This window comes from Balaenoptera acutorostrata, chromosome 13, assembly GCF_949987535.1.
Source record: "Balaenoptera acutorostrata chromosome 13, mBalAcu1.1, whole genome shotgun sequence".
Lineage (NCBI taxonomy): Eukaryota > Metazoa > Chordata > Mammalia > Artiodactyla > Balaenopteridae > Balaenoptera > Balaenoptera acutorostrata.
Window position 1 is genome coordinate 85,793,579 of NC_080076.1, and position 129,815 is coordinate 85,923,393.

General features: G+C 50.3%; 2 protein-coding genes and 1 pseudogene across 8 annotated transcripts; all 3 read left to right on the forward strand.

The window, feature by feature from the left end:
* The first annotated feature begins 672 nt into the window (after window positions 1–672).
* BCL7A (BAF chromatin remodeling complex subunit BCL7A) lies at window positions 673–30,336 on the forward strand. Of its 4 annotated transcripts, none has more exons than XM_057527069.1 (6): window positions 673–935; window positions 7,851–7,932; window positions 12,065–12,161; window positions 16,792–16,959; window positions 24,134–24,318; window positions 27,414–30,336. In XM_057527069.1, the coding sequence occupies exons 1-6, from the start codon at window positions 844–846 to the stop codon at window positions 27,483–27,485; spliced, it is 696 nt and encodes a 231-aa protein (XP_057383052.1). In that variant the 5' UTR covers window positions 673–843; the 3' UTR covers window positions 27,486–30,336. The 4 variants fall into 4 exon arrangements, with proteins under 4 accessions (XP_057383052.1, XP_057383053.1, XP_007189626.1 ...); XM_057527070.1 differs by having other exon boundaries at window positions 675–935; window positions 24,134–24,255; XM_007189564.2 differs by lacking the exon at window positions 673–935 and adding an exon at window positions 2,474–2,726.
* LOC114238766 (U2 spliceosomal RNA) lies at window positions 15,047–15,249 on the forward strand (annotated as a pseudogene).
* A 13,734-nt stretch (window positions 30,337–44,070) lies between the features above and the next one.
* MLXIP (MLX interacting protein) lies at window positions 44,071–105,832 on the forward strand. 4 transcript variants are annotated; one of them, XR_009005052.1, is made up of 18 exons: window positions 44,071–44,589; window positions 88,670–88,776; window positions 89,440–89,525; window positions 91,231–91,320; window positions 91,745–91,786; window positions 92,144–92,315; window positions 92,971–93,060; window positions 93,639–93,727; window positions 94,695–95,349; window positions 95,793–95,914; window positions 96,000–96,216; window positions 97,749–97,876; window positions 98,450–98,551; window positions 98,646–98,773; window positions 98,970–99,093; window positions 100,529–100,658; window positions 101,201–101,470; window positions 101,780–105,832. XR_009005052.1 is itself a non-coding variant. In XM_057526669.1 (17 exons), exons 1-17 carry the CDS (start codon window positions 44,177–44,179, stop codon window positions 101,320–101,322), a joined length of 2,817 nt encoding a protein of 938 aa, XP_057382652.1. In that variant the 5' UTR covers window positions 44,071–44,176; the 3' UTR covers window positions 101,323–105,832. The 4 variants fall into 4 exon arrangements, 3 of the variants coding, with proteins under 3 accessions (XP_057382652.1, XP_007189725.2, XP_057382653.1); XM_057526669.1 differs by having other exon boundaries at window positions 101,201–105,832; XM_007189663.2 differs by having other exon boundaries at window positions 96,000–96,180; window positions 101,201–105,832.
* The last annotated feature ends 23,983 nt before the right edge of the window (window positions 105,833–129,815 follow it).

Consider the following 129,815-nt stretch of genomic DNA (forward strand, 5'->3'; position numbering starts at 1 on the left):
TGTTGAAATGCTGATAAATAATCATCGAGCTTTTCCTGCGCCGAAAGCTGTTTCATAAGCAAGGTCGAATGTCTCTAGTGGTCACCCCAGGCACCTTTCCTCCCACCCTCGTTTTCCAGAGGGACGAAGGATAGGGAAGCGACGTCCTAGCTCGCGTATTTAAACCGGGCAGAGGGTCAGCACAGGTCCGCGTTTCTCAACACTTTCCAAGAGCACCTCGCGTCCCGAATCGGCGCCTTCAACTCGGAGAAGTCGGGAGCCCCACAGGAAACTTCCATTACTGCAGACGCTGCCACACACCCCGGGCAGCGGATGGGCTGCCGCGCTGGCTCCCCAGGAATGCGCTCCCTCCACGGCCGGCCGCCCCGCCCTCTCCCGGGGACCCCCCGGCACCTGCGGCCTCCGAGTAAGTGTCCGCGCGCACGTCCCCCGGCCCGCCTCCCCTCCGCGTGCCCGGAGCCGGGGGTCGCCGGGTGCCCCTCGCCGCCTCCCCGGGGAGCGGGGGGTCGCGGGCGCCTCCCCCGGGTGGACGGAGAGGCTCGCGGCGCTGCCCCGCGGCGGCAGCGGCGCCCGGAGGCCGCACTACCGGCGGCCGCGGCGGCGCTGCTCCCCCTGCTCGGTGCAGCTGCCGCCCGGCGCTTGCGCACTGGGCCCTGGGCGCGCGGCGGCACTAGGCTTTGTGTGTGTGTGTGTGTATGTGTGCGAGTGTGTGTGTGTCTGTGTGTGTGTGTGTGTGTGTCTGTGTGTGAGTGAGCGGGCGGGCGGGCGCGAGTGTGGCCGCCGCGGAGCGCGAGCAGGACCCGGCGGGCGCGCTCCCCCAGCCTCTCTCTCCCCGCCAGAACCATGTCGGGCAGGTCGGTTCGAGCCGAGACCAGGAGCCGGGCCAAAGATGATATCAAGAGGGTCATGGCGGCTATCGAGAAAGTGCGCAAATGGTAAGCGGAGGCGCCGGCTTGTTCTCTCGTTCGTTTGCAGGCTCGCGCCGCGGCCGCCCCGAACCCCGAGACCAGATACAAAAAGCCGGCGGGGCGCAGCGCTCCGGGCCGCCCGCGGGCCCGGGAGTTGGAGAGGGCGGGCGGCGCGTGAGCTGGGTCACCTGCGCGCGGCGGGGGCCGCGGCCGCTGCCCAGGTGCGCTCGCGCCTGTCGCCCACCTGGCGCGGCGGCGGCAGCCTGGAGGCGACGGGCGCCCCGAGCCGGGCGGTGGAGCGGCGGGCAGTCCCCGGCGCGGCGCTCGGCTCCCGGGAGGGGGGCTCGGGGCCGGCCCCAGAAGCCATTTCGTTTGTGCAAGTCACATGAAAGCGGCTTCCCGCGCGCCGGGGCCGCGATGCCGGCGGCAGGGGGGAGAGCGCGAGCTCCATTGTGCAGGCACCGAGCGGGCCGCAGCCGCCGTCTCCGTCTCCGTCTCCTACCCGCGCGCCCCGGGCGGCGCAGCGCCGGCCCCCGCGCCCTTGCCCGCGCCGGGCCTCCCTCTCTCTCTCCCTCCCTCCCTCCCTCCCCGGCCGGCTGGCTGGCTCGCTCGCTCGCTCCCCGCCTCCCAGGCCCGGCGCCCTCGAGTCTGCGGAGTTTGCAGAGCGCGAGCCGTTTAAATTTAGCGCTTTGGGCTGCCTGGAGCGAGGGTTCTTGGCGAGGAAGAAAGATGGGGGCGAGCGCGAGGAGGAAACGCCGGCGGCGGCCGCGGGGCCCGGGGCTCCGGGCGCCCCCCTCCCGCCCCGCTGTGCCCAGACCCGGGCGCGGGGGTCCGGGCGAGCGAATGTTGGGGGCCAGACCCCGGTCCTGGGCCGCGTCTGCCTGTCCGAACCCGGCAGCTCGCGTTTGTTTTGCGGAGAGAGCCGTTGTTTTTGTTCTCTGCGCGGGGGGCGAGGGGGACTCGGTGTCGGCTGTGCCGTTTCTCCAGCTCACATTAGATTCCGTCCGGCGTGGCCTGGTTGTAATTAATACGATGAACGTTTCCCCGGCCTCGTCCGGGTCTGTCTCGGAATCGGCCCGAGGGCCAGGCCCGAGGCGCGAGCCGATCGCCAGGTTGGGGCGGACTTGTTGAAAACTCCCAGCTCCCGGATTTCAACTTTATTATTTTTTTTCCCACGGCCTCACCAGGGTCAGGGAGGGAGAGGAGCCGCAGCGCTGTTCGAGTGTCAGCGCCCGCAGCCTCGTCCTGACTCTTTATTTAAAGCCTGCAAACCCCGCAGGCCCCGTGGCGGGCTCTGTTTATGTTTAGGGGTGTCATTCCTTGAGTAACGCCTCGCCTCGGTCCCTCAAAACCACTGGGGGCGAGCCTCCAGTCCAGCCGTGTCACAAGTTAGCTGTCCTTTCTGAGTCAAACCCAACAAAAAAGGCAAGAGGAAAATCAATAAAGTCCACGTGCTCCCGAGCCTCCTATGGAAAGGGCTGTCTGCAGATGGCCGGATGCCCGGCCGAGGGCTGGGTTTGGCTCTAGTGGGACAAAGAATTTTCAGAACCGTGAGAAGGGAAGGCCTTCCAAAGTTGAGATCCAAGTCTTCCCTGCCGTGGGAGCTCCCCTGGTGCGCAGGGCGCCCAGTGCCCGGACTGGAGCCATTTAAAAATGGCAGAAACAGCTGCAGGCCAAAATGCACACCGGAAAACAAGCCCACCACCCCCTCTCCTACGGGATTCCCAGAGGGAAGGCTGGAGTCGTCCCCTGCCTGAACGCCTGTGCAAAGAAAGAGCTGTTGTCTGGGCCTGAGTCCCTTCTGTCACCAGCCTGGAGGTGAGAAAGGGGTGGGGGCCAGCTGCCTTTCCGTGCTGCGGGAGGCTTGGCGGGGCCTTGCGCTCCAGGTTCCAGCCTGGCGGAGGCTCCTGCACCCTGACAGCTGCTCTGCTGGGAGGGCAGATGGAGCTGTGTGGGGTTTTCCACCCTGCCGGCCTCAGAGCAGCCGGCCTGGTGGCCCTCAGTGCTGCTCAGCACGCTGCCGGCCAGGCCTGTGTTTGGGGGGACGAGAGGAGAACGTGTCTCCCTCCCTTTTTTGTGTCTTGGGAAACTACGAGTCAAGTCCTCTAAAGACCTCAGGCTTTGGGATCTCATGGCTGGGCTTCCAGTGTGACCTTGGGCTAACCGCATAACTTCTCTAACCACGACAAGAGGCTCCTGTGCTACCTTCTCCCCTTCTGGAATAACATCATGTCTCGAAAAGCACTTATCCTGCACACAGGAGCAGTCATTAAATGCGGTCCTTACTGTGAGGTAGAAACTTGCATTTTGCTGATTTTTTTTTCTTTCTTTCTTTTTGTTTTTCTCCTGCCCATTCTAAGTAAAAAAAGACTTCGCCTTGTTTCCTGGGTTTCCCCAGCCCTGAGAAGCCAAATCTCACCCTCGCTGTGCCTTCAGAATGCGTCTTCCAGTCAGCCCTTGTGGTTTGGGGTTGTTTATTAACTGTGTGGCCACCAACCGTGCATTTCACCACTAGCTGGGACACTGGGTTGCCAGATTTAGCAAATTATGGGACACCCAGTTAAATTTGAATTTCAGATAAACAAAGAAATAATATTTTTAAATACTTCTTTTTTTCTTTTTTAGTCTAAGTATGTCCCATGCACTAACTGAGACATACTTATACTAAAAAAATTATTCGTCATTTATCTGAAATTCCAGTTGAACTCTGCATCCTGTTTTGTTTTGTTTTGTTTTGTTTTTTTAAATCCAGAATGGAGGTGCCTGGCATACCACTTAGCCTGTAAGCCTAGGGTGGTATTTCTTCTCAGTCCCAGGGACCCCTAAAAATTCCCCCTTCTGCCAGCCCTACCCTTCCCCTGCCCTGGAAAAAGCCAGCAGCCAGCCGTGGCCACCCTGTCGGTAGCTGCCGGCCGTTTCTCCTCCCCTTTCTGTGGCCCAACAAGGCAGGTTGGTGGAGTGAGAGGCAGCCAGAACACGAAGGAAGAACAAAATGGTGGGCTCCTTTTGGGGAAGCTGGGGCAGGGTTAGGAGGCCCGGTGTGGGCGGAGAAAAGCAGGGCAGGGGGAGTCCCTGGGCGGGAGGCAAAGGCTTGAGCCTCGAAGTAGGCTTAGGCCTGGGACCCCTGGATCCGTGGTCTGAAGGGTCCCTCGGTGGCTTGTGAAGACAGAGAGAGGCCTGTTCCCCAAGACTTCCCGCCCATCTCTGGGGGCAGGGGGAGGTTTGACTGTGCCTAGACCCTCACCTTGGTACTTCCAGGGGCACCCTTCTACCAGGCACAGGGCAGGTCAAGCGGGCCTGGGCCTAGTTAGGATGAGGCCAGCCGTAGCCAGGCCTCCTACGGCATCAAGGACTAGCCCTGGGAAGCGGATCGGAAGTGAGGGGTTCAGAGCCCCCTTTGAGGGAATCAGGTCACCCTGGCTGACTAGCCCTTCCTTGGACCTGACCTTGGGGGGACACTAGAAATTGCCCTCGGCCTAGAGAATCTGGGGAGAAGGGTGCTCATGGTTTACACAGGAGCCTGTGCTGGGGAGGAGCGTCTGGGGCTCTGTTCCTACAGCTGGGACCTCATTTGCTCCTGTTGTCCAGGAGCCCGAGCCTGGTGGGGAAGAGAGAGGCACTTAAGCCTGGCTGGTTACCAGGGGCCAGCGAGGCAGGAGGGCTCAGGCCGTGCCAGGGCAGCTTCGCGGCAAGGTTGGGCTGCGGCCTGGTGGTTGTGGTGAATCCGAGCCCAGTGCCTACAGGTGGTGAGACTTGGGGGATCCGAGGGAGACACAGGGCCCCATCTGGAGAGAGTCAGTGCTCCTCGGGGCATGTGGGCCCCTCGTGGCCAGAACGTGTTTTTGAGAGTGGCCAGGAATCTGGATTTTAATGTGGGGTCTGACTTCTTTTTTTTTTAAGTCTGGCAATTGATTCAAATTTTTAAAAGTACCACGCAGGCCAGGCAAAACACGCCTGTTGGCCACTTGTTTGCCACTGCAGATGTAATTAAGTACAGCTTAATACCTTCCTTTGGGGTTGGGGGGCTGTGTGTTCTAGGGTGATGGGTTTGGAGGTGGTGTTGGGAACTCTCAGCTGCTCTCTGGAGTACCTGTGTCATTTCCCGAGGCGCTGCCGGGCCGCTGGCTTGGTGACACACCCGGTGCTCCCTGGTCGTGTGTCCGAAGTACCGGTTACTCACTCAGTGACTCGCCCCTGAGCTCTGGGGCCTGTGTCTCCCTGGGTGGCTGCTGGCCGGACACCAGGCTGAGGTCGGGTTCTCAAGGCTCTTCCCTCTGTCCCATGGCCCCTCAACGCCCACACCTAGAAATGCAACTGGAGAACGGTTTCTGATCCCTGGGGTGAGTTGGGAACTCGGGCCAAGGGAGGCATCAGAACCTAGCTGTGTTCAGCTCAGAACCTGCAGGGCCTGTAACCTCTCTGGGAAGCACCTGCCACTTGACACGTTCATCTTGGCTCAGGTGTGGCCTGCGAAGCCCAGATCTGGCACACTTTTTGCCCTGAGAGGTGTCCTGTGTACTGCAAGTCAATTACTATTTTTTTTTTTTAAACACAATCAAGCCTTGGATTTGCTGACCTAGTGGGGCCCGGGCCAAGGAAGCCAGTTGAGGGGCTTGTGAGTAGTGAGTGCCTTTGGCCATTTGCGTGGGATTTGGGCGATTTGTGCTTCTTTGTCCAGCTTCTGTCACCGATGTGCTCTGTGGAGTCATTTCTTAGTTTTTCACGGGAGACAGAAGAGCAGGGGTCAGAGCCCGTGTCCAGTCCTGGTTCTGCCGTTGACGAGCTGTGTGACCATGAGCTACTGGTATAACTTCTCTGGGCCTCCCATTTCCCCATCTATAAAGTGGGGTGACAGTAGTCTCCCTCTCATAGGCCTGCTGGCAATTGTCGGGAGAGAGAGCATGTAAGTAAAGTGCTTGGCACGGAAGCCCTCAGCGCACAATGGCCATTATGATTGTTACTTTGTCACCAAGGTTGTTTCTTGGAATGTCTCTGTCCCTTCCAGGCACCTGCTGATTATTCAGCATGGAGGTGGGGAAAGACTGGGGTTGTGGATCGTCCATCCTGCCTCTGAGAGGCTGGGGACAGGTGGTGGTGACTTAGGTGCCTGACTTTATTTAATTCTCTCAGGGCTAAACGGGGCAGGGATGGGGCAGGGGAGGCTGCTCCAAAAAGCAGTGTGGCCTGGAGATTGGAACACTGGCTCTGGGGAGAATGACTCCACCGCCCCCTGCCTCAGTTTCTTTATCTGTCAAACAGGAAAAGCGACAGTTACTGCCACAAGAGGTTATGGGAAGATAGAGTGCGTACAGTGCTTAGAACACAGAAGGCACTAGAAATGGTCATAGTAGAATAAGGAAAAGCCAGGCCCTGGCTTCGGACTTTGGGACCCGAGCAGGCACAGTTTGGGGAGTGGAAGTGTCCGTGATTTGGGTCAGCTGGTTTTGAGTGTGCTTGGGCACCCGGAACCCCCAGTGGTGAAGGGGTGCCAGGTGGCGGTAACGTGTCCCACCAGCTTGGGAGGGCTACTTGCCCATGGAGGAGAGGACCCAAGGCCAAGGTCTTGGTGGGGAGGCTGGACGAGGCGCCCACAGCCACACGTAATTCTCAGCTCTGGTGGACCCCGTGTCGCTAACATTGCTGAGGACTCCCGGCTGCTATGCCACCTGCAGCAGGTGTACGTCTGGCTGTCCCGTCAAATCGTGGACTCCAGAGCCCAGCTCCCTGGTTGAAACCCCAGCTTTCCTTCTGGGGGGGCTCTCCCTTAGCCGTGGTGTCCTCAGGCACGTGGTCTCTGGCTGTCACACCTAGTGTTAGGGGCAGGAGGTGACAGGACCTGACTCGTAGGCTGCCAGAGGTCGAGGACCGAAGTTGGGAGGCTGTGGTGATATAGCTAGAGAAGGACGATGCTCGAAGCAGAGAGGTAGGGGGAGAGAGTGGTAATTACCATCATTACCATTAGTGGAGAGCAGTCACCCCCTTCCCTTCTCGTGGCTTGTGATCTGCTTCTCACCATCAACCTGCCTTTGGCCGCTGCGGGGCCCTGGGCACTGTGCCCCAGGAGTTTAGGATGCGGCTGGGGGTGGATTGGGGGCAGCTGTGCAGACGTTAGGAGCTGAGACCCTGGAACTGAAGCCTGTCTCCGAACCGAGGCATAGGGTCTCGGGGCAGGCAACCTCCCGGCCGCGGCTGCCCGCAGACGGGGCTGTGCTTCCCTGTCGCAGCCCCTCGGTTTCAGCATCTGGGGACTGCCCTTGGGGCCGAGGCCACTGGGCATCCAGGTTCCCCCCTGCTCTCCATTCCCCGGGGCTGATCTAACTGGCGTTTGCCCGGAAGAGCCTGGGGTGGTTACTCATGCTGTCGGCTCCTGCTTCCCTTCCCACGACCTCGGAGGCATTGACGGGGCAGGGTGAGCCCCTGGGTGCCCTTGGGGAAGACCCTCCCACCCCCACGGAGGAAATGCCCTGTTGGTCTGAAGCCCTCTCTGCTGCCCAGAGGGGCTCGGGTGGCCCAGTTCGCCGGCTCTGTGGGGTGAAGGCTGGAGGAACCGGGGCTGATTCTCTCCATCCAGAGGAATCATCCCAGTGGCAGCCCCGCCCTCCCCTCCAGTCTTACCAGGCGCTCTCTTCCAGGCACGAGGAAGCTGTCAACATGCTTTGTCTCACTCGCGGCAGCCTGGAGAGATTGACGACCCCATCTAGCGGATGGGGAAACCGAGGCTCAGGCTGGTGAAGTGACTTGCCCAGGGGCCCCCAGCCAGCAAGCGGCAGAGCTGGGATTCAAGCCCTCGTCTGTGTGATGCAGAGATGTTCTCTCAGCCCTGCCCAGAGCTGTCACCGTGTTGCAGCTGCTCCAAGGGAGTGCGGCCTGTGCCCCCACCGGCGTGAGCAGGGGCCTGCCCCCGAAGCCCCCTGGTAATGGGTTCTTCCTCGTCCTCTGCAGGGAGAAGAAGTGGGTGACTGTGGGTGACACATCCCTGCGAATCTACAAGTGGGTCCCTGTGACGGAGCCAAAGGTTGACGATGTGAGTATGTGGGGCCGGTCCCCTGGGGTGGGGCTGTCCATCCACACTCCCTCCCGTCACAGGGAGAGGGGGCTGTCCACGGCCACCCACCATGCGGGGACCCTGGGGCCAAGGCCACTTGGGCAGCAGAAGGACCCAGCTTAGGGCTGGAGAGGCTGCTGGACCTGTGTCTACCCCTCCCCCCATCATCCAGCCCCAGAGTTTGGCCCTCAGAGAGGTGGGAAATGTCCCCTGTAAGTCACCTCTTCGGGGCTGACAGCCCCATGGTTTGCCAGTGGGCACACTGCTTAGTGCAGAGGTATCCCCTCCCTGAGGCCCTGGGCACCATGGCTTTGCGGTGGGCGTGGCCGTACCTGCAGACGGGCAGACCCTCCCCCATCATTGTAGTGCCGTTCTTGGCACCTGACCATCTGCCAGGCATTACTTTGTGGAGTTGAGCTCTTTTTTTTTTTTTTTTTTTTACATTTATTTGTTATTATTATTATTTTTTTAAAATTTATTTTTATTTATTTATTTATTTTTAGCTGTGTTGGGTCTTCGTTTCGCGCGAGGGCTTCCTCTAGTTGCGGCAAGCGGGGGCCACTCTTCATCGCGGTGCGTGGGCCTCTCACTATCGCGGCCCCTCCCGTTGCGGGGCACAGGCTCCAGACGCGCAGGCTCAGTAGCTGTGGCTCACGGGCCTAGTTGCTCCGCGGCATGTGGGATCTTCCCAGACCAGGGCTCGAACCCATGTCCCCTGCATTAGCAGGCAGATTCTCAACCACTGCGCCACCAGGGAAGCCCTGGAGTTGAGCTCTTTATCCACTCTGGACAAGGGAGGACACAGGCTCAGAGAGGCGAAGCCGTTTCCCCAGAGTCACACAGCAAATGTCAGGTCTTCTGACTCCAAAGCACATACTCTCTCCACTCTTGGAGAGCCTTCTGGTGGTTGGAGCTGCAAGTTTGGTGCGGAGAAGCAGGGGCCATTGACGGGAGGGTTCCGGGAGGGGCGGTGACTGTGGCCACTAGGGGGAGCCCTGGTGGCTGTGCTCGATCTCAGGGAGGCTAGAAAAACGGATAGTTTTTCAGCTTGGTGGCTCCCAGGCCAGTTACCCTCAAAGACCCCCAGGTCAGCTGCTCTCATTTCCAGTCAGAATCCAGAATGGTCCCACTGACAGGCCTTTGCATGGGCTGTTCCTCCTGCCTGAGTGCCTTCCCTACTATGCAAGGATGGCTCAGCTCACACTGACCACATGCCTCCAGTCGTGACAGTGGGCATGATTGGTAGGTTTCTAGGGGCCATAAGGCGGGGCAGAGACTTCCCTGGCGGTCCAGTGGTTAGGATTCTACACTACCACTGCAGGGGGCACGGGTTCGATCCCTGGTCGGGGAACTAAGATCCTGCATGCTGTGCGGCGTGGCCAAAAAAAAACCAAAAAACAAAAAACCGCGGGATAAAGCCTCCCTCCACAGTCTCCAGTGACCTGCCCCACGAGTCCTGGGTCTCCTGGCAGGGCTGAGGATCCATTCTTGACCCTTTGATCCCATGCGGCCCCTGGGTGGGCCGGTGCTGGGCTGAGAACGTGGGGGCTTTTCATCCCTTCTGGTCCTTGCCTGGGCTGGTTCGTGGAGCCACCAGGGCTGCTTTCCCCAGAGGCACCGACATAGACTGTCCTGGCCTTTGGTGCCGGCCGTTCCGGAGGGAGAGCAGAGCGCAGCCAGCCAGCCTCCTCGAAGGCAGCTCCTGGCTCTTGCCCACGTCTGCGCCTTGCACATCATTAGGTGTTGTATAAACGCCGGTTGCATTTGAGAAGACGTGGTCCCTGCTCTCAAGGAATTTATAATCTTGTTGGGGGAAGATAATTATAGAATAGCATGAAACAGACATCAGGGAAGTGCCAAACGGATTGTGATGAAGGAGAGAACGTAATATATGGGCTGTCAGGAAGGACAGGGCAGCCTGGGGCTGGGCGAAGACCTCAAGATCTGGATTTGGACAGACTACCCCCAATTAACCTGTGATGCGAGACAGGTGACCCCACCTTGCTGGGTTGGTTCCCTCTTTTTTTTTTTTTTTTTTTTTTTTTATTTATTTTTTTGGTTCCCTCTTTTGTGCGGTGGAACAGTAACATCCGGCTCCTGGAGTTTCTGCAACAGAGCAAAGGTAGTATATCATATGGGAAGAACTTAGCTCAGCACAGCTGTGCAGACAGTGCTCGGATGCTAATTCGCTGTCATCTCTGAGCCAAGATGTACAATACTCCTCCCCCCTTTCTCTAGGGTGGTGGGTCCCACGCCTGGCTGAGCATTAGATCCCCTGGGAGTCACAACAAAATGCAGGTTCCTGGGCCTCACCCTGGATAGCTGAATCCGAATCTCTGATGGTTGTGGCCGGTAATCTGCAGTGGGAAGGGATAGCTTTTCACGTTCTTGTTTTTGGTTGGTTTTTTTTTTGGCCGTGCGGCATGTGGGATCTTAGTTCCCTGACCAGGGATCAAACCCACGCCCCCCTGCATTGGAAGCGTGGAGCCTTAACTACCTGACCGCCAACGGAACTCCCTCTTTTCTTGTTTTCAAACACCCAATAATGACGTGGTTACATCTTTTTTTTTTTTCTTCAGAACTCTTGAAAATTGTCTTCTCTTAAATAGGTAGAACATGTTACAAAATTCAATTGTTACTTTAAAACTCTTTTTTTTTTTTTTTAATAGGGTTTATTTATTTATTTATTTATTTATTTATTGGCTGTATTGGGTCTTCGTTTCTGTGCGAGGGCTTTCTCTAGTTGCAGCAAGTGGGGGCCACTCTTCATCGCGGTGCGCGGGCCTCTCACTATCGCGGCCTCTCCTGTTGTGGAGCACAGGCTCCAGACGCGCAGGCTCAGTAGTTGTGGCTCACGGGCGTAGTTGCTCCGCGGCATGTGGGATCTTCCCAGACCAGGGCTCGAACCTGTGTCCCCTGCACTGGCAGGCAGATTCCCAACCACTGCGCCACCAGGGAAGCCCCTAAAACTCTTTTTTAAAACGAAAACGATTCACATGCCATAAAATTCACTCTTTTAAAGTGTGCCAGTCAGTGTTGGTATATTTACAGTTGTGCAACCATCACCGCTGTAATTCCAGAACATTTTCATTACCCCGAAAACAAAACCTATGCCCTCCCCAAGATCCTGGAAACCACCAGTCTACTTTCTGTTTCTATAGGTTTGCATATTCTTCAAGTGTTACTTTTTTTTGCAGTCTTATCTTTTTATACATCTGCTTCCCATCCCCGCTGAACACCTCCAGCCCTATCCAGCTCTTTTCCTTGGAGACAACCAGTATTTGTTTATCCTTCCAGAGAGCTTGTGCATGCAAAAATACAAACACACGCTCATTTATGCTCTTCCTTTACCACCAGTGGCAGCATTCTGTTCACATGTTCCGCACCTTTCTTTTATACATCTTGGAGGTACTGAAATATTTTAATATGTGGATATTTCTGCGGATCCTTCCATATTAGTACAGGAAGAGCTTGTACTTGGACTCTGTTGCATCCCACTGCGTTGAGTGAATGTACTGTAATGTGTTTAACAAGGCTTTTACCAATGGACACAGGTTGTTTCCACACAATTCCAAAAATGGAAGCACGTACAAAAAACATCCCCTTGACCTTTCCCTCCTCCCCTGGGCTTTCCCTCCTCACCTGGTCCCCAGTGTCGGGCTGGAAGTCAGCTGACTGTCTTTGAGGAAGGCAGTCCCAGGGGCCTGAAGATAGTGGAAATGTGTGAGCTGTCTTTTCCATCCGTCACCTGGCAGCCCTGTACTGTACCTGCTTCGGGCAGGGTGACCATGGCCTTTTCCCCAGAGGAAATTCCCGCCAGCCAGGGTGTTTGCATGCCTGCGGGGCTGGCCGCAGAAGCAAGGCAGCCTTACCCCCAGCCCCCCAGCCCAGCCCCGGAAGCCTCCCCTCCACAGGGCTCCTTGATTCCAAAGCAGGTGAGGCTCCTTATGGGACGTGTTCACATGCGGGCCAGTGGAGCCCTCCAGAGCCCTGGGGGCTCCAGGATGAGTCAGCGGAATAAAATATTCACCCCGCTCCCCAGGGTCTCACTCGTGCGTGTGCACACACACACAGTTGGTGACTCGGTTTCTGCATCCTTTTTCTCCTCCAGAAAAACAAGAACAAGAAAAAGGGCAAAGATGAGAAGTGTGGCTCAGAGGTGACCACGCCAGAGAATAGCTCCTCCCCGGGAATGATGGACATGCACGGTGAGCTCCCGGCTGCCAGTGGCCAGCCGGGCCCCTCTCCTGCCCGCAGCACTTGGTTGTGTTTTTGTTTTACCAGCAGGTTTGTTCACATTCCAGTCGAGGGGTAGGAGGGCTGGGCAGGACCGGGAGGCTTCTGTGCCAAGGAGGAGGCTCAGCAGAGGAGAAGAAGCTGCTTTTCCCAGAGCAGCAAAGCCAAGAAGCATAAAATGAGCCAGAGACATTGAATAAGACCTCCTTCCCACCCAGTGACACAAATGTCACAGGACATGTTCTGTTAGTCCCATGTGCCCAGGAAGTTTTTTGGGGGAATCTTATCTTTTTCCCTCCTGGGCCTGACTTAGCATATCAATGACTCTTATTACCTATTTCCTATTTCGCTTGGGCTACTGGGAAGCTCTAACTGGATTTCTGACTTCAGAATCAGTGAATCAGTCTGGGACCCTGGGACCTGCCCTTCTACATCGACTGCCTAACTTCCTTTGCTGTCTTATTTCAAAAGTTGTAACCAGTGTCCCACTGATCAGATCCAGGCTGGTGACATGCTTTAGCCAGTCTGCAGTTGTTTTGATGCTGCTGGTGGGGTCTTTTTTTACCTTTTTATCTGAGAGGAAAGGCACAAATCGTAAGTGTGCGGCTCCAGGAGATGTTCACAAACTGCGCACACCTGTGTCACCAGCCCAGATCAGGACAGAAGGTTCCCGGCAATCCCCGTGGTGTCCCCTCCCAGTCATTCCCCTCCCCGCCATGGAAAACCACTACCTGACTTCTCACCTCAGAGATTTGAACCAGAAGTTTCTAAAAAACTGAGTTTCTGATATTTATAAATCAGAAAATCTGCATTTCTCCCATCCTTTGAGAAATCAGATCCGCCAGCCCTTGGGCATGTTCTTCCTCGAGGCCGCGGCCCGCTGGAGCAGGAGCAGCTGTCCCTGCGGGGAGAGCGTGGCCTCTCCAGGCCCACCAGGCTCACCTCCTGTTTTGTCCCCAGCCTGGCCCTGCCGGTCTATGAGCTCCCAGCACTTGCCTTTCTCTGTCTTGATCACAGTTTCAGTGTCTCTGTACTTCTGACCACCCAAGCCTTTTTGCGCAACAAGGTGATGTTAGATAGATAAACAAGTAAATCAAGAGGGAATATTGGTTGGATCTAGTTCCTAACCCTCCAGGTCCGGGGCTGTCTTACTCTGGGGGAAGGGAGGCCAGCAAACTTCCGCATTTGCCCAAACTGACTAGTCTGGAAAACAGTCACAAGCTCCAAGGGCAAGGAATCTTGCCTGTTGCTGAATTGGCTTCAGAGGAGCGAGCACAGGGGGGGTGTTCGCTGACAGTTAACGTGTCAAGAAAGTGTCACACACACACACACACACACCAACAACTGGCTGTATAATTGTAGTCGGGATGCATTTCATTTTCAGAAATAGGTATTTGAGTTGGGACGTACCCTGTCGCTCTGTCACTGGTCAGCAGCCCCACTCTCTGGGGACCGAGGAGGCCCCTGGCCTGGCTCAGTTTCAGTTAATTCATAGAATTACAGGTGAGAACCTTTTCGAGCAGAGGGCAGGATCCCACCTGGATTCTAATGTGACTCTCCTAGGATCTACCCGTCATGGCGCGATCCTGGGCTAGGTATTGAACACGTAGCCTTGGGGTGGTAATGCCTACTTCACAAGGTCGTTATGAATATTGAATAAGATAATCCCTTAAAGGCCTTGGCGTGTCAGTCACTAACATTTAAGAAGCCGTCACAGTGTGCCAAGCATCTTGCTAAGCCCGTTTTGGGCATTGCCTCATTTAATCCTGGTGACGAGCCAACTTTGTACAGGTGATGAAACTAAGGCTCAAGGAGGCTAAGTAACTTGTCCAGAGTTAGGAAGTTCATAAATGCCAGTGCTGGCATCTGCGGTCCTTTGGAGGAGGCAGAATTCAAGTTCATCGCCACTAGCCCAGACTTAACACCCCAGAAAAACCTAGAATACTGAGCAACCCAGGTCCCCGTCTCAGGAACCATGCTCACCTTCCATTTTAGTACATGTGCAGCCAAGAAAGACCAAGTCCGACTGCAGGGAGTGAAAGCTCAGGGAAAGCTATGGGCCTGGTTAGAGTTATCTGGAAGGCTACAGGCGGGAGGATGGGCACAGGAGGACATGAAGGGACAGGGCATCTGCATCCAGCTGTTTAGTCTCCAGGATCCACCTGAGGTCAGCCCAAGCATCAGGGTCACGTCGTTACCAGGTTACCAGGCAAGGCTCAGGGCAGCTGACTTGTTAAACATTAGCGCCTACTGTCCTTAATTAGCATGACCTAATGCTGGGACCCATAGGTTGAGCCTCTGCCTTCTGTGTTTCCAACACACACGGCCATGTATCTTGGCATAGGAAGGAGGCTGAGATTTTCTCGAAAGGTAAATCGAGGGAGTTTATATCTTTTTTTTTTTTTTTTTAAGTCCCAGAATTCACGAGAGGATGCTTTTGTGTAATGAGCGCCCCAGAGTACACTTAAAATAAGATGCAATTTACCAAGTCAGGGCTGCAGGGCTGCCTGCCGCTTCCTCACCAGGTTGAGGTAGAGGAAAGACTCGGGGTTTGGGGCTGGGCAGACCAGCCCGAGCCAGGGGCTCTGCTGCTGGGACTCAGTTTCCCCATCTGGGAGGTTGTTGAGATTAAACGAGGTGACTGTAAATGCCCTGGCCTGGTGCCCAGCATGTAGTAGGTGCCCTGGATGTGTCGATGTGCTTCTCGTTTTCTCTCCTCTCCTTCCTTCCCTGTCTCTGTTTCTTTCTTTCTCTCTCTCTCATTTTTACAAAAATGGCCTTGGTCCCAGGTGCACAGCATGGCCCAGAAAAGCAGGGTAACACCACGTGGGTATCCATGGTTCAAAATGACTCTTTGCTCGCTTCTTGGCCTTTCGGCTAAGATCAAGTGTAGTATCTGTTCTTATCAGTTTAATATCTGATATGTCCTCTATCCAAGGACAATATATTGAACGGATTTTTGGAGCAGGCAGTTGGAATAGGAGCTTGCTATGTGTGGATGTGTGTCCCCTCCACATGTCGACCTGGTATTGCAGTACCCCCAGGAATGGTGCACCCCCTTGGGGAATAACTCAGTATCCAAAGGCAAACTGTGGGGCCTTCCCTGGCGGTCCAGTGGTTAGGACTCGGCACTTTCACTGCTGAGGGCCCGGGTTTGATCCCTGGTCAGGGAACTAAGATCCCACAAGCCTCACGGTGCGGCCAAAAATAATAATAATAATAAAATAAAATGACTCTTTGTGCCCAAGAAAGGGTGTCCAGGGCAAGGGGGGGATGTGGCCCAGGATCCCCAGCTTGGCTCCCCAGCTCAACCCCTAATGCCCTTGCCCAGCTAACTTTCTTCCCCTTTCCTTTTTTATTATGAAAAAAAATGTCATAATAGAGAATAGTAGAGAGAATAGTATGATGAAACCCATATGCCTACCCACCTAGGCTTTCATAACGTTATGCCACATTTGCCTCATCTCTTTTTTTTAATGTGTTAAGTTTTTTAATTGAACTACAATTTACAAGTAAAAAAATGCACAGCTCTCGAGTGTAAAATTCAGGGAATTCTGACAATTGTATGCAACCCGTGCTAGAAGATTTTAAAGTACATTTCCCCACATCATGATACTTAAGTCTGTACCTAAACACTTCAGCACGCATCACTGATAAATGACATTTCTATCTACCCACTGTACCATTATCACTGCTAACAAAATTAATTCCTTACTTTTAAACTCCAGACTGTATTCAGATGCCCCATTTGTCCCCAAATGTCTCTCAGAGCTGGCACATTCACAACAGGGTGCAGATGAACTCCACACGTCATGCCTAGTTGTTAGGTCTCTTAAATTTCTTTAATCTGTAATACGGCAGTAATCTTCCCTGCTTCTCCTTTTATTTTTTTTTCTTTAGTTGCATTGACGTGTTGGAAAGCCTGGGCCGGTTGTCCTATAGAATATCCACTTTCTGTTGTGAACTTGTTGCTCTCTCTCTCTCTTTTATTTTGTATCGAGTGGAATTGGTCCAGAGCTGGATCAGATCCGATGAAACGGTTTGACAGTGCTGCCTTGTGGGACCACGCTTTGGCCTTTGCAGTGCTTCAGAGCCAGGCCCACAGGATGTCTGGTTTCTTCACCCAGAATGAGACCTCACGTGACCCCCAAAGATCTTGTTTTATTTATTTATTTTTGGCCGCACTGCGTGGCATGTAGGATCTTAGTTCCCCGACCAGGGATCAGACCCGAACCCGTGTTGCCTGCAGTGGGAGCTCGCATTCTTAACCACTGGACTGCCAGGGAAGTCCCCTTTTTTTTTTTTTGGCCCAAAGATTTTCAGTGTGCTGGGCCACCGTCTGCGGTCGGCTGCCGCTAACACAGGAGTCCCCTCAGTGAGTCGGGGAGGGGGAGCTCAGATGAGCCTCCACCCCGCGCAGGACATGTGGGGAGGCCCTGGGTGGGCAGCTCAGGGACCTCAGGGGGAAGAGGGGTCTCCTCCCCCGGGAGAGCATCCTGTAGGGCTGCGGGCAGCAAGGCCGGGGGGACTGAGCACCCCCCCCCCACGCCTTGAGTCAGCACCCGCAGCATTTCACGCTGTGGTTCTGTTCCCCCCATGCAGACGATAACAGCAACCAGAGCTCCATTGCAGACGCCTCCCCCATCAAGCAGGAGAACAGCAGCAACTCCAGCCCCGCTCCCGAGCCCAACTCGGCCGCGCCCGGTGATGGCACCGACGCCAAGGCGGATGAGGCCCAGGCTGATGGGAAGGAGCTCCCCGGGGCCGAAGGTATGTGCCCTGAGGGGCTGGGCTCGGAGGGGCCTCTCTCCAGCCAGCCTTCAGCCAGGCAGTTGGAAGGGTCTTTAAGGAGGTCCTGCCAAGTGCCAGCCCCCAGAAGGTGACAGTAGAAGAAAGGTAATGCCTGGAGCTCGTATTCTTGAGGGGCAATTAAAAAAATCATACAATGTAATATTTGGAAAATAAGTGCTTTGGAGAATTATAAAGTAAGAAAGGGGAGTGGGGTAGGGTTGCATTTTAAATAGGATGGTCAGGGAAGGCCTCACTGAGAAGTTGACATGAGAGCAAACGAGGCTCAGGTTAGGGGAGGGAGCAAGCCAGGTGGGAGAAGAACATTGGGGGCAGTGCAAAGGCCCTGTGGCAGAAGCGTGCTCAGCATGGCTGGAGGAGAAGGCATGAGGGTCTCAACAAGCGAGATGAGGTCAGAGAGGAGGCAGGACCTCGAGTGTCAGGGCTCATAGGCCACTTCACAGACCCGGGTCTTTATGCTGAGTGAGACAGGAGCCTTTGGGAGTTTGAATGCCGTGATATGAAGGATCACCTTGGTTGCCGTGATTGAGATCAGATAATGGGGAGGCCAGGGCGGAGGCAGGGAGACCAGCGAGGGGGCTACTGTAGTTGTCCAGATGGGAGAGGATGGTGGCTGATGAGGTGGTAAGAAGGGGTCTGATTGTGGAGGACGTGTGTATACATGTATATGTGTATGTATAGGTTTGTTTATTTTGAGGTTTCTGGATTCTCTTTATTTATTTTTTTAATCTTGAGTCTTTTATTTATTTATTTATTTTAACGTTTATTTATTTGGCTGCACTGGGTCTTGGTTGCGGCGCACAAACACTTATTTGTGGCATGTGGGATCTAGTTCCTCAACCAGGGATCGAACCCGGGCCCGCTACATTGGGAGCACAGAGTCTTAGCCACTGGACCACCAGGGAAGTCCCTCTGGATTCTCTTTAAATGAAAAATTTTCCAGTATACAGAAAAATTGAACGAATAGTATAATACTCTCCTGTATACCCACCAGCCAAACTCGTCAGTTGTTAACGTTTAATGTTTTGGGGTTTTTGGTTTTTGTTGGAGGGGGGTTGTGGTTTGGTTTTGGTTTTTTTTTTTTTTTTACTTTGCTTAAAAGTATTTTTTTCTGAGGCCATTTGACATTGAGTCGTAGACCTTATGACGTTCTGTCTCTAAACACTTCAGCATGCATCTTTTAAAAATAAGGACATTCTCTTACGTAGTCACGATGACCATTATTACATCTAAGAAATTGAACAGTAGTTCCTGATTGTCTAATATCGAGGTGTATTTCGGGGGCAGAGGTGAGAACGTGTTCGATGGGTGGTGTGTGGGCTGTGAGAGAAGGGAGTGGAGAGTGACTCGGGCACCTGGAGGGACGGCCTTGCCGCCACCTGTGATGGGAGAGGTGGGGGGGGGGCCGGTGGAGTGTGGAGGGGCGGGGCCAACAGGGTGTGGAGTGTGGAGGGGCGTGGCCAGCGGGGTGTGGAGTGTGGAGGGGCAGGGGCAGGGCCATCTGGAGTGCCTGCAGATGCCCGAGTGCAGAGTTTGGGGTTCCAGGGAGAGGTCCGGGCTGGTATGCTCTTACCTAGTGGGGCAAGGCAGCTGGCCTGGAGTCCGGGCTTCCAGATGCTTGGGGAGGGCGTGCATCTCCTTGGGAGAAGACCGTCCTGTGTTGTGGAGTTCATTCACATCCCCTTCCGTTCCGTTCCACACACTTCACCCACGTCAGCCCCATGCAAAGCTCCATGCCAGTCCTGGGCGACAGTCAGCTGAGTCCCACTCCTGACTCCCAAGAACTCATGGGCAAGACAAGCATCGAAGCTGAGAATTACAGTCTACAGAGGTCGCAGACAGACTAGATCAAGCATGTGGTGTGCGGGTGTGACCATGGAGCCCAGTGGTGTTTTTATTTTTAATTGGAACTCGATGCCGAAATTTTTTTTTTTTATTGGAGTAAAATTGCTTTACCATGTTGTGTTAGTTTCCGCTGTACAATGAAGTGAATCAGCTATATGTATACCTATATCCCCTCCTTCTTGGACCTCCTTCCCCCCGCATCTAGGTCATCACAGAGCACTGAGCTGAGCTTCCTGTGCTTTACAGCAGGTTGTCGATGCCGAAATTTAAAAGTTGAGCAATTTCACTTAAAATAAGATCGATTTCCAGCCTCTCTTGAAAAGTGGGAAGATCTGGCAATACTGGACCTGCACTTCCATTGAGCAGCAACCAGCTAGAGCAGAGATGTGGCTGCCTCTCCGGAGAGGGCCAAGAGGACCTACCTTCACCAGTTACCACACTCCCCACCACGCCCTATTGTCTCCCTGACGCTGAGGCCAAAGGCAGTTGCCATGTATTACAACGTGAGATCACTGTTGTTTTCCGTTTTTGTTTGTTTGTTTTTTGGCTGCGTGGCTCGTGGGATCTTAGTTCCCCGACCAGGGATTGAACCCGGGCACTTGGCAGTGAAAGCGCAGAGTCCTAACCACTGGACCGCCAGGGAATTCCCTGTTTTTCTCATTGTTGATTTAAAAGGAAAGTTAATATGTTTCTTGAACCTTTTTCTCTAGTAAGAGTGGAAAAGTAAAAGGCTGAGAGGTTGGGGGAATGCACATTTCTTTGAGGAAGAAGAGAATATTCCTTTAGATTTTCTTTACAAAGCTGATTTGTGTCTGAATTAAATATTTGACTCATTCATGGCACTGCCTGGCCCCTAAGGGGGCTTTTGAGCTCACGGTGAGATGCAGTAAGGAAAGGGAGCCTGGAAGGCTTTCCAGAGGAGGTGCTGTCTGACTTAGTCTTAAAGGATGAGCAGAGGTAGGAGGGAACTGAGCAACCCAGGCAGAAGGGACTGCAGGGCAGTGCCTGGGGACCTGCGGGGGAAGATGCCCATGTGCCAGGAGCACCTCTTTGCAGGGGGTGCAGGTAACCCTACACAGGGGAAACAACCATGAATTAGGACGCAGATTGAAGTGCGCCCGCAGCTCTCCAGGGTCCTCCCCCTCCTCAGGGCGGACCACTGCTGAGTCTGTTTTGAAGCCTTCCAGAGGTAGTCTGCACCTAGAAGCATCTGTATGAGATGATAACCTTTCTCTTTAGAACGCTTTCACTTAGCCATCACCATGGAGATAATTCCACGTTAGGACACACGGATTTGTCTTATTTTCTTTACCAGCCTATCATTCAATGACGTGAATGTGCCACGATTTATTTAAATAGTCCCCGGGTTGGTGGTCATTTGGGTTGTTTCTGTCTTTTTCCTACACCGACAGTGCTGGAGGGAGTCTTGTGTGCACGCCTCTTTGCCTCTTTGCTCAGGTGTGAGTGGGTGTGTACGACGCGGCCCTGGAAGGGGGCTGTGGAGACAAAGGGCACGCCCTCCGTAGGCCCTGCGGGGTCTTCCTCCAGCGAGCTGGTGGGCGGAACGGCAGAGCAGGGCCTTTCAGCCTGGGCACTGTGGGCATGTGAGGCCGGATGAGTCTTTGCTGTGGGGTGTCCTGTGCGTGGCGGGGTACTAAGAAGCACCCCTGTCACTAGATGCCAGTAGCATGCCCCACCCCCAGTCGTGACACCAAAAATGTTTCTAGATGGGGCCAAATGTCCCCTGGGGGAGCAGGGGAGAGAATCGTCCCCAGTTGAGAACTCTGTCCCAGGGACTTTGGCGCCGCCTTCTCCCGTGTACAGCACGTGGGCATCCCCTCTCGTCCCCATGGGGCCCCCCGCCCAGGCCTGGCGGGGGGAGGTGCTGGGACGGGGCCGTGGACACAGGACGAGCTAGTCACATCCGAGCCGACCCTTGCTGGCCGAGTGGCTTCAGGCCAGCGGCATCACCTCCTGCGTGCCTTCCTGCTTCCTCGTTCATAAGATGAGACCAATAAAAGTTGCCTCTCCTCAGGAGGCGGGGCTCGTGGGGTGGGGCAGCGGGAGGGCGGAGCGCTCCTGGGGGAGCTGTGGGGACCACTCCTGGCTTCTTGCCTGCTGTTTTTTTGGGGTTTTTTTTTTTGCTTTTTTTTTTTGCATTGGGACCGCCAGGAAGTCCCAGTGGCTTCTTACTTTCTGGCCATGGCCTCGTTTCTCCCATGTTTGGGGTCTGCGGCTCCTTTGCCCTAAAGGGTCCGGTAGAGCTCGGCTGCGGGATTACGTCTGGGGTCGGTGCTTCCACAACCTACCCTACCATCCACAGCCCCACGCCCCATCACAGGTCCAGGTGGGAACCACACCGGGGTCCCTCCTGGCCGGGCCTGGCCTCTGGGCCGGCACAGTTGCCCAGCTTTGACCCGGCGGGACCGCGCTGGCGGCCAGGCCCGCCTGCCCACAGCCCGGGGCTGCCGAGCTCCTGTGGGAAGGACAAGAGGCGGACCCTCGGGCCTTCCCAGGTTGGGGCCTACTGCCTGCGGGACAGGGCTGGTTGGTCGCCAGCTGTTGACCTTGCTTTGAACTTGTTTACTGCTGAGTGAGTTCAGGAAATGACATAATGTCCAAACTCCCTGGACTAAATTTAGGCCCTCGGAAAATAATTTCCCCTGAGCGCGTTCCAGTGCTGTTGGGTTAAGAGAATCAGGCCGCTGCAGCGAGGCCTGGAACGCTCTGCCAGCTCAAAGGCCAGTTCCCACCGCGCTCTTGGGCCGGTCAAGAGGTTAGTGTGACTCTCTGGGTGACCGGCCACCTTCATGATTTCTAAGCCTGCAACCGGGCCCTTACCTTTCTCTCCACTCTGCAAAGCCCACCAGGTAGGGCAGAAAAGGATCTGTAGTCACAGAGAAGGAGGACGATAACAATTGCAAAGGTTTGTTAAAGCAAACATGTATTATGAACTAGAATATAAGGTTAACATGGATATTTTCTTTTCTTTACATTGAGATGAAATTCTCGTAGCATAAAAGGAAGCATTTTAAAGTGAACAGTTCAGTACCATTTGGCACATTCATAATGTTGTGCAGTCATCACCTCTGTCTAGTTCCAAACTGTTCTCATCACTCTAAAAGGAAACTCTGTATCCTTTGGCTGTCACTCCCCATTCCCCCCAGTCCCTGGCAACCACCAGCCTGGTTTCTGTCTCTGTGGACAGAGACAGAAACATTTTCTGGACATTTCATATATATAAAGGGAGTCGTGTAATATGTGGCTTTTGGCTGACTTCTTTCACTCAGCATCATGTTTTCAAGGTTCATCCACATTGTAGCCTGTGTCAGTGCTTCATTCCTTTTTATGGCTGAATAATATTCCATTGTGTGGATGGACCACATTTTGTTTATCCGGTCATCTGTTAATTGACATCTGGGCCGTTTCCATCTTTCGGCCGTCGTGCATAGTGCTGCTGTGAATATTTGTGTACAGGTGTCAGTTTGAGGACCTGTTTTCAGTTCTTGTGGGTCTATCCTACAAGTGGAATTGCTGAGTCGTACAGGAATTCTGTGTTTAACTTTTTGAGGAACTGCTGTTACATGGTTTTAAAGGTAAAACTAAAAATATCAAAGATATGTCAGGTTTATGGGGAGTTTCTTTCTCTGCCCTAGATGATCCCTCATTTACTCCCACCTGGGATTATTTTACTGCTTGGATACTTCTGTCTTTCCATTTAATCCTCACAGCGGGTCAACAGGGCAGCTACTGTCAACCTTGACTGTATGGAGGGTGAAGGATCTGAGACCCAGGAACAAGTGACAGAGGCAGTATTAGAACCCAGGCTGGTTTCTAGACCCTGTGTCCCCCGCCCCAGACACCAGCTGGTAGGCGTAGCCCAGGGGCCTCAGTGAGGTGGACCCCTGACCCTCCCCGTGGCGGCAGGAGAACCCAGCTCAGACCCTGGCGGGGTGTCGGGTTTCCTGGCACTGCCCTGAGCAATCAGGACTGCTGATTTAGAGGAAGTAAGAGCGTGTGTTAACCGAAGCTCCCCTGGGACGGACGGGCTGAGGGTCAGCCTCCTTGGGAGGAGGGCTGCAGCTCCTTCCTGCCCTGTCCCCAGCCCTGTGTGCCCTGCTGTCCTCAAGCCCTGGAGTGCTGCCTACTTTCCCCCATTTCCCCATGTTGCTTGCCTGCTTTAAAACTTAAGCCTGGAATTTTTGTCCCCTTTGTTATGCCTCTGCCTCAGAAACCCCAGAAAGTAAGGCATTCTTGAGTATTGTAGTGCGCTTTTTACAAATTAGGGTGACATATGTTGTTGGTGTCTTGACTGCAAGCAGAGCTGGGCCCTGGGCGCCATGCGGCTGCTCCCTCCATGCACTCTGTGCCCAAAATAAGCTTCAGGTACAGCAGCCGTTCCCCCTTCTTCCAAAGCTGCATCACCTCACACAACCTGCTAAGGCCTGCACCTTCCTTCTGCTAAAGGAACACGGCGGGGGGAGCAGGGAGACCGATGCATGAGAAACAGCTCAAATGACTGGCAAAACAGGACTCATTAAATAAGTGATTGCTTGATAGAATGCTATGCAGCCATCTTGTAGGCTCTTGTATTCACAGAATTTTTGAGGACATGTATTTTGGAGAAAGTCTTCCAAAATACTATGAGATCCCTATTTGGGGAGAGTGTAGAACTGTATGCATGTAGGGAGAAAACATCCAGAAAGATGGGACTAAATCCTCTAAAATGTTAGTGGCGTGGTAGCTGGGGATGGCGAGATAGTTGGTGATTTAATTTTTTTTTTTTTAATTAAAAAAAAATTTTTTTTTCTGTATTTTCTGTTTCTTACAATGACAATCAGAAAAGTATCCATATTATTAAGAGAAATGTTTACAAAGGGGCAGTTACCTCTGTGGATTCCCCAGCTGGAGAAGGCAGGCTCCCTAAAGGAAGAGGGAGGAGTCAGCAGCCATGATGGTTGGAGCGAGCTGTGTCCACCAGAGGGCGCCAGGTGTACGCAGCACAAAGCATCCTGTAGCATCCTTTAGGTGGGCTCTCAGGGCACTTGGTAGGTAATAGGTGTGCAAGGGGAAGGGTCAGAGGCCGCAGGGCCAGAGTGGGGCCTGGCTGCTTAAAATGAGAACCCTAAGAATAAGCAAGAGGCTTCCCAAGCCCTCCAGCTCCTTGCAGTCCTGACAGACCGCCTGGCCACAAAACTACCCAATTCCAGGTATTTTTAGTAGTTGGTCCATCTGGCTCCGCATCTCCCATGTCTGAAAACAGCTTCTGTCGTCTTGCTTTTTCCCTCAGATGCTTCTGACGAGCAGAATTCACAGTCTTCAATGGAAAACTCGATGAACAGTTCAGAGCAAGTAGAACGGCAGCCATCTGGAGATGTGGGTCTGGCTGCAGAGACATCCACAATCTCTCAGGTACCTCGGTCGAGGTCTCAGAGGGGCAGCCAGATCGGCCAGGAGCCCGTTGGGGTGTCGGGGGTACGTCAAAAGGTGTTCTGCTGTTTTGTTTCGTTGTTTGCTCTTTGGACGATTGGAACTGTCTGGTATTCATTGAGCGGGATTCGTGGGCATCCTTCTGTGTCTGAGCTGGTCGCTGGGGCCCATGGTGAAGGAGGAGACACACGGGTCTGGCCCTTGGGGTGGGTCCTTTATCCCAGCCTCAGCCTCACCACTTTGTTTATTCGGGTCCACAAAAGCACTGCCTGGTCTCAGTGACCCAAAGTCAACTTCCCGCAGAGCTGGGAAGATAAGACTTCAAAATCCTAGATGCCGGATGAATCATCCTTTGGAGTTTTGCAACTGACAACACTCCCCCTGCTCGGACCCCTTTCTGGGTCATCACTGTTTGCCAGAATCTGGTCTGAATCAGGCAGTGCAGGCCCAGGTGGCTTTGTGGACAGGAGGGAATGTCCCGGGTTCGAATCCCAGATCCTTCACTTGACACACACGAGCCTCAGTATCTCCAGCTGCTAAAATGGGATCACGGAACTGTCTTGGGGCCAGGGTGCGGGCGAGAGGAGAGAATGTGGGTAACACACTTAACGCAGAGGTACGCACACGAGATGCCCCAGTGTTGCCTCAGCCTCCATGGTGATTTTTTACCGTCAGCCCTCTGTGCTTACCTAAGAGGTCTGAGGACTCAGGTATCAAAACTTCAACTAATAAAACTGTTTCCACTTTGCTGAGTATTTTCATACCTAGGGAGAAATTGACAAGTAGCAGAAAGAAGTCTGTACTTCTGTCTGTCTGTACTCTGGGGAGCCTTCAACCAGGCCGTCCGCAAGGGAAAGTGCCTCTCAGATTTTCACATCTCCATACCCTTGTATCTGCAGCCCCCTTGCAGCCTATAGAACACCCTTCCAAAGGCCCAAAGACACAGAGGTGGTGTTGATGAAAGATGTGTTTGCAGTGGCGGAAAATCGGCCACAACCTAAGTGTATCAGAAGGATTAAATAAACCTGGGGTCATGGATAAAACAGCCTGCTATGCAGCTGTTAAAAAGAGTGTGTTGACCCAGGTACAGATAGAGAACAAAGAAATATTCTCACAATGTGAAATGAAAAACACAAGGCAGAGCCTCGAGCATAGCACGAGCCCATTTGATTAATACTACAATACAAATCAAAGCCTCATGTAGATAGAGCTGGTAAAACCAAGAAGCAGCTGGGGTCTCCTGGCCTCTTGAACTCAGTGGAGGAAAGATCAGCTTGAAACCTTGATCCACACCCTGGGGGCATGTAATGCTCTCCACTGACATCTGAAAAGTCCAGGGGTCTTCCATTCTAACACGCCACCCCCACTCCCATTTCCGGGGACCCAGACCTGAAATGGGACCTCTTCTGCCGTTTTCATGCTCACATAGACACGCCACCTGTCTCCAGAGCTGCTAGGTTTGTGAGCAAGGCGAAGGGTACGCTGCACTAAAGCAAACAGCTTGACGTTGATGTTCAGCCATTCCTGTTTAAAAAAGAAAAAAGGCTCCCCGTCCCCTTTCTCACCCCCTCCCTCCTGCTCTCTCCCTTACGCAGGACAGTTCTCCTGTCTCCAGAGTCCACTCCCAAGCTCACATACTGTCCCCCACCGCGCCCCCCATGCAAGTGCTCTGCAGACACTTCACCTGAACGGGATCCACCTTCCCCAGAAGGCACGGCGGCCCGCTTTCTCCCATTACGTTTAGACTGAGCTTTTATCACTTTCATAAGGAAAAGGGAGGGGTGCCTCCCTGCCGTACCTGCTCTCAGGGTTTTCCTCAAGAAACTCATACACATCCTACATCAAGGCCCGGGGCTCTCTGTTTCACATTTATTGGGTACCCACTGTGTGTCGGGCAGTAAGCCGGGTACGAGGTAGCCAGGGTGAGCCAGCAGACATGGTCCCCCGGCCCTTGCGGGGCTCATGGGGTCGGCGGGGCGGGGGGTGGGCAGAGACACAGTCGGGAGACAGCAGACGCAAGCGGGCCACGGTTCATGCCGCAGGAGAACGGGAGCGGGGCAGTGAGAAGATGCGTAACAGCAGCAGAGTGCCCTCCTGGATGGCGTAAGCGGGGAGGAGTGGGAGGGGTGAGAAGTTAGGGTGGCGAGGGCAGGCTTTCTAGGCAGAGGGAACCGAGGGTGCACAGGCCCGGAGACAGGAGCCGCCCTGAGGACAAGGGGAGGCCGAAGCAGGAGGGCGAGGAGGAGGATGGCGGGACGAAGGGGAGAGAGGGAGGCCTTCTCTGCCTGGCGAGGAGCTGGGATTCTCTTCTGAGGCCAGTGGGACAGTATTCTACGTGTGATTGCTACTTTGAGAAGATCTCTTGGGCTCCGCTCAAGGCCGGGTAGGGCGGCCGTGGAGCGGCTGCTGCACCAGCCAGATGAGGGTTGGAGGCTCAGGTGTGGACGGGGTGGCAGGCGGAGGGCAGAGGGGGTGGGCCGAGGGCGTGGGGGCACGGAGAGGAGGGAGGGCTCCAGGGTCCACTGTACCCCGGGCAGACGGTGGTGCTGTCGCCAGCTGTGGGAGCACCAGTTAGGACGGGCGAAGTCAGGAGCTGGATTCGGGTGGTGGGTCAGGTTGGAGCTGCCTGGGATGGTGGCGTGAGAAAGTCGAGGGAGAAGCATACGAGTGAGCATTGAACTTTCTTTTTTTTTTTGAGTCCTGGGACTTCTTGGGAATTTGGTGGCAACTGTGGACCCTTCCCCCAGAATAACAGACTTGTGTACATTCCACAGTGCTGAGTGTCTGCCCCGGGCCGAGCACCTGTGCTGAGCCCTGGATGAGCAGTTGTTAACACGGCCAGGTTGGTCTAGCCCTCGAGCTTGCAGAGGTAAACCCGAAACTGCATATATAATTACCCTGCAGCTAATGAGAGATTGGAAGACATGAGTGACATGGGCTTGGTGGACACAGGAGCAGCTTGGGTGTGAGGCTCCCCGTGGGTCCATGAACCTTTTTGAGTCCACGAAAGGGTCACAGGGTCAGAACCGCGGACGCCCGCCCTTGGGTCCTTCCTGGGCTGATCTGCAACCTCCCAGCTGACCTGAGTCGCTTTCATGTGGTCTCAACCTGTGTTTCTCTTTTCTTCTCCTTCCCCCAAGGATCTGGAAGGAGTGCCACCCTCCAAAAAGATGAAACTGGAGGCGTCGCAACAAAACTCCGAGGAGATGTAGACACCGAGTTCAGTCCTCTGATCCACTTCTCACGGGAGATGCATCAGCAGGCTTAATTCTAGAACAACCTCACCCGAGCGGATCCCTGTTGGGTGCGAAGGGAACTACTAACTTTTCAAGTTTACCAAGTGCAAATCCAAGAAAACCTAGAACGGCGTAACTTCTCAGACACTGAAGAACTTTCTGCTGTGAAGCAAAACACTCGAATCTTGAAGTGACTGTCCTGGGGAAGGCGGGGTCGACAGCTCAGGAGCATCTGCACACTGTCTCTGAAGCCAAGATTACATTTGTGTTGCTGCTGTATTGTTTTTTTTGTTTTTTCTTTTTTTTCCACTTTTCTATTTAACGACGTAAGCTATTTGAGGGTGGTACCAATCAGGAATTCGCTTTTTCATCGGGGCTTTTCACTGTTCAACTGATTCCTTCCACTTTCTTTTTTTGTGCCTTGTGCCCTTGAGGTGACCTCTGGCATGTTTTCCTGGTTGTTTTGCATCTCCCCTTGCAAGTGCCCTCTTGGTTCAGTTCAGGCAGCCATTGCCCCGGTCCTCACATCTCTCTCCTCCCTGCCCCAGGACTTCAGCTGGAGCGGACCAGGCAGGGAGAAGGAGAGCCCGAGGCTGCAGAAGAGCAGGACCTCCCCGGCAGCCTGACTTCCTGGTCCAGGGGGCTGAGGGACACACCCTGAGCCCCAGGTGGGGACAGCACCAGCCTCCAGGGTCCGAGGAGTCTCCGATGTCTGGGCACTGTCCCCAAGGGCTTCCACAGAGCCCTTCGATTGTCCTGGCACTTCCCACTCTGCCGCCACCACACCGCGTTCTCCCACACCTCCGAAGACGGACTGGCTTCTGCCGCTGACTGCAGGATTGTCTCCTGAAGACGATAAAGGGGCGGAGGAGGCTGGGAGCAGACAGCAGGAATAGCTGGTGCTGAACTTTCTCTCATAGGACGTCGCTTGGATTTCAAATCCACTGTCACCTGCTGCCCTCTGTTCGCCGCCCTCCCCCCCAGCTCCACCCGTCCCCACCTGCAGAGGAGGCGAGGTTGCAGTCGGCCAAAATCCAAACTCCGCTTGCTTCTACATACCGTTCCGACTCCCAGAGCCAACAGTTGGATCGTGTCTCATTCCCGGGTGCGCCGACGCTCCCAGACGCTGCCACGGGGGAGCAGGCCTTGAGGGTTGGACCTCGAAGGCCAGAAACGAGGCACCGAGGAACTGGAGAGCTTTGCACTCCTCCAGAAAGGGGCAGCCGGGTCCCTCCTCCGCCTCCGTCCCCTGCCTGCACTGGGACAGCTTCCTCTCACTAAAATGGAGATTCCCCCCACCCCCACCCCACCTTGGACAAACTGCCTAATTGTTTGGTTCTGAGGCCTGGTTTGCTCTTAATTCCTATACGGACTCCTCAGACCTTAACCCTTTTCCTGAGCTTTCTTTACTGCACTGGAGTTCCAACTCCCTTTGAGTTGTATGGCTGGGAGGGAGGGTTCCGGGTTTCGTTGGTTGTTTTATTCTTTTTTTCTGTTTGTTTGTTTTTGTTTTGGCTAATTGGTGCATATTCAGGTACCACCTTTTTCACATGTGGATCTCTCTCCTGACCACCATGGGGAGTGTCTGCCAGATTCCATTTTCTAAGAGTGTCTGAGGGTGAGGCTCTTATTTGTTTTTTAAGGGAGCCAATCTATTTCCTGCACTTCAAGAAGAATCAAAATGTTCCTGAATTTCAAATACCTCATGCAAAAATGTCTCCTGAAACAAGGGAAGAAAAAAAAAAAACACGAACTTTGAAAATCTTAATGTTGAAGTTAGCGATGCCGAAAGGTTTCTGTCTTAAAAAAAAAAAAAAATCCTTATCAATTTCGCCCCTCAGGCAGGCAGTTCTGCGGAGAACTGTGTCCTGCGTTACCTCTCCGCGTATCTCAAGGCGGCTTTACCTCCAGACCCTATAGAGTTAGAGTTAACTTTTTCCTTTGCAGCAAAACTCCATTTGGATGAAAGATGAATTTGGATATTTATTTCCTCTTCTTTTTTGGGAAACGAGAGGTTACAAGCAAGACAGCTGAAGGAGAATCACACACACGCATCCGTGGCAACAGCAGGGTCCTCTCGACAGGCAAGGGGAGTGGACACGGTTGAGGATGAACGAAGAGGACACCCAGGATACGAGGCTGTCATTAGTTTTTCTCTGAAGTGCCTGAAGGTAGGAATGGGCCGGGGGTCGGGGACCGACGGGGCCCCGCCACGGCCATGCCAGGCAGAGTGCCAGCGGCCCTGCACTCCATCCACGCCGGCCGGGAAGGCCTTCCACGCGGGATGATGAGACTGCAAAAATCCAGACGTGCTTCCTTCCCCGACGCGGCTCGCTCCTCAGAGCCGCCCTTCCCCACCCCTCGTCCCCAGTCCCACCACAGAATCTAAGACCTTTCAGCCAGCGAGCCAGAGGCGGGGGTCCTAAGCGAATGCCTTCCGCGGACACCAGGCCCCGCGGCCTAAAGGGCTCCCGGGGCAAACTTAACTCCCCGAAAAACTTGAAGTTGGGGATGCTGCGTACACATTCCACAAAGTGCTGGCACTTACCCCGTAACCCGAAGGCGGTAGACCGGCTCATAGGGTGGTGACCTCCCATTACCAACGATGTCATGGTTCGGAATGTTCATTATCAGCCAAGGACCTGCTTAGAGGTATAAAGACCTTTTTTCACTGTTACCTAATTTTTTTTTTTTCCGTACGATTTTTTGTTTTTGGTGTGTTGTACAGCAGTATAATTTTTCACTTATTTATTCCATCAGTAGATATGGTTTGTACAATGTACAATGGTTCCATTTCAGAAAATAAAAACTCAAATCATGAACACCATGCGATTTTTGTAGCATCATGATACAGAGTAAAATCCGGTGGATGGTGAGAAGGTCCCCCACCGGATGCTCTGGCGTCTCCTGCGCAGCCACGTGGCCCTGACTTTGTACACAACTTGCACGCAGGCACTGTGGCCTCCGCCTCCCACCGTCAGTTGGTCATGATAGCTGCCATCATTAAGCACCAGCTGGATGCTGTGGGCGGGTGTTATTTGCCACCTTATGCAGACAGGCTCTTGCCGAGTCAGAGCCCCGGTGTAAATTACAGCTACGCCCGGCCCCCCAGCCTGGGTCCTGGCCCAGGACACAAGTTTGCTGCGTCCCTGACTTTGGGAGGCTCTGGCCCATGGCAGGGACTCTGAGGTGTCAGTTCACTATCAGCTTTGTCTTCACTTGTCTTAACTCGAGGTCAGGCTGGAGGCAGAACCACCCCAGGGCCCTTCTCCCGCACCCCACCGCCCACCCCCAGCAACTCAGGCCCTTTCTCTCGCTCAGCTCAGACTCCCTGCCCCAGTGGACTTTTTCCTTTCTTCTCTGTGCAGTCCCTCCTTTTCCAACTCTGGCACCTGAAACCGGGCCCTGGGTGAGCCGCCGATGGGGGTGGGACGATTGTTCTAGCGAGGCCTGTGCTAAGTCACCCACGTTGACCGTTGACCGACCTGCAGGCAAATGTTCTCTCCTTTTTGTTTTGTCTGACTCTCTTCCCCACCCCATTCCTTTTTAACATGTTCCAGTGTTTTTACCGGGATTGGTTGCTCAGCAAAATAAACTGATACGGGGCTTCCCTGGTGGCGCAGTGGTTGAGAATCTGCCTGCCAATGCAGGGGACACGGGTTCGAGCCCTGGTCTGGGAAGATCCCACATGCCACGGAGCAACTGGGCCCGTGAGCCACAATTACTGAGCCTGCGCGTCTGGAGCCTGTGCTCCGCAACAAGAGAGGCCGCGATGGTGAGAGGCCCGCGCACCGCGATGAAGAGTGGTCCCCACTTGCCGCAACTAGAGAAAGCCCTCGCACAGAAACGAAGACTCAACACAGTCATAAATAAATAAATAAATAAATAAATAAATAAATAAATAAAAAATAAACTGATACGGAAAGTTCAGCCTGACAAAACACAAATCATAGGGGCCTTGTTTGCTTAACAAAAAAAAAAAGTGCCTTAGCGGGCACACTTTCACTCTCTCCCGTGCTCCCTGTGGTCTGTTCCCTGGGTCTCAGTCTCTGGATGAAGGTCCCTTCCTTCCAGACTTGTCTCTCTGGATCTCCCCCCTTCTCTCTGCCACTCTTGTCTCCACCCCCCTGGGTCTCTGTCTCAGGCATTCTGAAGGCTTTACCTTCTCTGTCTCAGTTCCCTGCCTGTGGAAGTGTCTGACTTCTCATCTCCCTCAAGGAGCAGTTGTGCCCAAGGGCTGGAAATTTAGGCTTTACAGGCATTTGTTGAGCACCATCTGTGTACTGGGCCCTGGGCAGCAGTGACTCAAACTTGACCCTTTCTCTCTAGACAGATAAGCTGGTGCATTAGGATGCCCAGCACAGTTTGGAATTGGGGGGGGGGGTGCGTTTTGATGGCAGGGATCAGGGAGGCTCCTAGGATGGTGAGGAAGTCCAGGCATGGAGCTAAGAAGCTCATTTTTCCTTGTGGACGCTAAGGAGTGGTTGGAGGTTTCTGAGCCAGGGCTCTGCTGGACTGGGGGCAGTGATGCTAGTGAACGGCGTGGATTGGAAAAAGCCAGACTGGAGGTGGGGACAGGGCAGCTATGGAACTGGACAGTAGGTCAAGCAGGAGGTCAGGAGTTGGCAAGAGGGCCCGTGTGCCTGCAGGTGGTGTGAAGGCAATCAGCACTGCAGCCAGGTAGGGTGGGGACAGGTTGGGGAGGAGGCAGGCAGAGAAAGCTCTAGTCCAGGTCCAAGACTGGACCAAGGTAAGTGTCATAGAAGTCCATGGTTGGGCTGAGGAGGGATTGCAATCCCTAAAGACCAAGTCCACCCCCCCACCTGCCTGGTGAGGAATGCATATTTTCCTCCAGAGGCTCATAGTAGACATTGGCTGCCTTTGCCAGTTGCATTCCCTTCTTCCAGTAGGGGTCCCCCTCACCCACTCTCAGTCCCCAGTCTGGCCACGTGACCCAGGTCCCTCCCCCTGGCAACAGCAATTGGGTCAAGGATCACATGACCTAAAGTGGCCCAATGAGAGTCAGCCCTGGGATTTTTGTGGGAACTGTTGGGAAAGAGTTCTGCTAGAGTGTTGGCTGGAGCTGTTAAATGGAGCGGCTGGGGCCACCTTCGCTCCAAGGCGGGGAGAAGCCTGCCTGAGAATGAAGCCAACACAGGAGAGTGTTGAAAGATGGTGAGTGTGAGCCTCCTGAGAGCAGCATTTGAGCACTGGGACCCAGCCAGCCCTGAAGCCAGCCCTCCTCCTAAACTTTTCCATTTTGTGAGCCAATAAATGCCCATGATAGTTTAGGTCAGTTTTCACTGGGCCTTTCCCCACCTGAGCCCCCACTCCTCCGCCCAAGGGCTTGGAGAATCTTCTGGACAAATCCAGAAAGAGGGATGGTTGCTAAGATGGTAGCTCTGACTCCTGACTGGGTGTCATTTTCTTGGAGGGAGTGTCTCTTTCCTCCGAACTTTGCCCTTTCAATGCTCCCGTATGAGAAGGACTCGGAAGTTTCACAGCTGATGACAAACAAGGAAATAAACAGAGACTAACATGGACCTGTTTTGGACTTCTGAAGCAGCCCCTTCTAGAATCCTCAGAACTCCAGCACTTCAGAGCTGTGTGACCTCAGGTAAGTATCTTAACCTATCTGGGCCCCAGCTTCCTCATCTGTAAAATGGAAAGAATAATTGTGCCTACTCAGGTTGCTGTGAGGATTAATACATGTAAATTAATAAGTACATGTAAAGTGCTCGGGACAAGCCCTGGCACATAGTAAACCTCAATAATGTTAGCTGCTATTGTTACTACCATTGTAGTTATTACCCTCAGGCACATCTAGACTCCAGAAATCCAGCTGCTAGAAAATGAAGCACAGGGAAAGGTATAATCGCCCACTCCCAGCTGCTTTGGGCTTGCCCTCTGAGTTACACTTGGCTCCCTGAAGACTCACCTCTCCCCCAAATGACTGACACTGGAGTTATCCACCAAGCTCGCCCAACGTGATCCAGAGCCTGAGTGGTGCCTTGTGGGATGACTAGAAGCCCACCAGGAAACAGGCAGAAGGGAAGACATTCCTGGTCGAGGGAAGGGCTTGAGCAAAGGGCTGGAGATTTGACAACACATCCCCGCTGCAGGCACTGGCTGCTCTATAAGACACACCCAAGCAGGGAGCTTCAGGCCCGGGTCTCAGAGGAACAGCTCACTGGGGACTCATCTTTCCAGCCTCTCTCCTTTACCACTGCTCTCCCTCCACAGGCTCTGCGGGGGAAAGGCCTCTGGGAGGCAAGGACCAGAATGTGGTGCCAGGCCTGTGGGTCCTGTCTCCCTCTGGGGTACCCCTGGGTACACTGGTGCCCGTGGATGCACTGGATGACTTGGAGTCAATGGCTTTATCTCTTTAGACTTGGCCAGAGATAACAATCTGCTTTGCATCAAAGAATCTCAAGAGACTCTTAAATCCTGCTTTTCTCCCTCAGGGCTCTCTCAGTTATGAGCTCATTTGACCTCCTTGTCACCCTGGATAGTAGTTTAGAGCAGGGATCAGCCTCCCCATTATACAGATAAGAAAACTGAGGCCAGGGAAGTGACTGAACAAAGGTCCTGCAGGGACTCAGTGAAGAAGACTTTGGAACCCAGCCTGTCTTCCACTAGACCAGGGGTCAGCAGGTCTGGCCTGCCAGCTGTTTTTGTAAATAAAGTTTTATTGGCACACAGCCATGCTCATTCACTTACATATTGTCCCTGACTGGTTTCATGATACAACAGCAGAATTGAGTAGTTGCTACAGAGACTGGCTTGCAGAGTCGAAACTATTTACCACCTGGCCCTTTGCAGAAAAAGTCTGCCAGCCCTTGCACTTGACCACACTTTCCTGTTGAAACACTGTGTGGTTGAAAGAATATGATAATAATAATGATATTAATGATAATAATAATAACAATAATAATTACCTACTATGTGCCAGACACCATGCAAGACTTTTCCTGAATTTTTTATTGATATGAAAGGGCATAGCTCAATGAATTTTCACTGAGTACACCTGCAAAACCAGCAACTGGATCAAGAAACAACCCCCTGGATGAACCCCCCTTCTAGTCACTGCCCCTTGAAGGGTAATCACTACCCCGACGTCTCTCTGCACAGATGTTTTCTAAAATTTAACATTTTCTGAACTTTCTATTCATGGAATCGTACAGAATGTGCTCTTTTGTGTCTGGCTTCTTTCACTCAGCAAGGTGTTTGTGAGATTCATCCATATTGTTGCACGTCATTGGAGTCATGACACTCCTGCTGATGGGCGTTTGGCCTGTTTCCAGTCTCCATGGAGTATTATGAATACGCAAGATATTGGACCTCATTTCACCCCGGCTTCAACATGAGAGGGGGACCAATTAGCCTCATCGTACAGATGTGAAGACTGAGGTTAGTGACCATGGTGCCCATGAAGTGACACAGCAGGTAGGAAAAGCCCTCGGCGCAGGAGTCCCTGCCGTCCTGGCTCTCTGGCTTCCTCATTAGATTCTGGCTTGGAATCCCGCTGTGACTACAGACTGTTAGATCCCATTTATATGAAATTTCTAGAAAAAGCAAAACTATGGAAACAGAAGGTAGGGGCTGAGTTGTTTGGGGCTGGGAGCAAAAGACTGACCACAAAGAGGCAGGAGGGAATGATTTGGGGCAACTGAATTGTGAGAATAATTACACAACTGTATCAACTTATTAAAGCTCATTGAATTGTACACTTAAAATTGGTGAATTTTATGGGATGTAAATTACACCTCAATAAAGCTCAAAAAAAAAAAAATCCCAAACCCGCAGGCATCTATTTCTTCACACCCCCACCCCCACCCCCGTGCCTGAATTTTCCTTAGAGGTGTGAGGATGGCTGTGCAAACTGTCCACAGCTGTTGAGCCGCGGATCTCTTGTCGCTCCCCACCAGTCTGGCCTCTCCCTGCAAAGGCACGGGGGTCTCCCTCCCAGAGGTTTCATCTGAAGCAATGGGGATCCTGTTTGGCTTTGCTATATCCGACCTGCGCCCGGCGGGGGTCAGAGAGCCACGCGCAGCGGATGCACCGGCCCCAAACTGTTTCTCCAAGTAGTCCCCAGAGATGGCCTCTGCCTTTCAGTTTCTGCACTTGTTTATTTTCAAAGGGACGTTGCCAGACCGCTAGGCCCCCCCTGCCCTTTCATGGTTTGTTTTATGCAAGAGATTTCAGGAAGAAAGAGAGGAGGTAAAGTGACCTGAGACCAATTATTCTGCCGGCAGAGAACGGCAGCAGGCCCCAGCTGATAGGTTTGAGGGATGTGTGGGGTCAGAATGCTCCCTTGTTGCCCCCAGCCCCCAGAACAGGAATCCTGATAGTGTTAATAATCATTGCAAGGAATTCCTTGGTGGTCCAGTGGTTAGGGCTCCACGCTTCCACTGCAGGGGGCACGGGTTCCATCCCTGGTTGGGGAACTAAGATCCCACATGCTGCACAGCCATAAAAAGAAAAAGAAAAAAAGAAAGAAAAGAAAAGAAAATAAGAAAAAAGAAATCGTTGCAAATATTCAACAATGGACACTGGAATAGTTCGACATGCATGTGCAAAAGGAATGACCCTCAGCCCATTCCTTACATCTTATTGCAAAATTCACTCCAAATGGCTCATAGACCAAAATGTCACTCTAAAAATTCTAGAGGAAAACACATGAGAGGATCTTTGTGACCTTGGGTTAGGCAAAGCTTTTTTAGACATGACATCAAAGGACTAACTATAAAAGAAAGAATTGATAAATTGGATTTCATCAAAATTTAAAACTTATGCTCTGCTAAAGACACTGTTAAGAGAATGAAAAAAAAAACCACAGACTGGCAGGTAATCTTTGCAAAACACTTATCTGATAAAGGACTTATATCTAGAATATATAAAGAACTCTCAAAACTCAGTAATAAAAAAGCAAACCCCCTGCTCCCACCCCCGTGCCAAAAAAACTAGCAAAATATTTGCATAGACATTTCATCACAGAAAATATACGGGGACTTCCCTGGTGGCGCAGTGGTTAAGAATCCACCTGCCAATGCATGGGACGTGGGTTCAATCCCTGGTCCAGGAAGATCCCACATGCCACAGAGCAACTAAGCCCGTGCACCACAACTACTGAGCCTGCGTTCTAAAGCCTGCGAGCCACAACTACTGAACCCACATGCCACAACTACTGAAGCCCGTGCGCCTAGAGCCTGTGCTCCGCAACAAGGGAAGCCGCTGTGATGAGAAGCATGTGCACTGCAAGAAAGAGCAGCCCCCGCTCGATGCAACTAGAAAAAGCCCGCGTGCTGCAACGAAGACCCAATGCAGCCAAACATAAATAAAATTAAAGAAAAAAAAAAGAAAATATACGGAAGGCAAATGAGCACATGAAAGATGTTGAACATCATTAATTATTAGGGAAATGCAAATTAAAACTACAGCAAGATACCATTATACTCCCACTAGAATAGCTGAAAAGACCAGAATACCAAGTGCTGGTGACCATGCAGAGCAATAAAAACTCTCCTCCACTGCTGGTGGGACGGTAAAATGGTACAGCCATCTGGAAAATCATTTGGCAGATCCTTATAAAGTGAAGCCTAAACTTACCCTACAACCTGGCCATCCCACGCCTAGGTACTTACCTAAGAGAAATTAAAATGTACAAAAGCCTGTTTTCGTAATCACCAAAAACTGGAAACGACTAAATTGGCCTTCCACTGGTGAGTGGATAAACAAATTGTGATACAGTCATAAGATAAACTCAGCAACAAAAAGGAATGAAGTACAGACACCCTTGGCAACAGGGAAGCATCTCAGATGCATTATGCTAAGTGAAAGAAACCAGACTCAAGGCTGCTTACTGAATGATTCCATTTATATGACATTCTGGAAAGGGCAAAACAATAGGGAGAAGAAGCAGAGCAGTGGTTGCCAGTGGCTGGGGTGGGGAGAGGGGTTGACTGCAAAGGGGTGAGACGGAATTTGTGTGTGAGACAGTGTTGGGAACTATCTTTTTTTTTTTGGTCACACCGCATGGCATTCAGGATCTTAGTTCCCTGACCAGGGATCGAACTTGTGCCAGGGAAGTCCCAGTATTATTATTATTATTATTATTATTTTTTATTCCACATCTTGATTGTGGTGGTGATTACACGATGGTATATGTTTGTCAAAATTTGTGGAACTGTACAAAAAAAAGAGAGAAATTTATGTAAATTATACCCCAACAAAATAAGACAAAAATAATAATAGCCAACATAGCACCACCTACTATGTGCCAGGCACTCTTGAAGCTCTTTACATATACATATATTAACTCACTCAGTCCTCACGATAACCCAGAGAAGTAGGTATTAATTATTCCCAGTTTGTGAAAGTTTTGTCCCCAGAGCTGTCTCACCTTCTTAATTTCCTCGCCTTTGGTCTGATCCCTAGTGCCCTCTTCCTTCTGTAACCTTCACCTTCTCCTGTGGCTGTCTTCTCTCTCCCACAGACACAGCAGGAAAGGTTTCCCTTAACTTTTTTCCACTGAGGGGCACAGAGCTAATAATAAGGTTTAGCAGAGATTTCAAACTCAAATGCCTACAGGAACCAGGCAGGTAATGTAAATAGCAAAACTCACTGGGACGACAGGGAGTGGTGGGGACTGTGGAAAACTGGAGAGCTATGCTGTGTCTAAAGAGGATAGTCCCTCCTTAACTCCAGCTTCTACCATGTGGAAATAGTAAGAGCCCAGTGTTGTCAGATCTTCTGATAGTTCAAGAAAATCCTAACACCCTCACATTTATATGAAGTGTCATGATTTTTTTTTTTTTTTTTTTTTTGGCCGCGTCGTGTGGAATGTGGCATGTGGCATCTTAGTTCCCTGACCAGGGATCAAACCCATGTCCCCTGCACTGGGAGCACAGAGTCTTATCCATTGGACCACCAGGGAAGTCCCATGGTTTTTTAAATGTTAGCAAATAAAAAACTTGTTTGGATATTAGTTTTTACTCTTGTAAAGGCATGTTCATCCCTTTCTTTGCCTCCAAAATCACCCACAAAATACAAGAAACCCAGATGCATGGACAGGAGGGTGGAAGGATGGAAATGAACTCTGCGAGGTGGAGGAAGACCAGACCCAAGTGCTGCAGAAGTAGATCTCAGTGAGAAGCAGGCCAGTCCTCGCCGAGAATCCCAGAAAGCCCCAGGACTGCAGAGAGCAAGGGACTGAAAATGGGGTTTGGTTGAAAATCTGTATATGAGACAGTCAGACCCCCACCCCCAAACCCCCCGCATCCTGCACACACCCCCATCTTGCACAGTCTCTGCTGACTGCCCCTCTCTCCCTTCTGCAGACAGGAGGTTTAGCATCTGGAGAAATTCAATCAGAGAAGCTCCAGAATCAGAGGCAGTAGGCACAGAGGCATGCAGGGAGTTTTTTAATAAGCCATCTAACATGATTTAATTTTTTAAAACTTTATTTTATTTAAAAAAAAATCTTTAAAAATCATAATTTAGGGCTTCCCTAGTGGCGCAGTGGTTGAGAATCTGCCTGCCAATGCAGGGGACACGGGTTCGAGCCCTGGTCTGGGAAGATCCCACATGCTGCGGAGCAACTAGGCCCGTGTGCCACAACTACTGAGCCTGCGCGTCTGGAGCCTGTGCTCTGCAACAAGAGAGGCCGCGACAGTGAGAGGCCCGCGCACCGCGATGAAGAGTGGCCCCCGCTTGCCACAACTAGAGAAAGCCCTCGCACAGAAACGAAGACCCAACACAGCCAAAAGTAATTAATTAATTAATTAATTAATTAATTAATTTTAAAAAATTATAATTAAAAAAATTCAGTTTTAAGTTTTACTTTATTTTTTTGCTCTGAGCTGTTTCTTGTGTCCCATATCTTTCTCTTACTTGAATTTTTGTTTTGCTGGAGAACAACCTCCAGTAATTCTTTCAAACATGGACTACACATGAAAAGGCGATTTAACCTGTATCCTCCAAGATTTATTGAGGTATAATTTACATAAGTAAACTTCACCCTTTTCAGGTATAAATTTCCATGGATTTTGAGAAACTTACACAGTCATATAACCACCACCATAACCAAGAGATATTTTCATCACCCCAGATAGTTCCCTTGTTCTTCTGTGTAGTTAGTTCCTGCCCCTCCAGCTCCTGGCAGGCACTAATCTGGTTTCTGTTCCTATCATTTTGCCTTTTCCAGATGTCATATAAATCAAATCAAACAATATATGGCTTTTTAGGTCTGGCTTCTTCTACTTGGCATAACGCTTTTGAGAGTCATCTAGAGTATTGTATTTATGGAAACGTCTGAAATCCAAAAGTATAGTCATCATCGGTCATCAGTGCTGTTCACCAGATATTTCTGGCTGTCTGTTTTCTGGTCTTATGATGGGGTTGTACTTCCTGCCTCCCTTGTGCTTGGGTGGGGCCATGTGATTAGTTCTGGCTGGTGAGTTGCGAGTACTCATCACTTCTGGCTCAGACCATTTAATCGACCCCGTTGAGCTCTCTCTCCCCTTGCCACAGTGATGGGCAACAGAGTCTGGGAGTGACTCTGACCGGCAGAGAGCACTGCCACCCTGTGATGGACACGTAGCCAATAGACAGGTAGCTTAAATCAGAAGCACGCCTGAGTGGTTTTAAGCCTTTGAGATTTGGGTGTCGTTTGTTATCAGGGCACAATCAGCCTATGCTGACCCGTGCAGAAGGTTTGCTTTTTTCAGCGCTGGGAAATTTTCTTTTATTGCTGCTTTAATTATTTCCTTTCTCCAATTTTTCCTCTCACTTTTACTTTCTTCTTCCTTTCTGGAACTATTAGGCAGGTGCTGGAACTTTTGTTGGAAGAATCCTCCACGTCACTTAACTTCCCTTTGTCCTTTCGGCAGTTTTCTGGGAGAAATTCTCAGATTAATCTTTCAGTTTATGACTGTGTTTTCCAGACTTATTCATTTTGCTAGTCAACCTGGCGTTTTTTAAAAATCATAATTTTGTATTCATTGTTTTCCAGGACCTCTATTTGCTTCTTTTTCATAATGGGTTGTTGCTTAATGTGTGCAGAATCTTCTACATTCTTTCTCGGGCTATTAATTATTTTTAAAGTCTTCTGTTTGTTCTGTTAACTTTATCCTTTCACTTGTTAGTTCTCAGGTAGCTTTCTTCCAGAGTGTTGGCTTTCCTTAATTGTTTGCCGACATTTGCTGGTCTGTAATACTTTGTATTGGGGATTTTTTTTTTTTTTTTTTTCTGCACTGTGCAGCTCGCGAGATCTTGGTTCCCTGACCAGGGATTGAACCCGCCTCCTCGACAGTGAACATGCGGAGTCCTAACCACTGGACCGTCAGGGAATTCCCTGTATTTGGGAATTCTTATTTGCCTGTTTGCTGATTTGATTACCATGTAGTGCTGCTTCTGATTTTTGGGGAGAAGATGGTTATCCTATGAGATTCTCTGTTCTTATGGTTTGTCGGGTGTGGAAGCTCTTTGTCCTTCATGGGAGTTGTTGGCTCCCCTGGGGCACTGCCCTGTATGTCCCCCCGGGCACTTGCTGTTGCTGCCCACTACTCAGTAGGAGGGGGGGCGGGCAGTCATCTGCAAACTCTTCTATATTTTCCAGAAAACTGCCCTTGAGACCTCTTTCTAGCCATTGATTTGTGAGCCTGGAGCAACCAGATCTCACTCTTGGTGGTCCTCTGCTTTTAACTGAATTTTTAACTGCTTTTCCTCAAGTCTTGCTTCTCTTCTAATACAATCTTTAGGAATTTATGGTGAGGATTAAACAAAGCATGTTTGTGCACGGAATATGGCCTATACGTTGCCAGTTTGCAACTTCAGCCTTAAGAGTTTATCTCCTCCCAGGAAATTGATATTTATTTATATATATTTTTAAAGTATTAATATATATCTTTGCGACTTCCCTGGTGATCCAGTGGTTAAGACTCCACGCTTCCACCGCAGGGGGCGCGGGTTCGATCCCTGGTCAGGGAACTAAGATCCCACATGCCGAGCAGTGTGGCCTTAAAAAAAATTTTTTTTAAATAAAAGTATGTATCCTTCCACATAGATACCTTTTGTGTTAAGAAACCAAAGAGAAATAAAGAGTACCCTGCAAAGAAAAAAGGTATACAAGTAATAATTGTCTCTTTTGGGAATTAGAAAATAGTCACCCACCCACCCCCCCCAGAGATAACCAGTGTTAACATTATGGTGCACTTCTGACATACACACATATATATATGAATTTTAAAAAATTGGGGACTTCCCTGGTGGTCCAGTGGCTAAGGCTCCGCACTCCCAATGCAGGGGGCCAGGGTTCGATCCCCGGTCAGGGAACTAGATCCCGCATGCACAACTAAAGATCCCCTGTGCCACAACGAATATCCCTTGTGCCGCAACTAAGACCTGGCTCAGCCAAATAAATAAATAGCTTTTAAAAATTGATATCAAGCTACTGATAACTTTTTTTTTTTTTTTTTGGCTGTGCCGTATGGCTTGCAGGATCCTAGTTCCCCAACCAGGGATCCAACCCGTGCCCCCTGCGGTGGAAGTGCAGAGTCCTAACCACTGGACTGACGGAGAATCCCCACGGCTAACTTTTTAAAAGTTGTTTTTCCACCCAACAACATATTATGGACATCTTTCCATGTCAATAAATATACATTTGCATCATTTAAAATGCAGTGTTTCGTTATATTGGGGACTATAATATATTCAATGAATTCCCGCTTGTTAGACATTACGTTGTTGCTAATGCCCACTCTTTACAAATGATGCTGTATTCACCATCCTTGTACCCACAGCCTTAGGATAAAATCATAGAGGTGGGATCACTGTATCAAATGTGGCTGCGCATTTAAGCGTTTACCAAGGAGAAAAGTCTTCGAATAAAGGAAGGCAACTCAAAGGGTGGACTTTCAGACATTTGCAGCCAGAGTTGGGAGCAGTGGTTTGGGCAAGTGGGGAGACCCTCACACTCACACCAGCTGCCAGTCCATCTGGCCTATCCCTGCTTGGAGACATCCAGGGAAGGAGTTAGTGCCGCCACTTTGGTAAGAGACATTTGTCCCAACACGCTCCCCTTTAGGAGGCCCTTGTCAGGAGGAAGGCGGGGGAGGGAGCTCAGCCTCCACCCGAATCTGGAAGTGAAACTGGCTTCAAAGCAGAGCACAGGAGCAGCAGCAGAGGACACCGGAGGCCCTGCTGAGACTAGAGTGGGAGCTCCTGCCCCAGGGACGTCACTGGCCCTCTTGCTGGCCTGTCATCCCCTACCGTCCCTACATGGCCCCCACCCCAGGCTGGCTTTGAGCCCCTTGACAGCTTTCTATAAATGTCATCTCTTAGGTTGGACCATAGGAAATTGCTGTTTCTATAGTCAAAAGTGGTTGAGTATTGGCAATTTCTAGGTGCGTCTGGTCTGGCTGCTTCAGTTTCTTCAGTCTGTAGTCCATTTAACACTCAGTGCTCATTCTCTGCTAGGCACTGTGCTAAGTACTTTATAGTCATTTTTTAACTATCACAACTTTCTGAGACATAGGAATCATTCCCCACTTGACAGAGAAGAAAGCTGTGGCTCAGAATTGGAATTGTTTAGGGGCTGGTTCGCCCTCCAAATTTAAGATCTTAGCAATAATGACAGTATTTTGAGTTTTAGTGGCTCTGTCACGTACTAGTTGTGATGCCCTGGGAAAGTGCCTTAACTAACGTTGACTAAAAAGGCAGGTTCCACCTTTGTGGAGGTGAGAAGTGTTAGTGATCTTTCTTTTTTTAATTAATTAATTAATTTTTGGCTGCGTTCGTTGGGTCTTCGTTGCTGAGCACGGGCTTTCTCTAGTTGCGGCGAGCAGTGGCTTCTCTTGTCACAGGCTCTAGGCGCCCAGGCTTCAGTAGTTGTGGCACGTGGGTTCAGTAGTTGTGGCTCGCGGGCTTGGTCGCTCCGCGTCATACGGGATCTTCCCAGACCAGGGCTCGAACCCGTGTTCCCTGCATTGGCAGGCGGGTTCTTAACCACTGCGCCACCAAGGAAGTCCAATAAAGCTTGCTTTCGCGTTAGAAAAACCCCTTTGGTATTCAGCGACTCAGTTTTATCAATAAAATGCGGACAAAACCCACAGCGCCCAGCAACATCTGTGAAGAGCCACAGTTCCGGGCCCTGCAGGGCCTGGGAGACGGAAGGAGCGCCACCCCCACCCACCACGTGGAGCGCCCGCCCGGCCTGCGGCGAGGCCGCAGAACGATTCCCCGGAGCGTGGGGCGGGATCGGCACGGCCCGCTTGGCCAACGCCTCTCCTAGGCCAAGACACTGGAGAGTGGCACCGCCCGGTTACCAAGTCCCGCAGCACCCCGGAGGGAAGGGGGTGGCGAGGGGCGGGGCCGGGAGGCGTGGCCTCTGCCTACCCCTGCCCCCCCCTTTTTTGTCCGCCCAGACACGGAAAGGTTCCCCTGCGCCTTTAAGAGGCCGAAGCGGGCACCCGATTGGTCGAGACGCGCCGGTGACGTCACGCCGGGGCCGGCGCCGAGGCGGCCCTGACGGCCCGTGCCCTCCCCCTCCCGCCCCGCCGCGCGCTCGCGGACAGTCGGCGCGCGGGCCGGGCCGGGCCGGCGCCCCGTCACCCTTGCTCAGCCGCGTCGCCCCGGGCTCCGGGGGATGCCCCCGGCCGGGACCCCCCATGGCCGCCGACGTCTTCATGTGCTCTCCGCGCCGGCCCCGCAGCCGGGGCCGCGCGGTGCTGCTCAAGCCCCAGGTGCCCGAGGACGACGACGACTCGGACACGGATGAGCCGTCTCCGCCGCCCGCCTCCGGCGCGGCCACCCCGGCCCGGGGCCACGCGAGCGCCGCGCCACTGCCGCCCAAGGCCGGGTCGGGCAGCGAAGAGCCTCCGCGCCGCCAGCAGATCATCCACAGCGGCCACTTCATGGTGTCGTCGCCGCACCGCGAGCACCCGCCCAAGAAGGGCTACGATTTCGACACGGTCAACAAGCAGACGTGCCAGACCTACAGCTTCGGCAAGACCAGCTCCTGCCACCTGTCCATCGACGCCTCGCTCACCAAGCTCTTCGAGTGCATGACCCTGGCCTACAGGTAGGACCCGGCCGGCCCCACCTCTCGAGCGGGGCTCCCTTTGACAAAACAAGAGTGGAGGGCTGGGCCGCCTGGGGACCTCTTGGCTTCAGGCATTCCCTTTGGGTCTTCCCTCTTCGGGAGGGTTTATGGGTCTGGGGTCCCTAGTGGAAGCGAGAGGGGCGGGGGTCCTGGCCTCTTCCCTGTCAGCAGGGCTTGGGTTCTTCCGGCTTCACGTTCCCCATCCAGGCCCTCACCTCCAATTCCGAGGCCACCGATTTCGGATAAGAAAAAGCTGTAAATACAGGCTGTACCTTGTGTTACGCGACTTTATCCACCCTTCCCCCAAAAGCTTTGCGTGTTTCCAGCAATTGCCAGTAGTGGTTAGGACCACCTGTCCAGGGTGGCTTAAAGTCGCCGGTTCCAGTACTTAATGGTTGAGTCAAATTTCCGAGCCTGTTTCCTCCTTTATAAAGAGGGGATGACGGTAGTGTCTGCCTCCATTGGCTGCTGTGGGGCTGGAACGAGATAGGTAAAGTGCTTATTCCAGTGCCTGGCACATAATTAGTTGCTCCAGAAGTGTGGGCTACTTTTCTTATTGCCCCAGCAGAGGGAGGCTGGGTCCTCTCACATCCCTTTTTATTGGGAAGCCCTCCCCCAACTTCGGAGGGGCCCTGGGTGCCTCCTAGGAGGACTTGGAACCACAGCTCTTGGAGGTGCAGGCTGTCCTCCTGGCAAGTTGGAGGGTTCTTGGGCTGGCTCTGAAACATTATATGGAGATGTCAGTGTTTAGGGCAGGCATCCCAGGCACCATCCTGACCCACAGATCTCCGGCTCTAGGCGGAGAGCCCTTTTTTCTAAGTCACAGAAATGCGTGGTCCTCACGGGTTAACGTGTCCTTCCACTCTCCCTTTCTTGGTGTGTTTGTTAGGTATTTGCTTCAGATAATTTCTGCCTCAGCAGCAGAACTTCTGCGGACCAGCTGCAGTACAGAGCAGCCCAGCCCTGCCCAAAGCTCATGATAGCATCTCCGCAGAGTGGAGGTGACTGCAGTCGTAACTGGGCTGGCTGGGGTTGTCTCAGGTCTAGTCTGCAGGCAGCGCAGGGGAAGTTTCCTTGGAGACTCCAGAAACAGTGTAAAGAAGAGTAGGAACGTTACCCTCACCACCCCCCCCCCTTTTTTTGGAGAGTAGGGAGCCCCAAATATATCCAAGGTACACATTTACCTGAAGTTGAAACACTAGATATACATGGCTCCGGGTGGCATTTTCCCCTCTGGAATAAATGATTAGTCAACTTGTTCCTTTGTTATGTTCCTGAAACGCACCCCACTCTTCCCGCCCCCATTTCCTCTCTTGAAGGCTTCCCTGATGGTTTGTTTGCCACATGGCTGCATTACATTACCCAGAGCTCTCCTCCAACCCCCCTTGCGTGGCACATTGGTTAGGCTCTGCTCTGATTCTCTGGTCTTGCCAGCTTGAGCTGGCACTTAGCCTGTGAAGATGTTCTGTTTTTTTTTTTAAGAAAAAAACCAAACGGCATTGAGATTGCAGCCCTCTGCCCTCGTTTAGCCCTGCTTACCCAGTCTCAAATTTTGAGCACTTCACTGGAATCAAATGCAACTAGATTGTAGCATATGCTACGGTGTGAGAGAGCCCTTTCAAACAAAATTGGAGGTGAAAGACAGGAATGTGCTTTATTAAGCGAACTTAATCCTCTTCTTTATTTTAATATAAACTTCTCCGCGTACAAAGAGAGAATGGTTGATTGAGTAGCGGGAGGCATGGGCTCGAAAGCACTCACCTAAGCTCTGCTGAAGGAAAAATAAACCCGTCTCCCCGCTTTGCCCTCAGTTTGGATAACCTAAAGGCTTATTATTAAATAACACCAAAGAATTTTAGTAATGGTATTTTTTTTTTCACTTCTTTCAAAAATATTTTGGCAACTGTCCATTGCTCATTTAACTTTCTTGGTTGCAAAATGCACCCTTAGTTTGGTCTGAGGCTTACCTTGTTCTTCAGGACCTCCAGCCCCTTTGGCTCTCCTGCTTTGCTGTTATTCCCCAGGCAGAGTCCTGCCACCGCAGGTCCCCGATATGTGTCCACCTAGTAATTTCTCATGAAGATGCTCTTTGTGTCTCCGCGTGAGGCTCGTTTGGATGGCCCCAGAGTTGAGTTGGCAGTGTGGAACCCGGCTACAGATTGACAGAGGAGTGACTCAAAACCAGTTGTCTGGGCTGTAGCCTCTGGCCCAGAAAGCAGCATGAGAACAGAAGTGAGTTTCTGACCTCAGCTGTCCTGTCACGACCACTAGCTGGCTTTCAGAGAAGGGGGGTTTAGATATGGGGGGCAGGGAGGAAAGAAGAGTTAACCCCAGAGGTGGCCTAACTTCCCTTTCAGTGCGGTGTGAGCCTTCATCACTGTTTTCCAGGTTTTCTGCTCCTGGGGCTGAGGGGAAGGCCAGCTGGGCCTCCTCTTCTGTCTGACTGTTTGTGGCCTAGGCTCTTTCTAACTTCAACTTCCTGTCTGTCCCCTGGCCTCTTCGTTCTAGCCGCCTAACTCTCCCTGGTACACTCTGTGCTTTTTTTTTTGGTTTGGTTTCCTGTTAACTGCTGCCTCCCAGCTGTTTCCAGATGAGGCTCAACAGCTCTTTGGGGGAGGAACTAAGTGCAGGGGAAGTTGTGGTTGTTTTTTCCCCAGCCGTGTGAAGTGGCCTAGGGGCTCTGAATGTGATCTGTCCCTGAACGTGCAAAGTCTTGAACTCCTGAAGGGTCTTTGGCAAGACTGACTTCGGGTGGGGGAATAGGGTCTTTGAGGAGTTGGGACTAGGTGTGAATGTGCCCCGTGGTCCACCTGGGCAAGTGACAGTGCGGATGGATTCCAGCTTCATGCAGCTGGCGTGCACGTCCTTCCCACGCTGTGGTGCTAAGAAGCCCTGTAGTGAAACATCTTGCTTTGGTCCCGCGGCGTGCATGCGTTCAATTACTGGGACGTTTGGGAGGGGAAGAAGTCGCCTCTCCCCAAGGCAGAGCTTAGAAGTTCATGGCTTACCTTCTCTAAGGCTTCCTGTCTGCCACTGTAAAATGGGCAGGATAAAGCTCCCCTGCAGGGTGGAAGTGAGGATTAACTGAGATAATGTCTGTGAATGTGTCTAGTACCCGGCAAATAAGAGGCAAGAGGAGGTTTAATGGGCTGAATCCATTCTGCGTCCTCATTCAGCTGACATTTATTAGGAGCCCAAGTTTCTCATTTGTAAACTGAGGGAAATAACGTGTCTGACTGGGGTCTTCAGTGTGGCTTTCCAATGCCTGCCTGACAAATGCTAGATGGATGCATTCTTGGTTTGTCCATACTTTCTAAGGCCCCACAAAGGAGCTATGTACTCTAGAACATAGTTCATGGTTCTTGTCCTCTTAACACTGTGAGGAATGTCACACATGTAAATCACCCACGCGGATTCTGAACACATCTAGTAGATAGCTTTTTGTGGTTGGTTTTGGTTTCACTTGTCTCTCTCTCTCTCTCGTTTTTTTTTAATTTACGTTATTTTTGGCTGCATTGGATCTTCGTTGCTGTGTGCGGGCTTTCTCTAGTTGCGGCCAGTGGGGCCCACTCTTCATTGTGGTGCGCGGGCCTCTCATTGTGGTGGCCTCTCCTGCTGCGGAGCACGGACTCTAGGCACACGGGCCTCACCAGTTGTGGCACGCAGGCTCAGCAGTTGTGGCCCACGAGCTCTAGAGTGCAGGCTCAGTAGCCGTGGTGCACAGGCCCAGTTGTTCTGTGGCACGTGGGATCCTCCCGGACCAGGACTCGAACCCATGTCCCCTGCAATGTCAGGTGGACTCCCAACCACTGCACCATGAGGGAAGCCCATCGCTTCTCTTTTTATCTAACTCTTTATTAGGGAACCTTGGTGGGAATGTCTGGGGGGTGGGGGGAGAGACAGTCCTTTTATGTATTTAAAGATAAGCAGTAGCTTTCTGGACAGTGGATTTCTGCTCCAGTGGATATTTGAGGAGACCTTTTAATTTGGACCTGTAAGATAACCTTGGGATACAAGTTTCTAGAATGTAACCCTGTATACATATGTATAGTTACCCTCTGTTCCTGATCCCCAAGGATTAAAGGTTTAGAGCATCTCGTCCTCCAAGTTTTAAGTTTTCCATAGAGGAACTTTCTAATCCTAGGTGCGATAACTAGCTGTAAATGGGAACCATTCACACAAATGGCTAAATTAGTTTTATTCTTCTGCAGCCATGCTGAAGAGAAGCAGTTTCTCTTCTCTTGCGCTTTCCTTGGTCTTTAATCATAATACGTTGTCCATTAAAGGGGCACACGGAGATGGGAGTGCGGGCTGCAGAGATGAGAAAAGACCGTATCTGTCCTCCAGAAACTCACAAACCTGGGGTGGGGGTAAACAGACAGTTGTAAAACAGTTAGCAAGGGCTGTGATAAACAACGTGAACCAGGTCCAACGGCAGCACCAAGCAGGGTGGTGAAGCCAGTGTGTGTGTGTGTGTGTTTGCATAATCGGGATCAGTGTGGACAGTTTCCCCTGACATTGGGGTTTCATACCTATCTCCCCTTCCCCGTGTTAACTGTCAAAAATTATGCAGGAAGCCCCAGAGTTCCTTTTGCCTATCTTCTCCTTGTTGGTAGTCCAGGACCAAATTTCCTTTTTCTGTAGAGGCTGAATGGCTGATTGCTGTCCTGATGGAAGGGCGAAGAAGGGTGATCAAATTGGGAAGAGCCCGGGGAAAGGGGTTGGCGGGGAGCGTGGAGGGAGTTCATTTGCTAGGGTGGGAGGAGGGAAGAAAATTCGCACCAACTGAGCAACTACCGCCCTCCTGGAGTCTCTGTGTTATCCTAAGTCACAATAACCCTCTCAGGCAGGTGATGGTGGAATTCCTATTTTTAAAACTTAAAAAAAAAAAAAAGGAAAGAAGACCTGAGCACAGAAGTTAATTTGCCCTGTTGCTGGGAGGTGAGGCAGCTTGTCCAAGGCGGTGTCTCTGGGAGCTGAAAAGGAGTTGAAAAGTCACCTCCCTCATCTTCTCACAGAAGCCTGCAGTTCTGTAAGAGAGGAGGTGAAAGCGCCAGTTCCTCTAGGAATGTAAGGCGGGAGAAACCAAGATGGGGAAAACAAATGCCCTTAGGCAGCTCCATGCCCTTCCTCGGGCTGCCCTTCCCCACTGGTAAAATCTTGCCCTTCCTTCAAGACTATGGCCCTGCCGTCCTTCTCAAAGGGAGTGAACGCCACGATCCTCTGCAAATCCACGACCTTATTGGTTCTGCGTGGTATTCTTCCATAGACCTGACTTCCCAAGATTCCTGCTCTCTTCACCTTTGACTTTCCCACGGAGCCTAACAGTTGCCTGGCACGTACTGGGTGGCTGAGAACTGCACATGGAATCGCAAAGGGAAGCTCAGGGGCCTAGCGGCCAACGTCAGCAACTTGCCTCTGGTGAACCTTGTTTATCTTCAGCTCGGCAAAGACAGACACACCCTCTGTGGAGCACTGACTGCTTCAGGGGTGTTGGTGTGGAGTGGGACAGCCTGGTGGTGTTTTGCTGGGTGGTGTTTGTGTTGTGACCCACACGGACTGGGGTTGTAGGCAGATGAGTGGCCCCTCGAGACGTCCACGTCCTAATTCCTGGGACCTGTGAATATGTTAGGTTACATGGCAGAGAGGCATTAGGGTTGCTAATCAGCTGCCTTTAAAATGGGGAGATTATTTTGGATTATGTGGGTGGGCCCAGTGTGATCATTCACAAGGGTCCTTGAACGTAGACGAGGAAAGCAGAAGAGAGGACCAGAGAGGGAGCAGCAGGAGAGAGACTTGGCCTGATGCTGCTGACTTGGAAGGTGGAGGAAGGGGCCATGAGCTAAGGGATATGGGTGACCTTTAGAAGCTTGAAAAGGCAAGGAAACAGATTCTCCCCTGGAGTCCTCGGAAGGAACCCAGCGCTGCTGACATCTTGATTTTAGCCCCAGAGACCCATTTCAGACTTCTGAGCTCCAGAACTGTAAGACAGTAAATTTGTGTGGTTCTAAGCCACTAATTTTGTGGTCATTTGTTACAGCAGCAATAGGAAACTAATACAGACTGGTTTCAAAAGTTTCTTGAGGTGATGTTTTTGAGCACATAACACATGTATAAAAGTCTTTATGAAGGCGTCTTCCCCACAGGAGAGCATAGCAGCCCACCCTGCAGTTATGTCAAGCTGTGCTGAGTGTATTAGGCACCACTTCAGGGGATCTAGTGATAGGAGGGCCCGCGATATAAAAGAAAGTCTGTAAAGTGGTCTTATCCTGGTTCCCTTGCACAGTTTCCAGAGTAGGGTATTGTAGAAAGTTAATAGTACTTATCTTTAAGGATTCTTATATGGCTGATGAAAAATTCAGAGTGTGAGCTCCTGTTCCCCAGAATTGAGTTACTTCTTGGGTATGAAATGTGCAGTTCAGACAGCAAATATCTTAGGTATTTTGTATCTTGTTGGAATTCTGTCTGTGGTTAGAATTCCAGGCCACAGGGCTTGAGTTTTAGGCAGAGCTCTTTTGGCTGCGTGGATCAGGGACCCTCTGGTGCTAGCGCATGTAATGGGGGTTTATTGCAGGGATCAGGAAGGGTGCTGGTACTCCCGTGAACCTCCAGGGTTACCAGGACTGCCGGACTTCAGTGGACACTGGAGTTGGGTCCCAGGGCACTGTGGGCCCTCGGCAGGGGGAGCTTGCCCTTTCCTTAAGGTTCACCCCCATCAAGTGACTCAGCTCCTCTCTCAGGCTCTGCTTTTCTTTGGGATCTTCTGCTTCCAGCTGGCGCTCTCACCTGCTGCCCTGCTCTTCTCTGCTTCAGAGCTCTTGCTTATGGGAGCTTCTGCGTCTGCCTGACTAGAGCTCGCCCATGGCCTGTGTTTCGCACACAGACCTGCTTAGAGCTTCCCGTTACTGTCAGTGCTCTTTGCCAATTGTCTAATTAAATTAGTCCATCGTCTCCAATTCAGGTACTTGAGAAGGAGACCAGCAGCGCCCTCCCTCTCTGAGCAGAACCTCAGGGACCCCAGAGCGTGAGTCGAGCCATGGCCTTTGGACAGGATGCCCTTTCCTTCCAGAAGTATTAGTCAGGCCTCTGTTGTGTGCCAGGCACTGTTCTAGCCCTTCAGGGTACAGTAGTAAACAGGACCGATTAGTCATCTGCCTTCATGGCATTTATATTCTTTTTTTTCTTTCAGTTTTATTGAGATATAGGTGACATACAGCCCTGTACACATTTAAGGTGTACGGCACAATGACCTGACTTACAGGTATTGTAAAATCATGGAGTTTGTTGTCGGGGGATTCAGTGTGCAAATCAGGTCTGTATCGTTACTGCAATAAAGAACATAAAACACGCTGGGAGATGGAAAGTGATGGGGGTGGGCAGGGTGGGGGACACCGTATCTCGGCGGGTTGGAGAAGTGTTCTGATGAGGTGACATTTCAGGTTGAACTGAAACCTGAGTGGCGAGTGGGAACCAGACGTGGGTAGTCATTCCAGGCGGTGGAAGAGCCCGAGGCAGAGGCCCAAGGTGGAATGAATTTGGCACATTCCGGGGCTAGGAACAAGGCCAGCGTGGCTAGAACATTGAGGGCAGGGTGAGTGGTAGGAGAAGAGGAGGGAAGGGGCCTTGCTGGGTGGTAAGAGGTTAGGATATTTGCTCATTGCTCTGGGAGTTGGCTTGTTGAGGCTGCTCAGTGGGGACTAGGGGATGGAGGGCAAGGGGAGCGCACGTGGGTCCCAGAGTGGGGGCAGTGGAGGTGGTGAGAAGTGCGTGGATTCAGGGTGGGTTTGGGCTTGCCGGTGGATCGGACCTAGGGGATGTAAGAAAAGAATCAGCAGGGACCCTGAGGGTTTTGGCCTGAGCCGTGGGGGCCAGGGCTGCAATGAGGAAGCCGAGGGAGCCCCGGCAGCCGCGTGGCTGGTGTGAGTGGTGCTGGGGACGCTGCTGTGTTGCGCTGTGCACTGAACTTGGCCACGTGGGCCGTGGGCGGAGCAGCTCCCCGGGAAGGGGCTGCGAGGGGCTGTCAGCGTCGGGGGACACCGTGGTGTCCAGGGAGGTCCTCACTGTCGCCAGAGCAGTTCTCCACTTAGCCCCGACCAGTCTAGGCCAGTCCAGGCGCCGGGCTTCTTTCTTCTGTCCCAGCTGCTCTGTCTTGCCTCCCTAACCCCTGTCGTGCCTCATGAGGGGCCAGTTGGCCATGGGAGGTTTTGGCGTTTTGAGCTTGTATTTGGGATGGCAGTTTGTTTTGTTTTTTGTTTTTTGCTGTGAAATATATACTATCATATCCCGAATGATATTTTTTACTCACTTGGGTCTGGTTGTGGTAGAGGAGTACCGCCTGGTCTTGAATGCCCTACGAGGAAACCTCTCCAGATCTAGCATTCCTAATGTGTTTGGGGTCAAACTGCACCATCAGACAAACCTTCTAGAAGGAGGCAGTGTAGAAGAGGTTATTTGGTAGCTCCAGAAGGACGTACAAGATCTGGAAAAATAATTCCAGAAACTGAATTCCTTGTCGATAGCTTTTGAGTCTCAGAAGTGAACATAAAGAATCCGGTTGCGGAACAGTGAGGAGTGAGGCCAGGGAGAAAAGAGCTCATAAAGGGACAGCAGGGAGAACGAGGCTGCAGGTAGGAGCAGCAGTGCGGAGGGGACCCCGTGGGGGTGTTGTTAGCACAGTTACACTGTTGAGGAATATTCTGTGCATAGGAGGGTCTGTTTTGAACGCTAGTTACCACTTCTTCCCTCTGTGGCTTGTGGGCATAGGGAAGAAGGCAGCCTCTCTTGCTCTGTCACCATGGAACAATCATCAAAACAAAAAACAGCTTCTTATGTAGAAAGTAGGAGAATTAACCTAGCTTCCAGATATTTACCCAGTATTCTGGCTTTTTAAAAAACAACCAAGGGCTTCCCTGGCAGCTCAGTGGTTAGGAATCCACCTACCAATGCAGGGGACATGGGTTCGAGCCCTGGTCTGGGGAGATGCCACATGCCGTGGAGCAACGAAGCCCGTGCGCCACAACTACTGAGCCTGTGCTCTAGAGCCCGTGAGCCGCAACTCCTGAGCCCACACGCCACAACTCCTGAAGCCCGTGCGCCTAGAGCCTGTGCTCCGCAACAACAGAAGCCACCACAATGAGAAGCCCGTGCACAGCAACGAAGACCCAATGCAGCCAAAAATAAATAAATAAAATAAATAAATTTATTAAAAAACAAAACAACAACAAAAAACAACCTAAAGAACCCCTTCATATGCTCAGGTAGTAACTGACCCATTTGCAAATGGACTACCTCATCTTATGGGACCTGCCCAGATAGCTGGATACTACGCTTTCTAGAGAAAGTGAATTTATAAATTCCTCTTATTTATTAAAATGAAACACCTTCGGACTTCCCTGGTGGCACAGTAGTTAAGAATCCGCCTGCCAATGCAGGGGACACGGGTTCGAGCCCTGGTCCGTGAAGATCCCACATGCCGCGGAACCGCTAAGCCCGAGCGCCACAACTACTGAGCCCAAGTGCCACAACTACTGAAGCCCACGTGCTGAGCCGGTGCTCTGCAACAAGAGAAGCCACCGCAATGAGAAGCCCGTGCACCACAACGAAGAGTAGCCCCCGCTCGCCGCAACTAGAGAAAAGCCTGTGTGCAGCAACGGAGACCCAACGCAGCCAAAAATAAATAAATAAATAAATAAATAAATAAATTTATAAAATGAAACACTTTCAGCGAATTCTTAAAACAGTATATGATTATATTAGCTTGCTGTTTTAAACAACTATTTTCCAGTTGAGTAGCGGGGTCTTTTACATTGCCTCCTTTGTTCTTTAAATTATTAAACGGATCATTCTCTGCCTTGGAGCAAGACTCTTTCTTCCACTTGTACAGACAAGTTTTTGTTGTTGTTGTTGTTGTTAACAGCTTTATCAAGATATATTCATGTACCATAAGATGCAGTCATTGTAAGTGTGCAGTTCATTGATTTATTTTTTTGTTGTGCGGTCATTATCGCAATCCAGTTTTAGAACATTCCATCACCCCACTAAGATCCCTCCTACCCTTTTACGTTTAATCCCGGTTCCCACTTTAGCCCCAGACAACCATTAATCTGCTTTATATGTCTATAATCTGCTTGTCTGTGCCTTTTCTGGACATTTCATATAAATGGAATCATACTGTATGTGGTCTTTTGTGTCTGGCTTTTTTCACTTGGTGTAATGTGTGCAGGGTTCATCCATGTTTATAACACATATCCATATTTTGTTCCTTTTTATTCCTGGACAGTATTCCACTGTGTCAATATACTACATTTTGTTTATCCATTCATTGACAGGCAGGTTTTTGAGGGAAGCCTAGTAGCTTCATTATTTGGATGTTGACTTTCCATTTCCTGTAGTAAAGGTCTCTTGAAGATTCAGCTAGGAACTTCCTTACAAGGTGAGAACAGGAAATGGCAGTGAATATGGTGGAAAGATGATGGATTCAACACCACTGGATAGGGGTGCCACTGACTGGCAGCATATCCTTTAGCCTCATAAGTCTGGGTGTCTTTAACCGTAAAGAAAGAAAAAAAGTGGGAGAGGTTAGACTCGAATCATGGTTACCAATCTTATTTTTCTTCCATGGACCTTATGTTTCTGAGAGATATAGCCTTAGAAACAAATTGTATTCAGCAATAAAAAGGAACAAACTACTGGTATGTGCAGCAACACAGATGAATCTCAGAAACATTACGTCAAGTGACACAAGCCTTACCCAAAAGATTATATACTGATTCCATTTATATGAAGTTCTAGAATAGGCGAAGCTAATCTACGGTGAAAAAAAATCAGACCAGTCCCTGCCTGTGAGGGGGGTTGAAGAGGGGACCGGCTGATGAGAAGCAGGAGAGAACCTTTTAGAATGATGGTCACGTTTTATATCATGAAGGGGGTTGTGTATACATTTGTCAGAACTCTCTGAATGGTACACTCAAGATTTGTGCATTTTATTATGTGTAAATCTCACCCGAAACAAAAAGAGCCATTGACAAATGTTGAACTCAGGGACGAAGTGTACTGATGTCAGCATCTTATCTTTGAAATGCTTTAAAACAGTGGCTCTCAAACTTTTTGGTCTCAGGACCTCTTTGTGCTCTTGAATGTTGAGAACCCCAGAGAGCTTTTGTTTGTGGATTATATCGATGTTTACTGTATTAGAAATGAAAACTGAGGAAAAGTAAAACTATTTGTTAAAGTACTTTAAAAAATAATAAACCCCATTTACCATGTTAACATAAATAACATATCTTTATATAGAACAACTCTTTTCAAAAAAAATAATGAGAAGAATGACATTGTTTTCCCCATTTGCAAATCTCTTAGTGAATGCTTAGTTCGAAGACAGCTGGATCCTCATATCTGCTTTGCATTCGTCTGCTGCGATATCGAGTGTCTGGAAAACCTCACCATTCTTGAGAGAATGAGAGTGAAAAAGGAAAATAACCTCTTAGTATTATTTTGAAAATAGTTTTGATATCCTGGACCCAGAAGGGGTCTCAGGGGCCCTCAGGGGTCTCCAAATCACACTTTGAGAACCACTGCTTAAGCAAAATAAGATGGGTTGTTGGGTGGGTAGATGAATTTTGACAAAGTAAATACATCAAAGTGGCAATCGTAGCATTCAGGTGGTGGGTACATGGGCGTTCACCATCTAATTCTTTCAATTTTTCTGTATGTTTGAAAATGTTCATAATGTTAGAAAAATGAGAAAATCACATTATTTAAACAGTGGCCACCTGGCTTTATCATGGACAAATAAATATGTTTGAAAATATTGAAAACGACTTTGGGAATGAAGTACTGACACGTGCTACAACATGGATGAACCTTGGAAACATTTTGCTGAATGAAAGAAGCTAGTCACAGTGGACCACATGCTGTGATTCCATTTGTATGAAATGTCCAGATTAGGCAAACCCATAAAGCAGGAAGTGGAGGAGTGGTTGCTGGGGGAGGCAAGGGTGGATGGTCACTGCTGATGGGTATGGTTTTTTTTTTTTTTAATTAATTAATTAATTTATTTTTGGCTGTGTTTGTTGGGCCTTCGTTGCTGTGCGCGGGCTTTCTCTAGTTGTAGCGAGCGGGCGCTACTTTTCCTTGCGGTGCCCAGGCTTCTCATTGCGGTGGCTTCTCTTGTTGCGGAGCACGGGCTCTAGGCGCACGGGGTTCAGTAGTTGTGGCATGTGTGCTCAGTAGTTGTGGCTCACGGGCTCTAGAGCACAGGCTCAGTAGTTGTGGCGCACGGGCTTAGTTGCTCTGCAACATGTGGGATCTTCCCGGACCAGGGATCGAACCCGTGTCCCCTGCATTGGCAGGCAGATTCTTTTTTTTTTTTTTTTTTAAAGCTGTTCCACTTGCCTTAAATAATTTCTTCCTTACTGTTTACCCCATTTACTACAGACCTCAGCTTAATTGTCACTTCCTCAGGAAAGCCCTGAATCTCATGAATATAACCTCTCATAGCACTTCTTACTATTCCTTCTAAGCACTGAGTGATATTATAGTTACCTCTGTGATTATTTATAGAATGTCTGTTTTTTTTAAAAAATTATATCTCAAAGCTCTTAATTTTTATTTTTATTTATATATATATTTTTGGCTGTGTTGGGTCTTCGTTTCTGTGCGAGGGCTTTTTCTCTAGTTGCGGCAAGCGGGGGCCACTCTTCATCACGGTGCGCCGGCCTCTCACTGTCGCGGCCTCTCTTTGTTGCGGAGCACAGGCTCCAGACGCGCAGGCTCAGTGGTTGTGGCTCACGGGCCCAGCTGCTCTGCGGCATGTGGGATCTTCCCAGACCAGGGCTCAAACCCGTGTCCCCTGCATTGGCAGGCAGATTCTCAACCACTGCGCCACCAGGGAAGCCCGGCAGGCAGATTCTTAACCACTGCGTCACCAGGGAAGCCCAAGTATGGGGTATTTTGAAGGAGTGATGAAAATGTTCTAAAATTAGGGAACGGTGATGGTTACACAACATTGTGAATATACTAGAAACCAGTGAACACTTTTAAAAGGTGAATTTCATGATGTGTAAATTATGTCTCAGTAAAGCTGTTATTTAAAAAAAAATCCAAACAGTTTAGGTTTTCAGCATTATCTTTAGGGAGTCTTACTTGGGAAGCACTGGACGATATGATCTTGAAGATCCTAAATATGTCAGTGTCTAGAAATTCCATGACTCTCTGTCTTCCATCTCTTCTGTGTACAGTAAATGAGAGACTGTTTGGGAAGGTGACCTGTCCTGGGCATTTCCCCTAGATTAAAATCGACTCAGGAATTCGGCTCTCCAAGTTACCTCATAGCTTGGCAAATCACCCTAAGGTTATCCTGATAAGACCTTTTTTTCTTTTAACATTGTCTGGGTCAGGGGTCACAAAGTCAAATGCCCACAAGGACCAGGAAATAAAGTGGTCATCGGTAAGGCAAAGAGGACATTTGCTGTCTTTTATTTTCTGGCTTTTGATATAGTCATGGTTACATAGAAACATTTCTTTATTATGAAAACCATGCAAGCATAAACTGCAATTGACTGGGCCTCCGTGATGGAAGGCCAACAGGGAGTGGAGCGGTCTGTGGTGAACTGGAGGATATGTGCCTGGTCTAAAGGGGGCAGCCAGCGCTCAGCGCCAGGCGACTTTTGCTATTTGGGAATGTGAGCTCAGTGTTACGCGGTCTGGCATATTTGAAAATTGGAAGAAATCTGAATTTGTATGTGAACTCTACATTTCAGTTTCTACCTAATGTCTGAGTTCAGGTATTAGGAATTCTGGGGAAATGAGTTTAATCTCGGTTGCATCTAGTTTAGAAGTGAGTCTTGGCCTAAGAGATGAAGGGGTGCTGTGTGGTGCTGTTTGCCGCAGGTCAGCCCTGGCACGGGGAAAGTCCTGTGAGGTGTTCTTACCCTTAGTGTCCCTTCATGCTGTGTTTAAGTTAATATGATCACAGGACCATCATCTTCTGAATACAAAATCTAAGACTATCCTTCTGGTAAACCCCAGAGTTATGCATGCTCCTGGTAGACAGTTACTCTGAGTTACGAGGAACTAGGGCAATTATTTTAAATAATCTTGACTTGGAGGTGGAGGGTTGACTCTCCATTTTGTGAAGTTATTGGACGGTAGGTCACTCATAGCTTTACATTCCATTTCTGACTGTTACCCCTTAACTTCACCACCGTAGCTGCCTGGGGTGGGGCTGTTTTCATAGGGTGATTCTGGGGTGAAAGAAAGGGGTAATCATTTGACTTAACTCCAGACAGTTGATTTGGTTGTAGTTGAAACAAAATCATAACTTGAAGTTAGCCTGCGGAGGCCTCTCGCTTGGCTCTTGTTTAACGTTTCTAACCTACGCATTTGACGTTACGTGACGTGCCTCTGGCTTTGCCTCCCCAGCTAAGTGTGTACGTGCGCGTGTGTACTTGTGTGTGTGCTTCCCCAGCTAAGTGTGTATGTGTGCGTGTGCACTTGTGTGTGTGTGTGTGTGTGTGTGTGCGTGTACGTGTACTTGAGGTGGTTAAGAAAGGAATGGACATGCTTGCTTTGAACCCTCCGCCCAACACACACACGCACACACGTTCCCATGCAGCCACCCTGCACACGTTCTGAGCCTTTCCAGCTCTTGGATTTTCTGTCTGTATTTGATCTGATCTATAAAGGTGTTGGCAAATAGCTTTATGGTTCTTAAAGGCCATGACTTTGCTTCTAAGCCAGATTGAAATAGAATTTGTACTTCTCAGGGGTGCAGTTAAGCACGCTTACTGAGAAATTGGGGAAGTACTCTTCAGAGCTTAGCACCTTACTTTTTGGAATTTGACTGTATTTCTGGGTCTCCTTCCAGGGGAAGAAAAAAAAAAAAATCCCAACACCCACAGATAACCATTGTCAATTCCCTGGTGTTTATCCTTCCAGACCTTGTGGGGTTTTTGTTTTTTTGGCAGGGTAAGTGTATTTTGTTTTTCTATTTAATAGATTATGAACACCTTTCCAAGTCCCCAAATACTCATCTGCAGTATTTTTTAGTGGCTGAATTGTATTTCATTGTCCACACAATGAAATGTACTATTATTTATTGAATCCCTCTCGGGTGGTCATTGAGAATATTTCATGATATTTTTGTGTTTCTGAGCCCCTGTTCTATTTATCTTACCGTATCCCTACTTTCTATGAAAATGTCCCTCTGCCTCTTCCTCCTTCCTGACGGAAAGAACCATTTACCTGAGAACCTTTCAGCAGGACTCTGGAAAAAAGGCACCTGGCCTGGCCTGTCCCACCCTCCTGCCTGCATGGATAAGGTGTGTGTGGAGGTGGTGGTGAGCAGGTATGCAGCTCAGCAGCAGCCTTTGTCTGCGCCTCAGGCTACAGAGAGAAAGGCTGGCTGCATTCTGAGCCTGCAGAAGGGCAGGGGACACGGAGGAAGGCGTCTGACACACCCCTCAGCAGCATGCCTGGACCCAGGCTGAGCTTGCATGTTCACGCCCCGAGGCCAGGGCTCGGCACTCATGCCAGCAGGTGGATGCCGTCCCTCGGCTTTTGAGAGGCAGGGAGAGCGTTGAGCTTCACGAAAGGCGGTGATTCCAGCTGTGAGTCTGCCCAGCTGTGGCGAGCCCACCTGAGATGGGGAGCCGAGTGGAGGCGTGTTCCTGCGAGCCACAAACCAGACGCTGGGATGACTTGGTGTACGGAAGGGAAAGCTGACTCAGCTCTCTGGAAAACAATTTAAATGCTTTCTGTCACATCGAGTCCAGAGATGCTGATTTCTGGCTTTTCGGCAGCCTTACTTGTCAGCGCGATCACTGGTGGGGTTTCTATGGTTCCGTCTATCCGACCACCCACACTGGTGACAGAGTGGTGGCAGAGGGGCTGAGCCGAGACAAGAGGACTTTGGTGACGTTTTAAACGCTGGATCAGGTCATTACGACTCCCTAGGCCCAGTGGCAAGGTTAGGCTGCCCCTGTGACATCCGGGTCCACCGGCTACATTCTGGCCCAGAGCTCCTTACTGCGGCCTCCACCTCCTACCCCAGCAGAGCCTGGCCCCAGCCTCCTAGCGCTCTCCCAGGCTGGTTCCCTATTTATTGGACCAGCCTCTATTTCCTTCTGGCTTTGAAATTCATGATTTTTTTCCCCCACGAGAAACCTTGGCAAAAGACTTTGTTCCATGGGGAAAAAGCCTTCTCAGAGAAGCAAGGAACCCACTTATGAGCTCTGCCCCTGGCTTGTCCTTGGTGATGTCCTTGCACAGTACCTGAGAGCCAGCAGGCAGGTGGTGCTGGGGAAACTTACCTGTGGTGGGCACGGCCTCCTCCAGATGCTTCTCTGGTAGAGCAGCCTACCGGAGGACCTACTGATTGCCGTTGAGCTGGCTCAGCCTGTATGTGCCAGCTGCTTTTTGCCCGATAACTTTGTTTGCTTATCTCTGTTTTTATGCCGATTGCTGGCTCCTTGGAGTGATGGGTGTGTCTGTGGTAGTGTTTGAGGTGATTGCCACTGATTGGTGAAGTATGGATGAAGTGAGCAGGGCAGGGTGTGGTATGAGAAATATTGTAATCTTCTGGTGCCTCTCATCCCTCAGTTCTTCCCTGCAGAGAAAATTTTTTCTGCTTCCTGTCCTAGAGGGTAACAGCTTTCAGGCTCCCGTGAAGCTGGGAGCAGCCGCCTTGGCTCAGTAGCTCCAGCTGAGGTCTTGGGTGTGCTGCCCGCCCCGATCGACTGGAACAGTGACCCAGCAGCACCGTAGAACAACTTGACCTTTCAGCCCTGTGTTCTTTGTTGTCTGGAATTGCTGGAGATGTATCAGTATGTGAGACTCAAATATGTCCCTGGAGTAGGAGCTCCACGGCTGTACAACGGTCAGCTCCGGTGATGTGTCATCACTGAATGGCAGCTGGCCTGCCTGTGTTGAGTCACATGCGTTGGCCGATGTTGGTTTATGTGTGTAACTTCTTTCCCTCTTTTTAGCATGGTGTCTCAAAGTCAGGGGTAGAAGTGAGGAGAGGAGGGCAGGATTTGGTGGGCTGTTGCAGTCTTCTGACAAAACCATCATTGTTTGGATTAAAGTACCAGTTGGTTCGGTTTGAATGGCTCCATCGCTTCAGTGCTCTGAAACGGCTGTTATTCTTCCACCTCAGCGGCGTTCCTGGGGGGAGGTGGAAGGAGGACTGCCCGATCCAGAGGGGAGAAACTGCTCTCCTTTGCCCTCTCTGCTCAGCAGCAGGTCAGTTAACCATCCAGAGCAGACAGTCTTCTCCTGGTCAGCGGGCATCCCAGGCCACTCCTGGACCCCAGCTGGGCCGCAGCCATCGTGGCCTCTTGGAGGAGTGGAGCTTTTAGGAATCAGGCTGCCTGCTCATGGCCTCAACCTCCCTTGGCGCTCACCTGTCCCGGCCAGGTTCCCTGCCTGCTGCGCTGCTGCCCAGCTGACCTCCCTGCCGACCTGTTAGCCTGCCGTCTGTCCCTGTCATGTATGATAGCTCAAGCTGCGGAGTTAATCCAAAGAGCGAATCATTCCTCTGGCTGGACTCCCAGACACAGTCGCTCGAGCGAGCCTGGGACAGACACTCAGTGTTTTGGTTCTTTCTGATGCTGATTAGGTTGCGTTGTCTTACCTCTGCCCCTCGTTCCGTTTCGTGTTTGTGTGGTCAGATTAGTCATACCCAGCTGTGTTTGTGGAAATCCCAGCCTCTCGGGTGAGGACAACAGGAACTCCCATTGCAGTGAAGGAGCTCACATAGGGAAGACAGAGCCTCCTCCACTTGCTTCCAGAGTCGGGAACTTCATTTTCCTGCCTCTGAATTGATAGCTCTCCAAATGCAGTGTGGTCCCAATATGACATCTGAAGAACTTAGGAGAAATGCAGGGTATGAGAAACCATTTTTTTAATGACCCTGGCCCCAGACTGGCAAGTTAAAGTGATTTTTCTCAGAGACGGAGATGCAAAGGCAAGGAGATTCTACGAGGAGGACAGAGCCGGACGGATGGGAGGGGGTGATGTAAAATGACCTTATCCACAGCGTTAGTTCTTCCTGAGGGATTGGAAACCACCTACATGGTGTACTTCGGGGAGCACAGAAGAATCTATCAATGGAGCTAAATTACTACTTTAGTTCAGTCCTTTGAGTTTTGTGGTATTAAAGTTGGGTGGATAGCTATTAAAATATGTTTGCAAAAATGACTCATTTATTTGCCCTTCTCTTAAGGACTAGAGTTTCCTTTGATATAAGCCAGTTTTCCAGATCACTGTTGTTTATTTCATTAATCATCTCTTTTATAAAATTAACCATTCTTAATGGGAAATGGAAATCCCTCTCAAATGCTTAATAATCTTCACTGCTTTCTTGAACATACTGAGTCTAATATAACATTTGATTATTTAGAAACCTATTTCTGAATGTTACTTATTGTAGTATTAGTACCATCGTGACTTCTTGATGAAGTTGCACTGATCAGGTATGTTTACTTCTCTACTCAACCATCTCAGCCTCTCTCGTGAGTTGAGTTTTCAGATCTTTAATGGATCGTCTCCTCCAGGCTGTTGGCTGCCACTTGTTCTGCAGTGAGTTTGCCATTTACTCTCCCTTTTTGTCTGGTGCCTCTCATTTTCTACTGGTTTGCATAACTTGTTAAATTGAGTGTAAAATGAGAGTAATTAACTTAGTGAGGGTTTAGAGACTCTCTGAGTCAATTGCACAGACCTTTACTATCTATCTTGAATTATTTGTACTTACTTTGGTATAACTAAATTAAGCTCCAGATAGTTGCGAGATAATGCTATACATATAAACTTCTTTTACAGTGTAATTTTAAGCCATTATTATCAAGTTACATCACTGAAATTTGTTGACCAGGTTAACTTGTTTGTATGAAAGAAATTATCTGCAAATCTTAAGAATATTAAGCTCTTAAGAAAATTACAGTTTATTCTCATTTCTGAAATGTGGCAAATAAAAAAAAAACAACAACTCCAAATCACAATGGTAAACTATGTCCCCTGGCTAATTAAATATTACTTTCTATTACTTACCAGAAGGAAATTCACTTTTTCCCCTTTTCAAAATAGAAATAGCTTTATGGAGGGTCCTCTCCAGCCCTTCTCCTTATTATATAGAAATACATACTCATTGTCAGATGGAGAATTCAGACATTTCAAAAAGATAGAAAAGAGCAGCATCCTCTGAAACGTTCTTCTTGGATTTATTTACTTTATTTTGTCACTGTGCCCTTTTTACTTTTTTCTGTGCCTGTATAGGTAAAAATAGACCTGTACCATCATTTTCAGTTGTTTTTTGAAGAGCAAAAGTTTTTAATTTTGTTGAAGTCCAGTGCATGTTTTTTAAAATGGTTCATGCTTTTTGTGTCCTATTTAATAAATCTTGCCAAACCCGGGGCCTCTAAGATTTTTTCCTATGTTTTCTTCAAGAAGTTTTATTGTTTTAGCTCTTACATTTAGGACTATGCTCCATTTTGAGTTAATTTTTGCATATGGTGTGAGGTAAGGGTTGAGATTCAGTTTAAGAAGTACTTTGATGAATGTTCTTGTTTATAGCTTTTCTCATTCTACTTCTTTAACTTTTATCTTAAGATAAACTCTTAAAAGTAAAACTGTAAGATCAAAGAGCATTCACACTGAAATCTTTGATATATGTTGCCAGACTGGTTTTCAGAAGTTGTACCAATTGGAAAAGACAACCTCCAGAATGGGAGAAAGTATTTGCAAATCATACATCTAATAAGGGATGTGTATCTAGAGTATATAAAGAACACTACAGCTCAAAAGTAAAAAGACAAACAGCCCAATTAAAAGCAGGCAAAGAACTTGAATAGATATTTCTCCAAAGATACACAGAGGACCAATAAACACATGAAAAGATGTTCAACACTATTAATCATCAGAGAACCCTGGCGGTCCAGTGGTTAAGACTTCGCCTTCCAATGCAGGGAGTGCAGGTTCAATCCCTGGTCGGGGAGCTAGGATCCCATATGCCTTGCGGCCAAAACAGCAAAACATAAAACAGAAACAGTATTGTAAAAAATTCAATAAAGACTTTAAAAAATGGTCCACATCAAAAAAAATCTTTACAAAAAAAACCCCCCACACACACACTGAGATACTGCTTTACACCCACTAGGTTGTGATAAATGTTGGCAAGGGTGTGGAGAGATTGGAATCTTCCTACACTGCTGGTGGGAATGTAAAATAGTGCAGCCTCTGTGGAAAACAGCCTAGTAGTTCCTAAAAAATTGAACATAGGGACTACCCTGGCGGTCCAGTGGTTAAGACTTTGAGCTTCCACTGCAGGGGGTGTGGGTTCAATCCCTGGTTGGGGACCTAAGATCCCACATGCCCTGTGGCCAAAAATTTAAAAAAAAAAAAAAAAAAATTTGAACATAGAGGTGCTATTTGCCCCAGCAGTTGCACTCCTAGGTATGTACCTGAGAGAAATGACAGCATATGTCCGTATAAAAACTTGTACACGAATGTTCTTAGTAGCATTATTCGTCGTAACCGAAAGGTGGAAACAGTTAAAATGCCCATCGGCTAATGAATAAATAAACAGAATGTGATATATCCATACAATGGGATATTAGCCATGAAATGGGATGAAGCACTCGCTCCAACATGGATGAACCTTGAAAACATGCTAAGTGGAAGAAGCCAGTCACAAAAAACCACACATTTTATGATTCCAATTATATGAACTGTGCAGAATGGGCACATATAGAGAAACAGGAAGTGGGGGACTTCCCTGGCGGTCCAGTGGTAAAGAATCCACCTTCCAATGCAGGGGATGTGGATTCGATCCCTGGTCGGGGAACTAAGATCCCACATGCCGCGGGGCAGCGAAGCAACTACTGAGCTCGCGCGCCATGACTAGAGCCCGCGTGCCGCAGACTACAGACCCCATGCGCCCTGGAGCCCTCACGCCACAACTTAGAGAGAAAACCCACACGCCACAACTAGAGAGAAGCCCGCGTGCCGCAACGAAGACCCAGTGCAGCCAAAAAACTAAATAAAATAAATAAATAAGTAAATACTTAAAAAAAAAAAAAAAAAGCAAGTGGATTAGTAATTGCTTCGGTTTGGGAGCTGATGACCAAGGGGTGCAGCATATTTTTTTGAGGTGGTGAAGATGTTCTAAGTTTGATTGTGGTGATAGTTGCACAAGTCTGTGAGTACACTAAAAACCATTGAATTGTACGCTTCAAGTGAGTGAATTGTATGTGAATTATGTCCCAATAAAGCTGTTACCCCCTAAAAAGAAAAAGTTTACCAACTAATATTCCCACTAGCAGTGCACAGGAGCCCATCCCCCCACCTTCTCCCCAGCTCTGGGTTATCATTGCTGGAATTTTAAATTTTAAATCAGCTCTGTTGAGGTTTAATACGTAAACAATAAAATTCACCCTTTTAAATGCACACTTATATAACTTTGACAAATGTATTCACATGTGTAATCACTGCAGTCCAGATACAGGACATTTCCATCACCCCAGAAGGTTCCCCCAGACCCTTTCCAGGTATTCCTCCCCATCTCTCTCTCACTATAGATTAGATTTGTCCTGTGTTTTGTGTAAATGGAATCATACAGTAGATACACTTTTTGCCTGACTTCTTTTGTTCAGCATATTTTTAAGATTCATCTGTGATGCTGCTTGTATCAGTATTATTGCACGGATTTGAATGTTTCTGTGCCAGCCTTGGTGTGGACGTATGTTTTTATTTCTCTTGGGTAAATGCTGGGTCATATGTAAGTGTATGTTTAACTTCATAAGAAACTGCCAAACTGTTTTCCAAAATGGCTGTACCTTGGGACTTCCCTGGTGGCGCAGTGGTTAAGAACCTGCCTGCCAATGCGGGGGACACGGGTTTGATCCCCGGTCTGGGAAGATCCCACATGCCATGGAGCAGCTAAGCCCGTGCGCCACAACTACTGAGCCTGCGCTCTAGAGCCCACGAGTCACAACTACTGAGCCCATACGCCACAACTACTGAAGCCCGGGCGCCTAGAGCCTGTGCTCTGCAACAAGAGTAGCCCCCGCTCACCGCAACTAGAGAAAGCCCACGCGCAGCAACGAAGACCAATGCAGCCAAAAATAAATAAATAAAATAAATAAATTAAAAACAAAAAAAAAGAATCCTTTTTCAAAATAGCTGTACCTGTACAAAAATTTTGTGTACCATTATTACTGTGCATTCAAAGCTCTGTTAATCTGATAGGCCAAAAAAAATGGCATCTCTGGTGTTTTAATTTGCGTTTCTTTGATCTCTAGTGTGTTTTTTTGTTCCCTGAATTTAACCATTTATTTTATATTTGTGAATTTCCTTTTAGTTCTTCCGATGTGCTCTTTCTTTTTTTAGTTGGGATGTGGGTCTTTCCTTTTCCATTTTTTTTCAACTTTTTATTATAAAAATATTGTAACAGAAAAGTTGAAATAAAGGTGCAACCATCACCTTTATAACCACCACCTGCACAGCTCACATTTGCTAGCTTTTGCCATATTTGCTTTATGTATCTGTCTTCTTAGTTTCAAATGGTTCAGGAAGAAAAGTTGGAGACATCATGACATTTTATTCCTAAAAATAAAGGCATTTCATTTCATAACCATTATGTCATTTTCATGCCAAAAAATATTTATATAACATACAGTCTATATTAAAATTTCTCCTGTCAAAATGTCTTTTGTAACTGATTTTTATGAATCAGGATTCAGTCAAGGCTTATACTATGCATTTGGTTTTCATCTCTTTAGTCTCTCTTTTTTTTTAAAATTTTATTTATTTATGTATTTTTGGCTGTGTTGGGTCTTCGTTTCTGTGCGAGGGCTTTCTCTAGTTGTGGCAAGCGGGGGCCACTCTTCATCGCAGTGCGCAGGCCTCTCACTATCGCGGCCTCTCTTGTTGCGGAGCACAGGTTCCAGACGTGCAGGCTCAGTAATTGTGGCTCACGGGCCTAGTTGCTCCGCGGCATGTGGGATCTTCCCAGACCAGGGCTCGAACCCGTGTCCCCCGCATTGGCAGGCAGATTCTCAACCACTGCGCCACCAGGGAAGCCCCTCTTCAGTCTCTTTTAACATAGAAAAATCATTCTACCTTTTCCCTCTTGGCATCGACTTTTGGAAGTGACCAGTCCAGTTGTCTTGAAAAACGTCCTACATTCCGTATTTGTGTTTTGTTTTGTTTAACATGTTCCTCTGGGTCCTGTATTTCCTGTAAACCACATGGTAGGCCCCGAAGGCTTGATTACATTTAGGTTCAACATTTTTGATGAGTTTGCTTCACAGATAGTCACGTCGAAGATGCACAGTGTCAGGGTGTCCCACTATTAGTGATACCAAATCTGATCATTTGGTTACAGGTAACTGCCAGATCTCTTCACTGTAAAGATATGTTTTTCTCCGTGCAATTACTAGTAATTTGGGGAGCTTAACTGATTTCGTAGAACTCCTTATGCAGTAACTTTTTTTCACAGTCTTTCTCTCAGCTTGGCACTGATCTTCTAACTTTGCTTCTTGATTTAGAAGAGATTTTTCACTTTTATATATTTAAACGCCCAATAGTACAAGAGGTTTCTTTCCAAACGTCCCTTTCCTAAACCCTACTCTCCCCGTTTTTCCTTCCTCTCTCCCCCCCCCCAACTTTCTCGTTCTGCTTTATTTAAATAACTGGTATGAGAAGCTAGCTCTTCCTTCTGTTCTATCATCTTTTTGGACTACAGATTCAGAAAATTGCACTTAAACCCAAATGTGAGATACGGACGCACTGACTTTCCATAGCTGCCTCTTATTTTTCCAAGAACATAACTGCTGTAGCTGATCACAGCCCTCTGGCAAAGGGGAGCCAGCAGTGAGACTGAGACTTTGGTCCTTGAGGCTCCAAACAACCCATGCTCTTATCTTGACTCCTCTCCTCAAAGCTAAGGATGGAGGAGGGAGGGGACCAGAAGTCAAAACTGCTGATATTTTGAGAAAGACCTCTTTATGCCTCTTGCCTGAAAACGCTTTTTCTCTACATTCCCTTTCCCTGGTTAACTCCTGCCCATCCTGGAGACTCGGCTCAGGCATCCGACTTGAGGAAGCTGTCCGGGACCCACCATCGAGCGCCCTGCCCTGTGTTTCCATACCCTGCACACATGCCTTCGCTCCCTCGAAGCAAGACATTTCTGTCTTTCCCATTAGCTTGTAAGGTCCGAGGATTAAGAGCCCGGGACCAGCTCTGTTGCCCAGTCTTCCACACAGAGCCGGACACCTCGCAGGCTCTTGACAAATGTTGCTGGGAGGTTTCACTTCCTGGCCTGCAGATGATTTCTCCCGTACAGTTATGGATGCATTTGCTTCCTGGGCGTGAAAGCAAGGTGGCGTTGCAGGCTTTTTTTGAGACATGTATTTCTCTGTACCTTATAAAGAGCTGAGGAATGAAAACTCTGGCCTTTCCCTTTTTAATTGTTCCAGCTGCCTTCTAGCTGCCTTCTCATCATTCTAGGGTAATCGTTTCTCACTTGGTACCTTTCATTATTCTTTATTCTTCTAGATTCATGGAATTATGGACTTTGAACTGAAAGAGGCTTAGCCGTCAGCGACACGACCTAAAATATAAACCCACAGACCTGTCCACTTTCTCCTGGAGCACCTGCAGGGTTTAGAACTGCATCCTCAGCATTCCTTCTCGGGTTTTTCCTCTCTCCCTCCCGCCCTCTCGCAGGGTTCCCCTCCTGGTCTGCCTGAGTGGTGCTTGATAAGGGACATTGCTGTGAAGGGGGCCTGAGAGCCGCGGTTAGGGGTGAGTGATCAGCTCCCGGTGGTGGTTTTTCTTGCTCAGGAGGCTGGGAGTGCAGAGAATGGGAGGCTTCAGCTCCTGTTGAAGAGCTGTTAGCCTTTTATACTACGTAGATACTCGTCTGTGGTGGAGAGTGAAATAGTGCTACTAAAAAAAGAGAGACAGTTGTATCTGTGCCACTGATACTGGTGGGATTTGATTGCGTTTTCATTGAAGAACCGCGTATCTAATCTCTGAATGGTAGTTCTCTCCGGCTCTCAAGGACCTTTGCTCATCACCCACCCCTAACAGTCATTCTCTCTTTGTTCCCTGAGTCGAGTCGCTGGGAGGGAGGCTTGGCTGCTGTGGCCTAGAGGCCTTTAATTGTGCTTTATCACAGCCCAGGGTCAGAACAGTTCCGAACATCATGGGGAATGTCAGCTGGATGCATTAGTCCATTTTATTGAGAGCCTCCTGTGTTCCAGACCCTGTTAGTCCATTCTAAATACCTTCTTTGTTTAATTCTTACCACAGCTCTGTGAAATAGGTTGTTTTTCTTTTCCCCCAAGGAAAGTGAAGTTCAGAAAGGCCAGATGTCTGTGCGAGGCCGCATGGCTGGCAGGTGAGGACACCGGTGGGCAGGTCACAGGGTGGGTGGTTAGGAAAGCGTCCTTCTGAGTAAAAAGCTTCTGCTGTACTTCAGAGTCAGCCCTAATCGGGAGGCACATGGTGTTTCCACCCGTGAAGGTGGCCTGGCCTGAGATTCTGTTGATAGATGACTTTTTATGACATCAGGACAGCACAGTGGACAGGATCAGATTTCCTCAGTAAAATCTGGAATTTTGACATCAGATGAATCAGATGTTATCCTTCTTTATGCCAAGAAAGTGTAGCTGGCCCTTGCCATAATATGAAGACTCTGCAACTTTACAGTCAAAAATCCTCGTAAATGGTTGGCTTTAGGTTTCGTTCACAAGTACCTCTCCCCCTACTCCTCCTCCACCAAAATGCACACTGGTCCCCAAAGATCTGTGGAATAAGAAGCACAAAATCTCCTTGCTATTTGGTTCAGTCTGTCGTTATCGCACAAGCTCCCGCCCGGCCCATTTGTTGATTTTGTGTGTGAATGTGGAGGGAAAAACTCAGCATATCAGGGACTTCAATTTTGAGAAAATAAAATGTTCGTCACTTTTTGAGTTGACTTTTTCCCCTGCTCTGTAGTTTGTTGAATTATTTTGCCTTAAATATTCTCGTTTTATTTTTGTCTGTTTTCCCAGGAGGCCTTGAAACAGGGAAATGAAAGAGATAAATTACCCTGACCTTGATTTTTATAGCACCGTAGTATCTAAAGGTGTGTCTGCCCTCTCATGGAGCCATAAAAAACACACGTTTCTTTTCTTTTTAAGCATTTGCAGCAGCAGTTAAGATGGGAAATAACTATGCGGCTGGGTTCATAACATATAAAGGTCTGAGGTTAAAATTGGGATATGATAATAAATCAAAACTTCTTTTTATCTTTCACTGCTGTTTTTAAGTTTGGTTTTATGAGTAACAAGTTGTTGCTTCTGACGGAAAGGGCATAGTGAAAATGAGTATATCAGAAAGGAAAAACGTAGGTATTTTGAATGTGATAAAGACATAATATTTACGTATGTCTCAGGAGACAGTGTCAGCAGAGGGGTGTTCGTCTCAGCTGGGTCGGTGTGGAGATATACAGCGTTTCTGAAGCAGAGACCAATCTGATGAGATTATCTATCTTGCCTTCGATTTAGTGGGTTCGTCTCCAGCTCTCCTGCTCATCCCCAAAGCCTCTGCCACTTGGAAGGTTAGCAGGTTGATTAAAAAGCAGGCATGGGAGAAGGATGAAAAGAGGGAGAGATTTAGGGTGACAACTGATTCTCAGCAGCAGATGGAAGGAAAATTCTCTTTAGCTGGCAGAGGTAGAACAGATTTTATTTTGGAATGTCTATTAGGGGAAGAGGGCTGTGCAGAGTTTTTTGTTTGTATTGCTTTTTTTAAAAATTTTTATTTATTTATTTATTTATTTATGGCTGTGTTGGGTCTTCGTTTCTGTGCGAGGACTTCCTCTAGTTGTGGCAAGCGGGGGCCACTCTTCATCGCGGTGCGCGGGCCTCTCATTATCGCGGCCTCTCTTGTTGCAGAGCACGGGCTCCAGACGCGCAGGCTCAGTAGTTGTGGCTCACGGGCCTAGTTGCTCCGCGGCATGTGGGATCTTCCCAGACCAGGGCTTGAACCCGTGTCCCCTGCACTGGCAGGCAGACTCTCAACCACTGCGCCACCAGGGAAGCCCCTGTATTGCTTTTTAAAGTCCCCCTCCTCAGAGATAAGCCAGAAGCCTGTGGTTGTCGTGGGGTGTTACAGACCTTTCTAGTCCCTCTTCTGCGTAATGGTAGCTGGTGTTACCCTAACACCCCTCTACTATGGGTGCCTCTCAAGTGTATTCTTTAGGGCCAACCTCTCCCTTTCTGGGGAGGGGTACAGTTCTAGACCCTATGAATTGGAAAGGAAGTTGGGGTAAGCTAATTCAGTTCTCTCTCATCTAAAAAAGGGAAGCTGAGGCCAGGGCGAAGAAATGACTTGTGGAGCAGAGATGGTGTCACACTGCTATTCAGCGTCAGAACTGGGGCTGCAGCGCTGGGGCCTGCCACCTGGTTTTGTCTTGTTCAGTTTCTGTTAAGACCCTTCCTTTTCATCTAGGTGTCTTCTCTAAAATGAAGCAAGCCTGGAAAAAGTAACAATCAGTTAACTTACAAAGCCCTGTGGTCTGATTTTGAATGTTGGGGGGAAGAGAAGGGAGGTGGAATGGGGGGGGGAAGATAAACCGAGAACAAACGGACAATAACACATCCATGTGAGAGTCTGGAGTTCAGGCCAAGGGGAATTTCAGTGAGCATGACGGGGGGCGGGGCTGAGAGGGGGAGGGACTGACGGGGGGAGGGACTGTCAGGGGAGGGACTGACGGGACAGGGACAAATGGGAGGGAGCGATGGGGGAGGGGCTGGCGGGGGGAGGGACTGACAGGGGGAGGGACTGACGGGGCAGGGACAAATGGGAGGGAGCGGCGGGGGAGGGGCTGGCAGGAGGAGGGAGTGCCGCGGCAGGGACACACCGGGGCAGGGGCTGATGGGGGAGGGCCGCTGGAAGGGTCCTGGAAGGGTTGGGAGGTGTGGGCCGGGCCGGGGGCAGGAGTGGGGCTGGGGGGGCGGGGCCCGAGGGAAGAGGGTTTTCGCTCTGGAGTTCCCTCAGCACCGACTGTGCGGTGGCGTTTTGCTGGGCTCGGGGGGAGGTACTGGTGAGCAAAACAGACGGAGTTGTTACCCCCCTCATGGAAAATGCAGTCGGTTGTGGAGACACACCGTCAGCAGACACACACACAGGCAGTCGCAGATTGTGGTAGGTACAGGGTGTTGTGAGAAGTCGTAGCCAACTAACTCATTTACCTTGAGAGCCATCCAGGAGGCAGACAAGGAAGGTGAATGAGGTTCTTGTTTAACCCAGACATGTGCAGCTGCGGGGCTCCACCGGGGTGAACACGCAGGGATGCTCTTCTCTCCAACAAGCAGGGCACCCCTGAAGGAGTCTCAGTGGGGGAGAGAGATGGACACAGACGGGTTGTCCAGGTCATTCTGGCCTCCTGGGTGGGTGGGGCGGGGGCGGGGTGGGGGGGGTAGGCAGGAGGGGAGGAGCCCAAAGAGGAAGCCTGGCGGAGTTTGGCGGCGACCCGTGTACACCCTGCCTCCCGGCTCCCCCTCCCCTAGCGTTTGCCCCACACCACTGAGGACTTCCCGGCACCGCAGGCCTGTGGTCTCCTGCCTGTCTGTCATTCCCCGGAGAATATAAGCTCCACGAGGCTAGGGACTTGGTTTTGTTCACTGCTCTGCACCTAGAACAGTCCTAAATAACAGATTTGGGTGGATGAATCAGGATAGTGTCACGAAGAGAGTGGTATTTCAGCCAGATTAATCTGGCTACAGTATTCATGCTGTGTATAGCCCATGTGCAGCCTGAAAAGGTTCCACTTCTTACCATCAACCCGTTTCTGGTGTTAAGCACTGTTTTACACAGGGCATTATGATAGGTACTACATAGAATGAACTATTGGCTTCAGCTTCTGGCCCCAGAAAGGTTAGAATTTGTTAGGTGTACCCAGAGCAACTTCGGTTAACTTACCCATAATGTCACTGTGATCCTAGTTATATTGTCAAAGTTATTGTCAAAGGTTTGAAGTTTCAAATTCAATAAAGAACAGATTCCATGGTTTTTTTTTAATAGTCAACGTTGACTTTTAAAAAAGGACCCAATGCTTTTTAAAGCCTATTTATAGGTCTTGGCTACCCGGAGGATGTTACCTTATCCTTTGAAATGCATCAGACAGCTTCAGATTTCTCTGCCTTTTAAGTAGGTTATGTAGCTGGCGGTGCCTCAAAAACGGCTAATAATGGTGATAATAACAAAGTTGTTTCTTGCCAATCTTCGTAGGAACTCAGAAACATTTGCAAGCGTGATCTATTTCTGTTATATCTCTGGCGGCCAGTTTCTTGACTCCAGGTGTGTACTCTGGCCGGAGACCTCCGTTAATTTACTTCCTCTTTACACCAGGTGTCTGAGATGGGGTGGAGTTCTTCCATTATTTACATAAAAATCTTAACCTTGGTGAATACTTGAACCTATTAATTACCTTTTCCCGTAGGTGGATGAAAGTGCTAGGGAAAGGCTGTGTTCTTTGCGGGTAGTTGGTTATTCCTGGTACTGAATATAATAGAAACCTCTCACTTATATCTATGGGTTGGCCACTTGGATCCGGGTAAGGGTGGCAGTTACCATATCAGCTGTGGGTGCTGTGCTGAATACAATAAAGTGTGAATAGTGCTTGTGTTTGGGTGTGTAACTATGTGATTTTGTTTTGTTTTGCTGGCTTCACTTTTTAAACTTTCTTTTGACATTATTTTGAGTATTATGATTAGAAATGCGAAGGACATTTATGAAGAAAATTACAGAAGACAGCTTCAGACTTCTCTTTTTTAAATAGGTTAAGTTGTTCGAATAAGTAGAGAAACATAGGCCAGTCTAGGATGGAGATGACCCGGCTGGAATGGTCAGTGGTGGACGCACAGTAGTGTATTTGTTAAGTGCAACTCCAATCAAAATGCCAGAATAGTTTTCTTTTGAGATTTGACAACATGATTGTAAAGTTGGAACATGGAGGAATAAATAGGCAAAGATTCTAAAATTTGTTTTAAAAAATGATGGGGATTGGGACTTCACTGGTGGTCCAGTGGGTAAGACTCTGCGCTCCCAGTGCAGTGGGTCCGGGTTCGATCCTTGGTCAGGGAACTAGATCCCACATGCATGCCACAACTAAGAGTTCACATGCCACAGCTAAGAAGTCCACATGCCGCAACTAAGAAGTCCTCATGCTGCAACTCAGAGCCGGGGCAGCCAAAATAAATAAATAAATATTTTTTTAAAATGCTGGGGACTAACACTACCTAAGTAGTAAAGTGTGTCACAGATTTATAGTTATCAAATCACTGTAATACTAGGACAGGATTCGACATGAATCAGTGATATGAGGCCCCAGAACAGACCCTAGTGTATATTATAATTTAATATATGTTAATGGAAGTGTCATAAATTAGTGAGGGAAGATGAGATAATCAGATAGCTAGTCGGAATTTATTTTGGTGAGCTGTGTAAAGAACTAAATTGATTTTTCCCCCAGATGAGTCAGAGTTAAATGTAAAAAGTGAAACCATTTAAAACATATGCACAAAACACCAAAAGAACTGGGGTGCTCAGAAGTGGTCCCAGGTATTATATATGAGAATGTGGTGTATGATAGTGATGGTTTTTTAGTCTAACGGGGGAAGGATGAATTATTGAGTGAATAGGTAGGAACCATTGACTGAAGCAGGATCCCAGTATCTTAATGAAACCAAAACAACTTTCAGATGGAGCGAAGAATGTAAAAGGTGAAGCTGTGAAAGAACTAGAAGAAAACATAGATAAGTGTTTTCACAGTCTTGGGGTGGAAAAGCCCTTATGACACAAAAGATAGAAACATAAAGGACTTTAAAAATTTGATTGCATTAATGAACAATGTCAACTAAAACAATAACAACAAAAACTCACCGTACATTAAAAAATTAAGTAGAGTAAAACAGCAAAACAAAGCACATCAAAAATAGTCGAGGCAAAGATAAATAGTCAAGACGGACACATTAACTCTGCCATGTGTGTGGCAGACATTTCCACCAAATTAAGAGCTTTCAAACAACAGAAAACCAGCGGAAGACATGCAGACAGTTAACATTAAAAAATCCAATGGCCAATAAACATAAAAGATACTAATAAGTGGGAACTAAAAAATTAGTGGTCTAAATGTTTGTTTGTAAGATTAGCAGACATTGGGACTTCCCTGGTGGTTCAGTGGTTGAGACTTCGCCTTCCAATGCAAGGGGTGCCGGTTCGATCCCTGGTCAGGGAGCTGAGATCCCACATGCCTCTGGGCCAAAAAACCAAAACATAAAACAAGCAATATTGTAACAAATTCAATAAAGACTTTAAAAATGGTCCACATCAAAAAAAAAAAATCTTTATAAATAACTAATTTGAGTAATGGTTTGCAGAAGTAGGTACTATTCACTGGTATTAGGAGTGTAAATTAGTATAAACCTTGAAAGATTCTTTGACTGTTACAAAATTATAAATGTACGAATACCCTCTGATTCAGCTTTCCAATTTCTAGGAATTTATCTCACAGAAACAGTCGTGCAATTGTACAAAAATGTAAGTAGCAGTATGGTCATCGAAGCACTATGTTTATAATAGTGAAAAATAGAAACAATGTATGTCCATTAATATAAATGAATGCCTATTTATTGAAAAGTGGTTAAGTAGATTGTGATAAATGTATATAATGGAATATTTTGTAACCAATAAAAGCTGTATACAACTATAATAAGATGTCCATGACCTGTAAGTGAAAAAATGAATTATAAAACAAAATAATTCCATATATTTAAATACTTTTTTCATATGTTTTAATCTGAATAAATACACACATATATACGTAATCAAATAAATATATATTATAAGGATTTGGGGCCAACTACAAAGTTGCAGAGGGTAGTCCACAAGACTCCCTTTTTTTTTTTTTTTTTTTTTTTTGACCATGTGTCGCAGCTTGTGGGATCTTAGTTCCCCAACCTGGGATTGAACCTGGGCCCACGGCATGAAAGCCTGGAGTCCTAATCACTGGACTGCTGGGGAATTTCCCAAGACTTCCCTCACTTCTAACACCAATTGCAAGTTCCCAAAACCATCCTCAGGTTCTGTAATTGCTAGAAGGACTCACAGAACTCACTGAACGCTGTTATGCTCATGCTTGCAGTTTATCTCAGGGACAAGATTCAGGTTAAATCAGCCAAGGGAAGCCATGCATAGGGCAGAGGCCAGGAGGGGTCCCCATGTGGAGCTTCTGGTTGTCCTCTCCCAGTGGACGGCGTTACCTCCCTCCGGCCACGATGTGTGATGCTGTCAACCAGGGAAGCTCACCTGAGTCTTCGGTCTTCAGAGTTTCTACAGGGGCCGGATCACTGTCTGTGTGGCTGGCCTCTAGTCTCCAGACCCTCCCAGAGACGGCTGATAACTTTAGTCGTGGGTTCCTCTAGAGATCCGGAACTGACACCCCCTGCTCCAGGGCCCCCATTGTAATTACATAGTGAGGTTGTCCTGTGGCCAAAGCCCCAGGCAAACGCAGATACTCCTGTTGGGCAGGACATACCAGCGGCCTAGAGGTTACCCCTCAGGAGCTGAGGGCAAGGGCTAGACTTCTCTTTGAATGAGGTTATTTCTTCACTACACAATGTTATCACCAAAATTTAAACAATGGTGATTTCTAGGTGGTGGAATTGCAGGTGACTTTGCTTTTGTTCTTTGTACTGTTCTGTGTTGTTTGAATTTTCTTTCAATGTGAGTATATAATTTATTTAAAAATCAGATAAGACTAAAAAGGCTAAAAAAGAGATTAAAATGAAAAATAAATCTCTGGATAGGATGGGTGGGCAGGCAGGGAAGCAATAAAAGAAATTCTAAAGACCAGTAGATATGACTACACAAAAATATAACCTACTTATTCAAAGACAGGCTATAAAAAGAAGTAAAAACCAAAACCTAGGGGAAACATTGGCAGACATATCACAAAGCGTTAATATCATTAATATTATAGTATTACCAATATAAAATAGCAAGAAAAAAACAACTAACACTTCAACGGATGGTGAAAACTGAATAAGATCTGTCGTCTAGGTAACAACAATGTCCCCAAAGCTGGTTTCCTGGTTTTGAGGTTGTGCTACAGCTAGAGAAGTTGCCACCACCGGGGAAGGCTGGGCGAAGGGTCCATGGGACGCTTTGTACTATTTTTTTTTACTTCCTGTGAGTGTATAATTATTTCAAAATAAAAAGTTTTTTAAAAGACAGAAGGCACGGACAGCTCATAAAGTAAGAGACACATAGCTAATATGCAGATTTTTTTTTTTTTTTTTAATTAATTTATTTATTTATTTATGGCTGTGTTGGGTCTTCGTTTCTGTGCGAGGGCTTTCTCTAGTTGTGGCAAGCGGGGGCCCCTCTTCATCGCGGTGCGCGGGCCTCTCACTATCGCGGCCTCTCTTGTTGCGGAGCACAGGCTCCAGACGCGCAGGCTCAGTAGTTGTGGCTCACGGGCCCAGTTGCTCCGTGGCATGTGGGATCTTCCCAGACCAGGGCTCGAACCCGTGTCCCCTGCATTGGCAGGCAGGCTCTCAACCACTGCACCACCAGGGAAGCCCTAATATGCAGATTTTTAAAAGTATTTTATTAACAAGTGATGCAGTTGAAGTGAGACACCACTTGTTCCCGTTGTAGGTCTGGTCCCATCCTCAGTCTAGAGGAGTCGGGAACACCCTGGGTTCTGGATTCAAGTTTACTCTCCTGGCAAATAGACATATGGTTATGGCTTTAACTGGTGCCCTGCCCAGCATCCCTGCTTCCTGCCTGAAAGGCCAGTGGTGGCTCGAATCGGACAGGAAACGCCAGGCTTTAACACTCAGGAACATGCCCAAGACTCAACTTCAGTGTTCAGCAACAAGCCCCAGATTTGGGCAGCACTTACTCTGCACCAGGCCCAGTCCTTTCACGCCTCCTGTGGTCCCCGGCTCTCCTGTTGGGGAGGGGACATCGGCACCCTTTTTGCCAAAGGTGGGGCTCCGACAGCTCCCGTTGTCACCAGCCCAGAAATGGAAAGCACTCTCTTTCCTCATTTGCTTGGGAATGGTGTAGGCATGGCGGTGTCTGTCCGCAGATGGGAGGCCGGGACACAGCAGGGAGCGCTCCCAGCAAGGACACAAGTCACTGACCTTCACAGTCAGGGCGAAGGGCCACCGCTGCGGCTAGCCCGATTTTGCCTCTATCAGCTCCATCGTGGTGCTCTAACTTTTGATGGTCATGGACATGATTACTCCCTGCTTTTTACACAAAACAGACAACCACAGTCCTCACAAACGTGCTCACACATGTGAGCAGACACACACCTAGACACACTAGCACACCCACACACACACTCTCTCACACACACCATACATACCACACACACCACAGTGTACCCACATACCCCCCCACACAAGCATACACTACACACATACACACACATGCATGCACCACACACAAACCACACACACACACCCCTTGTCAGTAGGACAGACCTGGAATGAGGACCTCGGGAGCCCATATTCCTGCCTTGCTGCCATCACCCTCCGATCCTGCTTCTCCAATACGACTTTCTTTGAATGTTAAAAAAAAAAAAAAGAAAAAGAAAAAAAGATGCCAAGTGCCCCAGGAGGAGGATGAATTTGGGGTGCAGGAGAGAGGACCCACGCCTGGGTGTGGGAGCAGGGCCTGGAAACCTCACAGGCTTTCTCCGGGTGGAGACTCTGCTTGGGCAGGTGGCCCAGGGCGGAGGGCCCGTGGCTGCAGGGCGGTTCCGCTGGACACGGTGCCCTCCTCCTGCCATGCCGCTCGCAGGGCCGCTCCCGCGCCTTGGCTCCTCAATGAACCTTTGTCTGTCTGGAGCCTGTTAGTTTTGGCTCCTAGCAGCCTGTGGAACCAGGCCCAGATCCCAGGGAAAGCCAATAGAGACCGCTTTTTTGAAGAAAAAGAATTGGAGTCCTGGAATAGAGAGACCAGTCTGAGCATTATTGATCCAGTCACTCGTTAAAGAAACCACTTATTAGCTATTATCCTCATATTTGGATCCGGTGCACAAAACTGACTTGCATACAAGTTTTATATCTGCTCATGTGATTAATTTCCTTCCCCAGTTAACTAGAAGCCCTATAAGGTCTTGGACTATACCTGGTCTTTTTCCCTTGTTTATTTTGAAAAAATAATACATTCCTGTGTTATATTTAAACAGTAGAAAAATGGTAAACAGTGAAAACTAACTCTCTGACCGAGCCCCCTTAATTCTGCGATTCAGCTCTCCAAAGGGAAATCACTGTTTCACTGTTACCTGTTTCTTGTGTGTCTTTCCTGAGATTGACTGGTTGTCTTCCTCCCTCCTTCTCCCTCCCTTTCTGTGTGTGTGTGTCTGTGTGCATATCTCCCTGTTGAAAATACAAATGGTGGCCATCCTGTATATCTTGCACCTTGTTTTTTTTTTTCCCACTTAATACATCTTGCAGATCTTGCCTGTACATCAGCCCATATAAACGTGTGTTGTTCCCAGCCTTTTGCTCCCACAAACAGTACTGCCGTTTAGCGTCTTCTATTTATGTCTTTGTGCCCACGTGCGAATGCGTCTACAGACTCAACTCCTAACAGTGGAATCGTGAGTCAGAGGGATGTGCATTTGAAATGTTGATAGACAGTTGCCCGCTTGCCCGCCAACAAAGGCCACAGTTGTTTTTGCCTATCATCATGTCCCCGGTGCCAGTGTAATGATCAGACCTCTCCCCCTTAACCAGCATTCAGAGCCGATTGGGAAATAAGACTGCAGTCAGTCCACACCAGCCCTCTTCACAATGGCCAAAATGTCAGACAACCCAAGTGTCCATCAGCAGATGAAAGAATAAACAAAATGTGGTCTCTCCATCCAATGGAATATGATTCAGCCATGAAAAGGAAGTACTGATTCATGCTACAGTGTGGATGACCCTTGAAACTATTGTGCTAAGTTAAAGAAGCCAGACATAAAAGGCCACATATTTTATCATTCTGTTTATGTGAAATGTCCAGAAGAAAGAAATCCATAGAAACAGAAAGTAGATTAGTAGTTGCCAGAGGCCAGGGGGAATGTAATGGGGCGAGACCGCTGGTGGGTACAGGGCTCCCTTTGGGGGTGAGGAAAACAGCACTGAAACTAGGTAGCAGCTGTGGTTGCACAGCGTTGTGAACGTACTGAATGCCACTGAATTGTACATTTTTAAATGGTCAAAATAGTAACTTTTATGTTACACGTATTTTACACAACGAAAAAGATTCAGCAGATGCTGGCTAAATTATTCTCCGTATTGTTGATCAAGCTGAGGATGTGGCTTATAAGGGAACCCCAGACTGTCTTTCCAGGCAGCCTGGGACTAAGAGGGGCCTCCCCGACCCCAGGCTCCCTCTGTAGGAGCAGCACAGGAGGGGCCTGGGCCCTCAGTGGGCAGCTTTCCCGCAAGAGGAAAGGAGAAGGGCCTGGCCCCCCATGCCAGTCCTGCTTTCCACACTCCGTAGCTCACCCACTCCACCTAGCTGGGAGGGAGTAAGGGGGAGACAGGCCTAGGAATGTTTTTTGTTTGCTTGTTTTATTTTATTATTATTTTTTAATTAATTAATTTATTTATTTAATTTCTGGCTCCGTTGGGTCTTCATTGCTGTGCACGGGCTTTCTCTAGTTGCAGCGAGCGGGGGCTACTCTTCATTGCAGTGCGTGGGCTTCTCATTGTGGTGGCTTCTCTCGTTGCAGAGCACAGGCCCTAGGCATGCGGGCTTCAGTAGTTGCGGCACGTGGGCTCAGTAGTTGTGGCTCGTGGGCTCTAGAGCGCAGGCTCAGTAGTTGTGGCGCGTGGGCTTAGTTGCTCCGTGGCATGTGGGATCTTCCTGGACCAGGGCTCGAACCTGTGGCCCCTGAGTTGGCAGGCAGATTCTTAACCACTGCGCCACCAGGGAAGCCCTTTTTTTTGTTTTAATTTTTTAAAAATTTTATTGAAGTGTAGTTGACTTACAATGTTGTGTTTAATTTTTGCTGTGCAACAAAGTGACTCAGTGATACACGTAGACATTCTATTTCATATTCTTTTCCATTATGGTTTATCACAGGATATTGAATTTAGTTCCCTGTGCTATACAGTAGGACCTTGTTGTTTATCCATCCTATGTATACTAGTTTGCATCTGCTAATCCAGAGCTCCCAGTCCTTCTCTCCCCCACCCCACCCTCCTCGGCAACCACAAGTCTGTTCTCTATGTCTGTAAGTCTGTGTTTTGTAGATTTGTTCGTTTGTGTCATATTTCAGATTCCACATATAAGTGATATCATATGGCATTTGTTTCTCTTTCTGACTTACTTCACTTAGTATGATAATCTCTAGGTCCATCCATGTTACTGCAAGTGGCATTATTTCACTTTTTAATGGCTGAGTAATATTCCATTGTATATTTGTACTACATCTTCTTTATCCATCTGTCAGTGGACATTTAGGTTGTTTCCATGTCTTTGGGTATTGTAAATAGTACTGCTATGAACATAGGGGTGCACGTATCTTTTTTTTTTTTAAATAAATTTATTTATTTATTTTTGGCTGCATTGGGTCTTCGTTGCTGCGTGCAGGCTTTCTCTAGTTGTGGTAAGCAGGGGCTGGCTACTCTTCGTTGCAGTGCATGGGCTTCTCATTGCGGTGGCTTCTCTTGTTGCGGAGCACGGGCTCTAGGCGCACAGCCTTCAGTAGTTGTGGCACGCGGGCTCAGTAGTTGTGGCTTGCGGGCTCTAGAGCGCAGTCTCAGTAACTGTGGCGCACGGGCTTAGTTGCTCCGCGGCATGTGGGATATTCCCAGACCAGGGCTCGAACCCGTGTCCCCTGCACTGGCAGGCGGATTCTTAACCACTGCGCCACCAGGGAAGTCCAGCATGTATCTTTTCGAATTATAGTTTTGTCTGAGTGTATGCCCAGGAGTGGGATTGCAAGATCATATGGTAGTTCTATTCTTAGTTTTTTGAGGAAACTCCATACTGTTTTACATAGTGGCTGCACCAATTTACATTCGCACCAACAGTGTAGGAGGGTTCCCTTTTCTCCACACCCCCTCCAGCATTTATTATTTGTAGACTTTTTAATGATGACCATTCTGACTGGTGTGAGGTTGTACCTCATTGTAGTTTTGATTTGCATTTCTCTAATAATTAACGAAGATGAGCATCTTTTCATGTGCCTGTTGGCCATCTGTATGTCTTCTTTGGAGAAATGTCTGTTTAGGTCTTCTGTCTATTTTTCGCTTGGGTTGTTTGTTTTTTTGTTATTGAATTGTAGGAGCTGTTTATATATTTTGGAAATTAAGCCCTTGTCAGTCGCATCATTTGCAAATATTTTCTCTCAGTCTGTAGGATGTCTTTTTGTTTTGTTTATGGTTTTCTTTGTTGTGCAAAAGCTGATAAGTTTGATTACGTCCCATTTGTTTATTTTTGTTTCTATTTCTATTGCCTTGGGAGACTAGCGTGAGAAAACATTGGTATGATTTATGTCGGAGAATGTTTTGCCTGTGCTCTCTTCTAGCAGTTTTATGGTGTCTTGTCTTATATTTAAGTCTTTAAGCCATTGTGAGTTTATTTTTGTGTATGGTGTGAAGGTGTGTTCTAGCTTCATTGATTTACATGTGACTGTACAACTTTCCCAACAGCACTTGCTGAAGAGACTGTCTTTTCCCCGTTGTATATTCTTGCCTCCTTTGTCAAAGATTAATTGTCCATAGGTGTATGGGTTTATTTCTGGGCTCTCTATTCTGTTCCATTGATCCATGTGTCTGTTTTTATGCCAGTACCACGCTGTTTTGATTACTGTAGCTTTGTGGTATTGTCTGAAGTCTGGGACGGTTATGCCTCATTTGCTCTTTTTCCTCAGGATTGCTTTGGCAATTCTGGGTCTTTTATGGTTCCATATAAATTTTAGGATTGTTTGTTCTAGTTCTGTGAAAAATGTCATGGGTATTTTGATAGGTATTGCATTAAATATGTATATTGCTTTGGGTAGTACAGGCCTCGGAACGTTTTGCTCACGGGTTTCCAGGAAGCATCAGGAATGGTGAAGAAGTATTGCCTCACAAGCAAATATGGTTGCATGACCAAATGAATGGACTCCACCACTGTCTGGGCCCCACACCGGTAGACCCCAGAACCCTTGCCTGCTTTCTTTTGGAGAGAATGGTCTGGCCAGGAATTAGGACCTGGGACCTAATCCTACCTGGGACCAACAGAACCCCAAATCCCCGCCCCAGTCTCACTCTCCCCCGTTCTTCTTAATTCCAGCTCCTGTCTGTGCAAGGCTTGCATTTTAATTTTTATTCCAAAGCAGTCTCTTGCCAGACCTCTGAAGAATTCAGTTTGCTCGTTGCACCCAATGGCAGTTTTGAGAGAGACTTTTGTTGTGCTGTAGACTTCCTGCCCGTGTCATGAACCTGTCTTCTAGGAAGGGCTGCTGTGGCAGGGTGGGGATGAAGATTTTTCTTTATGGAAAAGTTTAGCACTCAGTAATTCCATATTTAATCGCACCTCCCACGTGCCAGGCACTGTGCTGGGTTGAGTCAGACCCAGACCCTGGCCTTCCCAGAGTAAGACTGGGAGAGTGGGGGGTGAATCAGGGTCATTGTTCTGATCAGAAAGCTGGTGTGTGTGTGTGGGTTCCCAGGCGTTTAAGGAGGCGGGGTTGGGAGGCAAGGCTGGAGGAGGTCTTGCCAGTGGTCTCAGAAATTTTGATAATGTGTTTCTGCTAACACTTTATTTTATTTTAAAGATTTTTTTGATGTGGACCATTTTTAAAGTCTTTATTGAATTTGTTACAATACTGCTTCTGGTTTTTTTTTTTTAATTTTTATTTATTTATTTATTTATTTATTTATTTATTGGCTGTGTTGGGTCTTCGTTGCTGCGCGCGGGCTTTCTCTAGTTGTAGAGAGTGGGGGCTACTCTTCGATGCGGTGCACAGGCTTCTCATTGCGGTGGCTTCGCTTGTTGTGGAGCACGGGCTCTAGGTGCGCAGGCTCAATAGTTGTGGCGCACGGGCTTAGTTGCTCAGCGGCATGTGCGATCTTCCCAGACCAGGGCTTGAACCCATGTTCCCTGCATTGGTAGGCGGATTTTTAACCACTGCGCCACCAGGGAAGCCCCTGCTTCTGTTTTATGTTTTGGTGTTTTGGCCCCAAAGCATGTGAGATCTTAGCTCCCCAACCAGGGATTGAACGCACACCCTCTGCATTGGAAGGCAAAGTCCTAACCACTGGACCACCAGGGAAGTCCCAACGGTAACACTTTAAAGAAGGAATATGGCAGAACCCTGAGTTAGACTAAGAAGTATCCCAATTAGCCGTGTCTGGAAGCCGAGTGAAGCTGGGACGGGGTTGAGGGGAGCAGGAGTCTGACCATGGGTGCTTTGTGGGCGTCCTGCTCAAGGGAGCTCCACCAAGGAGCTGCACGGTCCCTTTTAGAACTCTTTAGAGCAGCGTTTCCTGTATGTTCCATGGGAAACTAGACTTGGGGTACCTCCATAGAAAGGGTCCCAGTCCTGGTCTTCAGATGTCTGTATAGGGAATGTCTCCTCTCCCCATTGAAGATTGATAGTGACATCAGCACATCAAAGGCTCCAGGGAGCCCATCATTTAGGAAACGTCTCTCCACCTCTGAGGGCTGTTTAGGTTTTGGTTTTGGTTGCAGACTTACTTCTTTGCGTTGGTTGAGCGCCGCCTGTTGGCTGTTGAGATATTACAGAAGCCTCAGTTGATGGGTGATAGCAGTTGGAAATAAACATCAAGGAAGAGGGAAACATCCCAGCAGTTGAGGAGGAAGAAGATGAGAAGCCCAAAGTATACCCTATCAGATTTGGTTTCTAGCCTTCCAGGGTTTGACCTCTCTCTGAATCTTCCCACCCCCTTAGTGGTAAGTAACTGAAGCTGTTGGCATTGTCTGACTTCTCTGAGAAGATGCTGTGTGCTCACATCAGCCACTTTGTCTTAAGTAACAAAGCAGGAGTAAGGGTGGGTTTATATTAAGCCTGGTGGTCAGTTCTTAACAGAATGTTGCAGGGGACTTCCCTGGTGGTCCAGTGGTTAAGACTCCGCGCTTCCACTGCAGGGGGCATGGGTTCGATCCCTGGTCAGGGAACTAAGATCCCACATGCCGTGCGGTGCGGCCAAAAAAAAAAAAAAAAAAAAAATGTAACGGAACGTTGCAGGACACCAAAGTTTCTCCCCGCAGGAGTCCTCGTTTTCCATCCCATCTCTTCTCCTGCTTCTGTCCTCGGCAGCTGTCTCTGCAGGTGGCAGATGCCGGGTCAGGATTCTGGTCCTGCTAGACACACAGAGAAAGTGGTGTTTGAAGCCTGGCCTTCAACATAGGAAGCTGTCAATTATAGAAAAGTTTTGTTTTCCCTTAAGGAAATAAAAAAATAGGGAGGGTTTTCTGTTTTGTTTTGTTTTCTCCTGGAACAGGCAGGAACACCCTGCCTGGCTAGACAGCGGGTTGCTGGAAGATCTTTCAGAAGAGGGGAAAGAGGGTTGGTTTTGCCCAGAGGCGGGACCAGTATACTCTGGTATATACTCCGCCCTCCAGACTGGCCTAGAAGCATCCCCCCGCCTCCCCCACCCCTCCAGCTCCTGCCATTCTGGGTGTTTTCTACGGCCTTGACCGGACCTGTGTTGCTCTCCTGAGGGCTGTCAAGCCAGGCAGAAGGACCAGCACAGGCCTTTCTGCCTCTCCTTGGTTTAGCTGAAGTTTCCTCATCCTCTGGGCCTCAGCCAAGATGTTACCTTCTCCAGAATGCCTCTTGTGACTGCTCAGACAAGGCTAGTTATGCCGACTGTGTTCCCACAGCCCTTTGCTCTTGTTCGAGGCACTCAGCACGTAGGCAGGACTCATGCCTCAGCAGCTCATGTGCTCCATGAGGGCCGGGACCTCATCCGCCTCATCCATCCTCTCCCTCCCCTCCTAGCGTGTGCACGACACACAGTAGGTCCTCAACGCTTGTCGAGTGAGTAGATGGACCCAGGCCTGCCTTCCGGGCCCTGAGGAAGCGAGTGGCTCTGCAGCTGTGCGGGGGTCAGGGCTGACCTTTGCCGTGGTCTCTGCTCGCTGGTGTCGAGAGGGGGGCCCATGGGCGTCACCTTTTCTTCCTGTGGGGAGGAGGCACCCCACAACAGTGGCGGCAAACACGAAAGAGAGGACTTTTCAAGTCAGGAGGTGTTAAAAGCCAGGCCTTCGGAAAATAACTTAAATCCAGATCACTGAGGTGGTTATTAATAGCTTACATTTACATTTTACCTTAGGGTTTACCTGTCCTGTGTGTCTAAGAACGTGTGTGTGTGTACATTTAATCCTTATTAAAACAGTCTGGAGGCAATGGTGTTATTGTAATTTTACCCAGGAAACTGGTGTGTCGGAGAAGTTAAGTGACTGTGAGAGTTCACAGCCAGTGCGCAGTCGTGCCACACAGGCTGAGAAACAGTGGGCTGCTGGCGGTTAAACGCAGGTGGCAGCTGGGGTGGAGGTGCCTCTGGACCGGGGAGAGGCGGGAGGAGGGAGGCTTGTGATGGGCTCAAAGCCCTTGACCCTTTGAGCTGAGGGGGCTTCTGTCTGTCTGTCCCTCAAATTCTCAGAGGATTTGCTGTGACTTTTTCTCTGGTGGGGGGTGGTCACAGCCTTCTTCCAAAGCCTAGGCCAGTGCTGGGTTGAGTTGGGGCGGGGGCATGAGGTTTGCCAGGTGCGCTGCCAGGGGCTTCTGCTTTATAAACCAGGTGTTCGGGTTCAGGGAAGGTTTATCGCTCAGGCACTGTCTTTGAAGACCCCAGCTGTTGTGACTGCTTGTCACGTGGAATTTCTGAGTGGGTTTGGAGAAGGGGCAGGGCTGTGGCCTGCAGTGATGTAGAACCCACAGAACCTCCTTTGTATGGACCAGTGACAGTGCCTTGCCCCTCTCAAGCCATCTGAAGAGGGGAAGCCCTATGCCAGCTGCTCAGAGGTGGCTCCTGGCACAGCCCTTGGAAAACTAAACTATCTGAGCAGCCTGTGCCACCAGGGAGCATTCCTTGCCTGCCGTTAGCTTTGTTTGCAAGGGCCCTTTAAGTCATTCAATGGAGAATTATTACACGAGCCCCTGCCCTGTGCCAAGTTCTGTGCTGGGTGCTTAAGATGAGGATGCCGGAAGGGCCCTCCCCTCGAGAAGCTGCGGTCTAGTGGCAGGAGGTGTGGGGACACATTGCTCTACGGGGAGTGCATGAGTGCCGTCCTTGAGGTGTGAACAGCGCTCAGGGATCCTGAAGGGGTTGGCAGCAGCCTGGGAGAGGCCAGTGCCGGCTCAGAGGAGACGGTGTTTGAGCGTCACTCGGAAGGCTGAGCAGGTGGCCAGGGGCGGAGGGAGCTCCGTGAAGGGTGAGGACGGCGAGCACAGGGGCCCGGAGGCAGGAGGGGGCCCGGGGGTTCTAAGGTCAGTGGGGCGTTTGTGTGCCTGGATTGTAAGTGCCTCAGGGGGACTGGTGGCAAAGGAGGTGGCCAAGACCAGGTTCAAGGGGGCTGGCTTTTGTTCGGTGGTCAGCAGATTTCTTTTTTCCTTCCCCCAACTTTACTGAGATAAAATTGACATATAACATTGTTTAAGTTTAAGGTGTACAACATGATGATTTGATACACATATGAGGCAAAATCAGCAGATTTTTAACTTTTAATTATGGAAAATTTTAAAGATATTTGAAAGTAGATAGAATAGGATAGTGAACCCTGTGTACCATCGCTTCACTCCAGCAGTTACCAACCCATGGCCAGTCCTGATTCCTCCATACCCAACACCATTGCCCCCCTTACCCCAACCATATCACTTTGAAGAAATCCTAAAGTGCCTTGTGTATCCTATCAAGCCTAGCCTGTGGCTTACATGGGTTAATCCAGAATTTTGAGGCCTGGAATGATTGGGTGGCACTTTGTGATTTCATTCCGTTTTCAGAGAAACCACTGAGTTTCCCCTCTTCATTTTACCTTTTAGTGGGAAGTTGGTGTCTCCGAAGTGGAAGAATTTCAAGGGCCTGAAGCTCCAGTGGAGAGACAAGATCCGGCTCAACAATGCCATCTGGCGGGCGTGGTACATGCAGTGTAAGTGCCGCGTGGCTGGGCCGGAGACCCTCCAGGTTCCGTCACCAGGAGGCCTTTGCACCTCGGGGCCCCGGAGCCTGCTCTTGTAACGCTGTGTGTCAAACAGAAGTCTCTCTCGGGCCGTGTGCGGCCAAATCCGAGTGAACTGGACCCTTATCGCCATCGGCACTGGGGGCCCAGCCAAGCGTCTGCAGGAGGCGGAAGTGTAGGCCGATTGCTCCCAACCTAGTGTGCTCAGTGTTGTAAAGGCAGAGGAGGAGGGACGGGTGTACAGCCGAGAGGTGGCATTTGGAGAGTCGGGGAACAGTTCCCGTTTTCAGCAGGTCTGAGACGATGCAGGCCCAGGCCACGTCCTGTGTCCAGCTGGCTTGGGTACGGGTGGATCTGGTGACTTCTGCAGGAGATTGGCGTGCTCGGGGTTCCCTAGGCTTAGGCTGGTGTTTCTCTTGATCAGCCAGACTCCCTTTCTCACCCACGCATCACTGCCAGACTCTTTTCCTTGGACCTGGACCCCTTTATTTCCCTGAAATCTCATTTTCCAAGGGAAGGAGAAGGAAAGAACCCTTAAGGGTCCCCCCTGAGGGGTGGAGTGTGAACAGAAGAGGCGGAGCTCCTGCGGGGGTCTCTGCCTCAATGACGCTATCTCACCCTCTCCCCGCCCAGATTTGGAGAAGCGCAAGAACCCCGTGTGCCACTTTGTCACTCCACTGGACGGCTCCGTGGAAGTGGACGAGCACCGGCGGCCAGAGGTACGTGGCATGTGGTGGGCCCTCACTCGGGAGGAGGTGACTCACAAAGGTGGGACCGGGACCGAGGGCTCTGGGTCCTGCAGAGGGAGGATGCAGGACAGGGTGCTGGGGCTGTGCTGTCCTGGCAGCTGTTTTGACCCTGAGAAGCGATGGCGATGCAGGGGGCAGGTGGCTTCTGACACCCCACAGAGGCTCCCGCCTTCTCAGGCCGGGCTGACCTAGGGACTGAGGGGCGTCCTCCAACCGGGACTTACCCTCTACTTTCTTTTAATGTCAGTATTTCTCTGGAAGTCAATGGGGAGGAAATCTTTTATTTTTTTATTTTTGGCTGTGTTGGGTCTTCGTTACTGCGCGTGGGCTTTTCTCTAGTTGCGGTGAGCAGGGGCTACTCTTCATTGTGGCGCGCGGGCTTCTCACTGCGGTGGCTTCTCTTGTTGTGGAGCACGGGCTCTAGAGTGCAGGCTTCAGTAGTTGTGGAACGCAAGCCCAGTAGTTGTGGCGCATGGGCTTAGTTGCTCCACAGCATGTGGGATCTTCCCGGACCAGGGCTTGAACCTGTGGCCCCTGAGTTGGCAGGCAGATTCTTAACCACTGTGCCACCAGGGATGTCCCACGAGGAGGGATCTTGACTCCTTACAAGGCAGACATCTTTAACTATTAAAGAATGACCTCGATATCTTTATATACTGTGAGAGGGAAGGATGTTGAAAAAATAGTAAATGAATAAAAGCAAGTTGCACAACAATATTTGAGTATCTTTAGGTTAATTTTTTAAAACGTGTGTCTGTGTGATTGTACATGCATAGGAAATGGCTTGAAGGATATACAGAAATTGTTTCCTCGTGGGATTAGAGTGAGGAGGAGGGAAGACTCTTCTCTCACTTTTTGCTCTTCTGCATCATTTTAGTTTTGTCCAAGCATGTCTCACTGTTACCATGAAAAGGGGAAAACATGGAAAGTAACCTAATGAAACACAGTTTGGAGCCATAGGACATGATCTGGTGTTAGTATTAAGGAATATCACTTTTTTCGGTCTGGTAATAATATTGCATTATTCACTGTCAGAGACACATAGTGAAGTATTTTGGGGTGAAATTATGTGGGATTTATGATAGGATATCTGGGACTTGCTTTAATATTTTCCAGCCATTAAAAAAAAAAGGAATCTGAAAGTGAGGTGGGCTCTCGGAGGCCGTCGTGAACTCCTCGTCACCAGAGGTCCTCAAGGCTGCTGTGGAGGGCTCCCTGCCCTGCGCAGTGGGGAGGCTGGACTGTATCTTAGAGGTCACTTTCCACCTGAACCTTCTGTGACTGGCCGTTTGTTTTCACCCTTTGGAAACGTGGCGGAGGCTAAGGGCATTTGAGAGCTAGCCCGGGTCTCTGGAGGTTCCTCCAGCGCCGGGAACTCTGTGCTTCTCCCCTGCCAGGCACTCTGTCTGACCCCTGCTCCGGTCCAGCCTCCAGGACCTGGGCCGCCGAAGCCCCCTGGGTTATCATGGGCCATGGAATGAAAGCTCCCCATCACTCAGAGGCCGGGTGTGGCCCAGCAGAGGCGGGACACACTCTGTGGACGAAGCCGCCGGCAGGCAGCCTGCTTCTCAGAGCTGGATTGCCCGGGCCTGACTTCCGGAGCCAGACGCGTGTTTGTTGGCAGGGTGGCTCTTCCAGCGCCGCCGTGTCACTCTGCCCCTGCGTCTCCCCACAGGCCATCACCACGGAAGGGAAGTACTGGAAGAGCCGCATTGAGATCGTGATCCGGGAGTACCACAAGTGGAGAACCTACTTCAAGAAAAGGGTATCTGGCTCGGGCTCCAAAGAGAGCACGTTCAGGAAGCCCCATAGGGGAGGGAAGAAGTGAGCCCGGATTCAGAACACTGGCCCCCAAGGCTGTGGCCCGGAGCTGGCCGCCCCTCTCCTTGGCCCAGCATTCTAGCCCAGCCCAAGTGGTGGCCTGCTTTGGTCGTGTGACCTTTGCTCTCAGCGTCTCCAGCTAGGAGCCAGGGCTCTTTATTCCACACACGCTGGTTGGGAGTCTCCTCGGTGTCCAGCGTTGGCCTGGGGATGGCAGGGGCAGGATCCCTCTCCCCACCCGCCTCCCAGAGGGAGAAGATCTAGATGTTTCTGGAGGTTAGCCCCTTCCAGGAAGGAGAGGCCGAGGGCCTCGTCCCCTGCCTGGGCCCTGAGTGACCACCTCGGCCCTCTCGGTCCTTTCTCCGCAGCTCCAGCAGCACAAGGATGAGGACCTCTCCAGCCTGGCCCAGGTGTGTGAGCTTGGGGGCCATGAGGACCCTCATGGGACCTCCCCCTTTGACAAGAAACAGCAGTGACTTGGGTGGCCCAGCACTGCAGCAGAAGGTGGTGGGGGCGTGGACTCTCCCTGGGGCTAGAGGAGGGGCCGCCCCCCTTCTCACGTGAAGGATGTGAAGGAAACGAGCCAGTTCTCTGCTGGGGGGCTGGAGGGGGTTTCTCCCTGCAGTTCCCACCCCCTCGCCTCATCTCTTAAGCGGGAGCCCTTGCTGCTCTGTGAAACGGTGCAGCGTATTTCCCTGATGGGGCGTGCTGGGAACTCCCGAGTCACTCCCGCCCCTTTGGTTTGTCCTTCCCCCCGTCGGTGGCAGGACGATGACCTGCTTTACTGGCACAAGCACGGGGATGGCTGGAAGACCCCCGTCCCCATGGAGGAGGACGCGCTGCTGAGCACAGACATGCTCATGTCGGAATTCAGCGACACCCTCTTCTCCACGCTCTCCTCGCACCCGCCCGTGGCCTGGCCCAACCCGCGCGAAATAGGTAACCCGCCCCTAGACTCTAGACTGGACACGTTGCCTTCTCCACCAGGCCCCCAGGGCGGGCTCTGCCTCGGGGCCATCCCTGAGCTGCTGTCGCTTGTCTAGGGTGAGCAGTGAGGAGAAGGGTTGACCAACCTCCTTGCTGTGTGAGGGCCCCGTCAGGCCCGTGGTGCCACCGCCAGGGAACAGTGGAGGTCTGGTCTGAACCAGTTTCACACTTCTGATACCATCCCTCAGCGGAGGACAGGGGCCTGGGGCGCGTGACAGGGCCCGTGACTCACTCTCAGGAAAATCATTCGCACTCCTGGGCTGGCCTCTCACCTGGCAGCGTGCAGCTGTCCAGTAACCCCTCAGGGGAGAGCCCGCAGGCTGAAATTAGAACCCGGGGTCTCTGCATAGCTGCTCACGGCTTCTGGCGAGTGTCCGTTCCTGGATACTCAGTTTACCTTTCCTACGAAAACTCTCTTTCCTGCCCTCTGAGGGTGGACGATGCCCGTGGACTGACGAGAAATCCCAGCCAGTGGCCTGCGTTTCTCCTTGGAAGAATCTAGAATGCGAGCAGGGCCAGGAAGATCCATTCCAGGCACTTAATATGTTCCTACGGCATGGTCTGAGAAGGCAAAATGATTCCTCTGTCTCCTTTCTGATTCTTACAGCACATCTGGGAAATGCAGACATGATTCAACCGGGGCTAATTCCTTTGCAGCCCAACCTGGACTTTATGGACACTTTTGAGCCTTTCCAGGGTGAGGACTTGGGGCAGAGAAAGAGCATGGCTACCTGCGTCTCCCTTTACCCAGGACAAAGTGGATGTTGCTTCCCTTTCATAGAGGCAACTGTTAGAATGGACCAGGGAGAGGACTTAGAATTTTTCCAGAACTTTTTTTTTTTTTTTTTTTGCTAGTAGCTGCAAGGCCTGGAAAGTGTTTCTGGGATGTTGTTCTGTCTCATCCTGCACGTCTCAGAGCCTCAGGCTTGGCTTTGACTGTAAGCAGTTCCCCCACTAGGCAGCAGAGTGCGCCAACGACACAGCCACTTCCTCGCAGTTTCCCGCAGTTAGAACTGGTCCTTGAGCTCCTGCCACTGTAAGAGCGGGTGCCACCCAGGCCTGGGAGTGTTTCAGAGGCCACACTGGTTGCCAGCCTGTGCAGCTCCAATCAGAAGCCCTCTTTCTGCACAGTTACCTCGTGATGGGGGGCGGGGAGATGCGCTCTAGCCATGGCATTCCTCTGGGTAAGGTGGGGTTCAGTGCCTGATTTGTTTGGATCTTAATGCAGTGAAGTGATGGGCACAGAGCTCATGAGCCCCTGATGTTGTCTTTCAGACCTCTTCTCTTCCAGCCGCTCCATTTTCGGCTCCATGCTGCCTGCACCCGCCTCAGGGCCCGCACCGGATCCCAACAGCCCACCTGCTGTAGGTAGAGGGAACCTGGGGGAAGGGGCACCGGACTGGTCATCAAACCTTTGCAGCCATAAGCAAAGTGCTAGGGGTGGCTAGATCCAGCGGTGAACTCACATATAATGCGTAAAGAAGTTATTCTAGCCCTCCTTGGAAGCATCCTTAGGTATCCGTGAGGTGGGAGACTCTGTCAGTAAGCGTATGCTCCCGCCTAAGGCCCAAATAAGCTGTGTGCAGCGGGCTCTGTCTTGACCAGTTAAGACAGGGCCAGTGAGACAGCAAAGAAAAACGCAGATCGCCAAGGAGAGGAAGTCCCGTGTATTTCTTTACTTTTTACTCAGCACTCAACACAAGTTGGTTACCAGCTGCTGGGACGGCTGAGCTGAGTGAGGCACGGCTCTCTGCCATTAAGAGACTCTCAGGCTGGTGCCCGTAGCCAGTTAGGCGCCCGTGACCTGACCCTCTCTCCTTCCATCTGGCTCTGTGAAGAGTTTCTCCTATAGAGGCTGAGATCCGAACAATTGATTCCTTGTAGCGTTTCCCTTTTAGGAAGAGGTGACCTCTCTAGAAGTTGACACGTGAAACTGTCCTGGGGGAGCCTCGCGAGCAGCTGTGATCCAGGCTGCCCCTGCTCTGTAACAGAAGGTGGCAGGGACTTTGGGGGGACCCCGCTGGACTCCAGAAACAAGATATCCCCAGGCCGAGAGCCAAGCGTGTGCAGACAGTCACTGTGTCTGAGCCCTGTGTTATCACTGAGTTCCTAGTGGAAACAAGACCCCTGCAGATGCCTGGGGAGACCCAGATCCATCCCCCGCAGACTAGCAGTCCCAGGGCCGGGAGACGTCGCCTCTGTCCCTTCTGCCCGGGGCATCGTCCCAGGCGCCGGGTACCGTGTCAGACATTGTGGCGTGCAGCACTGGAGAGTGACAGCGAGCAGTGTGGCTCTAGCGTGCGTTCCTCACGTCTTCTCTTCCTTTCTTAGGAGAGCATCCTGCCAACCACCACTCTGCCCACCGCGAGCCTCCCCGACGGCTTCATCGCGCCCCCTGCAGCCACGGCCCTGGACCCCACGCGTGGGCAGGGCTGTGAACACACCTCCCAGCCGGGGGACCCCTTTCTCCAGCCCGCAGACTTAGGTCCCTCTGCACCACCACTGAGTGTCCCCCAGCCCTTCCTCCCCGTGTTCACCATGCCCTTGCTGTCGCCCAGCCCAGTCCCGGCACCTGCTTCCCCCGTCTTGCCATTAGGCCCTCCTCCCGCCACTGCCCTGAACCCCCCGACTCCCCCTGCCTTCCTGCAGCCACAGAAGTTTGCCGAAGTCAGCAAGTCGCCCCCTGTCATCACCCACACGGCCTCTGCCACCCTCACCCACGACGCCTCTGCCACCACCTTCAGCCAGAGCCAGGGCCTCATCATCACGACCCACTACCCCACCCCCTCCGTGTCCCCCTGTGGCCTGGCGCTGTCTCCGGTCACCCGGCCACCAGCCGTCGGGCCTCCTCAACCCCGTTTAACTTTCGTGCACCCCAAGCCCGTATCCTTGCCTGGGGGGAGGCACAAGCAGCCCCCCAAAATAGTGCCTGCTCCCAAACCAGAGCCCATGTCCTTGGTATTGAAGAATGCTTGCCTCGCCCCAGGTGAGTCAGGTGGAGGGAAGCAAGTGGGATTCTCCCCCCGCCCTCATCCCCCGCCGCCGGGATGTTTCCCGTCCCCAGGCTTGCAAACTCGTGGCGCACACATTGTGATGGGAAACAGAAGGGTTATGAAAGACTACATGCGTAGATCTAGTCTTCTTTTTCTATTCTATGTTGTTCTTTTAGTTAGTCTCAACCCAGTTTGAAAAAAACATGGTCCTGGTCATCTCTTTCCCGGGTCTGTAATCTGTCCCCTCCAAGGAGAAGTTGCAAAAAAGTAGCTTTGTCTCCATGCCCTGCAGCAAGGAGGTGACGTCTCAGTGGCGGCAGAGGGGTCGTGTGCTGCTCCTAGGGCCCCCCCGCCCCCCGTGCGGCCTGGCCAGCCCTGGCATCAGGAGCAGGCCCCCAGCTGGGCCGCCACCCTCACCTCCCCCTTGTTCTGGCAGCTGCCTTTTCAGGACAGCCCCAAGCAGTGATCATGACATCAGGCCCTCTGAAGAGAGAAGGGATGTTGGCTTCCACCGTGTCCCAGTCCAACATGGTCATCACGCCTGCTGCCATCGCCAGGGTGAGTGGCCCAGACAGGCCCTCGGCATCCTGTAAGCTTGGGTGGCCCTCACCCAGCATGACCTCTCTCCCCCGTGTCCCCTCAGGCTCCCGGGGTCACAGAGCTCCGCAGCGGCGTCCTGGTGACAGACCTTGGCCACGGCACGGGCAGCCAGCCTGCCGCCCTCTCCCGGCTCTTCTCTCCCCGCGCAGCGCCGGACTCCCTGGTAAAGGGCGAGCAGGTCCCGCCACATGGGGGCATCGCCCAGGTCCCTGCCACGGGTGCCAGTGAGTCTGCTGTCTGGTTGGAACGGTTGGGACCGCGTGAGTGGAGTGACGGGCCCGCTCTGGACTGGGGAGGCTGCCGAGGGTGCCCGGGATTGAGCCTGGGTTTCCAGGCCGGGTGGTGAGAAGCTGCCCGTGGCCCAGGCTAGGGAAGCGATCGGCAAAGGGCAGGATAAACCAGGGAAAGCAGCCGGCGCGTCGCAGTGCAGGCGGTGTGTATGCTCGCGGAGACATCGCTCAGCCTCCTTCAGAAAGGCCTGGCTCGGATGGGGACTTCCCTGGGGGTCCAGTGGTTGAGACTCCGTGCTGCCAACGCAGCGGGTACGGGTTCATTCCCTGGTCAGGGAACTAAGATCCCACGTGCCACGCGAAGTGACCAAAATAGATTTTAAAAATTAAAAAATAAATTAAAAAAAAAAAAAAGACCTGGCTCTGAGCTGCCAGCTCCGATCCACAAAAGGGCTTGAGGGGGCCGCGTCGACAGTTTCCAGAAAGCACGAGCCTGCTGTTGCTGCAGCCACGGGAGCCCCCGGCCTTGTCCCCTCCCCCACGGTGGGCCGGCACCGCGCCTCGGGAGCCCCCTTCCCTCCTCCCCAGCTTGGTCTTCTGTTGGTGAGGTGGCCGGGGTAGGACTGATACTGCCCAGGAACGTCTGAAGAGCTGAGAGGTCAGGGTAGATGATCTTCCCGAGGCTGTGCTGCTGCGGGCTGGGGGGAAGCCAGGTACCAGGTCGGAGGGAGACCAAGGTGTCTTCCTGTCTCAGGCAAAACCGTGGCAGCTGCTCCCGGCACCCTGTGCAGAGGCACCTTCCCGAGGTGGAGGGCAGGACACGAGGGGAAGGCTCTCTACTTAGAGGGGTCAGACAGGGACTTGTCCCAGGACAGGTTTTGAAGAATAAGGACCCTCATCTGGGAAGATGGGGACGCAGACTAGCTATGAGTCAGGCCCTGGGATGCTGCATGGGGCTCGGGCTCAGGGAGACGGTGCCTTGGCCACGGAGGGGGGGTCCCCGCAGGTTAGAGCCTTGAGAGCAGGGTGGGGAGAGCAGCCGAGCGGAGGGGGCCGAGCCTGAGGCATCCGTGCTGTGAAGAGGGACTGACGGGGTGGGGGGGGGCCGGGGAGGGGCTTCCTGCGGGTTGCTCCGCAGCCTGGGCCACAGGTTTCTTCCACCACGTTCTTTGTGGGTAAAACAGCACTTTTGTTTTTTTAATTAAAAAATGTCGGGGGTGGGTACGATTGAAAAAAGTGTGAGAAAACATACATGTAGAAATTAAAGAACAACAAAAAAAGGACAGGTAGCCGTGTTCTCACCACCCAGGGTGAGAACTGCAGCCTCGCAGACGCCGAGGGGCCCCTGGCGGCCCAGGAGGCAGGCCTCCTCGCAGCCCCCAGACCCGCGACTGCAGCGTCCAGCTGGCGTCCGTCAGGCCTAACGGAACCCACCTCCTGCCCCCGCCTGGTGGCAAGGATCCCTCCCGATTTTGCTGTGGGGCTGCCATGGAGGCTCAGGGTGGGTGTCCCCGCGCAGCTGCTGCAGCCTGGTCCCTGAGGGGAGTCTCTGCTCTTCCCAGGTCGAGACTGCCCGAACTCAGGGCAGGCCTCTCCGTGTGCTTCAGAACAGAGCCCCAGTCCTCAGTCTCCCCAGAACAACTGCTCAGGGAAATCTTCTGCAGACCCCAAAAACGTGGCTGCTTTAAAGGTACCTGTGGGGTCTTGATTCCCTTGGAAGGATGGGGAGGCAAGGAGAAGCGTATCAAGGGACTTTGGGGATGGCCGCGTCCCTTACTAGAGACACACTGGAAAGAACCGTGGGCTTGAGGGGTGTCCCACACCAGGCTGGGGCAGCATCGGAAAGAGGAGGTTTGCTGCTTTAACCTTGAGCCTCTTGGCTCCTCCCATCCCCCACCTCCCCCCCCAGCCCTGTGGTGACAGTGGCCCTCAGCGCAGGAGCCAGCACAGAGCCCTGTGGAGCAGGGGGGGGGGGAGGCGGCAGCTGTCAGAACTGGGTCTGCGGTGTGAGGGTGGCCGGGAGGGGCCGAGCCAGCAGCCTCGGGCCTTTGCTGTGCTCTCTTCTGCAGGGATGGTTTTCTAGTCCCGTCCTGTCGCCCTCCTGGCTCCTGCTGGAGCCTTTTCGCTTCCTGTCGCCCCTCCTTCCACATAGGTCTCTAGAGGCCACAGGGTCCCAATCTGCCCCTAATCTGGGCGGCAGGTGGGGGTGGGATGGGGAGGGGAGGGGTCCCTGTGTCACAGTGACGGGTCGATTTCCCAACAGAACCGGCAGATGAAGCACATTTCAGCCGAGCAGAAGAGGCGCTTCAACATCAAGATGGGCTTTGACACCCTCAACAGCTTGATCTCTAATAACACCAAGCTGGTGAGTGGCCGGAGGGCGGGGAGGGCCGACAGGACGGGCGGACATGGCGGGGTCGCCGCGCCTGCTGCCGCCCTGACCCGGCCGCCCCTTGCAGACTAGCCACGCCATCACGCTGCAGAAGACGGTGGAGTACATCACCAAGTTGCAGCAGGAGCGCAGCCAGATGCAGGAGGAGGCCCGGCGGCTGCGAGAGGAAATCGAGGAGCTCAACACCACCATCATGTGAGGCTGGGCCTGGGGGCTCAGGTGGCACCCGTCCTCGCTGGCACGGCACAGAGGGGGCGCTCATCACCGGTGGAGGCCTCGCTGCTCAGCGCTGCAGCCTTTGCCCTCCTCCTCCTCCCCAGGCTCCCCTCCCGGGCCCGCCCACTTGGCCCCCACCACGCCGAGCTTCCTTTGACTCTTCCTGTCGTTTCAGCTCCTGCCAGCAGCTGCTCCCTGCCACGGGCGTCCCCGTCACCCGGCGCCAGTTTGATCACATGCGAGACATGTTTGACGAATATGTGAAAAGCCGGACTCTGCAGAATTGGAAGTTCTGGATTGTATCTTTGGGTTTTCTTTGCTCATCCCCCATCCCCCCGACCAGGGCACTAAAACCGCAGACACTGAGCCTTCAGTTGCTTTAGAAAGATGCTCTCTGCATGGTTGTCATTGAGTTTGTCAAGACAGGTAATGCTAGTTTCTGTCTCGAGAGGGAGGGGCCCGGCCGGGCCCGCGGTGTGGAGCAGGCTGACCTTGGTGACCGTCCAGGCTCGGGGCTCCCTGGGGACCTGGAACAGGCCCGCTTTGCGCTCTGAGTCCCTGAGAAGTAAAGCCAAGGCTGGAGCCACGGGCAGAAGCAGTAAGGTGGGCAGGAGGTGGGATCTGGTCCGACGCGCCCTGGCAGCAGCGCCGAGTGTGGTGCCACCCGAAACCAGGGCTCACAGAGCGACTACGTGGCAGAGCCTGGATTTGAAGCCAGTTCCCCCCGGGCTGTTTTCTGGGTTGGTGCCGCAGGGCCTTGACTGCTGTAACGAGGCACGGATACCTGAGTGCTGGGCTCTGTCTCTGGGGCCAAGGCCTCCCTGCACTTGGCCTTCCAGATGTCAGCAGGGCTCTTATGGGGGACGGCTCTGCCCTTGCCACTCCCCACCCAGCCACCGCTGTGCCTCCGAGTGGACAGTGTGCGCGGGGATGGGGTCGGTCGCCGTGCCTGGGCCTGGGGTCTGATGGGCTGCGGAGGGGGTCACGTGGGAGGAGGGACGCTCCAGCCTCAGCTCTGACAGGGCGGCTGGTGTCTGTGTGCACTAATGGGCGGGTTTTAAAGGAAGAGACGACAGACACCAGCTCCAGTGCCCCAACTTTGCTCTGGTCCTGGTCCCTGAGTGGCGCTGGCATGAGTCAGAACCTCTGTGGTCAGTGTCAGGTTCCTCGGCATCAGGCTGAGTGTGGTGACTGTGGTCGCCACCTGGGCTCAGGAACAGTTAGGGACCGCTCGCTCTCCCTCCCTCCCTCTCTCCCTCCCTCTCTCTCTCTCCCTCCCTCTCTCTCTCTTTCCCTCTCTGTCTCTCCCTCTCTCTCTCTCTCTCCCTCCCTCCCTCTCTCTCCGTCCCTCTCTCCCTCCCTCCCTCTCTCTCCCTCCCTCTCTCTCCCTCTCTCTCTCCCCCCCATCTCTCCCTCTCTCTGTCTCTCTCTCTCTCTCTCTCTCTCTCTCTCCCTCCCTCCCTCTCTCTCCGTCCCTCTCTCCCTCCCTCCCTCTCTCTCTCTCCCTCTCTCTCCCTCTCTCTCTCCCCCCCATCTCTCCCTCTCTCTGTCTCTCCCTCTCTCTCTCTCTCTCTCTCTCTCTCTCTCTCTCGCCCCCTCTCCCCCGTCCCACCCCGTCACAACTATGCACAGTTACTTGCCAGTCCTGAGGGGAGTTGGTCATGGGCAAGCCCGTGACTGGACGTCGTTCTCTCCACGCTCGCTTCCCTTTTCTTTAACGTGCGTGCTGTGCAGTTCAGCGTCATCATCAAGCCGCTGTTTGAGTCCTTCAAGGGCGTGGTGTCCAGCAGCAGCCTGGAGGAGCTGCACCGGACGGCGCTGTGCTGGCTGGACGAGCACTGCTCCCTGCCCGTTCTCAGGCCGAGTGAGTGGGGCCGTGCGGGCTTGGACGGGGCTGCCGAAAACTCAGGCTCTGCTGCAGGTGGCCCGCAGACAGCTGGGGCAGGGGGGCGAGGCCGAGCCGGAGGCGCCCCTGCAGGGCGGAGGGGTGAGGGCTCCCAGAGCCTCCGTGTGCCTGTTTGATCAGATCCAGCTCGCATTTAGTGAGCACCTACTATTTACCAGGCCACGTATCAGGGGTTTTCAGATACGTTTTCGTGTTTAATTCTTGTAATAACAAAAAGAGCTGTGGCCGTGTATAAAGGCTGTAGAAGTGTGATGCTAAAGCAGGGGGACGAGCAGGAAGAGGTCAGCGTTCCCCGCCCACCTGCAGCGTAGGAGGTAGGACTGGGGGAGTCGTCTTAAAGGCAGAGGTGTGAGTGTCCAATCTCCCGGTGTCCGTGCCTCTCCTGCTCTGGGGGCCTGAGAATCCCCACGCGGGGTGCACACACGTCGCCGCGTGTTCCGTCCTCTGGGGCTTGGAGCTGGCGCCGGGCCGTGTCTGCAGGCTACTCCTCTGTCTTGCAGCCGTGCTGAACACCCTCCGGCACCTGAGCACCACCACGTCCATCCTGACGGACCCGGCCCAGCTGCCAGAGCAGGCGGCGGAGGCCGTCACCAGAATGGGCCAGAGATCTGGGGAATCTTAGCAGTGCTTAGGGGGCACATGGCCGCGTGAGAAGCCGTGGAGACCCTTCCTGCCTGTGGAGAGGAGGCCGCGCCCCTCACCTCTCCTGATGCGGAGCTTCTGGGCCTCCCTCCGACTGCGGCCCAGGCCGCTCAGAACGCCATGCTCAGGTCTGAAGCAGGTTCGGGTCCTGCCCACAGCAGTAGCCCAGCTTAGGGAACCCCTTGCTGTGAACTCTGACTCAGCGACCTCTGTCACCGACCTCCCCTCCCCTCGGGTAGCCGGGATAAAGGGGAACGCTGCCCGTCCCGGTCCTGTCCTGTCCTGTCCTGCTGGTGGGGTGTCGGGGCCACAGCGGCAGCGCGGGGAGCAGATGGGGCAAGAGGGGGCATCACCCGCTCCCCCAAGTCAGGAAACGTGAGGGTCCTTCCCGGCTCCTGTCTGGAGACTTACACACGCTGCCTCCTGTCACCTCTCAGGCGCCCGTGGGGCGGTTGGAAGGCATCCTCCTTCCTGCCCCGACTCTGACCTTGTAGATAGATTGGACGTCTGCTCAGGCTTCGCAGGGCCGGCTGCCGGGGAAACCCCGCAACACACGTGTGCAAAGTGGTGGGTGCGCGTGCCCGCAGACAGGAACGGAAGCGCAAGCGACGCGGAGCTGCTGCTGGCTTGGAGGGCCGCTCGGGCGGGGCTTCGATCTGTCCTGATCTGGTTCCACTTGGCGTTGCAGCCTCCGTGGTGACACCGACCTGAGAATCGCGTGGCGGGGCTCAGCTGGGGCCCTGCTTCCGAGCCGCAGCCGGGCGGGCGGCCGTGCTTGATGGGTGCCGCTGGCCCTTCGGGTGCAGTGTTTGAAAGACCAGGCTCTACAGTGCTGCCGTCGGCCTGGTCACCTTGTCTGGATTGTCCAGCTGGGAGCCCCAAATCATAACAGTTCCTGGACCAAAGACGCCACCGCGCCCAGCGCCTGTCTCATGTTTGGAGGCAGAAACTGAATGTTGACACAGAGCCCCGAGGCAGCTCCAGACCAGACTGTAGAGAGTTGTATTCGGATTTGGTCCAGGTGGAGGGGGCAGCAGGCTGCTTCCGGATGTGGGAATTGCACTTGGAAGCGTTCAGAGGAGGGCACGGCAGGAGGGGCGGTCCCGGGCCCGCCCTCCTCTCGGTGTGTCTGCAAGAGCAGCTCCAGGTGGAAGGATGCTGTCTAACACTCAGGAAGCCCAGCCAGGGGCACCTCCTCACTGAAAGAATGTGCTTTTCACGTCCTGCTGTGAAGTTCAGAGGCCAGCAGGCTTCCCGTTCAACCTCTGTCCTCCCGGGCCCGAGACGGAGACTGGGCAAGCGCTGGGCAGACCAGGAGCCCAGGGGCCGCTGCGGGCCACCCTCTGAAGCTTGGATCATTTCGGAGGCTGCTGCTGGTTCCCGGAGGCCTGTGGAAGGTGCTCGGGGTGGGGGCAGGCAGCCTCACCGCAGCCTCGGCTGATGGAGGACGGAGGCGGGGTCCTCTCTTGGCCACTGGCCGTGCCACTGCCCCTGCCATGGGTCACGACCGGTCACCTGCTCCAGCCCCGTCAAGAGTGCCTCGGCGGCACCCCTCCACCTCCCCAGAACCCGTGTTTACAGGCCTTCCGATCGCTCTCCTGAGGCGCGAGCACGCAACGAGGCCGGGCCAGCCCTTCGTTTCCACTGGGAGGAGGGACAGGAACCCAGCCTTCCCCCGGGGTGGACACGAGGTCTCTCTCAAAAGTGGAAGAGCACGTGGTAAGAACTCCGTGAGGCTCAAAAGGGAAAAAGGAAAGCCAGAGACGTTCCAGCCATGAGGGCTCGTGGAGGGTCCTGCCCTCGGCCTCGCCCCAGTTCCTGTGCCTTCGTAAACCGTGTGGTGGCCGCGGAGCTCGGCCCGGCCATGACCTCTCCGAGATCACTAGCTTTCTCCCCACCCCTTGCTGGGAGTCTTTTTTTTTTTTTTTTAGCTCCATGGGATATAAAATTGGCCTCTTCCTTCTCTGGCCTACCTCTCCCTCCCTTTGGCTGATTTAATGTTCACGATTCTGTTTTTTTAAATATTTAAGGCTGTTAGGTTGTATGAGGCATTGAAGGGGGTGTGTGTGTGTGTGCGCGCGCGTGTGTGTGTGTGTCCCAGCAGACGTTTAACTAGATGCATGTTTTGTTTTGAGATATTTACTTAAATCCATTTCTCTTGGTGCTCACCATTACGGCTGTAGGGCCGCAAAGCTGTATCTCTTACTACAAACACGTTTGTTTCTTGCCCGGGAAGTTTTCTTGTTTTGGATTCTTGCCTGATGAGTCTGGCCAGACGGGGGCCTAGCTTTGACCTCTGTCCTGGGGTCCCAGGCCGGGGTGCAGGGACCCTGGGGCCACTCTGCCAACCGCCTCCAGTGGATGCTGTAGTTTGTTTACACTCACTTTCACCCCTACTCCTGTCCCTACTCCCATAAAAGAGACTTAAATATGCTGACACTTTGGAGGATAAGAAAATCAAATCTGAAAAGGAAAAAAAAAAAAAAAGCCCATCTGGCACGTAATCTCTGAAAGTGTTTCTGTGAAATCTTTCTGTGCCATCAACTCCCTTCCCACTGCTGGTTGCTGTTTGACACCGTGTGGGAGATGCAGGGAGAGTGGGGCTTTCTGCAGTTGGCTGGCCCGTCCCTCGCTCGGTCTCAGGCGGGTTACAGCCAGCTGTCACCCCTCTCCCACCAGGCCCCCAACCTGGCTGGGGTTTTCAGGGCACGAGGGAAGAAGCAGTCCCGGCGTCAGGAGTCAGTGTCGATGTGAGCACCAGCTCTTGTTGGGGAGGGGCTGGCAGGGCGCTGTGGGGTGACCCCGTGCACCCAGCTCGCTCTACTCTCTGTGCTTGTGACCTGATCCCGCCTCCCTTGCTAGGTAGCGCTCAGCCCTCCAGGTTGTTATTGCTCTGGCTGATAGAAAGAGAAACTTAGAGTCTTAGGGGACATGGCATCCCAGGGTGGGGGCCAAACCCCGTGTCCCTCCCCAGGTGAAGGGGTGGGGGGGCCTCCTCTCAGCCTGGGCCTGCCCTCCCTGCACAGCCGGCTCTCCACCTGGATGAGCGGGTCTGAGCGGCAGGCTCGTCGCCGTTGTCAAGATCCCGCGTTCTCACTGTCCAGCTGAACGAGGGCTCATCAGGGCGGAGCCGGGGCTGCCCAGGGGGCCCGTCTGCCCATGGCCTGCACGCTTACTCAGTGTGGACCCAGCCCGGCGCCGGCTAGCCTGCCCCACTTCGGTTCTTTTATCTCATCTGGGCTCCAGGTGGGCAGGCTTGGAACACCGCTTGTCGGAGCAGCTTGGCTTCCTTGGTGGTGGGCTTGCTGAGGAAGGGAGCTGGGGAGCCCCACTGTGGGCTCAAGGGCAGCAGTGGGCTGGGGTTTTTGGCTCCATGCCCCTGGTGCCTCGTATACGAAAGAGGATTGTCACCACGTCTGAACACAGATGACAGGAGAGGACAGCGAGGCTGGAGGGTGGAGGAGCTCAGACCTTCAACACGTTGTACCTTTCAGTGGTCCGCTTAGCCTTGACCCGCTCAGCGGGCAGGTTTGGGGGATCGGAGGGGCTCCAGGAGCAGAGAGAAGCCTTAGGACCCCCCGGGTGCCTCCACACAGATCACCTGCCCTGTTTTCTTTTCCTTCTGACGACTTGGCTTTCCCGGCTCACCACACAGGGCTGTCTCCTGTCGAGGCTTGTGAAAGTAAGCCTTTGAGAAAGAAAAGGGAACGTTTCCTGTTGAATGTTGGCCTTGACTATGCGTGTGTGTATGTGTGTGTGTGCTTGCACAAGCCTGCGTGTGTGTTTGTGGGTGTTTACTTAATGGAATTTTATTTTTGTGAAATTCTTTTATAATTATGTAGCAAAATTCACCTCCATCTCCCAGTCAAACTTTTGGTTCCAGAGTCAACCCTGGGCGTCACTAATTTGAAGAATTCTCTCCTGGGTTTCTGAACGGAGATACGCCACTGTCAAGAGTTGAGGTTGTGGAGAGGGTTGGGGGAAACTGACGTCTGATGCATTTCCGTAGAGTTGACATCCTGCAGTTAAAAGGTGGGAAGGGCTCGACCAGGGAGACACGAAGCCCAGGCTATGTTTCTTGCGAGGGAGCTGGACCGCGGCCTCACCCCCGAGGTGCCCTGCTGCTGCTTTATCTGAATCTGTTCACACGGCTTGTTTTTTGCTTGTTTTGTAACGCCACAGCTGAAACAGCACGTTCTTTTCCTTTTTTGGGTTTCAGTTCATTGTATAAATGGTTCATTTTTTCTGTTGTGAGCTCTGGTGACTTGTGTCAGGCCTCCCGTAGGAGACAGTCACCCCTTGTGGGCAGAAAAACAAAACCCAAGAAGAGTTGTGTTAATCGGAGGCTCCCTCAGGCCTGCACCATCCAGAGCACGGCCCTTTATGCTCCACTGTTGAGAAGCAGGTTTCCACCAGCTGAATTCAACACTACAATGCAGTTCAAAAACTATATTTGCATCCAAGACAATAAAAAGCCGTATTTTTTTGAAGAGCCTGTGGTGTGTGGTCTTTGCTACCCTGTTGGGCGGTGGAAGAGGCCATAGAATGAGGTCAGAGCGGAGTGAAGCTCACGCTAGCCTTGGGGGGAGTGGGTGCAGCCTGGAGCCAGGGGCTGGGAGCGAGGAGACGGCCCTGAGGCAGTGGGGCTCCGGAGGTGGCCCCAGAAGACGGCGGCCCTAAAGAGAGGCCTCCGCCGAAAGGCCCAACAGGACACATTCTGCCCGTGAACTCACCAGGGCCTGGTGCTCCAGGCCTTTCCCAGGTGGACAGAGTCCAGGGGTACTTGTACAAAACTACCCGTTTCCTCGTGTGGAACTTGGGCCAACAGCAGCCGCCCTGCGCTCTTTACAGGGCGGTCACGAGGGTCACATGAAGTCACGAATGTCCGGTGCCCAGAAAGCACAGGTTATCACCAACGTGGCCAGCACTGGCCCCAGCACAGAGCGGGGGGCTGCATCGCGGTGACGCCCCGGGGGGCGGTGGGCCCCCTGCTGACTGTTGACCCGACACTGTAGACAGAAAATGCTGGGAAGTTGACCAGCAGAGATGTCCCTTTGTTGTGCTGAGATGTTGATGATTGCTGTTTAATCTAAAAGCCTTTCTTTTAGCCCTACCATCTTCCTGTGCCCCCAGCTCCTTGCGGCTGGGCAGGGTGACTGTGAGATGAGGCGTGCTGTCCGCTTTCAGCCTGCCGGCCCCTCTACAGAGCTGCTGGCTTGTTTCACTGAACAACTGCCCGGATCCGTATCTCCTGACTAAGATGCAGTGCGTTCATACGCAGGCCCTTGTCTGGTCAACCCCCCACGCCTCCCCCGAGGAAAAAAGTCTTCATGACACAAAGCCAGATTTGGGGCCGTGAGAACCAGGGCCCCCTGAGAGAGGTGAGTGGTTCATGGACTCCTTGAGGCTAGAAGGAACTCGGTTTCCATTGACCTAATCAGTGGGTGTCCAGTTGGTTCTTCTAACTTTTTGAGCCCAGCCCCATGTTAGGTATGGGATCTTAAAGCTAGTTGGGGTGTAATTAGGAGAAGAAGGGAGGGTTTGGAAGTGGGGAGGGAGGAGCAGAGTGCTAGAGGGAGGGGCCAGGGCACTAGGGCTTCCCTGCCTCAGTGTCAGGCACTGGGCCATTTCGGGGACATGCCCCACTCTGGAGAGTTCTCGAGTTGGTGGTGCGGTTATTCCCATTTTATAGAGGAAGAAATCAAAGTCGTTTCCAAGGTGGCGAGGCTGCATGGGTCAGAGCCAGAAGGCTAAAGGTTCATTTTTTATCCTGTAACGGGCCTCTCCATCCACCGAATCCGGAGGATTATCCATGACGTCCTTCCCCTCCCCTTCCCCTCCGCCAGCACCAAGTCCTGTCGAGTTTGTCCTCCAAATGTCTTCCAGACACATCATCCACTTTTCTCCAGCCCCACAGGCATCATCACCCACGTCCGAGTTGCCATCGTTTCTCAAGTGCACACGATGGTGTCGTCCATCCCTTCTCTGTCTTGTAGCCTCGACCTTACAGTCAGTGGGAGCTTGAGGAGGTCCCAGTCCGGCCACAGCACTGACTCCGCCCAGTCCTTCAAGGGCTCCCAGATAAAGGTCAGTCCACCCCGCTCCGTTGAGCCCATCCTGCCTCTACTTGCCTTTCCAACCTCATTTTTGCTCTTTTCAGTTCCTTGAACATTCCATGCTTTGTTATGTTTCACTCTTCAGGTTTTCCCAAGGCCTCTTTCCTCTGCCTAAGCCTTTGCCCACCTCCACCCCTTTTCCTGAATAGCTCCTATTCTTTCTTCCCATTTTAATCCTTAAATGTCAGTTCTTCAGAAAGCAGCCCTAATGTTCCTCCCACCGACACACAGGTGCATGCACACTCGCACACACACGTACGCACACACATGCACACACCAAGTCAGACCTCAGAGCAACTGTATTTCCTCAGGATGCTGGTCATGTTTGTCATTACCATTTATCTTCCCCGCCAGGTTCTGAGGCCCATCAGGACAAGATGCCCACGGCCACTGCTGTGCCCAGCTCAGAACCAGCACAGGAGGTGCTCAGGGCACCTGCCCAGTGACCCTCAGCCCCAGGCCCTTCCACCAGCCCAGCGGCCCCTTCCGCACCTCCATGTCAGACAGGCGGGGGTGAGGGGCAGGCCACCAGCAGGTGCAGAGGTCAAGCTCAAGTGGGTGTCCTGCAGGGTTTAAAGGTTGGCTCCTACGATTACATACTAAATATAAAACATCAACTTCAGTAATTCAGGTTGTAGATATGATTAGAATAGTCTCCAAATGGCATTTGAGAGCGTTTCATCTTGGATGTGGACTTGATTCTATAGAACACAGTCTACCTTCTTTAGTAGCCCTTTTTTGTACGTCAGGCTCTGAATTTAGCCTTGTGTAGGCTGGTGGGATTACACTCAATGTGTGCTTTTACCTTTTTCAGAAAATCTCCAGCACACACAGAAGTAGAACAGTACAGTGAACCCCTACATACCCATCATCCACTTGAACGATGACCAACTCTGGGCCAGTTTTGTTTGCTATATACCTCACCCCCACCCCCATTATTTTGAAGCAAATCCCAGACACCATATGGATTTCGTCTGTTAATAGTAAATGTGCTTTTGTTTCCAGAATTGCATCTATGCCTGCAATGTTGGTCGTTTGAAAACTCCCGAAGGCTTTGTGAAAAACTACAGTCACAGTTGATGAGAAACCTGGGGACTAGGGAGTTCTGATTGATCAGATTTTCTGTTTCACTGAATCATTAGCTAGAAAACCCTTATTGTTTAGAGAGGGGGAAAAGCTTTCTAAGAGTCTACTTTCATGCCTTATATGGGTTTGTACAGCAAACAGTCTAACCTCTTGATCTAGTCCAACTGATTGTCGCTCCTGGGGGATGTGACTGAACAGGGCTGGTTGGTACCATTACAGGTTTGTGGCGGGGATGGGGCCTTCCCACCTGTTCCCTTATCTGTCCCGCAGCACAGATTCCAACCTGTCAGTGTCTCCTGAGTCCCCAGCATAACTGAACACCCTCTCCACACCCCACAGACAAAGGATCCTCCAGTTCCGTGCCCCGCCTGAACACCTGCCACAAGTTCCCCCAGCTTTCTCTCTTTTCTCTAGACTTTGAGCAAGACACGTGTGCTGAAGGCTGAATTTGTACTCAGCTCAGGGGACACACAGTGAGTTTATTGGAGACACGACAAAAGTCTGTCTTGGTACCAAGGGGTGGGGAGAAGCACGGGGTGCCGTAGAGGAGCGGCAGGGAGACCGCTGGGGGGGCGGGGAGGGGGTCAGGGAGTGGCCCCTGGTAGGTGGCCCCCGAGCCAGGACCCAGCAGGACAGGAGTCAGCCATGCAGAGGGGGCAAGACCCGCAGGGAAGAGCACGTCTCATGGGAAGAAACGTTGACCAGACGCAACACCTGCCTTCACATGGAACCTTCCCTCCCTCTCCACTGGGGCTTTTGCTCATCTGTTGCCTCTTCCGTCTCGTGCAGTTTTCTCTTTTTCCAGTTGACTCCTTCCTCTCCCCCGAGAAGCGTCTCAAGTCTCTCTCCTCATAACCAGCCTTCCTTTACTTTTCACCCTCCCTGGCCTAGAATGCGTTCATCCCCACATACTCCACATCTCCCTACATGGCGTTGCCATCTGCCCAGTCGCTCAGGCCGGAGATTCACACGTCACCCCCGTTCTTCCTTTTCCCTCGCTTCCCACCTCTGATCTACCAGGAGGTCCTGTCAGTGGTCCCGCAAACCAGCTCGAACCCACCCGTTTCTCCCCACCCCCACTGCCACCACCCGTCTGGACGGTGTGCATTCCCAGGTTCCTCCTCTCGCTGCTCTCTCTCATCAGTTCCCCCCAGAGCTAGAACGATCCTTTTAAAGACACCTACCACACACCGTCCTTCCCCTGCTTAACCGTCCAGTGGCTTCCTGCCACATTTAGAGAAAAATCCAAACTCCTCACCCTTTAGCTCCCGACTGCCTTGCGAGTGATGACATTTCTGGGCCCGAAAATCTATAAGATGTGGACAATAATTACGCCTGGGGGACTTCCCTGGCGGTCCAGTGGTTAAGGCTCTGTGCTTCCGCTGCAGGGGGCGTGGGTTCAATCCCTGGCTGGGGAACTAGGATCCCACATGCCTCGAGGCGCGGCCAAAAAAAATCCCCACAGTAATTATGCCTGCCCCGCTGGATCGCGGTAAGGGTTCAGGGTGCTTGTTTTTATAGTCAGCAACTCCAATGTCAGCTTCTGTTCCTCTTCTTCTTTCCTTCCCACCTTCTCCCCCATCCCCTCTTCCAAAGTTCCCCGTTTTTAAGGCATTGCTAAGACCATCCTCCTTTTTCTTTTTAATTGAAGTGTAGTTGATTTACAATGACATGCCAATCTCTGCTGTACAGCAGAGTGACTCAGTTATACATATGTAGACATTCTTTTTCATATTCTTTTCCATTATGGTTTATTACAGGATATTGACTAGAGTTCCCTGTGCTATGCATTAGGACCTTGTTGTTTCTCCATTCTAAATGTAATCGTTTGCATCTACCAAGCCCAAGCTCCCATTCCATCCCTCTCCCTCCCCCCTTCCCCCTTGGCAACCACAAGTCTGTCCTCTATGAGTCTGTTTCTGTGTTGTAGATAGGTTCATTTTGCCACATATAAGTGTTATCATATAAGACCATCCTCCTTTTTAGTACCCTGGAGTCATTCTAGTTCTCCTTTCCCCACAGCATCCTGCCCACCCCCTTTTCATTTGTCAGATCTTGTGCTGTGAATTCTTTCTCCAAAACGTCGCCGACTGTGGTCCCGGGCCTCACTGCGGGCCCAGCTGGTACGGGTCAGAGTTGAGCTCCTTCCCAGTGAAACTTCCCAGCTCTGGCCTGAAAAGTTCAGGAAATAGCATCCCACCACACCCATCCTTTTGTCAAAAAATCTGCCCCCTCCCAGCCCTTGAGAACTTACTGCTCTTTTAGAACAAAGCCCCGCCCTCAGTCTGGCCTTCAGCTCAGCACTGACACTGTCTCCCATTACAGGTTCCAGGCAAAAGGAACTCCCTGTGGTTGTGCAGTCACACCCCGCACTTCTTCCCTCTGTGCCTTCGCCGGCACTACCCCCGCCCCCCGGAAGGCCCGGTGCTTCCTCCTCTCTGTAGCCTGCCCTGGCCTGGTACACCCCACTTTGGACTCTGAACTACCACTGGTGCTCCATTTCTGTCACTTACGTCACATGCTGCCTTTATTTGCTTGGTGCTGTAAATGTCAGTACTGCATTCATAACATCACCTCTTCCTAAGGATAGGAACCACACCTCGTTTGATCAGTCATCTACCCTAGCACAAAGCTTTGGTGTCCTGAGCTTATGATCTAAGTCATAGCTACTACTACCTGCCAGGGAGGATGCAACAGCCCTATGAAATAGGTACTGTGATTATCCCCACTGTAGAGATAAGGAAGTTGAGGCTGAGAGAGTCGCAGAACTTGCCCAAGGGCATCATCACAGAGTGCGAAGCTGAGCTGCAGGCCCAGGTGAGTCTGACCATAGCGCCTCCTACAGCCGACGCGTGCCAGCCCCCAGGCTAGACATCTTTACATAACCTGCTGTTATCCTCAAAAGACCCCATATGGTGGGGATTACTATCCTCATTTTACACTGGAGAAATCTAAGGCTTACCCTCTATGATAAGAGCACTCAACAAACTGGCAGTAGAAGGGCAGTTCCTCAACCCAATAAAGGCATCTACGAAAACCCCACAGTGAGCATATTTAATGGTGAAAGACTGAATACTTTCCATCTGAGAGAGGAACAAGACAAAGATGTCTGCTCTCACTAGGACTGGACAACACTGTCCCAGAGGGTCTAGTCAGGGCACATTGACAAGACATAGAAACTCAAGGCATTCTGACTGGAAAAAAGGAGTAAAACTCTCTGCAGATGACATGATGCTTTATATAGAAAACCCTAAAGGATACACACACATGCACACACACAAGCACACACACATACACATAAGGGCTAGTAAATGAGTTCAGCAAGGTCCTAGGACACAAGGTCAATATACAAAAATCAGCTGCATTTCTGGACACTAGCAATGACCAACCCAAAAATGAAGAAACAAGTCCATGTACAATATAGCATCAGAGAGAATAAAATACTTAGGAATAAATTTAATCAGGGAAGTCTAAGACTTTTACACTGAAAATTGTAAAGCATTGTTGACGAGTAGTATTCAGCCATGAAAAGGAATGAAGTACTGACACAGGCTACTACGTGGATAAACCTCAAAAACCTGGTGCTCTGTGAAGGGAGCCAGACACAAAGGCCGCGCATTGTATGAGCCCATGTAAATGAAATATCCAGAATAGGCAAATCCACAGAGACACAAAGCAGATTGGATTTGGTCGGGGGAGGGAGAGTAGGAGCGTACTTAATGGGTACGGGGTCTCCATTTGGGCTGATGACAGTGTTCTTGGGACTTAATATACATGGTGGTCGCGTGACATTGTGAATGTACTAAATACCACTGAATTGTACACTTTAAGATGGTTAATCTCATGTAAATTTCACCTCCGTTTTTTTTAATGTTGAAAAAAATTTAAAGAAGACCTAAATAAATGGAAAGACATCCTGTGTTCATGGATTCGAAGACAGTATTGCCAAGATGGTAATACTCCCCAAAGTGACCTACAAGATGCAGTGCAATCCCTGTCAGAATTACAACTATATATTTTTTTTGCAGAAATGAACAAGTTGATCCTAAAATTCATATGGAAATGCAAGGGACCCAGAATAGCCAAAACGATCTTGAAAAAGAAGTACAAAGTTGGAGGGCTCACACTTCCCAATTCAAAAACTTACTACCGAGCTGCAGTAATCAAGACAGTGTGATACTGGCATTAAAACAGACATGTAGGGCTTCCCTGGTGGCGCAGTGGTTGGGAGTCTGCCTGCTAGTGCGGGGGACGCGGGTTCGGGCCCTGGTCTGGGAGGATCCCACATGCCGCGGGGCGGCTGGGCCCGTGAGCCACAGCTACTGGGCCTGCGCGTCTGGAGCCTGTGCCCCGCAACGGGAGGGGCCGCGATGGTGAGAGGCCCGCGCACCGCGGTGAAGAGCGGTCCCCGCTTGCTGTAGCCGGAGAAAGCCCTCGCACGAACCGAGGACCCAACACAGCCAGGAATGAATAGATAAATAAAGTAGCTATAAAATTAAAACAAACAAACAAACAAAAACTCTAGCCTTTAAAAAAAAAAAAAACAGACATGTAAATCAATGGAATTCTAGTCTATCGAGAGTCTAGAAATACACCTATAAATCTATTATCAAATGATTTTTGAGACGGATGCCAAGACACTTGTGGGGAGAGAATAATCTTTTCAGTAAATGATGTTGGGACTTAGAAGAAAACTGGTCTAAATCTTCATGACCTTGGACTGGGCAACAGTTTCTTAGACATGACGTCAAAAGCACAGCAACCAAAGGAAAAATAGAGTACACTTCATCAAAAATAAAAATGTTTGTATGTCAAAGGACACTATCAAGAAAGTGAAAAGACAACCCACAGAATGGGAAAAGTATTTGCAAATCATATATAAGACAAGGGGCTGGTACTCAGAACATATAAAAAATCTTCCAACTCAATAATAAAAACACAAAGCAATTTCAAAATATACAAAGGATTTGAATGGATCTTTATCCAAAGAAAATATACAAGTGGCCAATAATCACAAGAAAACATGCTCAACATCATTAGTCAGTCATTAGGGAGATGCATATTAAAAACCACTGTGAGGGCTTCCCTGGTGGCACAGTGGTTAAGAATCTGCCTGCCAATGCAGGGGACATGGGTTCAAGCCCTGGTCCGGGAAGATCCCACATGCCGCGGAGCAACTGAGCTCGTGCGCCACAACTACTGAGCCTGCGCTCTAGAGCCCTCAAGCCACAACTACTGAGCCCGTGTGCCGCAACTACTGAAGCCCGCTCACCTAGAGTCCATGCTCCGCAACAAGAGAAGCCACCGCAATGAGAAGCCGGCGCACCGCAATGAAGAATAGCCCCCGCTCGCTGCAACTAGAGAAAGCCTGTGCGCAGCAACGAAGACCCAACACAGCCAAAAATAAATAAATAAATAAATAAAAATAAATTTATTAAAAAAAACTTTAAAAATGAGGAAAGACAGTCCTTTATATATACACATAAGTGATAAAGCAATGATTCTCAAGTTGGGGAGATTAGAGAGAAGTGTCAGAATCAATCAAAGTCTTTTTCAAATGATAGGAGTCCTTGACCTTATCTCCATTTGGAGATGACGTGGAGAGCCACGACTAGCAAGTACGTGCCTGTAGCGTCCCTCAGAAGTGGAGGGGCAGAGGCGGAAAGTTGAGATACAAGATGTGGAAATAATCAGGATCACTTCATATGAATGTGTTAATATATATATTTTGTGGGTTTTTAAAGAAATTTTCATTGAAATATAGTTGATTTATGATGTGTTAGTTTCAGGTGTACAGCAAAGTGGTTCAGTTATACACATATACATATATATGTATCTATTCTTTTTTTAGATTCTTTTTTTTTTTTTTTAAATCCTTTTTATTTATTTATTATTTATTTTTTTTTTTTTTTTATAAATTTATTTATTTTATTTATTTATTTTTGGCTGTGTTGGGTCTTCGTTGCTGTGTGCGGGCTTTCTCTAGTTGCGGCGAGCGGGGGCTACTCTTCATTGCGGTGCGCAGGCTTCTCATTGCGGTGGCTTCTCTTATTGTGGAGCACGGGCTCTAGGCGCATGGGCTTCAGTAGTTGTGGCACTTGGGCTCAGTAGTTGTGGCTCACAGGCTCTAGAGCGCAGGCTCAGTAGTTGTGGCGCACGAGCTTAGTTGCTCTGCGGCATGTGGGATCTTCCCGGACCAGGGCTCGAACCCGTGTCCCCTGCATTGGCAGGCGGATTCTTAACCACTGCGCCACCAGGGAAGCCCCTTTTTTTAGATTCTTTTCCATTATAGGTTATTACAAGATATTGAGTATAGTTCCCTGTGCTATACAATAGGTTCTTGTTGGTTAACTATTTTATATATAGTAGTGTGTATATTTTAATCCCAAACTCCTAATTTATCCTTCTCTCCCCTTCCCCTTTGGTAACTATAAGTTTGTTTTCTATGTCTGTGGGTCTGTTTCTATATATATTTTGGGGGAAAAAAGAGGTGGTTTTGGGAGAAAAGAAAATCTTCTCCTAAATAGAGTTGAGAGGTGAAAATGGAGTGAACTTGAATACAGAGGGCACAAGTCACTGTGGGATGCTAGTTGGATCTGTCCTTCTAAAGCAGAGCCTCGGGGCCTTCCCTGGTGGCGCAGTGGTTAAGACTCCAAGCTTCCAATGCAGGGGGCCCAGGTTCAATCCCTGGTCAGGGAACTAGATCCCACATGCATGCTGCAACTAAAAGTTCGAATGTCCCAACTAAGGAGCCCACGTGCTGCAACTAAGGAGCCCATGAGCCGCAACTAAGGAGCCCGCCTGCTGCAACTAAGTCCCAGAGCAACCAAATAAATAAATATTTAAAAAAAAAAAAAGAAAAAGCAGAGCCTCCCATGGACCTCTGACAAAGGGCCTCAGAAGCTTTTTGGCAATAGAGCAAAATGTTTCAGCTCTCTGCTTTCTGTAGTGGGAGAAACCTCGGTTCTGATCTCAGCTTAGCTGCTTATTAAGCTTAGGGAGTAGCACCACCAGCTAAAGAACTACTTAAATCTCTGAATCATGATTTTCTCATGTATAAAATGTTGATGACAATACTAAAATTGTTCCAAGGATTGAATGTGATAATGTGTGTAAAACACTAGGCAGTCAATAAATGATAGTTTTTATCATTGCCTATTAAAAAAAAAGTTTAAAAATTAAAAAAATTAAAAAATTAAAAAAAGAAAAAACCACTGTGAGACGCCACTTCACACCTACCAAGCTGGTGATAATAAAAACAAAACAAATGGAAGGTAAGAAGTGTTGTGAAGGATGTGGCGGGCGATATTGGAATGCTTGCACAAGGCTGGTTGGAATGTTAAAATGGTGTGGGCTCTGTGGGGGAGTTTGGTAGTTCCTCCAGAAGTTAAAGATAGAGTTACTATGTGGCTCAGCAATTCCATTCCTAAGCACATGTTCCAAAGAAATAGCTGTGTGCAAATATTCATAGCAGCACTATTCATAATAGCCAAATGTGGAAACAGCCCACATGCCCTTGAACTGATGAATGGATAAATGAAAGGTGGCATATCCACGCAGTGGAATATTATTCAGTCATAAAAATGGATAAAGTACCAACACAGGCTACAACATGGATGAATCTTGAAAACATTATGCTCAGTAAAAGAAGCCAGACTAAAAAGGCCACATATTGTATTATTCCATTTCTATGAAGTGTCCAGAATAAGCAAATCCATAGACAGAAAGTAGGTTAGTGGTCACCAGGGGCTGAAGGGAGAATGGGAAGTGACTGCTACAGGGTACAAGTTTTCTTTTGGGGGTGATGAAAATGTTCTGGAAATAGATTGTGGTGATGGTTGCACAACTCTGTGAATATACTTACATACAAACACACACACAGCTAAACTGCATACTTTAGAGAGATGAAGTAGTTTATCTAAAGTTACATCTGGTCCTAAATAGAGGACCAGAAACTGGAACCCAAGAATATCTGCTTTTACACCAATGCTGTTGGGGGAAGAATGTTTCCAGGGCCCTTGAATAAGTAAATTAATATAGTTGGGATCTCACAAAGCCTCAGAAGTATCATTTTGAATATTCCTTCTCATTATAAAATACTGTAGTTTTGGATAGTCCATAGAAGGGCTGAGAGAAGTAATATTGGTTACACTGAAAAATCGGTTATTCTATGCAAGGAATAATCCGCCCTGATGCTCTGCTTTGCTTGTGCCATTCAGCTGGGAGTCTGAAGAGCAGATGAAGGGCTGTGAACAGGGAACTCTTGTCTAATTTCAGAGATCAGTGAGAAGAAATGACGAACTGTACAAGCCCACTACTGTGGTGAACAGCCAAAGAATTTTACCTTTACCCATATATGTAAAACCCTTCAAACCTCTCCATTTTTCATCCTCTTTTCTCTGACAGCTATTTCTTTCAAAATTTAAAGTGTGTTTATTTTACTGATTTCTAAAATAATACATACTAATTTTAGAAAATTTGGAAAGTACATAAAAATATAAAGAAAATTATGCTCATCCCCAAAGACACTTTTTTCCAGCCTTGCTTTCTGTCCCTATACTATATAGGTATATACACACATTTTTAAACTCAATGAGAATGATGATAGATACAGTTTTGTATCCTGCTTCTATAAACATCACATTTGGAGCATTTTACCGTACCATTAAGTATTCTTCGAGGAAATGATTTTGAATAGCCACATAATACCACCTTATAGAGACACAATAGGTTTTTTGGGGTTTTTTGGGTTTTTGCCATTTCCTTAATTTTAGTCATTTGGATCACATAGCAACCATGAAAATGTGCCTCTCAGGTCTCCTACTTTGAGAAGCTAGTGGACTGGGGGGTCCCAGCTGCTGTGCTCTGAAGCCCAGCGGCCCATCACGCAGGGGCCCCGTCCCCCACAGGCCCCTCCCAGCCAATGACAGGGTGGCAGGGACACGGAGGCTGCCTCACTCCTGGGAGGCACGAGGTCCCTCTGACAAGTGACTTGGAGGATTTCCTGACAGCCTTGCTGATCTCTCTCAGCAAAGCTCCTCAGTGTGAGATGCTGCCCCCTGCCCTCCTGCCTTCTCTGTTCCCTTCAGCGCAGGCCAGACCTGCCTCTTCCTCCTCCACTTCCCCTTACCGGCTTGTCCGCGGATAAACCTTTCTTCGCGGCGAATCCCGTCTCCGGATCCGCGCCTCGGGTGGCCTCGACTAACACAGGTTGCGTCCACTCTTGTTCCCTTGTTTGTTTTCTCATTAGTGCTGTTATGAACACGTCAATGTGTATATCCTGTCCCAGTTACGATCATCTCCTCAGGAAATTCCGTGAGCAGAGAATACCCGGGGAGGGTTCCCCAGTGAGGGATGGCATCCTTTTATCAGACGGGCACCTGTGTCCAGAAGTGGGTGAGTAGGCCTTTCACAGCCTCATCATCAAGCCCGAGCTCTTGTGAAACCTCTGCTGATTGGATGGGCGGGAAAGAGAGCCTTCTGTTTATTTGCCTTTCTCGGTTAGTCAGTGAGGTTCAGCCGAGTTTCACATTTACGGGCTGTTTGATTTCTTGTTTTCACATTTACGCATTTCTTTCTCTTCTCTCCCCTCTCCTCCTCCTCTCTTCTCTCTCTCGTTATCTATTGCCTTTTCTATTTCCTTTTGATTTTTCCTCTCATGTTTTAAATCTCCAGAATAAGAATATGACATTGCTTAAAAGTGTTTTTCTGGGCTTCCCTGGTGGCGCAGTGGTTGGGAGTCTGCCTGCTGATGCGGGGGACACGGGTTCGAGCCCTGGTCTGGGAGGATCCCGCGTGCCGCGGAGCGGCTGGGCCCGTGAGCCACGGCTGCTGAGCCTGCGCGTCTGGAGCCTGTGCCCCGCGGCGGGAGGGGCCGCGGTGGTGAGGGGCCCGCGCACCGCGATGAAGAGTGGCCCCCACTTGCCGCAACTGGAGAGGGCCCTCGCGCGAACCGAAGACCCAGCACAGCCAAAAATAAATAAATAAATAAATAAATAAAATTTAAAAAAAAAAAAAGTGTTTTTCTTACAGCTTTATGTTCCTGACTCTTCCTTTATAAATTGAGCAAGTTTTAGCTCTTCAGTTTGAGCTCAGTCTCAAAAAGTTCCCCCTGAAAAAAGTAAGTCCTATTATCATATTAGTGTTTTCTTCTCTGTGACCCTTGATTACTTGTTTTCCTCTTCTCTGTGAGCCAGCGGCACTTGATTTTCTTTTTTACTTTTTAAATTTTTGGCTGCGTTGAGTCTTCATTGCTGCGTGCAGGCTTTCTCTAGTTGCGACGAGCGGGGGCTACTCTTCGTTGCGGTGTGTGGGCTTCTCATTGCGGTGGCTTCTCTTGTTGTGGAGCACGGGCTCTAGGCGCGAGGTCTTCAGTAGTTGCAGCACGCAGGCTTAGTAGTTGTGGCACTTGGGCCCTAGAGTGCGTGGGCTCAGTAGTTGTGGCCCACGGGCTTAGTTGCTCCGCGGCATGTGGGATCTTCCCGGACCAGGGATTGAACCCTTGTCCACTGCATTGGCAGGTGGATTCTTAACCACTGCACCACCAGGGAAGTCCCCTGGATTTTTTAAAAAAATGTTTTATTTTGAAATAAATTTAGAAATACAGCAAAGTTATAGATAGTACAGAGTTCCCGTACACCCTTCTCCAGTTTCTCCTAAATGTGAACGTCTTATATAACCCAGCCACATCTATCAAAACTAAGAAATTAACACTAGTACAGGCTTAATTTGGGTTTCCACCAGTTTTTTCGCTAATATCTTTCTCAAATCCCCTCCAAGATTGCATCCAATGATCATGTCCCCTTGGTCTCCACTCTGTGATAATTTCTCAGTCTTCCCTTGACTTTCCTAACCCTGACACTTGAAGAGGACAGGTCAGGGATTCTGCAGATTACCCCACAATTTGGGTGTGTCTGATATTTTCTCAGGAGGACGCTGGGCTTGTGGATTTGGGGGAAGAGTCCCACAGAGGTGAGGGAGTGCCCTTCCCATCACAACACTTTGGAAAAAGCACCCGACACCCCTGACTGGTGCTGTTTATGTCACTGCAGGTGGTGTTGACTTTGCCCCCTTGCTCAGGGAGGTGTTAGCCGTGTCTCCACCGTTGAGTTGCTGTCTTTCCCTTCCCTACTCTGTGCTTTAGAAGCAAGTCACCATCCAGCCTACTGTCAAGAGGAGTGGTGTCCAGCTGCACGTCCTGGAGGGGGAATATCAAAGAATTCGTGGACACAAGGTAAAACCACCACAATGATTAGTAAATATTGGGAGGCAGATGTTGGGAGGCTATGCAAATTTCCTGTTTCTCCTCCATTTCCCCCATTAATTTCAGCTTTCATCTGTGGGTCTTGTCTGCAGCAATTACTGCTGTGGTGCTTCATGGTGATTTTCTTCATTTCTATGTTTATTAACTAGAATTCTGTAAGGAACATTTTTTCCTTTTCCTCTATTTATTTATTTATATCACTACAGAGTAGTAGATGTTAGTTTTATTCTTTGGGAGGACATATGGTCATCTTTCTGCCTTATTTCCCTGTTTTGGATAATTTTTCTAATAATAGTAAAGGTGTTCCAATATAGGACAGTCAAAAAGAACGATAGATGTCCAACGAACCACAGTGGGTGTTTGTGGAAGGATTGACCAAAACATTGTCATTGGGGGCTGGGATATTCGGGGGCTTTACAAGCCTGGTGTGGGTCTGGAGTAGAAATACCCACAAGAGGGACTTCCCTGGCGGTCCAGTAGTTAGGACTCAGTGCTTTCACTGCCGTGGCCCGGGTTCAATCCTTGGTCAGTGTACTAAGATCCTGCAAGCTGTGTGGCGTGGCCGAAAAAGAAAAAGAAAAAAGGAATACCCACAAAAGTAAGAATGAGAAGAAACCAAGGCTGGACTGTGTATCTCAGAGTCCTAACCTCGTGCCCCTTATTCAAGAACTTGGGCAAATCATACTGTCTCTCTGGGCTTCAGTTTCCTCCCAGTTAAGGTGAAGATGAAGGTGCTGGGCAACTCAGGATCAGTGGTTCTCAGGCTGAAGCATGCATGTGAATCACCTGGCGGTTTCGTTCACACGCAGGTTGCCGGCTGCACCCCCGAAGTGTCGGATGCAGTAGGTCTGGGGTGGGGCCCAAGGATTTGCATCTCTAACATGTTGCCAGGTGACGCTGGTGCTGTTGACCCAGAGAGGACAGTTGGAGAACCGTTGGTCCAGATGATCTCTCAGAACCGTTTACAGCCGTGGACTCATCTCTTGAAATGATTCAATCCTTGGCCCTGGCTATGAAGTTACTGGTGAAATGATGGAACAGACCTTTGCAGGAGCAGAGGCACCGGAAATCCAGTGGGGTACCAGGCAGTAGACACGTGAATGATTGCTCTGTGCCAGGCATGGTTATTAAGTGCCTCGAAGACCTAGTTGCTGCCCAGGGAGGGACAAAGTTTGGCAGAGTGGTGAAGAGTAGGCTTGAATCTGGGTCCCGCCACTTAACAGCCATGTGGCCTTGGACAAGTGACAGAAATGACTTCTTGCCTCGGTTTCCCCACCTATAAAAAGAGGACAAGAGTGGAACTTACAAGGCCTGGCAAGAAAATGCCCGATGAAAGGCTATTGCTGCTAGAATTAATATCCTTTGCGCTAAGCCTGTCCGATGAGGAGAAATAGCATTGACAGAGAGTAGGTGTTTCCACAACATGCCCCGAGCCCCTCAGCCGAGCACGGCCCTGTCTGGGGTCCCAGTCACCAGCTTTCACCCCCAAACAAAACGCCAAACAGAGTATGAGACAAATTCAATATCATTTATTAAATAGTTTCCAAGGGCTCCTCCAAGGAGCATTAACAATCTCAATATGATAAAGATCAATAAATTAACATAGCTGCCCTCCTACCCTCCTGCCCTCCCAAGAGTATAATAAGATTTAAGTCTTCAGAAGAAAAACATTCCATAAATAACAATGACATAACTTGGAATCTTTTTCAAGGTAGCTCATACATTTATATCTCAGTCCTCCCAGGACTGGCAATTTTGAGGCTTCATTGAGATTATAATTAGAATAATTTACTTAATAACTCACAGCAGAATTCTCACACTTAGCTGTCACTCATTTTTTTTTTTTTAAGGCTTCATGCATTTCTGCCATTCCAAAAGGACCAGGTTCAACCAGATGGCTTTAAATGACCTACTGGGCTCCAGCGTTCAATGATTTAAACAGATTTCAGACACTCTGAAAACTTTTTTAAAATAGACACGATGAAGCTTTTTTACATTTAAAGCTCTCTGTAGGCACAGAAACCTTTGTTTCTGGTTCATGTCGAAATTCGAGTTTACTGAGATGGTCTGTGACGGCAACAACTTGAGTTTCGTTATGGAAAGATGGTTTGATCGCTCTGCAGTAAGGCAAGTGGCTGAGCAGTCCTCGCTGTATGGCAGCTGGGGGTTCAGAGCGAAATACGGCATCTGGTACTGGCTGCGTTCCGGCACTCCTCTCTCTTCCTGCTGCTGTGTAACAAGGAGGGGAAGTGGGTGAGCGTTAGTTTTGCAAAACAGCCAGACATCCCGGCGACTAAGGTCTGGATGCCTCCTCTGTGAAGGGCCTGGCCAGTGCTTTCCCCTCACCAGCTCATCTGGTCGGTGCTGCACCCCTGCGAGGCTGTGACCGTCACTATCCCCATCCCCAGAAGGGGTTGAAGCTCGGTTGGTTTGTGAAGCTGGTGCAAGGTCAGGTGGCACAGCAAGACTCCAGCCCACGTTAGGCAGCACTTCCAGAGCCTGTGCTAATAACCGCTGCCCCCCCACCTCCTCTGCCCCATGTGGCCAAGCACTGCACGGCCTTCTGCGCAGTCTCAGAGAGGTGGGGAAGAGGAAAGCGTCTGGGTTTCCATGCTGCTCCTCGCTCTCTGTGACTCTGTGTTAAAGTCATTATGTCCCCCGCTCACAGAGGGGGATTCATGCTTCTTCGGAAAGGCCTCCAAGATGCCAGGGAGAGTTTATCCAAACACACTACGGACTCCAGAACGCACCCTCTCCCGTCCCTCTTCCTAAGGGCTAGAAGCGTCTCATCAGCCTGATCTGCCTGGTCACCTGAGCTAACAACCTCCGCCTTTGTGTCTGTAGAAGCCAAGGCTAAGGTTTAAATGCCAGAATGGAAGGGAAGAGCAAGGCCAATTTCACGAAACGTTTCCGCATGTTGTTATCTGTTTGTCTACTCAAAGCTGCCTAAGAGCTTCGGTCTTGACCACAAGCCTGAGAAACTGATAGAGTATTTATATGTATTCAGCCTCACACTTTCCCAACCATGGGTCAGGTTCAGCAGAGCCTCTGCTAGAAGCCGACTGTGTCCTAATTAAATAAAGTAGCACGCACATAGACACCTGATGTGTTAACTGCCCTGATCTGCTGTAAGAGACTCTTTGTAACCCACACAAGCATTTTAGCGTCCTGCATTCGCTGGGCAATCATTTACAGCTTAGGCTGGCACTGGCTGCTCCTTGGGGGGCTGCTGAAGGGGCGGGCAAGATGGCCCATCTCTAGGGATGTGCTATGGGAGGGAAAATCATTTACTATTACTGCAAACTGAATATGTTCACGATGAACAGCCTACTAAAGCAGCAGTGCGTGAGAAATTGTTGCATTTGGGGCTGTCCGGGCTAATCTCTGCCTCTGACCTCACACCCTCATACAAATTCCATCCTAGCCTGTCTAGCTGTTCCCAATCCTTCCTGGTGTATCCACAGCCCTAGCTTCTGGTCTGAAAAGAGTAGGCTTCTTCTGGGGGCAATGGAAGGCATTTTAAAGAAATGGCTTGGAAAAGAAATCTCGAGGGCACTTACGTAGTCATTCAAGAGTTTCTCAAACGAGGACCGTAATTCCTTGATTATAGCTTGTTGTTTATCTGGTCCTAGCATATAGGGTGCCGTATGGGAGGAGAGCAAGGCTCCCGAACAGCAGAGCAGGAACAGGGCAAACCTGGCAGATCCTGGAGAAAGAGGGTGATCCCCGGAGGAGCAGAGGCTGCACACCCCAGCCCGCCCCCCGGCTTCAACCGCTCAGGCCGTTGTCGAGCAGTGGCTGAGCCCCTCCAGCCTTCCTCTCTGTCTGGTGAGACCCGACTGTGCCCCGTGGCCGCGGCACCCCGTGGTACCTGCGTGGGAGACCATGGTGGGAGAGAGCGAGGCTGTTTCAGCAACAGCTCCTGGACCCGGATGTGCTCGCCATGGTCTTCAGGAGCTATGTAAAGGGCCAATGGCGAGGAAGAGGGGCAATCACTCTCCCACCCATGGCAAAATCATTACTCAGCTTTTTCCCAGAAAACACTTTCAAAAGTCTGCCACCCAAGGCTGGGTGAGAACAGGGCTGGAAGGAAATGCTGAGGTTACCCTCAAGGTGGGCAGACGCCTGATTCAGTACAGATACACACAGGCACACACAGGAAGGCGTACACGTCTTTGCCATTTCTTCTTGGAAAGAGCTTGTTGATTTGACTAGAAGAAATTGCGAAGTCCCGGGGTTGACAGGCACAACCCCCAAGGAACATGTGACTAACTGGAGTTGAGGGTCAGTTCCCCACAGGGAATTTCTGGGGAGGGTCATGGTGAGCACGTGTAGGCGTAAAGCTGGCATGAAGTTTGTAAAATGTGTTATCTCTGGAAATTTCTGAAGCGTGTCTGTGCCAGAACATGGGGAAGGCCCTGATAACCACCGTGAAGGTGGTGAGTCAAAGCCTTCATCTCCACTCTGCTTGGCCTTGAACATCATTGGATTCTCCATGGTGTCTTTGCAACCGTAGGCCTAGAACCAGAATCCATGCTCCAGAGTTATTTGTTGAAATCACTTATTCGTATTTTGAGTGCCAACTTTGACCAGATACTCTTCTCGGGTCTCAGAAATGACGGCAAAAAAGTTAGACAAGGTCTTTGCCTTCAGGGAGCTGGTGTTCTAGTGGGCAAGGAGCAGACAACAAACACCATTAATAAACAGGAACATATCAGGTAATGAAAAGAGCTATACAAATAAAACAAGGGATGAGATAGAGAGTGATGGGTGACGTACTCTAAGTCAGGGGATCAGGAAAAGTCTCTCAGATGAGATGCCATTGCAGCTGAGACCTGAAAGATGAGAAGGACCTGCTGTGGGAAGATCTGGGGAAAGAGTGTTCCAAGCAGGGGAGACCCTAGTGCAGAAATGAGCTTGACGTGGCTGAGAATGGGAAGCAGGTCATGGTAACTGGAGTGAAGCGAGAGAAGGAGAGGGTGGTGGAGAGCTGGGCAGAGGCCAGGTCACAGAGGGCTTTAAAGAACTTGGGTTTAATTCCAAGTGTGATAAGGCACCACTGCATGGCTGTAGGTGGGAAAATATAGGCTCTGGTGTACTTTAAAGGGTGAGAAAGATATAGGCTGCTGAGCGGAGAATGGACTGTGTGATCCAAGATGGAAGCAGAGGAACCACTTAGAAGGTTATGAAGCAGTCTAGGAGAGAGATGATGGTGGCTTGGATTAGAGTGGAGTGGATGAAGACGGAGTCTACAGAACTGGCTGGTGGACTGGTGTGGAGATGAACTGAAGAGAGGAATCAAGGATGACTCCTGGGATTTTGATAAAGCAGTTGAGTGGTTAATGTGCCATGGGGGAAAAGTCTGGAGATGAGAAATCAAGAGTCCTGTTTGGAATGAGTTAAGTTCGAGATGCCCACTGGGCATCTATTTAATGTCAAGTCAGCCATTGGATAAAAGTCAAGAGCTCAGAGATGAGGTCGGACCTGGGTGGGTCATAGAACCCAGTGCACAACAGAAGAGACAGCCAGCAACCCCCTTCCACCCTTAACCCAAGTCCCCCTCTAGTCGTTGCTGTCTCTTTCCTCTTCTTATCCAAGCTTCTTGACAGAGAGATCTAGACTCATTTTTACCTCACTTCCCAAACTGCCACAATATGGTTTTCACCCCAATAATTTATTCAAAACCCTCTAGAAAAGTCCACAGTAGGTAACATTTTGGCCCCATGACTTTCACCCTCTGGTGTTTACTCCCATAATTATGTTACATTACACGGCAGAGGGGACTTTGCAGATGTAACTCAGGTTACTAATCAGTTGACCTTAAGATAGGTTGATTACCAGGTGGGTCCAATGTTGTCACATGAGCCTTAAAAAAAAAGAGGAAGGAAGAAGAAAAAGTGAGAGAGACTCAAAGCATGAGAAAGACTCAACTGCCATTGCTGGCTTGAAGATGGAGGGGGCCAGGTGGAAAGCAGGAGAAGAAAACGAATTTGGCCAACAACCAGTGAGTTTGGAAGAGGTCCCTGGGTCCCAGGTGAGAACTGCAGCCCCAGCTGATACCTTGGCTTTAGCCTGGTAAGACCCCAAGGAGAGAATAGAATCTAGTTACACCATGCTGAACTCCTGATCTACAGAAACTGTAAGACAGTAACTTTGTGGTCTTAAACTGCTAAATTTATGGTATTTGTGAGAACCAGTATAGTCTCTAGTGACCTCATATTGTCAATGTCACTGGGTTCTTTTCAGCCTCCGTTTGACTTAATCCCTTCATGGTATGCAATAATGCCAACTACTCCCTCCTTGAAAACTTTTTTTCCCCTCTCCTTTCATGACAACGTTATCCTGATATATATATATTTTTAATATTCATTTATTTATGTGGCTGCACCAGGTATTTAGTTGTGGCGTGCGGGATCTTTTAGTTGCGGCATGTGGGATCTAGTTCCCTGACCAGGGATCGAACCCGGGCCCCCTGCATGAGAGCAGGGAGTCTTAACCGCTGGACCACCAGGGAAGTCCCCTCCTGATATGTGTTGGATATCAGCCTCAGACAGTGCCTTCTTTTTTTTTTTTTAATTTTATAGCTACTTTATTTATTTATTTATTTATTTATTTTTGGCTGTGTTGGGTCTTCGGTTCGTGCGAGGGCTTTCTCTAGTTGCGGCAAGTGGGGGCCACTCTTCATCGCGGTGCGGGGACCGCTCTTCATCGCGGTGCGCGGGCCTTTCTCTATCGCGGCCCCTCTCGTTGCGGGGCACAGGCTCCAGACGCGCAGGCTCAGCAGTTGTGGCTCACGGGCCCAGCTGCTCCGTGGCATGTGGGATCTTCCCAGACCAGGGCTCGAACCCGTGTCCCCTGCATTAGCAGGCAGATTCTCAACCACTGCGCCACCAGGGAAGCCCCAGACAGTGCCTTCTGAGGCTGAATCATCTTCCTGCTTGGCCCTTTAATGGACATGCCTCCAGGGGCCCCACGCTTGGTCTGCTCCTCACACTTTAATGTCTCTCTCTTTCAGATCTAAATGTCCAACTGCCCAATGGACATCACCTGGACCTCACACTCGACATAGCCAAAGACCAGGATCTGAACCAGGGTAATAGTGAGAGTGGAGATGAAGATGTGTGGATGGATTGCTGAAATCTGTAAGAGGTAGAATCCAGTGTTTAGGAGGTGATTGGTTGGATCTAGGCATGATGGAAAGGGAGGAATTGAGGACGACTTCCAGGTCTCTTGTTTGGGCAATTAAATAGATGGCGTTGCTCAAAACTGAGAGAGGATTACAGGGCTCGGGTGCTGTGAAGAATTCAGTTATTGACATGGGGAGGTGGAAGTGTTATGGAACCCTCAGGTGAAGATGTACAGCAGGCCACTGGACATTTGGAAATGGAGCTTGAAGGAAGGAACCAGAGACATACATTTGGGTGCCACCTGTATATTGTGTTGATAAAACTATAAGCCTACAAGAGAGGGCCAGTGTGAGTTGTGTAAGTCAAGTGTGGAGCCCTGGGGCACACCTCCATTAACGGAACAGGTACAGGAAGAGGATTTAGTCTAAAACACCGAGAAGACGTCCTCAAGAGGGAAAGAAATGTGCTAGAAAAACATGTGGTCATGGAACAAGATAAGAAGTGGTTTTCAAGAAGGAGGAAATGATTGGCACCATCAAAAGCTGTGGAGAGGTCAAATAAGATAAAGGCTGAAGAGATACACTAGGTTTGAGAATAAGAGGTCACTGGGAACTTTGCTAGGGGAGTTTGAATAAATTGTTGGGGGGGCAGAAGCCATATTGTGGTGGTTTTGGAATTGAGGAAAGAGTAAAACCACTCGGTGTGTTACCAAAACCCCAGGAGTCCTCCCTGGTTCATCTCTTTGATGTGTTTATATCACTGTAGATTCTTGGATATTTGTTTTATTCTTTAGAAGGACGTGTGGCTCCCTTTTTGTCTTATTTCCCAGTTTTAGAAAATTTTTCTAATAGCAGAAAAGGTGTTCTAATATAGGACAGTCAAAAAGAATGACAGATGTCCACAAGAGTGGGTGTTTTTGGAAGGATCACAATCAATAAATTGAACTTCCTCAAAATTAAAAAAATTTTTTCTCTTCTAAACACCCTGTTAAGAGGATGAAAAGACAAGCCTAGACTAGGAGAAAAATGTTTACCAAACGCAAATCTGACAAAGGAGTTGTGAGCAGAATGTATAAAGAATGCTCAAAACTCAATTTTATGGATTAGGCAGTGGTTTCTTCTTACTATTTTTAAAAATATTTATTTATTTATTTATTTGGCTGCACTGGGTCTTAGTTGCGGCGTGCAATCTTCAGTGCAGCATGCGGGATCTAGTTCCCTGACCAGGGATCGAACCCAGGCCCCCTGCATTGGGAGCGCAGAGTCTTTGCCACTGGACTACCAGGGAAGTTCCTAGGCAGTTGTTTCTTAAAATGACACAAAAAGCACAAGCAACCAAGAAAAAACATAAATTACATCTCATCGAAATTAAACACTTTTGTTTGTTAAGGGACACTACCAAGAAAGTGAAAGACAAGCCACAGAATGGGAGAAAATCATGTACAAGACAGGGGGCTAGTATCCAGAATATATAAAAACTCTTACAACTCAACAGTAAAAAGACAACCCAATTTAAAAATGACCAAAGTATTTGAATAGACATTTCTCCAGAGAAGATATACAAATGGCCAATAAGCACATGAAAAGATGTTCAACATCATTAGTCAGGCATTAGGTAACTGCAAATAAAAACCACAATGAGCCACCACTTCACACCTATTAAGATGGCTATAGTTTTTGTAAATGTAAAATAATCAGTGTTGGTGAGGATATGAAAAAATTGGAACCCCCGTATATTGCTGGTAGAAATGTAAAATGGTGTGGCTTCTGTGTAAAACAGTTTGGCAGTTCCTCAAAATGTTAAACATAGGACTTCCCTGGTGGCACAGTGGTTAAGAATCCACCTGCCAATGCAGGGGACACAGGTTCCATCCCCGGTCTGGGAAGATCCCACATGCCGCGGAGCAACTAAGCCCGTGTGCCACAACTACTGAGCCTGTGCTCTAGAGCCCCCGAGCCACAACTATTGAGCCCGCGTGCCACAACTACGGAAGCCTGCGCGCCTAGAGCCCATGCTCTGCAACAAGAGAAGCCACTGGAGAAGCCTGAGCACCGCGACGAAGAGTAGCCTCTGCTCGCAACTAGAGAAAGCCCGTGTGCAGCAACGAAGACCCAATGCAGCCAAAAAAAAAAAAAAGTTAAACATAGAGTTACCATATGACCCAGCAATTTCATTCCTAGGTATCTACCTAAGAGAAACGAAAACATATGTTTATACAAAACTTGTACACAAGTGTTCACAGCAGCATTATTCGTAAGAGTCAAAAAGTGGAAACAACTCAAATGTCCATCACCTGATGAATGGATAAACAAAATGCTTTCTACCCATATATAGAAAATTATTCAGCCATAAGAAGGAATGCAGTACTGACACATGCTACAACATAGATGAACCTTGAAACCATTATGTTGTGAAAGAAGCCAGTCATGGAAGGACAAATACTGTATAACTCCACTTACATGAAATATCTAGAAGATGCAATTACAGAGAAAGAAAGCATATTAGCGGTTGACGGGGACTGGGCAAATGGGGGGTGGGGTGGGGCTTGACTGCTAATGGGTGGTATTTCCTTTTGGTGTGAGGAAAATGTTGAAAATTAGATTACAGTGACAGCTGCACTATGAATATAGTGGCACTGTGAATATACTAAAAACCACAGAATTGTACACTTTAAACGGGTGAATTTTAGTTATGTAAATTAGATCTCAATCAAGAAGTTGCATTTCCAAATTATAGGAACCAGAATCATCTTACCCCATTAATTTCACAAACCGGTGCCCGGGAGTCCCTAGAATGTCGGGCAGTGGGCTAGGTGCTGCGAGGATGGAGAGATGAATGAGATTGGACGAGTCTACAATGGGGCCTCGGTGCTAAACGGGTT

Excerpts from the sequence above, each read along its gene's own strand:
- BCL7A (XM_007189564.2), top strand. The coding sequence starts at position 2,587 with ATGCACACCGGAAAACAAGCCCACCACCCCCTCTCCTACGGGATTCCC. Across the intron at positions 2,727-7,850 it reads CTTCTGTCACCAGCCTGGAG|GGAGAAGAAGTGGGTGACTG; the intron begins GTGAGAAAGGGG and ends CGTCCTCTGCAG. Across the intron at positions 24,319-27,413 it reads AGCCCGTTGGGGTGTCGGGG|GATCTGGAAGGAGTGCCACC; the intron begins GTACGTCAAAAG and ends CCTTCCCCCAAG.
- MLXIP (XM_057526669.1), top strand. The coding sequence starts at position 44,177 with ATGGCCGCCGACGTCTTCATGTGCTCTCCGCGCCGGCCCCGCAGCCGG. Across the intron at positions 88,777-89,439 it reads GCGGGCGTGGTACATGCAGT|ATTTGGAGAAGCGCAAGAAC; the intron begins GTAAGTGCCGCG and ends CTCCCCGCCCAG. Across the intron at positions 91,787-92,143 it reads ACCTCTCCAGCCTGGCCCAG|GACGATGACCTGCTTTACTG; the intron begins GTGTGTGAGCTT and ends CGTCGGTGGCAG.